Raw genomic sequence first — 113781 nt, 5'->3', positions numbered from 1 at the left:
CACGCTTTGCTCTTCTTTCACTGTTGTGCACCTCCGCATCGCATCCTGATTTGCTATATCCATTTACAAATATTAGATACCATTCATTTGTTCTCTTTATTTTAACCCTTAAACCCAGTTTTATCCACATCTGGGTCTGCATTGTTTTAACTGACCATGGGTGAATCGTTATGGGGTCTTCAGCACTCGGCCTGTGCCCCATCTCTCATCACCCTGTGCCTGTACTCCTCTACACCACATCCTTTTCTCCACTTCTCAAGGCCACTGATACCGTATCAGGCATGTGTTTCTCCATGCCGCATCGTTACGTTACAGCCATAAATATCTCACTCTGCATGGAACGGCAGCTTGTTGCTGCTAGCTATGAAAAGCTATGGTTGTAACATGCAAGGATAAAGAAGTAAAACAAATTAGCAATAGACAGATGGTCATTTAGAGAAACTGCTGTCACAGGTAAACCAAGTAACACAAAGCTGCGGGCAGGTCAGGAAAAGATCAGCTGGAGCAGGTGTGACAAACCTCAGCCCTGCACCCTCAGCACAGAACTTACGGCCTGTTACTGGCAGCGGCACTGCTGTGCTGCAGGATGACAGGTTACATTCCCATCCCAATGCCCTGCATGTGGTCCTTCTGTTCTCCCAGCCACAGACACACGGGCAAACAGAGCAATGAGTTAAGCCCAAGTCCGGGTAGGGCCAGCAGCTTCCCAGAGGCAGCCCGCTCAAGGAGTCAGGGCTCCAGCGCAGCTGGGTCTCAGTCCTGCATCCACGGCCTTCCATGGAAATTTTGAGAAAAGAACTGAGCTGTAGCAGATCAAACAGTCTAGGATGTGTATTGCTTGTTAAGAGAAGATAAAAGACTTGCCACTTGTATTTATGAATATTGGTCTAAGTGTAGTTTTATGGTATTGATTCCAATCTTTGAGCCTAATGGAGTGTCCCAGTGATCTTCACTGTCCTCGCTCAGGTAGTCTGAAATATCTACTAGTTTCACATTACTCTCTTAACAGGATTTCAGTCTGTTCCATCTGTTTCAATTTCATCATTTCAATCTGTTAATCTACAATCACAGATAGTTTGTTAACTGTTTTATTAGCAGTTATTAGCAGTTTATTAAATTAATAATTTATTAAATTATTATTTATCTGTACTGTTCTTGTTTGAAACTTCTTTTTAATAGGAATGAGTAGCGAGTAATGATTTTCCTAGTCCTAAAATTACCAAGATATTTGTATTTTTATAATTTAATTTTCAGTTAAATGCAACAGGAAAGACTATATTTCTCTTTGTTTTATTGAGAGCAGACTTTGTTTTCATTCACAATAGGTTGCTCAGATTTACAGCACTGAGTCTTTCCTCATGGAGAAAGTTTTTTTAAGAAAAGCCAACACTGTAATTAGCCGCTAGCAATGTATAGCAATGTAATGGCATTATAGCATCACAACAGGGTGAAGGGGGCTGGTTGTTGTACAGCTAAACCCTGTGAGTGGCCACGGGGCAGGGCAGAGCAGCCTGCACCAGGAAGGGCTGGCCTCCTGCACCAGCGGGTCTCCTGACTCATCCTTCCAACCCTTTTTATCTCAGCAGATTTTCTTAGGATGCACTGACACGATCACTTTGGACAAAGAAAAGCTAAAAAAAAGTGGTCATGGTGTGAATACTTACTGCTCCTTTCCTGGAGAGGCCCATCTTTCCTGCAGAAGGGCTCCAGCCAGCCCTGCCTAAACAATTTCAGTGCCAGGCTAAACTAGTTCGGTCAGGTCATCCTGAACATCAGGCTGGTCTGACGCCGCACTGAAGAAGATCGTGTTTGTATTGACCGATAAGAGCATGAACCTCAGCTCATGAACAGTAGCACGTGGCTGGAAAAGATAATGTTTTTAACCATGCTAGTTGAAAGGGGTGGTCTACATTAGAATAGCTTAATTCACTACAACTGCACAATTCTCTTGGTGGCATTGTTAGCAGGTGCCGTTTTTAAAACCAGTTTGTCTTGTGGAGCCTCCCTTTGTCAGAAGAGAGTGCAAAACAGTGAACAGACTTCTCAAAAGGAACATGGGAAACTCGATTAAAATTCTTTCTGTCTGTTGGTGTAAGAGATTCTTTAGGAAACTTCAATTTGCTGAAGAAATCAGAGTTCTGTCCCTTGAGAAAGTGGAGATTGCTTGCTTCTGTTTTTTTTTTTTCTGCTAGGAACCAAGGTGAATTCACAGCTCTGAAAGTAACCTCTAGCTATCAAAATCACCTGGAAGCTTGTGCTTTTAACATTTATTTTGCTTTTCTCTTCTAATGCTATGCTTATACTTTTTTTTTTTTTTTTGTCTGCACCTTTTGTCAGTTATTTTAAGAGCTGCTGTGAAAGACTTTTCATGGATTAAAGTGTTCTTAGTCTAGCAGGAGAGATCACAACCAGAGCTGAAGACTACAGCTGGATCTAGACACATTCAGAGCAGTGGAAAGCTGACGTTTTCTTTCAGATGTTTAAGTATTTGAAACAGTCTGGAGTTTCAGCTACCTGAGGTCATAAGGCAAAGTAGGATATCCTTCTAGAATATGCTTTGTGGTTTGTATTCCTTGGCATTGCATTCCTGGAGTTACTGGATAAAATAGGACAGGTTGTTTTACTGCAACATGCAGAAAAGGCAGATCAGGTATCACAGAGTTGTGGTTTTAGGCCTTAAGAACCTATGATTTTTTTTTTCCCTCTTGAGTTTTTTTCCTATCAAGTCAGTAATTTTTGAAATGAATTCACAGTGCTGATTCTATATATTTTACTGGAAATAAAGTAAAGTACATGTGAAAGGTCTCCCCAGAGTCTTCTCTTCAGGCTGAATAACCCCATCTCTCCCAGCCTGCGGCTTGTGAGGCTGAGTATTTCCCAAGCAGGCATTTTGAGTCCTGAGTCTAATGTGAGCTACTCCTCATTCCTCCTGAGTTAGGGATTGCTTGCTGTAGTCACTGAATTACTAGTTGTGTGTGATGGTTTTGTAAACTAGTTTGGGAACCTCAAGTGCAAGAGAAGCATCAGAGGACTAAAAATCAAGTTGTAAACCCATGGTTTTCACATTTATTCTCTTTGACTCACATCATTAAATTAATACCTCCAAAAATTCTTTCTCCAGCAGTCCAGAGGGACAATGCATGTTATAGTAACACCCTGTGTTACTGACATCCACAACATCTGGTGCAGGATGTGGACATTGGACTGAGTAAAAAGAGCAGTGGTCCCATTGCCAGCATAGGGCTTTTCCCTTCCTGGGGCAGTGAGCCTCAGCGAAGGACAGCAGCCAGCAGAGTTCAGGAATTTCAGAAGCACAGTTGCCTCTTGTGCTTTTTAGGGTTTAGGCTAGGGCCAGTGGCAACATATCGTTACAGATGTTGTGCTAGAACTCAAGAGGCAGTTTCATTTCTGCCTCCAGCATTTTCTTCTGTCCTTGCTCCATCCCTGGAAACACCCATAGTCTCTGCACCCTGTTCTATTAGCAATGACCGCCTGTATTCATTGCTAACTCTGAAGTATTTCGGGGTTTTATGGATTGAAGTCCCTGAGGTTTCAAACTTCATTTCATTTACACATTTCCATATTTTCCTCTATGATATTTTCCAGGAAAGTCACACAGGTTATATAGTACCTTTTAAAATTATCTGAGTGTTGATACTCATGAGTTCCTTATTTTACATGCTGTCAAACTTGAGTTTACAGGGCTGAGAAATGGATAGCCTCTTATATGACAGCAGACTTTGGGAAGGGGGGAAATCTGTGTTTAAAAACTTGAAAAATACCCATTTCTACTTTCAGTTTTATTAGAAAACTTTTCTTCAGAAATCCAAGTGTGAGGCAAATCTGCTTGTGTTAATTTGTTCTGCTTTCCTAAAAATTAGCTTTACTTTCCTAGTTTATATGAGCTGGCTTCCCTGTGCTAGGAACGCTTTTTTTTTCCTCTTTTTTTTTCTTCTTTTTTTTCTTTATTCTTTTTTCTTTTTTTTTTTTTTCAGAAGGCAAGTAGCAAAGGTTGCATTTTTGTGGCTGACTCTTTCTGTTGCCAAAACTGTGCCTACCTTATAATAAGCCCTTCTACATTTTTTTTCTTCAAAAAGGCTTTCTTCCATGGATACCTTCTGTGGCAGTTCTTTCCCTAGTACATAGAAAGGGTAGTTAGCTAACGTAAAGTCTCATTTCCTCTGGAATCTGAATTTTGGTATTATCTGTTTAAGTTTGCTTGTTTTTTGAGGAACTCTGATGCCTTCCATACACTGATACGGCTCTTATCAATGTATTGGGGGTTATCTGAACAAAGGCTGTTTTGATATGACATTAAAACTATATTTTCCAGAAGGACCCCGTCATGCTAGAATCACAGAATCATAGAATAATGTGAGTTGGAAGGGACTTTTAAAGGTCATCTAGTCCACCCCACCTGCAGTAAGCAGGGACATCGTCAACTAGATCAGGTTGCTCACAAATAACAGCTTGAATAAACAATTTTTTTTTTTTTATTTGCTTCTTTGTAAAAATGCTGCTGCTTGTTCTTGAAAACATCCCTGTGGGTCCAGCATTTGCCTTAGAGCAATCGAAGGAAGGTGAGTAAAAATCAAAACTGACACAGTTTTTGGAGCTCTGGTTTGCAAACAAGAACATTGGATAGCCTCATGTCTCAGAGGACAACTCTTCAAAGTTAGGACTATAAAGCAGCATGCTACTTGGGCTGAAACAAAGAACTTACAGCCTAGTAAGTGAATTTTACTCAATGAACTCTGCTGTTGTCTTTCCAAATGGGGATTTTTCCTTCCTCAACCCAGGATTTCTTTGCCTATTTTTGCCTTCTAGTAATTGAGCTGCTCACAGAAAAGAAAATGTCACAGAACCTGGGTATTTGCTGTCATCTAGTGGTAACATTTACTTTAGCAACTGTTTGTGCCTGGCTCTGCAACGAGGTTTCATTTTCTCTTACAAATTTCTGTACCTGGTTTTGGTTTTATGCTCTTTTCCAGGTAGTAAAGGAGAGGATTTATGAAGACTAAAAAGCCTGTATCCTTTTACTGATGGTTGAGTCTAAAATCATAGTGATATTTTTTTTTTCCTGCCAAATGCTTCTAAAGCTAAGAGAACTGTGACTTCATTTTTTTCATGAAGGACTTTGCTGGCATCATTGTAAGATTGAATGATGACGTCAAAGGTGCCTGAGAAGATAAGCTTTAGCTTTCCACCTCCACCACCACAAGAAGAGGGATAACTTTAACCACCTTCTTCAAACAGAGTGGAGAAAATGTTACCTTTATAGTTCATTTTCTTTTCCCCACAGGTATTCTTCATGCTACAGGATGGTCAGTGACACATGGAATCTTCAGTTAGCATTCAGATCTTATAACATACATTTTGTACCCTGCATGGTGTGCTGACTTACAGCAGCTATTGCTCTGTTTAGCAATTTTTAATATCAATAAAGTCGCATCAATTTATACACTTTGAAGAACTGTCAAATAAGACACCCCTCCTTTGCATCATTTAAAAGCAGTTACTCAAAAGGCTGTTAGATGGCACATATTCCGGACAGGACTGTCTAATGATGCAACAGAAACCCAGGAGAACCATGAATGTTAAACCTGGGGTGGTGCATTCTGCCCAAAGTTAGGCGTGCAGGAAAGGATACATACAGCACTGCTGGGAAAAGGCAGGACGGATGAGAAAGGAGGCCATGCCGTAGTACACCCTTGATTAAGAGACAGCGCTAAGAAAAAGTGATGTGGGGTTCCACAAAGACCCACGTCCAAGTTTGTGTGAACCTCTTTTTAACTATCTAACAAAGTGCGTTGTAAAGGAAAAAGTTAAAGGGGTGTATGTTTTCAAGTATGCTTCCAGCTCTTTCCGATTGAATGTCATCTTAGGAAGACTGAAAGACAAGCTTGTAAACTTTGGGCAAATATCACCCTAGAAGAATTACTTTGTGTTGAAGCAGGGATAGCTTCAACACTGGAGAAAAGCTAAAAATAAAGGACCAGAAAACCAAGGAAACCACCACTTTGATAGGATGTTCGCTGGTTAATCGTGTGGCCGTGAGAGAGGCTGGAAGGGAAGTGGCGTCGTTGACATAATGTGATTCAAAGTAAAACCTGACAGGCAAAGGACAACAAGAGCAAGTCAAACCAGCACCCTTGGTAAAAGTGGTAGGTAGAAACAGCCCTCCGCTTCTGTGCAAGGGGAGCCTCCTGGGAAAAGGAACTTGCAATTCCAGAGTAAAGAAATAAAGCAGCATGTTACTTTTTTAAAAGAGTTGTTGTCTAAATAAGACAGACCTGTTCAAGCCAGTTCCCTGACAGATTCATTTCTGCAGCAGTAAGCTCCGAAGATCTCAACCCAAAGGTGGACTTCAAGTATAAACAGATACATTAACTCAGTGTCTTTGGCAATCATAAAGAAATACCCTATTTAACACCTGCAATTGATACTTTATTTTCTTTTATCTAACTTTCTGTTGCAACCACTAAGTGCAGCTACATTCATTTTCCAGAGTGCATCAAATTTGTGTTCCACTCACACTTTCACAGAATATAAATACGAAAATCTGAAGTTACCCTGGATTTATCTGAGGCCAGATGAAAGGTGAGGCAAGACCAGGAGTAGAAGACACACCAAAACCGAAAGGCTACTTTGTCTGATCACAAGTGCCCGAACACATATATCCACATGGATATCCCGCATTTGCGAGCACCCTTTGCGAACTTCTCAGAGATGAGCCAGAGGGTATGGTAGGTTACCGAAGGGAAAAACAAATCAGACTTTTCCTGTGAACAGATTTTAAGAGCGACCAGACGTGCCCACAGAAGGGGGCGCTGCTCAACCACTTTCCACATTGCTGGTGGCATCTGCAGTTGGGTGGCGTTTGCCCCACAAGTCAGGACTCGAATGCAGATGTCTTGAGGCATCTTGAAATTATACCTTTGACTGACGTTGTCTGATTGTTTTCTGGATCTTAAAGTCAATAGTTCTTTCTGGATTATTTTAATCAATTTAAAGTACTGCTTTCATGTCTACCTAACCTCATTGGCAGCCAAAGAAACAATCAGAGCCACTTGAATATGGAGAGGTTGTTAAGCAGACACAATATATTTCTGTAAGAAATTTTTCTTCTTTTCATCAGCTGTAGTCAGAAGACAAAATAAGTTTCCTGGCAAAATCAATTTCTCAGCTAGAATTTAAGGAACGTATGCTGAAAAATTACTTGACCCTTGACATGAGAGAGAGAGGAACTCTTAAAAAGAGAAAAATCCCAAGCACTTTGTCCAATAATATTCCCCCAAAGGGCAGGATCAGAAACAGCAGGCAGTGAAGGGTTAAGTTAGCAATGTTGTTTTCAGTGAGTGCAAAAACAAACAAAGGAGACCTTTAATCAACTATGCAAAGTGATCAAAACCATGATATTGACACTTACTAAGGAATCACTGCAATTCTGTCTGAGACCCTTTCTTAAAATGGGCTTTTTAATCCCCACATCTCGAAGTGTTTTCTAGAAGGCCAGTGAACTTGTCTGGTGAACTGAGAGACTTAAATATATTGTGACTTCCCCAAAAACTCAGAAAGAAAACTGGTATTAAAATATTTTTTTTTCTTTTTCCACATTCCAAGGAGCTATTTTTCCATACTGTATTCTTCTTCCATTTCTGTTGTATTTCTGAGCAGTTTTAATCTTGAGTGCTTGTCAGAGACACTGTGACTCAGAGCAGGAGTGATGATGGTTTGCTCTTCCCACCTTGATAGATTGTTGTAGAAGCCAGTATATATAAGACAAGGAATCTCTGTACCAAACAATCATTATATTGAGCATGTATCTTCCTTCAGATGTGTTTATTATCAGAAGGGGTGTTGGGGGAACATTTCCTGCTCTGCTTTTTCAAACTTTGTATATGCTTTTACTTAATGTTCAAAATCCTGGGCTTTTTAAATTAATAGACAGAAGATCTGTACCATAAATTCAGTCTCTGCTTCATGTACCAATCTGTTAGTACAGCAAGAAAAACAGCATTTTCTCTGTTACCTTTACTGCCTAGCATCCCTGGGGCTGGCAGATGGATAGCCAGGATATATTTGAGGATGCATGTTTCATTTCTGTATTGTCACTGCCCAGCTCCCAGAATCAAATTATTATGCCTCAGCTGGGATTTTAATTTTACTCAGTAATTCCATCACTGACAAGGATAAACATACATAGAGAATGTGCTAGCTTGTAAGGAGTGGACTTTAGATCGTGAAGTAATTTGTCTGCCAGGATTCTGCAGTGCCCAAGTGAGAGTTCATGTGGAAGAGGCCATTCAGTTGGCAGTATCTGTATGAAAGTGTATTTTGTCATGGTTATAGAAGACGATGTCACCTGAACATTACATCCCGGAGGGCCTAGTCTTGTGTCAGTCTCACTGGACGCAGTGGTAGTGCCTATTTCTCACACCTCCGGAAACCTGACCTCAAATCTGCGGGTCTGCAGCAGTAGGACCAGTTTGTAGGTTGTGTTTTATTCTTTGCATATCGTATGCCACAATGCCAATCATATGGATAAAGTTTCCACTCTTAACTGGTGACATAATTGATAATAGCCATAAATGGAAATGCAAGGCTTCCACAGGGCATGTGGAGTAAGCGCTTGCTAAATCAGGCCTTGACAACATGGTGCTTACTTGGCAGTACAAACAGCGTCTTAAACAGAACATGGCTATCTCCATCACACAGTCTAGCAAGACCGTGGTGACTGCACACTTAATTTTACATATAGTAAGATTAATTAACTTACTTATTTGCAGCTAGAAAAATAGCGTGAATCTCTTGATATGGGCAAAACTAAGGGTGTGAAGCATCCTTCCACAGTCAGCACTTCCACACAGAGCGTGTGTTGAACTCAGAGAATCTGTCACTTCCTGAGCAGGAATTTAATTAGTTAATGACAAAATGTCAATATTTGGGAACGCTAGTATTTTAGATGTCTTAAATATATTTCCAGATTTTGTGAAGAACTCACATGGGATCCATGTCGGACATCTTTCTGTTTTTCAGACTGCATCTCTGCTACATTGATTCTGGGCATTAACTGCTCTGAAATATACTAATGGGGTAGCAGGAGGGAATAGTACTGCAGAATATCCTCTCTGACTGCCTTCTCCTCTCACAAGACAGGAGACTGTGTAGCTCTTTCCTGTCTCTAGCCTTTCCTTTCCCCAACCCCATCTTAGCTCTTTCCACCCTTGAATCAAGTTACTTCCCAATCTGTACTCGATTAAATGACAGCAAAAAACATTGCATGTGTTGACAGTTCATCATTCTATCCTGAACTTACTGGTATTAATTTATTTTTAATTCCCACACAGAAAAAAAAATAATCTTACACCTCTACATAAATCCCGACATGAACTCAAGTGAAAAATACAGACTTTGTTCCCAGAAGATGCCCTCTCCAGATGTCCTAGCTCCTAATATTGGTGGGGAGTGTTTGCCCAAAGAATTGTGTACATTTTACAGCTTATTTGAGTGATTGAATCTAGCAGCTGTTAAATGAAGCTTACTGAACAATACTGAGAAAAACTTGAATCACGTATTACTTACAGCCTTTTTATCAATGCAGCATTTATTCCACCCCTCGTTCCCCCTGTGCCGACCCAGACGGGCTGCCTAATGAGAAACTATAATTTGCGCAGAAGCATATCCACTATAGCCTAGATTTCAGACATGCAGCAAAAGCTGTTGCACAGCAGTGCCTGTTTAGGTCTACACAGCCACTTAGCAAACCTAGCATGCGCAGTAAGGCTTTAACACGTTTGGTTTTATTTCCCTTAATCTACAAGGAGTGGATAACAGGTGATGGATCTAAGCAAGCTGTGTAAGTAAGTAGGATGGTGCGCTCGCCAGTGGGGTGACATAATTACAGGAGAAGCATCTCACACCCCCTTGCAGGACCAGAGAGAAGGCTTACTTCAGCTCCCAGGAACTACATTTTGTTTCCTCTCCCTCTCGTTTTTGGTGAGTCACATTCCAAGCTGGTGCTAAGGTGACAGGAGAATTCAAGTGTCACCTTCTCCTCCTGCTCATTCCAGCCCTGGCAGCAGAGGCTAGACCAGCAAAGGAGCTGCTGAACTAACTGTGGCAGGACTAGGGTGGGGACAATGACAGTTGCTTGGGTCCATGTTCAGATTCCACTTCTTCCCCACATTGGCAAGAACCATCATGTAATGGATCTGTTGTTCATCCTCTCACTTTACACCTCATGGCCTAGCATTCCATGCACGTGCTTGGGTATTTCTACGGAATTACTTGCTGAAAACAAGAATGATGGGACTGTCAGTAAGACTGGAAAACGAGAAATTGTTAGTGGTTCCAAGGCATCCAAAGCACTAATTTGAGTAGGCATATTGTTAGAGTTTCAAAATGGATATTTTTCTTGATTTTCTCTGCTATGCCCAAAACTTTCTGCAGCTGAGTCTTGGGGCATTTGGGAGGATGCTCTTTTTTAAAAAAGTTGCTTTCTCTGTTAGGTAAATTACTGGTCTTCTTTTTTCATCTCTTCCTCAGTCCTTTCCTTCCTTCCGTGTTTCTCCTAATTTGATGGACAGTAACAGGCAATTTGGTAACAGTAACAGACCTGCTTTATATAACATCACGAGTTGCTGATGTAGCAGTAAATCAGTTTTCGATTATGAGAATTATGTTCTCAGGGAATTTTTCCTGTTTGGGCTCTGTAAATCAATTTGCATCTAAGTTTATGTGAAAGTGTTTCTTAGAGCAATTGCCCTGTTTCACAGTAATTAAAGACTTACAGCTGTAGTGAAATATAGCCTTTTCTGGTAATTAAGTATAATTTCCAGAGTTGTGGCATCCACGAGATCATAAATACTACTTCTCAATAAAGCTCTGCTACAGGGGACCTATTTTCCTACAAAAGTATAAAATACACTTTGTCTGCCTTTTCTAAACAGTTTATAGCAAGGCTTACATAGAAGAACTTTCATCTGTGAACTGAAAGAAAAGACAGATCGAGTCAGTCAAAATACTTAAAAAAATTTCAGTTTATTTTCTCTTTTAATATTTTTAACTACTAAGTAATTTACATTTTGAAAGAAAGTAATTGCAAGTCAAAGAAAACACAGTATTCACAAGTAGGAAATGCCTCAATTGGAAGCACTGGGGTTTAAAACTATTTTTGCTTTCATTAGCAAAACAGTATATTAATTGAAGCTAGCCATTTTCTTTGAGCAGCTTTGATAAACAAATATTTCAATTTTAGGATTTTTTCACAAAATGTGGTTTGTTTTTTTTTTCAGTAGCTCAGGTTAACAATCTTCATCTTACAATAACACTACTTGTGTCATTCTTCAAACGATAACTGCATTATAAGAGTAATTGCAAAATCCAGTTCAGTGGGGGAATGGCTGAATTAATTTTGAGTACCCATATTTTTATCACAAGCACATATTGCTTCTGTATAAAACTCAGGCATCATACTAGCGCTGAATTATGATCTTAGTAGTGCAACTGAAGGAGCAAAAATTCCTTCGTTAGCAGTGCTGGTGCAGTTCTGCTGCAACATTTGCAAGTCGATAGGAAAGATTTTTCCACAACAGAAAGTAAGCTTCAGGTCCACAGTAATTTCTTGTATAGTAGCATCAAATTAGAGCTGGGCTGGGCTTCCGCAATTTACCTTTAAGAAGATTGATTAGCAGTTTCTGCCCTCTTGCAGAGAGGACACCTCTGGTCACTAGGTCAACTGAATTAGAAGTAATTGTGTGGCTACAGAGGGCTTCTGTTGCTGCAGGACACATTTCCACACCCAATTCCCAGCTCGGTGCATGAAAAAATTTGACTTAAAGGGACAAAGAAAGGCTCCAGTACAATTCTGGTAAAAAAAGCTGAGGAAACACAAAAATTACGGCTCTTGAAGTAACTAACATTGCCTCAGTCAATTGCAAGACCAACGAGTTATGGTAAACATCTTAAGGCTCAGTAATTTTTAAATTTAATTTAATTTAAGGATCAAAGTAAGGGTTGAAAATGTTCCTGAACTAGATAGCATATGTCAAACCGAGCTTGCAAAACTGGCAGTCAGAAAGCTAATTGTTTTACATGGAAACTGAACAAATTTAGCATGTACCCTGTCACTCCATTAAGTTGTTTTTTATTTTAAAAACCTTTTAAAAACTAACTCACAACACATTATGGTATTACTAAGACTGTACTTAGCTGTTGTTTTCCAAGAAGGCATTCCAGGCTTTTAATATTATCCCATATTGATAATCATTCCTTTGTCAGAGATACATAGCAGTAATCATAGAATCATACGATGATTTGGGTTGGAAGGGACCCTAAAGATCATCTAGTTACAACCCCTCTGCCATGGGCAGGAACTAATCACTTAATGCACTGGAATATTGACCATTTACAGAGTCCTTCACTTTTCAGTGAAATCTGCTGAGAGCAGACCTGCTTGTGAGACCTGCACTGACATAAAAAAAGAATTTGAAGTGTTTCCCATGTATAAATGAATGCTAATTCAAGTACTGGAAAACTGAAGTATTTATCAAAACAAGTAAAAAAAAAAGTTTCTTTCTTCAGCTTTTGTACTAGAATGTTCAGGCTCTCTACACAAACTTTTTCATGCTTTGCACTGGTGCAGGGAAGGCGAGTAAATTTGTGGTTTTTTGTTTTTTTTTTTTTTTTTTTTTTTTAAACGAAACCTGAGCTTCTCATGAAATAGCATGACTTTGGGAACTCGAGTTTTGTAAAGTATTACAGGAATCACAGTATAAGAGGGGTCACATAAACTTTTGCTTGGATTTATCTCAAGTAGAACCTGAGCTTGAACTAAAAAATTTACAGTGCTCTTTACAGCTCATTACACTTCTGATAGAGCTATCGTCAAGGTGATGCTTGAAAAGACTTTTTCTTTATTCTTCAGGACCGTTTACATAAATGATACAGGTGAAGACAAACACTTCTGGAAAATTGTCACTGACTGCCCCTTTTAAATGTACATTCTGGTAATGTCAATGTTGGTAGAGTTTTTAAAATGGATTCAAACTGATATATTTTCTTCCAAATGCTGAACACATTTCCCTTATCCATATGAAGTTGCAGTCAATTCTCTATTTCGAAGACTACTACTTTGCTTCTTACTTTGGTCATGTGTTTTCCTTTATTTGGCATTTGGAACTTATCATCCAGTGTTTCTAATGCTTCTGACCTTTGTTGCTGTTTCGTTGTTGGATACTTGCTGTGGTAGCTACCAGTTATCTGATTCTATTTCAGCTCTCACTAACGCAGACTGTATGTCCTGGCTTCATTACTGACAGTGCCCAAAATTATTTAAGATGTAAGAACTTCATCTATAGCTGTGCCTTGTTTTCATTAGGGATGTGAGAACCGGTATTTCCATACTGCAGGATTTTTCCTTTTGTTATTTAAAATGCATTTTGAATCAGTACAGAAAACCACAAGTGTGACTACAGACTAGGAGGTCTAACAAAAGGGAAAGAAGACATTACCACTTCCTTGTATCAGTTCTGGCCCTCTGCCAGAGCACATGGCCCAGTATACAGGTGTTCCTTCAACAGAGCTAGGATTCCTATTTCTGTGGATTATTTTATTTAAACTAAACTGTTGGCCCTTGCCTAACATAGAGTGTGTAGCATTCTACTGTGAAGGCGGTGGTCACCGCCAAAGGGATGGATGAGTAGCTGGCAATTGTGTCTTAAACTGTCCTACTCTACCTGCTATGAACCACTAAAGAGCCTGCAGTGCTAGGGCTCAAAACCAAAACGGAGCTCCTCTGGTTACCATTCATCAGGTGACTCTCACTGACTCGTCGTAATGAGCACCTAGTCTCCGTTACAGACAAAACCGTTTTACCCGGTGTTTCCCTGGCCACCTCCTGTCACACAGCCAACACGCCGTCTTGCTGAGCCGTGACACTCCACTGTGCTTCTGAGCAGTTGGTGAGCAGACTTCTTCTTGGAGACCTGAAGAACACCTTACAAAACCATTTCTGTCTGCATAGGTGCAGGTCTACACCAGGGATTTCTTAAGCACAGGAACGACATTTAGGTTACATGACTATTTTTTCCAACCCTCCAGCCAACAGAGTTGTCCTGGCAAATTATTGTTGTGCAGGCTCAGTGTGAAACAAGCATTTGGATGGAAAGTTTCAGTTGATATTTGACAGTCATATGCATCTGTAAACACAGCCTTTATACTGGGAAATGTCAGGCATCTTCGCAATTGCCAGCACCAACACCTCTGCAGAAGGAACTTAAGCAGGATGAACACATACGTCGATGAGCTCATCCTCATCACATCCGTATCAAATACCTTACATTATTTCAAAGGGAAAGACACCTTCAGAGGGTTGTGCGGCTTCACAGGCAGTAAGCCTGGACAGAAACAGCATGATCAGTTATCCTACAGTGAGACCAGACTCGTCCTGCAGTACTCAGGTCCTGCAGTGAAAAACAAAACAAAACAAAACAAAAGCCCTCTCTAAGCTTGCTTACTACACAAAATAGTTGCTTTCGAGCAATACAGTAAAGAAAAAAAGAAGCTAAAAATCGATTCCCCTCGCTTAAGGTTTGCTAGTGAAAGAACCCGTTCATTCTTTTGTGGCACTGCCTGTTCTGCTGTTTCCTCGACTGCAAAACGGGACAGTACCACCTCCCGCCCTTACTCCGGCCTGGGAGCCGACTCTCTGGTACTCGTGGGTGCTCCCCCTCCCTCCGGCTCGGAGGGGAGGTGCTAGGCAAGGGGGGAGACCGCCGGCTGTTTTTCATGCCGCCCGGAGGTACGCGGCTCCCGAGGCACGGCGGCTGCCTTCCCGCTAGCCGGGAGGGAGGCGGGCGGCGGGGGTCGGTGGGGACGGCTCCAGCGCTGACAGAGCGTGATCCCCACGAGCATGTGTGCTGTGCTGGCTCGCCCGCTCCCCCCTGCCTCCGGTTACATCCCTGGCAGGAGACCGCGATTCTCGGCTTCGCTTTCCAGGGTTATTTTTGGCCGGGGCCGCCGCATGCTGAGGGCAGCGGACTGGCGAGCCCCGGGCGTCCTTGCGGGCGGCAGGCGCCGGCGGGGGCCCCCGCCGGGCGGGGGAAGGGGCGGCGCGTACCCCCCGCCCGCCCCGGCTCCCCAGCGGCGCCGGGCTCCCGCCGGCGGGCCGCCGGGGGCCGAGCGAGCCCGCCCCCGGCCCCGCGGGGGCCGGCCGTGAGGGAGCCCAACCCCGCGGCGGCCCGCGGCAGGGACACGCCTCTCTGCTCCCCGCCGCCGGCGAGGCAGCCTGCGTGAGAGGGGCTGCCGCTCCCCAGCGGAGCCACAGCCGGGCGGGCGGCAGCGGGGCACGGCGGGCGGCCGCCATGGAGAGGACCCCCATCCCGGTGCTGACGGTGCAGACGGCGCCCTACGAGGACCAGCGGCCGACGGGCGGCGGGGGGCTGCGGCGGCCCACGGGGCTCTTCGAGAGCCAGCGCAACTACCTGCCCAACTTCGTGCAGAGCCTCCTCTCCTCCGTCGACCTCCGCGACCGCCAGGGATGCACCATGGTGGTGGGCAGCGACGGCAGGTACTTCAGCAAGACGGCCATCGAGATCGTCGTCCAGATGGCCGCGGCCAACGGGGTAAGCCCCCCCTTCCTCTCCTCCTGCTCCCCTCCCGTTGCCGCCGTCCTCCCGGGGCGGCCGTCCCGCTCCCGGCCGCCGCCGCCGTCCCGGCTCAGGCGGCCGCCCCGCCGTCGGCTCCTCGCGGCTGGGTCCGCGCCCTGCCCGCACCGGCTCCTCCCGCGGTGACCAGTCCCGTAGGAACGGGGGGGAACGTTTTAATGTCGTAACCCGGGAAGCGCCGAAGGTACGGATAAAAATCAGACGAACTTGGCGTCTCTGGCTCTGCTTCAGCGATGTGCGCGCCTCACGCCCGAGCCAGCCCGGTGTCGGCCCGTTCGGGCGGTACCGCCAGGCGTTGGCGTGGCTGCCGCTGTCCGTGTATGCCGGTATCCGTGTATGCCGGAGGTGATCGCGATAACCTCAGGAGACTGCCGGCCGTGCCCCCCTGCTTCCCACCTTATTTCAGACTGAGGCAGGAACGGGAGCTGGAAAACACGGTTGATTGTGCAGGAGAAAATATAGCAGAATTAGAAGTAAGTGTGTGGGAAGTGAAGGTATCAGATGTGTATCTACTGCTCAGAATCTTTTAAAAATATTCAAGGGAAATGGTATTCCTGAAGCAAGAGGAATTCAGCAGTTTGACTGCATCTTAGTTGTTCTTTTTTATTGTTCGCTTGGGAAGAAATTATGAAATGCAAGAAGGCAACAGTGGCAAATGCTTCTGTGATCAGACGATTCACAGTTTTTTGTTTTATGCCCCTTTGAAAATGAGAAGAGAACTGGAGAAGAAAACTGATGTCTTCTGATAGATACGTGCACATTCGTGTGTCGCGATGTATATATAGAAAGCTGGAAATACCAGTTAATGTAGGCTTGAAGTTTTTACTTCAGAGTCAAAGCTGCTGTCTCTTGTTATGATGGCTAAATTGATTCGCCAGATCTGGCAAAAGAAGTGGTATAATTTTTTTTTAATTATTTTTTAGTGAATTTACTTTTTCTTAATTTTTTCAAAAGCTCCATTCTTTAAATGCAGTCCTGTTTTATAACCAGGAGATGTTTTGACTTTGAAACATATCTCCATATTTGTCTGAAATTTCCCTGCTGATTTGTTGTCACATACAAGCTATATGAATTACCATGACTGGTATAAATAATGGGTTTTTAAAATTTATTTCTAAAGCATGTTCCCATCACGCTGATACTATCAAGCTGACGCTGTGTGATACCTGGGATTTTAGAGGGACTGGCAGTGTTATGCACGGCGAGCTTTTGCAAACTTGCTGTTCATGCAGGGACTCGGGGGAAGCCAGGGCTTCTGTGGCCCAGGGTGTGAGGAGGGCTGTTGGAGGGGACACTGGCGAGGGCAGGGACATTAGTGGGGGTAGCGCGGTGGTGTTTCATCTGCAGTGGCGGGGAGCGAGCGTGAGGAGAGCGAGTGCAGAGCAGCGGGAGCAGGCTGGTGTGTTGGGGCATTGTGAGGGAGGTAGGATGGGACCCGGAGGAGTGCTGGTCGCTAGCCCATTCCCCCGTGTAGCTCGGTGGAGGAAGCCTCACTACTGGAATTGTACCTGTTGACCAGGCGGGATAAAGCACAATAACAGCTAAAGCAAGAGCTGCCCTGCCGAGGCTGGCATCCTTGCCTGCTCTTGGACACTGGTAGGAGCTGCAGAGTGGGTTACAGCCACAAGGTGACCACAAAGACTGAGGTGCTGAGGAAGACAAGAAGTTTAGGGTTTAGAAGACCGGGGGCTTGTCAGGTTATTCAGGACTCCTTCCTGACTGATTTTTCCTGTCAGCTTGCCTTCTTCATGCTGCCTCTGTCACGTTCTCCATTTTGCTCTGTTTCCCCTGAAGATCAGATCTTTTTGACCTCAGGAACATCCAGTTTGAACTGTTTCTGGTACCTTGCTGTAGTAGTGCTTCCCCTTTCTTAAGTTATTGCAAGTTTGTTGGAAACGCAGTTTCTCCTTAGCGTTTTCTGAAGCCAAACCCCAAACTTTTCTGCTCACAGTTCCCACAAATACCTGAATTCAAGCATGATACTCTTACTCATGACACAATCCTCACAAATTCAGCAGGTCAGCTGGTGGGGTGCTACTGATACTGAAAAGGCTTCCGCTTTCCATGTGCTAATGCTCCATGCCTTCTCTGCCATCCTCACCTTCCTCACCCTCACCCCTGTTTCTCTCAAGCACACTATGAATGCGTAAGCCTCATATTTACTTAGTGAATACTGTTTGTATGTTTTATTCTTTGACTGTTAAAATATATCTGCTGGGAAAATGCCTAAACCTTCCTGAAGGCATCGTTTAGTGCTGCGCTATGTAAGTAGGGGGAGAGGAAGGGAATACTCCTGAGGGCAAAGAGCTTTCCCTTTGGATGAGGTTAATGTCATTAGAAGGCATGTAGCCAGTATCACAAGGAAAGAAGTGAGCTGGTACAGGGAGGATCGGATGAAACGTGTAGAAGCCTTGAAGTTGCATTCAAAACCTTTAGCCGCCCTAGAGTGCCAGGAGGGGGATAGTCACCTGGCGCTGATGCACTGAACTTGAATCTCCTTCTTGGAAGACTCATACCACGTCTTATGGTTAATTGTGCCTGCTGACTACAAAAATAAAAGGGATTTTCTATGATCAACTGTAAATGTATTGCCCTTTAGAGTCGCTAGGTTCCCCTTGTTCTAACTTGGTGACTCACCCTGCATTCCCCCTCCATTAACAGCCTAGCACGGTTGGCATAGGCCCTAGTACAAGGAATGAGATGAGGCCCCCTGTCCGGTCAGGTGCCAGGGCTTGCTCTGCTGCCTTCTCATCTTCAGTCACTCTGGCTCATGCCCTCCAGCTTGAGGTTGCAGGTACACACTCCACAGCTATAGCCTGCGTAGGCTTCCACTGGTGGCCGCAGCTACAGGCTGGTCCACGCTATGCAACTGTAATCAGTACATGCGCCACCAAATCTTTCTGTGCAGAGTGGGAGGTGGCTAACCAGGGGCACCCTTCGATTGGGCACGCAGCTGAGGCTGTAGCAAACACCTTTGGGTAACGGACTGCATGTCATGGGAGGATGGGGGAGTGTGAGGAAAGCCAGACAGAGGTCCTGTACCGTTCCGTGTTGCAACAAGCATTTTTTCAAAGTGGGGTGGGAGAAGAGTATCTGAGGCTCTATTTCTCTTTTCACCTGTCTCCTGTTGGTGGTAGTGTCCTTGCACCTTAATAAACTGAAAGAACAGTGAAAGGCTCCGTTGTTTGTAATACAGTTCCACTACAAATTAAATACAAGCATTCCAGTAGATGCATCAGCTGAATGTGGTGTGTCAATTTGATGCAAAGTTTAGGATAGGTTTAAATGAGAAGCTGCTATGTATGGGTCTCAGAAGCTGATAATCATACTCTGAATATGGGAAGTCATAGCAATGTTCTGGAGAGATTATGGAGTATTGCTAGTAATCCTGCAGAAGTTTGAGATGGCAGAGAATTTTCTGATTACCTTCTTTGTAATACCATGTTGGTTTTATTTTCCACGGTCTTCCACGTAAATCTTGCCCTCCCTCCCTGGACCTGTATTATTGATACATTTGCTTCTATGTTGAGCATGGCGCTTGGTTATCTTTAGGATGCTATAGCAAAAGATAAGGGGGCACAGCCACATGCTGTCCAGGATATAATCTGCTTGCTTCATGTTCTTTCAAGTTTAATTGACTGAGGCATGTGAGAGATTGCTGGGAAAAATAATTAAAAAAAGCATTAAGTGGCTCCGTGATAATCAACTGAATCATCTGAAAATGCACAGCTGCAAGTGGTAATATTGCATAAAAATGTTCTTGTAAAGTACTTGTGGGCTGACTATTCTTTCAGCTGTAACAGTTTGCTGAGGATCACGGTCTTTGTTTTTGCTGTTGCTACTAAAAGCATAGTGGCAAAACGTGGCGTAGGGGCACAGTATTAGAAGAGACATTACATGCCTGTGATCTCAGAGCCATGCAAGTTTTTGAATTCCAAAGATAATCTTCCCATGCTATGAAACTGTCCTAGGTTTTCAGAAGGGTTTTACTGGAACTTTTTGTGAGTCAGTACACAGACATTATTTGGTTACTGTTTTAGCCCAAATTGCAAGAAATCTGTAAATCTGTAAGTTCATTACTTAAAATTAATTAAATATCAGTTTAGTATTTGGTTCAGAGACAAAATGAACAGCTTCTGGGCCTAGAGAAGATGGGGTTATGCGTTCTTGCCACTAAAATGAAGAGAGCAGAGGAAGACAGGTAGCATGTATACACTTCTTAGGTTGGTACTGTCCTCAGGGAGTTTCATAAAAGCACTGAAGACCTTCACATAAGGTGAAGCTCGTTGCACTAGTCACTGCAAATAGGATATGTGTGTGTGTCATTTGTGTGAATTCACTTTCAAAATCCTTAATGTAGAATACTAAATATTGCTGTATTTCTGTAGTATAGAAATTAGTAGAATAAGTAATATTTCTAAGCAGTATAGAAATAATAGCCTTGTGACAAATGCTGAAGGCTAAGCAGGTTGCTCCTGTTCATATTAATATTGGGCATCCAGAAAAATGGGAAAACTGATTTGTGCAACATCTGTTGTACAGGAAAAAAATGAAGATATGGTGAAGAGATAGTGCCAGGTAATTTGTGCATTCTAAAGAATTTGAATATTCTACTAACTTTAAAAAACAGTTTTAATGTGCATAAAGGCAAATATCTAAACCTCAATGGCAGGTAAACAGAACATGTTCTCATGAGAAGCCTGTATGCAAGTATAAATGCATTTATACTTGAGTACATCAAGATATATTCAGTGTCGTTTTCAAGCATTTTGCAAAATGTAATTCCTGTCATCTTGCTTGTGCTTACCCGTACACAATACTGTTTTAAGAGCTGGCACCCATTTCTGACAGCTGTATTTGGAAGATTGAGTCATCGCCCTAGGTTTCTGCATGCTTCATAGTTTAAAAGAGGGAGAGACAATATTAAAAACAAACATTTTCAGTATTTATTTTTGTCATGCTTTTCTTTCCATAATAAAGGTACATGGGTAGAGTCTTGTGCAGACTCTTTAGAGTCTTTTAGACTTCTTTATCAAAAGAAGTTTGATAAAGTCTATTTCCTAATATTCTGTGTTTTTTCTAGTGCTTCTATTGCAATTGGCAATAGTGATTAAGTGACAGCATTAATACAACAGTCTTGCAGGACACGGTATGTTGTCTAAAAGCTGCTTCGTGGACTGAAAAGAAGCCATAAAAGGACACACTCAAATTCAGAACAATTTGAAAAAAAAAATCTCTATTTGTCTTTCAGGTTATTTACATGGCACTGGTTTAAATAAAACAGTAAATTATGTGGCTAATGGAAAGTTTTCTTTCTTGAGCTTGATTCTAAAAGTGTGTCAAGGCATGTGCTAGAGCTTCTAGTGATTTCAGTGACTTTCCTGATGGATGGAGTTTTACCCTACGGGTTTTCTGAGGTAAAGAGGTGTCTTGTCAGTTGTCAGCCCACAACAACTGGAAACACTTCTGCCTTTTTTTAAAAAAAAAAAAAGACTTCCTTGTTCCACAATGTAGGAATTGCATTTCTGTGATAACAAGGAAGGTTGTATACGAAGTATTTTGAAGTAGTTTAGTATTCAAAGCAGTTGAATAAATAAAATGTGAAGGTAGCATTTGGAGATTTAAAAGAGTTTTAAAAGATGGGAGGAACATTACATAAAAGTGAAGAAGTCTGATCAATGAGAGAGACACCAGTTTTGTTCACTGATCTGTGAAATAACGTTCAATCAGCTGCTTCACTAGCTTGGAGCTAGGAATGGAGGAAATACACCTTTATTGTTGCTCCTAAGGTCTGTAAATTATGATAAATTGAGAGATTTACAAATACTCCTGCTGTTTCCCAGGAACTGGAACTCTTTCATATTTCTTCGTAAATACATTTCTGCTTGGCTCCTAGATTATTTATGTTGAGCTGAAACTAGTATCTGTGTAGGGGATGAAGGCAAGGTTTTGAAATTAGAACCTTGCAGTGGAACTGCACATAATACCAAACACATTGAGTCAGTGTTTAATAACACCACCTGAAAGCTTTTTCTACTTTAAGAATGGTGGGAACTTCCCCTGCTCAGCTGCGCCCTGGGAAACACACCCTCTTCATCTGCAATAGCCAAGGGGTCACTGATGGCTGAAGGAGGAGCAGTATTTTCTCTAGAGGGGTACATTCAAGGGTGTCGTGGTAACAGAGGTGTGACTTGCAGAGACGACAGGTCTTAGTATGTAGTGATATTTGTGATGGCACTGAAAAGCCACTCCATGAAAGGCAACTTGCTCGCCGTTTTCTCGAGCCCTGCAAACTGCATCCACACAGTCAGCCCTAAACTGTATTGATATCTGAGGGGATTTGCTGGTTTGTGGGAACACTTGGAAAGCTTTGGTAGCAGGATCATAGCCCAGTGCTATCCTTGGGAGCTTTGCGAATCACTACCATGGCTGTGCTCTTGCTTTACTATTAGTACACGGACCACTGGGGTTAAACGTGCCAGGATACAATATTTTTTTGTCAGCACTCCAGATTAGCGTGCAGCCAACTCATGTACGTGTATTTCTCTGCAAAACAATAGGTTCCATATTAGGAGTTTAAAATTTCTAACCTGTACATGTATGCCTATGTGTGTGTGGGCTTATTTATTAATTTTCCAAAGTTTAGTTCCATTCAGAGTACTTTGACTTCCTTTTCCACTTAGATTGGCAGACTGATTATTGGACAGAATGGTATCTTATCCACACCTGCTGTTTCATGTATCATCCGAAAGATCAAAGCGGCTGGTGGAATTATTCTGACAGCTAGCCACAGTCCTGGGGGACCGACAGGAGAGTTTGGAGTCAAGTTTGAGGTTGCCAATGGAGGTAGGTTTTTTTTTTAAGTAACACATTACAATGTTGCATCTTGATATGGTGAAAATATGTTGACATGGATAACCAGCTCGCTATAACTAGATGTTTTTCATTTATTGTGTTAAAACAATGAAGAACATATGCATATCTCTTTTTTTTTTTCAGTAGTAGGAGTGTATTTGTTTATGTGGGTCTGTACAATAAGCGCTAATTGTTCACTGAGATCCTTACAGTTCCTGTAAGTTTTCTATAAACAAGAGGTTTGCCATCCCATTTTTATAGCATTTTATGTAGTCTGCCAGATCATTGTAACAGTTCTCATCCTTTTATAAAGATGCCTGTGAGGGAGCTCTGTTTTGCTCATATTTCTCTGTTGCTTGTCTTGGTGTTTACTTTAAAGCGTGTAATCTCAGAAGTGCTGTAAGCAGTGTAACTCGTTGTCTTGTATGGAAGAAAGCACTTCTCATGTTTACCCAGGAAATAACTGCTCTTATCCAGGGAGAGAGTTGTACCGTTTTAACTATTGCGACTCCACTTTTTGTAATGGAATTTGCGTTTATAGCCAATGTTTTGTTTTCCAAAATCAGCAAGCTAACACATGTTAAACATTATGTATGTTTTATGTTCTAGATCTGTGTACACCCATAAAATATCACAGAGGCAATTGCTGACACCATGCATACCTCACACGTGTAGAGTGCTTTCCATGTGAAAAATCCGAAAGTGCTTTTGAAGTAATGTTTCCTTCCCCATTTTGAAAGTGGGAAAACTTGAGAAAAGGATGCTTCTCCCTTGTCCTTTATTTAGTTGAAAAATGTGCATGGTTAAACCAGTGTGATTTTATAAACAGAATATGCTTGAATCGCAGAGAGATTAAAGGGACTGTGTGAGGTCAGACGGTGAGAAAGCCAGGGTCACGGTACAAACATACCAGAGCCAAACCATTAGCTGCGTTAGCACTCTATAAACTCTAAAACACCACAAACACCTAAAATCTGTTTGATAAATGGGTAACAGTTGGTGGGGCATTCTGTTTAATGTGCTGTGCCTTTTTAAAGGAAATTCAAACAGGTTATTAAGCTTTTAATATGAAACACTCCTCAAGCACAGGTCACAAGGTTCTATTATTTATGATAATCGAGCAGGGACATGATGAAAAGTAGTTGGTTTAAGTCGCAGCTGAGAAAATGTGGGTTAAGTATGAGGCAATGCTTTTGAACTAAGAGAATGGTTGGGCGCCACAGCAAGCTCCAAGGGAAAGCTGTTGCTGGGCATTCTCGCTCAGTCTGTTTTTCAGATCCAGGTCAGGCAGAAGCAGTTTGTTTCTATAGCTGTAAGAGAGGACACAGAGCGATGCTGTGGGATCTCCTTAGTTAGAAATTTCAGTAGACAGTGCATCCATCTGTCAAGGATGATCTGGAGCTAATGAAACCTGTCCTCGCCCCTTGGATGATTTGGATTAGATGAGTGAGGAGTCATTTTCTAAAATGAAAGAGTTAAGTGACTGTTACTTATTGTGTTGCCTTGGACCATGCGGTACGCTCCATCTGAAATGAAACACACTAATTTACTTGACAGAGTTGCACTGGATATAGCAGCATTGCTAGAGGAGTGGAAAGTTAGTACTAGAAAGACAGAGACTTTGGATTAGAAGAGAGAGCATGTAAAAGAGAATAAAGGAAGTAATTTTTCAGAGTGGAAGTGTGGCTTTAATATAAACAATGAAGAGTCAGACAAGCCAGAAAGGACTTCTGTTGTAACTCAGGCTCAGCTCTTGCACTCCATATGGCATAGCTCACCTAGTAGTTTTTGCATCAAGCCTGCGACTTTTACTTTATTTACAGTAAATCTTTAAAAAGAGAGCCCATCTGCAGGATTTGGTAATAAAAGTAATGCACAAGGAAGATGTGATTTTTGTTTCTGAATGACTTCAGTGTTCCAGGTCATAATTGCTTCTTAAGCAATTAAGGTATTTTGAATTCTAACAAAGGTACATTTCATTAAGCCATTGGAGGAAAACTGCAAGAAAACAACACTGTCAAAGTAGTAAGACTTAAAAAATGATAATTATGTCTAATGAAATAACGTGAAACACAAAACTGCTCAGCTTCACAGGTGTACATTTGCAGAAAGCCCTCTGAAATGACAGAAACTGCTGCTGAAGGACTGGCTTTCCTTTAATGTATACATTGAGATTCCATACAGAGTAAAAAATGGCAGTCTTCGAGCAGCAAAACCAAAGAAGGATGGTTGGGGTTTTTTTGGTTCCCTCATCCCCCCTGCCTTGGATACTGATTGATTTAAATACTCTCTGTGAATCAAAATGTTGCAAGTAATGCACTGTATTTCCGTATTACTTTTTTTTTCCAAAAAGTGTTTTAAGTGTGCGTTACACTGAAAGAAAAGGCCTTATTTACTATTGTTCTTTGTGAGGGTTTATTCCTTAATAACTCTGATATAGTCAGAAAAATGTTCTCTATAGCACTCAAGTGCTATAAGTAAGGAAGGAACCTTTGTTTAAAATAAGACCCACCATATTTGTTTTTCTTACAGGACCTGCTCCAGATATAGTTTCAGATAAAATCTATCAGATCAGCAAAACCTTGGAGGAATATGCCATTTGTCCTGATCTCAGAGTTGATTTATCTCGCCTAGGAAGACAAGAATTTGATCTGGAGAACAAATTCAAACCTTTCCGAGGTATCAATGTGTGTTTTTATGCATGTTACATCCATTGATTCTAAATGTTAGAATTGCTGCAGAATGATAATGCGTAATTATTTAAACACAGCTTTAATTCTTCAAAATGCCTTACTACAACTTCTCAAAATGTTAGGCAGTATAGGTAAGTCTTGCATTTTTGTCCAGAAGGAGTCAAAAGTGAAGGAAAGGGTCCAGATAATATTTAAAATACTGTAAAACTCTATGTGGCCTCAAGAACTCTTCCTCATTCCTGATGTCAGAGAATTAAAGCCAGTTTATTTTCCACCAAAATGTTATTTTTCGAGACAAAGTACATTTCGATAAATAAAGTTTTTGCTAAAAAAAAATTAAATCTTAAATAACGATTTTTTTTTCTAAATTAAAAATAACATGTTTCGCTTTTTAGGCGAACAAAAAGCAAAGAAAATTCAGCTCTAGTAATGCTTTGGAATCATATGATTGCCACAGTTTTAAATTTTCCATTATCAACTTTTTGATCTCTCCAAATTGTATTTGTTAAAATGAAAATGAGACAGTGCCCATTTCAACAGGTAGTATAAAAATAGATTAAATGTAGTCGTAATTTGTCTGAATGATTTTGTAAGGAAAAATAATTTCCCAGTCATCTCTTCCCAGAATACATCATCCTGGGACAGTAGAGCTGCCGGAGATCCCTACTGAAGCAATGTAGTTGGCTTACAAGTGCATTAATAAGTACAGTTTACACAGGTGTGCATGCAGAATGAAAGTGCAGAAAGAATGAAAATAATTTAAAAAGTATTTTGAGATACTATCTGATGTATTTGAAACTTCTTGCTCAGTTGTATGAACTAACTCCTGTGAATCAAGGCTGCAGAGGTCTTGAAGCAACTGAGAGTAAACCTGTTGCATTTGACAGGAGTTAAAATAATTTTAGACTTTAATCCTGCATGCGCTTTGTCTTAACCTGTGTGAGCAGCTCCACTGAAGCTGAGGCATTTGCTCAAATGTATAAAGCTTAGGGCCTACTTAAACATTGCTAGGAGCAGGGCATAGAAGATAAGCAGTAATGTATTTTTAGTGAATTCTTGAGATTTTCAACATATACCATAGAATTAACTAATTTTCAGATAGGTTTTACAGGTTGTTTGTCAGCCTTGAGAACCCTTTTTGTCTCTCCATTCGAGTGTATTTTCCCAATCTATTCTAAACTTCTTTCTCATGCTCAAAAAATGTCTGTGTCATTTTCGTGTTATCCTAAAGAAGAGCATTAGAGTGAGGTCAGTGTTTCTGAGGAAAATTGGCTGGTATTTTAAGTAATAATGTAACTTGTAACTAAAATATTTCAAGATACTCATTTAACCAGATAAAAAGACATTCGTATAACGTATGCTTTTTAATTTAATCAGGAAAAGTAGTGTATTCCAAGATGACGGAGAAGCATGGCTTTTGGCAGTTGTTTGGTAACTGCTTTCATTTTGACAGACTTACTTTCATTAATTCATTTTAGTTTAATGTTTTACAACCAAAAGAACTATAAAAATTGTAGCCCTCTGCCTTTATGAGTTTAGGATTCAAATTAACAAGATCTTAGCAAAAGGCGGATGTTGTATCTGAGTCTAACTTTCTTAAATCAGTGAGATATAAAATGCAAAGGTATAGTGGTACCTTTACGATAAACTGGAGACAGATATTCCACATGCCAAAAATGAGAAGAAAAAGGTGTATGTCTGTCCTGATGGAGTGGTGCTGATACTGTTGTCAGATAGAAGAAGAGAACATGTGGCTGCATCTCGGCATGGACATCTTCCATCCCCTGAGAATAAACCTGTTTAAGCTTGGAAAGTTTTTCAGTGAGGTAGTGAATGATAAATAAAGAGTTTACTTTGATATGATATACTCTTACAAATGTTTTTAGTGTAATAGGAACTGTCAACTTGTATAATCTCTCTGCAGTCCTTTAGGAGGCAAAACTAGCTATCTTCATCTTTGCAAGGCTTAAAGTTTGTTGATAGCCATGCTGAAGTCAGTGGAAGTGTTTTACTTTGCCAGTATGGGCTTCAGAGCAAGTCCGTATTGTATAGAGGTTGCACACTCTGATTTTAGTTCACATGCATGGCTAGTGGAAGTGTGCTGGAAGAGATATTTTACCATGTATGAACTGTAGTGTTCTTTTTCTACCTAATTTTTCTAGTGGAAATTGTGGATTCTGTGGATATCTACCTCAATCTCCTTCGAGGTATCTTTGACTTCAATGCGATCAGAAATTTGCTGACCGGACCTAACCAGATTAAAATAAGGATTGATGCCATGAATGGAGGTATGAACTTAAGCTGCTTTCAGGATGAAATTATAGATACACTGCAATAGTTTCCCAATGAAGGTACAGCATATAAAGGTCAGAGTTTTTCGAAAAGTTAAGGGTAGAAAGAAAGGATTTGAACATTATACTAATAACAAAAGCAATCTTAGTAAGTTGGATCCCTTATTAAGCAAAGAGATTTGTCTTTCTTGATAAAGAAGAAGTGAAGGCATATGTGTCCAATAAATTTTCTCTTTCTGCATTTGGAAGCAAGCAGGATAAGGTAATCTTGCCACAAGAGAGTGATGAATTACGTTGCAGTGTGCAGTAGTGCAGGAAATTTACAAAGCAATCTCTACTAAAAGTAGATTCTAAATGGTATGAAATTAGTTAAGACTGAATAAGTTGCACCCAAAGTCCTAAAAGAATTGGTTGAGACCTCTGTCTCACTGGAGTTAACTGTTAGTAAATTCCAGTGTACTGGGGACACGATGAAAGTGTCACAAAAGAAAGCAAGAAGACTGATTTTGTGCCAGTATTAAAAAATTATAAGCTGTGTCACTTGGAGAAACATAGATCGGTATGAGATCTGTCTTACACCACATAATGAAAAAATAAATAAGAATTTCTATAGATAATGACATGAAGGATAGAAAGGTAAGTAATGCTGTTCATTTTCTTATGGAAAACAAATTCTATCAAATAAACAAGGTTTCATTCTTTAATGGGATTACAAAATTAGACTGATAAAGGGAGCTGGATAGACTTAAAAAGCTTTTGTAAAGCGTTTTATCTAGTGCAATGTGATAGTCACTGTTCACAGGATCATAGTGGGCGTACAGTCAGTGTGAACACCCAGTTTACAGGCTGTGGCAAAAGATTATGGTGGGCATACAGTCAATGTGAACACTCAGTTTTTCCGGGCTGTGGCAAAAGGGCAAATGGTGTCGTTGAACAATGCAGAGGGAGCAATGAGGAAGACACTGCCTCCTGTCATGGACAGTGCTGGAGAGAGTGTTACTCAAGTAGTATGTAGAGCTCTGGTGTCCAGATCTATAACTGAGTGTTGAAAAATTCTACACGTGGTCAAAAAGATGAATAGTCTGTTTCAGGGTTAGAAAAACTGATGCAACACAAAAAATTTGAAGGACCGAGTTTGTTTACTTTGTTTACAAAATCACAGAGAATTGACTTTATGATTTTGTATCTTAATAGAGAAGTAGCCGTACTATAATGCATAGTAAATATACAGTAATTGTATACAAAAATATTTGTTTATGTAACAGATGTATTTTTTTTTCTGCAGAAAAATTATTTCCTGGTTGTCTCTTCCCAAAAATACCAAAAAGAATCAATAATCAGAAGTTGAGACCAGAAAAATTCAAATTGAAAAGTAGCTCACATGTTTATGGGTAACAGTGATTAAGCACGGGAGCAATCTACTAAAGACAGTTGGGGTTTGTCCTTTTCTTGGTGGCAGCAGATCAAAAGCTTTTCTGGGTGAGATGCGTTACCCAAAGCGAGTCACCAGCCACAATGTAATTGTAACTATGTGAACATCAGAAAGTGCCACACGTATACACGGACAAACTGTCTTCCAAAATTTCTTTCAGGTCTACAGCTCTTGGAATGTCCTTTTATGCCTGTAGACATGAATAGTTTAACATTGGCATAGAAAACAGTAATTTGTCAGGATTCTACTGATAAGAACCTGAATTGTTGTTTACTCTAAATTTTACAGAATTAGCATCTAAATTTTCATGAATATAAGTTTCTCACATTGTTTTACCTTGGGTTACAGTTGCTCCACTTAGCAAGATTTGGGAGTAAGGTAGGAGAGAGAGAGAGAATACGAGAGAGTGAGCAGTAATTTGTTAGTTTCTTTACCTCTGAGTGACCTGTTTATAGCTGCTTCAGGGATGCAGAGACCTCAGTCAGTTGTTAGTGTCTGTTCAGCCACCAAATGCACAAGTGTACATTTCATACACAATGAACATCACAGTTTCTCCGTAGGAGCAAATGTTTTCAGTGTGGGATTCAGCGATGCCCTGTACAGTTTGATAATGACTGCATTTCAAGGTGCATGTGTATTCAGGATCCTTTTATTTCTGGGCTGAAATGATACAAATTTGCTATTAATACGTATAAAATATTCCTTATAGATATTTAAAATGAAAAATCGTTGGTTAAAGGATAAAAGATTATATACTTTCATTCGGTGGTTAAAATTAGCATGGAAAATTCCTATCATGTCAGAATAAAAAGGATCAAGATGTTAATCTGGAATATAGGTGAAACAAAAAGCTGGTCCAAAAATGAACTTAGTTGATGTTTTGGGATACCCCACAACATTGCCTATAATAATTATGATATAAAATAGCATGAGCTGGGGTCTTAGTTGGCCATATCTTTAACAAAATAAAGATGTTATTTTGTAGTTAGTTTTGAGAAAGTTTTTTTTTTTTTTTATTACAGTAGTAACTAAAATGTGGTAAAATTATTTGGAGGACAAAGCCGTTGTAATTTTAGTATGAATTAGAAGGTTGAGGAAAGTTTATTTCCCGTTTTTATTCCCCCACTGTTTACTTTTACTGTATTCCCCCCCCACTGTTTACTTAACTTGCTAATATGTGTTAAACTTTTATTTGCATCCAGGACACACAGAATAGCATCTTATTTTTATTCTAGTGAGGAAAACCCCTCAATGTCTATGATTATTTATTTAATTAATAATGGATAAATAAAACTTGCATCTTTCACAACTCAGCAGTTACTTTTTCACTTCCACTGGTGGAGAGCTGTGTTTTTAATGCTGAATTGCCAATTGGTTATTTACTGGGGGGGACGATCATGTACTCCTCTGTGAAATAGTAGTTTGTCTTTTGTTGCTAGGACAGACGTATAGAATTGATGAAAGTATGTTTTGTATCAAGTCTTGACAGTCCTGTGAAAAATTTGCATGTCAAGCATACGCTTTTGTGATTGCATGGCAGATTTCTGTTTTTGCAGTTATGGGACCTTATGTCAGACGAATCCTGTGTGATGAATTGGGAGCTCCTGCAAATTCTGCCATAAACTGTATTCCTCTGGAGGATTTTGGTGGACAGCCTCCTGATCCCAATTTAACGTATGCAACTGCCTTGCTGGAGGCTATGAGAGGTGGAGAGTATGGATTTGGAGCTGCTTTTGATGCTGATGGAGTAAGTGTTTTGATCTGTCTGGAGATTTCGCCGTAGTTACTGTTTTGTCTGGGGTCAGATATGGGACATTAAGCATAATTTATTTGCTTTTCAGTAAGCCCTTGAAGCTGAAAGTGCTGTTACATTCAAGTGCAGATGATAGCATTTGCAACCCATAAATCAGACACATATGTTGTAATTCGTCTCTGCAGATGACTGCAAAATCGAGCAGGATTTGAATCCAGAATGAGAATTCTTTAAATATTAGACTGTTTTTATCTTGCACTGGTGTAACACTTTTCTTCTCTGTGTTGGAAAAAGCAGTATATATAGATCATACAAACTTGTCACAGTAAGTACTAACTAAGCTGTGAGTTTTGGTTAACATCATAATTTGAGGGATTTTTAGTTAATTAAAGCACTGAATCATAATCTCTAACTTGATTTTTTAGTGTCATGTTATCAGACAACTTTCTGTCCTGACAGGGTGGGAGAAAGATGAAAAGGTTCTGAAGAACAGAAGCTGTTTTCTGTTGTCAGTAAACACAAAACACCCTCCTACTCCCTGCATAGTGTGTGATGTTGGCAAAAAGTTTCTCCTACACAAGCATTCCTGGCAGGAACAGACCTACTGAAGTAGCATGTAGGAGGCTGAAGCTACTACAGACTGATGTGGAACTTTGATTTGCGAGGCTGGAGGGAGTGGTGGAGTGGCAGTGAGATTAGAAACCTGCCAGGATGATGCCAATAAATTATTGTGCCCAAAGAGAAATGCGAGTAAACCCAAATCCTGTTCTTTTTCTTTTTTTTTTCCCTATTTACAGTGGATCTAATGAAAGAAATTACCACTCCCCAGAACATAGGATTTAAGATACTTTTTTGAATTTCTTGTCTTCTTCAGGACCGCTACATGATCCTTGGCCAAAATGGTTTCTTTGTTAATGCATCAGATTCATTGGCTATAATTGCTGCCAATCTGTCTTGCATTCCATACTTCTGTCAGATGGGTGTCCGAGGATTTGGTAGGAGCATGCCCACCAGCACAGCCCTGGACAAGTAAGATGAAACATTTATTTGTATCACCTTGGTCATTGCATTAGTTGTTTCCCTATTTTGTACTCCTTAGCATTTGCAAAGTTGGGAAGTATTTTGATAAGAGCTTCTAATTTTCAAAATCTTTATGTGCTTCATTGTTTTAATTCATTTCAATGATATTTTCAACCTATCTAGACTAATTTTACCAGCCTTTACTTGGATGAAAATAATGTAAGTCAGCCTGGAAAATAGAGAAATATGTTAAATCTTTTCAAGAGTACAAACAGTTGACTGGTAATTCCTTTTCAAAATAACTTCACACTCTTTCGTAGTAAATAATGGTTTACAATCTAATCTAGCAGCCCTTCTGATGAAAGTCATGGGATTTTAAAACAGATGAAGTGCTAATTCAGTACTAAACAAGCGTTTAGAAAAGCCCCCCAAAACTGCCCTCTTATTTTAACCAGTTGAAACGTATCACCTATTATGAAACAAAACGTCCCAGAAGGGACTGCAAGAAGTTGCTAAAACCATTCCCAGTTCCAAGGTAGGTTAAAAGTATACCTAAGCTATTTCTAACAAATCCAATCTGCTCTTAAAAGATTTGCTGAATGTGCATCCTGTGTTAGCAACTGAATTTTGAACAAGTCTCAGCCAGGTCTAAATGTTCCATACTCAGCCAGGTCTAAATGTGCCGTAAATATCGGCATAAGAGGCTTAAGCTAAATGTTACTGCCTTATATATTCTGTGTGGAAAGAGCATTCAGTGGGACAACTGTGCCTCAGTGTTGATCTGATTGCATGTCTTTGCTAACACAAAAATGATCTTCTGCCCCTATGGAATGCGTCTAATCAGGAAACAGTGATTTTAAAGTGAAATGTGGCTTATGTGAAAGATTGATGGCTTTTTGAAAAGCAAGGATATTAGGGTGCTTTCCTATTCAGGAAATTTCGAAAAGTAACTAAATTCGGACCTAGCAGCTTCCCCTAATGCTTGACAGAGTCTTCAGGGAAATATTCCTTACTTGTAGGTGAATGGTCTAGTTGAAGGAAATACTGTTAGGTCAGGATTTGCTGTATTTTGTTTGTTCTGTTTAGAGATCCAAAAATCTCATTGTTTAAGTGAAAGCTACTATTATATTGAAATACAATATAAAATAAATAGAGGTTCATTTTGGGTATAAAACCCAGGATATTTGCATTCCTGTAAGACTTGAAGAAACAGCGACATTTAAATATGTTGATCTGTCTTCTTTCGTTGAAGTTGGGTAAATATGTCAGAAAGTATGAATGTATTGAAGTCCCTTTCAATAACACTGTGACTATTTGAATAATGTTTACTTGACCTTCTGGAGCACAGATCGTCATGGTGATTACTGCCTTATTTAGTTCTGTGGAGGTAAGTCTGATTGTTAAATAAAACTGAGCAGTTGATAAAGATGGAAGGATGTAAATATTTTCCCAGCCATTCTTTCAAATACGTATTATTATGAAGTTTGCTGTCTGTATCCAGGGCACTTGATTTTTTTTCCTTTCATTTTGTGGTTATCTTTGTTTCCTGGGAGATTTAAAAGTTACATGTATTCAAAGTTGCTCAGTTTTGTTTTGTGGCTCATTTACACACATGACAATCTTAAATACCTGAATTTTGATTTTCTATAAAAGTGCCATAATGTTGCCCAGAGATTCTCATGCTTTGGTGGCCAAAATTTTATACCTTAAACAGTGCCAGTGCTGAACTCACTCGTTGAAGAGCCCAGCTTAGGCCTGAAATCACATTCAGTAGTTCATCTTAAGCAAGTCACTTTTCCTGCATATTGGCTAGCTATATGGACTGAAACACAGTAAGGAGTACAATGGACAACTTCCTCAGTGGTTCACTGCATGAATTATTGAGCCATCGTGTCTTCCAGGATTCCCACTGAAGCCCAGCTTAAGGAACTGCTGAATAGTGATTTTAATGAAGTGAGTAGAAAGTTTTGAGTGAAATGTTACAGATTGTCATCTGATGTTAGCTGTAATCTATGCTGTTTGCATAACTTTCCAAAGCTGCTTGGCTTTTGCTTTCTTTGCGACTGTTAACTGTTTGTATTTATACGATGCTAAAGATTTTGTTTGAAGCTTCTAAAATGAAGATCAAAATATACATCCAAGTATTTATGGTCTGTTGACCTTGGCTGGCTGGCTACCAGACACCCACCCAGCTGCGCTCTCACTCCCCATCCTCAACAGCTCAGGGGGAGGAAATAGGGTGAAAGAGCTCATAAGTTGAGATAAAGCCAGGGAGATCACTTGCCAACTACAGTCATAGGCAAAAGACTCGACTTGAGAAAAATTAATTTAATTTATTGCCAATTAAAACAAATTTGGATAGTGAGAAACAGAAAACCTAGAAATTAAACCAGCATTTTCCCCTCAGCCCTTTTTTCCCAGGCTCGGCTTCACTCCTTCATTCTTCTTCTACCTCCTCCACCCTGGGCGGTGCAGAAGGGTGGGGAATGGGGTAGGGGACAGTCCATAACAGTTCCTCTCTGCTGCTACTTCTTCCTCACACTGTTCCCCTGCTCCAGCGTGGGCTGTCCTCATGTGCTGCAGTCTTTCAGGAAAACATTTTGTTTCGTATGGGCTCTCTATCAGCTGCTGTTCCTGTCGGGAAATACCTGTCTGCTTCACTGTGGTCCTCTCCATGGGCTGCAGGGTAATATGTGCTCCAGCACCTGGAGCAGCTCTTCCTCCCCCTTCTTCTTTTCTGACCTTGGTGTTCACAGGCTGTTTCCTCCTCAGTCCTCACTGCTGGGCAGCTGTTTGCCCTTTTGAAGTATGTTTTCCCAGAGGGGCCACCAGCGTGGATGCTGGGCTCAGCTGTGCCCTGTGGTGAGTCTGCTAGAGCTGAGTGGAACTGGTTGTGTCCAGTATGGGGCAGCCCTGGCCTCTTCTTGCAGAGGCCACCCTGCAGCCTCTCCGCTCGCAAACCCTGCCGCATACACCCAGTGCAGCATCTAAAACAAATCCCTAAAATAAACATTTCTCTGGTATCTAGGCTGTCTTTTACTCACATTAGCGTTTATTCCATTTGAAATAGTAGATGCATAGCAGACCTTCTTCTGTACAAAGATTAAGTGGTAAGTTTTGTTCTTATTCATACCAGTCTACATCCATGGGTTTCTTAGACATGTCCTACTTACCTTGCTAGATTCAAAGTATGACGGCTTGAGTTAGTCATAATTTGGCCTTTACTGCATGTGCAGTACCATTCAGTTCCATGGGAATGGTTGTTTAAAAAGACTTTGAAAAGTCTTTTTTGTTACTGAGTCAGAAGAAATAAATAAAGGAAAAGGACTTTCAGGCCAACTATTATCTACGTTATGAATAGTATGGACAAGAATAAGAACACCACTTGGTTAACAAGGGAGGGAAAGCACACTTAATAAACAGAGTACTGAAATAAAGATTTCTACTGTGCTGTTGAATGCTGATATTCCTTATTTTCTGTATTTTGTTGTTCTAACATTAGAAATAGAGAAAAGGACATGACATTTGTGATAGTAGGTGCAGTAGGATAGCAAAAGTGGTGCCTAGGAAAAGAAACTTATGTTCTACTTGTTAGTCTTCCTGAAAAAGTTAGGAAATTCTAACTTCAAGCACATCTAACTAGGATTTAATAATACAGTCACTACTCCTTAAAATATTAAAATGCTTGGAAATCTTTTCCCAGTGGATGTTACCAGGGTAGGGAAACAGAGATAATGATGGTCAAAAAGGTCTTGTATGTGAACATCCCTTGTTTTTTTTTCATGAGAGAAAGATGGATTCTGCTAGAAATACTTTGTTGTGTTCAATGGTGTCATTGCAATGTCTCTGGGATAACACTTCTTCAGTTGTCAGAGCCTTGCTATTGTCAGAAAGGTATTATTTGATTTGTGTCTACAAAATGAATCTTGTTATTTTAGGCTACCCAAGTGTCTCTTTTGGTCCACTTCTGGACTTTGTTATTAAGAGTAGCTCTCATGTAAGGGAATTGGATCGATCCTTTTCACTTGGCTGCTGTCTTCTGAGGTCATAGGCCTCTCTCCTGAAGTCTATGCAGAGAGCAAATGAAAACCACCTCTTCTTATGATATGTCCACATTGTGTGTCCACAGTTTAGCCTAAATCATTGTACTAAAGCTTTTCCTTAGCCATAAGAAAAATAATCATACATAGCAGATGAAAGAAAAGATTTAGAAAATATGATGCTTTGTTCACTTGTGTGCATGATGATGTGTTGTTTAATAGTTTTTCACAGTGCGTTAGTAAACTTAAACAGGAAGAAACAATAATCCAGAGGACTCTGAATGTTGCTTGGGAATACAGCATTAACAAATGGAGCAGTGGATAACAAGAGAATTCACTCAAGATATTTAACATTTACATGTGTTTGCTTGAAGTGACTGCTGGAATATACTCCTATGTACTGTAGGGACAACGTAACACTCGACAGGAAACATCTGCTTTAGTATGCTCCAACATCAACAGGATTGTGGCAGTATGTCTCCAAACTTCAGTTCTCTGGCGATATGTACCCTTAGGTTGGTATTCTTTTTCTTGTGAGGAATGCGAAGCTGTGTACCCTGTTCAACAAACTATTCTTTTTTCATATCCTTGTATTCTGATTTATCTGATATCTGCATAACAGGAAAGGAAATGAAAAACTGAGGTGTTAGCTAATGGTCTACAAAATGGGAATCACAAGAGTGAGTAAAAATTGTTTCTGTAGGAATTACAAAGCTGGGTGGGTGTGGAAAATAGCAGTGAAGTTGGTATGGGAAAAGAGGGTGGTTGAGAGAATACTATTGTGGCTGGCGTTGTCTGGTACCTTGTACATTGTTCACAAGCCCTGGTCCTCATGGGGGATTTTAACCACCCTGATATCAGTTGGAATAACAACACGGCGGGGAAAAAGCAATCCAGGGGATTCCTGGCATGCATTAACGATAGCTTCCTTATCCAAGTGATAGAGGAACCAACGAGGAGAGGTGCCATGTTAGACCTCGTTCTCGTCAATAGGGAAGGGCTGGTAGGTAATGTTGAACTCATGGGTAGCCTTGGCTGCAGTGACCATGAGATGGTGGAGTTTGAGATCCTAAGGGCAGCTAAGAGCGGGAAGCTCAGGAAGCTTGAAACCCTCGATTTCAGAAGAGCTGGCTTTCGCTGCTTCAGGAACCTCCTTGGTAGTGTGCCATGGGAGGACTGGAGAGACTGGGAGCCCAAGATTGCTGGTTGACTTTCAAGGATCATCTCCAAGTTCAAAGGCATTGCATCCCTAAAAGGAAAAAATCAGGCAAAACCACCAGGAGACCTATATGGATAAACAAAGAACTCCTGGCTAAAATCAAATACAAAAGGGGATTGCACAAAGCATGGAAGCAGGGACTGGTAACCTGGGATGATTACAAGGAAGTTGCTTGTGTACTCAGAGACCAGGTTAGAAAAGCTAAGGCCCTGACAGAGTCAAATCTGGCCAGCGATATTAGAAATAACAGAAAAGGATTTTATAAGTGTGTGAGAGAAAAAAGAAAAACGAGAGAGAATGTGGGGCCCCTCCGGAAAGATACAGATGACCTGGTTGCTGAGGACATGGAGAAGGCTGAAATTTTCAACAACTTTTTTGCCTCGGTCTTCACTGGCAACCACTCGAACCACACCACCCAAATCGCAGAGGATATTGGCTGTGTCTGGGAGAGTGAAGAACCACCCAGGGTAGGAGTAGATCAGGTCTGGGAACACCTAGAGAACCTGAAGGTGCACAAGTCCATGGGACCTGATGAGATACATCCACGAGTCCTGAAGGAACTGGCGGCTGAAGTTGCTAGGCCACTAGCCATCATATTTGAGAGGTCCTGGCAGTCTGGTGAGGTTCCTACAGACTGGAAAAGGGCAAACATAACCCTCATCTTTAAAAAAGGGACCAAGGACAACCCGGGAAACTACAGACCAGGCAGCCTTACCTCTGTGCCACGTAAAATCATGGAGCAGATTTTCCTGGTAGCTGTACTAAGGCACATAAAAAATAGCCAAGTGGTTAGTGACAGCCAACATGGCTTCACTAGGGGCAAGTCGTGCCTGACTAATTTAGTGGCCTTCTACGACAAAGCTACAGCGCTGGCTGACGTGGATAAAGCAACAGATGTCGTTTTCCTGGACTTGTGCAAGGCGTTTGACACTGTCCCACATGACATCCTTGTCTCTAAAATGGAGAGACATGGATTTGACAGATGGACCACTCGGTGGATAAAGAACTGGCTGGATGGTCGCACTCAAAGAGTTGTGGTCAATGGTGCGATGTCTACATGGAGACCAGTGTCAAGCGGTGTTTCTCAGGTGTCTGTTCTGGGTCCAGTGCTGTTCAACATCTTTGTCAGTGACATGGATGATGGCATTGAGTGCACCCTCAGTAAGTTTGCTGATGACACCAAGTTGTATGGTGCCGTGGACTCACTTGAGGGAAGAAATGCCATCCAGAGGGACCTTGATAGGCTTGAGAATTGGGCCGTGCTAACTGCATGAGCTTCAACAAGTCAAAATGCAAGGTCCTTCACCTGGGTCGGGCCAATTCTAGGCACAAATACAAACTAGGCACAGAGTGGATTGAGAGTAGCCCTGAAGAGAAGGATTTGGGGGTGTTTATAGATGAGAAGCTCAACATGAGCCGGCAGTGCGCTCATGCGGCCCAGAAGGCGAACTGCATCCTGGGATGTATCCAGAGAAGCATGGTCAGCAGGTCAAGAGAGGTAATTCTCCCCCTTTACTCTGCTCTTCTGAGACCCCACCTCGAATAGTGCGTCCAGTTCTGGTGTCCCCACCATAAGAGAGACATAGATTTGTTGGAGCGTGTTCAGAGGAGGGCCACAAAGATAATCCAGGGGCTGGAGCACCTCTGCTATGAGGACAGGTTGTGGGAGCTGGGATTGTATAGCCTTGAAAAGAGAAGACTTCGGGGGGACCTAATAGCTGCCTTCCAATACTTGAAGGGAACCTACAGGAAGGCTGGGGAGGGACTTCAAGAGTGTCCACTGATAGGACAAGGGAAGATGGGTTTAAGTTGAAGGAGAACAGATTTAGATTAGATCTTAGGAAGAAATTCTTCAGTACGAGGGTGGTAAGACTTTGGAATAAATTGCCCAGAGAAGTTGTGGATGCCCCCTCCCTGGAGGTGTTCAAGGCCAGGTTGGACGGAGCCTTGAGTAGCCTGATCTAGATGAGAGGCGTCCCTGCCCATGACAGGGAGGTTGGATTAGATGATCTCTGAGGTCCCTTCCAGCCTATGCCATTCTATGATTCTATGATTCTACAGCCACATCACTTGAACTGCGTTTAGATGCTGGATTATACTTGCCCTGAGCAATGCTAAGCACCTTACCATGCAGCACCCTGCCACTTTGTATCTGGTAGCCCATCTTTTAATGCAACTTTGACACATCAGTGATCTGTCTGCTGATTGTCCATTCACTATCTGGTCAGATAGACACAGGTTTAAAGGGTGCCTGCAGCGATGGCGACCTTACTGACTTGTTTAAAGAAGTGTCTTCATGCCCTTTACGTGAAGGGCAGAGATGCGATAAGCTCTAGCAAGCTGTCTTGGATGCAGGAAGGAGGCAGACCCTGGCAGCAAGAAACTCTTAAATTCATGGTTCTGGTTTAGAGTGGGGTCCGTTTGGTCTGAAGCACATCAAGCAGCTTTGCTTAAATGGCTCTGTATGTATGCTTGTCTCTTTAGGACAGGGGCCCCAAACGTTATAAGCAGCAATGAATGAGACAAAGACAGGATGAAAAATGTTAATTCAGCTGTCTTCTTACAGTTATTTTGCCCACCTACCTGGCAAAGTTTGCCCAGTTATGTCAAGGGCTGGATTTATGCTTCCTCGTTATTATCAGGTGAGTTGCTCTCTCTTACTGCTTAGAGAGGAGCAGCACTGCTCCAGGAGTTTTTACCTCATTGTGAGAATTAGGAAACAAAGAAAGAATTGACTGTTTGGTAGGAATTGCCCAAGAAGAGGTCCTCTCTTCGTTCTCAGCTTGGGTCAGTTTGCTTTTGCCTCTCACTCCTACCTGGAAGCGCTAGAGAAGTAAATTATCTCCACTAAAAAATAATGAACATTTGTCTTTGCCATTTAAAACACGGTTATAATAGAAGGAAACCACAAGGGCATAATGAAGCTTGAATAATGAATGGGCTGGTGCCTACTGTGTTATGTCAAAGTCAAGCTATGCACAAAAATGATACAGGTTGATGGGAAGGTGAAAAAAGAAGGGCTGATCATTCCTGTGCAAGTGGTTCCTAGGGCCTGATGCCAGCAAGGACAGTGCTGTTAGGAGTCAATGGTCTAAACTCAGGTCTCAGTCAGGGAATGCAGACCCAAGGAGACCTTCTTCTCTCTTGAAACGCTGGACTCTTCCTATACGTTTTTGTTGAGGGGTGTGTTGTCCAGCTCAAGTGCTTCTGCTGCTTGTTCCTATAGGAACAAGCTTAGTCTTTCCTCTGTAAACACTGAAAAATGTTTTCAGATGAATTAATGGACAGGATCTTTTATTGCTGTTTAGCAAGCAGTAGCAGTTAAAGAAACATATACTTTGGGCTGTGGAGAAGAGCACACCACATTTCTCTTGTGCCATTGTGATTACTTCCTTGAATTCTTAAATTACAAATGCTGCATGGATTTGCATTTGAAATCTGTCGTTTGTTGTGAATCTGTAGTTTATTGCATCTTTGCAACCATCGGCTTTTTTTCTGTACTATTGGTCATCTGTTTTGATGCAGAAGTTTGTGCCAGAAGCAGGATGGGTGCTGTGCCTTTCTTTCTTGTCATGCATGTCCTTTACTGTGAAGTTGTAAGAGATTCTTCCGGCATAAAGACGTCTCCAAGTTATAAATACATCTTTCCACATGGTTGATACTGCATTCTCTGTGACTGTGATTTGTTCAAGTTATGCCAGTCGTGACCTCGCTCTTTTTATCTTCCTTCAGTAGGATAAGTCAGTCTCACTTTGTCTTATCTGGAATAGGCTTGCTGTGGATTTTTTAAGACACCTCTGTCAAACTGAGTCCATGTCATACACTAACAGTTTTTAAATTAGATGGAGCAGAAGGACAAATTCTGTTCTGGAATGCTGCAGGTCAACTGCATAAAACCTTCATGAATATAATTTAACATGTTTGAAGCATAATGCAAAGTTGTTGAGTGCCGCGGTGGGAAATCTGTTCAGGATTTGTAACTTTTTAAATAGCATTGCAATATTAAAAATAGCCGTATATGTCCTCTGTATACTTGTGTATCTGGTAAAGAGTGGTAGTTTTTCTGTATCAGCTTTCAAATACATTATGCAGCTAAATGGTTTATTTACACAGATATGACATGTTTGAAAAGATTTGTGGAGAAAACAACAACTGTCATTACAAGGTATTAATGTTCTTTCATTAGCTGTGCCTCTTAGTTTTATTTCTACGATATGCTTGTAATCTAGCTGATAGCCTTTCATTTCAGAATGTTTTTTAAGCAGTAGAGATGATTTATCGTTGCAGATATTTTGAAGGATACCTTTAAGGAGCTTTCTTTGTCTTCTTTGTATTTTCTTTGATACTGGATTTGGTATGCTTTAGTATAGTGTGCTGTATTTGACTGTTGCAAGCCCACCATATTCTTGGCTGTACAGTGTTTCATTATCCTAGGCTGGACTGATGAACACATGCTGCCCACTGCAGTGGGGTAAGTGTTTATTCTTAACACTTTTTAGAACAGCAGCAGTCAGACTCTCAAGATACTTTCTCAGCCAAACGTGAGAATGAGCCTCTCTCAATGTATTGCATAATTTTAAACTTTCCAGGAGAGAATGAGTTGATACTGCATCTTACGTTCTTCAGTGGGTGCATTTCATTGCTCGTGAAGAAACGGACAGAAGACATGTCGGTGTCCTATGAAATATCTAAAAGTCTATGTTGTCCTTTATGGATGAATGGCAAGAGGGCCTAGGCAGTCCCGTGACTTACCTCCATTTACAGGGCACACAACTTAGTTTTTGCGTCTGAGAGGGATTCGCTGGCCAGTCCTGAGCCCGAAGGCAACTGACTTGTATTAAGAATGGCAGGCTGCAGAGCAGCCTTACACAAAATACAGCTCTTACTCTTGTTGATAGTTATTTGCATTCTGGTCTGTGCCTGGAGTGGACAGCTAGAGATGCTTCGCCTAAAATGAGCAGGTTCATCGGTTGTACAATGTGCAGCTTTCAGGACTGAGTTCGAAAGGTGTATTAAAGGCAAGCTTCATTTAAAAGGAAAAGAGGAGTTGAAAATTATGTAGTCCTCTGTTTCCAGCTTCAGCTTTGGCTGTAAGAGAGGTCAGTTTGTCCACCGAAGTCAGAGATAGCAAGATTTGGTGCTTGGTAGAACATAAATATATTCTGTAAACTTGATTGACGGTTGTTAAGAAATGTGTTTGTTTGCAGTTCTCATAAAAAGACAGACTTTTGTTTGGGCTTAATATGCCGGGTATGAAAAACTACCTGAGAAAACTTTTTTGCAAAACATTCTGAGCAGGCCCTGCACTGTGCATCAGACAGATGTTGGGTAACAGAAAGTCCAAAGTTTTCTTAGTGCTGTGTCTGTCTTATATCTCAAAAAGTATACAGCTATGAAGAAACAACAGGAATTCCTACAAATGTCCAGATAAAAAAGTCCAAAACCTTTTTAATTAACACAATCTGAGGAAGTTTACAGCAAGTCAGTTACAGAAGACTTTGTGACTACTAAAAGACAGTTTAAAGTAAAGGCCCTTTTTCTTTCAAGGGCTTATGCAGTCTTACTTTGTGCTTCAACCTAGAAAGGCTCGCGCGTGGGTTAGTGTGTCTGAACATGTTTTGCCTGTGCAGGACAGCACAGCTGGTGTCAGCCGAAGAGCAACCTCTGCCATCAAAGGATTTTTCCATAAATGAGTGACCTTTATGGAGAAGGCTTCCTGCTGATTTCAAAGAAAACCTTTCTGGCACAGAGTTTCAAAACAGTGTGTTTAAAATTCTACTTCTTATGTGTATTAAAGTATAATCTTCTGCTAAGTTACTTAGATTGTTTACAAATTAAGAAGATAAGAAATTGTTTACATTCTGGATGTTTTGAAGAAGATGGCTGTAAGATTGTGACAGAGCCAGGGTACTTAACATTATTTGAAGAAGTTTGAGAGTCTCATTAGAGCAGATCTTACTTTAAGTCATAGTCACTTGTGTGGTCAGGTTGATTTTGGAGAAGAAGAAACATTGTCTTCTGTTTCCTTTTGTGGGGAAATGAAAGAGGCCTAAGATCTTTTCAACCTCAACCATTCTGTGATTCTGTAGTAACAGTCTATTTCTATGGTATATTATAGTTTCTTCTTCCTTTTCAATTTTGTCTGTTTCTGTGAACACTATCAAAAAGTTGTAAAACTGCTTGCTTCCTTTCCCTTCCTAGCCAAGTATCACAATCACACAGTGCACTTAATAATTCTAACTCTCTAAAATCCAGAGCAGTGCGCAAGAGAGAAAAAGCAGAACTAGTATAAGGAAGGACATCCAAATCTAAACAGCATCATTAGAGAGCTGCTAGAATAAATCACGTCTCACCAACCTGATTACCCGGCTGATAAAATGGTTGAATCTGTTGATGAGGTTAGGGCAGCAGATGTCATTTACTTCCATTTTAGGAAGGCTTTTGACACTCTGTACCATGCTATTGTATCCAAGTCAGGACTTTATGATTTGGATAGGTGGACAACTAGATAGGTAAAAATATGGTTTGATGGTCAGGCTCAAGGGCCATTGGTGAGTGAGCTGATAAAAAGTGGAGTACTGCAGGGGTCTGTTCTGTATCCTCTCCTGTTTAGCATCTTTAGCAGTGATCAGGAGGAGGGGACGGAGGGCACTAACCAAGTTTGGAGATGACACCAAACTCAAGGGGTACCTGTTGGTATGCTGGAGGGCAGAGCTGCCACTGAGGAGAACCTGGACAGCTGATAGGGGTGAATGGAGAAGAACCTGATGAAATTCAGCAAGGACAAACCGTGAGTCCTGCCCCTAAAAAGGCAAGCCCTACAGTGATGCAGGCTGGGGATAGAGGGGCTGAGGAGCAGCTCTGCAGAGACGGCCTGGGACCCTGAAAGGCAGTGAGCTGGGCAAGGGCCAGTTGTGTGCCCTGGAATCAGAGAAGGCCAGCAGCATCCTGGGCTGTGTGAGTAAGAACATGACCCAGAGAGTGAGGGAAGTGATTATTCTGTGCTCAGCACTTGTGAAACCGCTTCCAGATGCCATCTCTGGTTTGGGGATCATCACTATAGCAAAGACGTCAGTAAACTGGAGTGAGTTAAGTATAGGATCACCAACACAGATGCGGGCTGGAGCACAGGCCGTATCAGGAGAGGCTGGGGAGCCGGGTTTGTGCAGCCTGGAGAGGGATGGCTTTGATGGAACCTAACAGTAGCCACCTGTACCTGCAGAGAAGCTGTTAAGAAGATGGAGCCAAGCACTTCACAGCTATGCACGACTGGAGGAAAAGAGGCAATGATAATAATTTGAAACAAGGAAGTTGTTCAGTGTCAACCTGGATAAAGCCATGAGCAACCTCATCTTATCTCATAGCTGACCCTGCTTTGGTCGGGAGGTTGGACTAGACACCTCCCACAGTCACTTTCAGTCTGAATTATTTTGTAATGCTGTGGCCCTATGAAGACACCTTTGCTGGCAAGTCCTTATGCTACCAAGACTGTTGAGCCTGCTTGCATTCTTGCAGTCTTGTAGTTGCCATGATTAACAGCAAGGTGATATATAGAAAATCTTGATGTTGCCTTAAATTACTTACTTTTTAATTTTTTTCTAAACCAATTACCCAACTGGAGAAACTGCACTGTTTTTTTCCTGATCATTTTCTAAGCTATCCTGCTGACTCTGCATGAGAGAATGGATGTAGTATTACAGTACTTGGGAGGCGAAGAAGAGGCTGTGAATACAAGCAGTAACACTGATATGTACCTAAAGCTGTTGTTTCTCTGTTATTCAGACAATTCAGAGTACTGAACCCTCAATTTGAATCGCTGTCAATACAGAGTTTTGTACCACATGTTGTGGTTATATTCACATCTGTTTTGCATCTTTGTCAATGAGTGTAGGCACAGTGCCTTTCTAACCAGCTGACCTCATTGTAGTGAGCCTAAAAAAGCTAAAGATTATGGGCCACGTGTACTCCTGAGTTAATGGAGGGTTTTTTCCCTGTGCTTCATTCATAGGATTATTGCATTTCCTTCCCAGTCATTAGTGGTGACATTACTGAGGCTCACCCCTGTAAGTATCTGCAGAAGGATGTAAGGAAAATACCTCTCCCTTTTCTACATTTATTACATCTCTTCTCTTTTCTGATACAATAAAATCTCCCTGATAGTTTCTATAGAATAAGAGAACTTAGAAAACATTTCCCCCTTGCCTTCATAGACCATTTTTATTGCCGGAAAACTCACAAGTTTTGTATGCAACAGTGCCTGTGCAGAACTCGAGACTGGAACAGAAAATGCCCCTGTTCAAGGATGGGGAGGTGTGGAAGCTTTGAGTGTTGGTTGTTTGATGTTAAAGCTTGGTTTTTTTTTCCCCATAGTATGCATGTGTTACAGACTCTTCTGACAGTTCATGATTGCACTAAATATGAAGTTTTCGCCGAATCCTTAGTGTGACAAAGTCCACTACTGAAATTAATTTGTGTCATATTGTGCTCAGATGTGCCTTATATTGGTAGGTGAATTTCGTTTTCCAGGGACAGGCTTGTGTTAAACAACCCGAGTCTTTTTGTTTGTTTCTGTTCTTTCCATATATTGAGAAGATTGTCTTCTGACCTGCCTTATTCAGAAGCCATTAACAAGGCAAGCTGTTAATACAGCATACTACAGTGTAGCAATGAAGCTGTTTTTCTGGATGTATATACCAAAAAACCTGCCTTTGCTCGTGGAGCTCGACTAGTCACAGGCCATGCTGTTGGGAATGGGGAAGACACAGACTGTGTAATACCGTCAGCTGCAGTCATGAAAAAAGTGGACAGTGTCTTCCTAGGACAAGGCATAATCTTTCTGCTGCTGAGCCATGGCAGAATTTGGAGGCTAAAATAAGCTTGGAATCTTTAAAGGAACTGCATTTGTTATGTAAGAGCTCACTGAAAATGCTAGAAGTCATCTTATCTGATTGCCATCTATTCCCTTTGCCCTTTAATTTACTGACAAGAAGGAGTTAACTTAATCTATAGGCATAAGAATGCTGAAATAGTAATGGAAAGTGGTTTTTGTGTCTCAACCAGGAAGAGCATGAATAACCTTAGGGAGTACTGCAGTACATCTGGAGAGCATGGCCACATGCTTGCCACATGGCTGGACTTTTCTTCATTAGTATTATGAACTCTGCAATCAAACCTCAGATTCTGTGTGGATCTACAGTACGTATGTGTACGTTTGTCAGTAGAACAGGCTCCCCAGGAAAGTGGTCATGGCACCAGGCGTGTCAGTGTTCGAGGAGTGTCTGGACGTTGCTCTTAGTCATTTGGTTTATTTTTAGGTAGTCCTGTGAGGAGCTGGGAGTTGGACTTGATGATTTGTATGGGTCCCTTCCAACCTAAGATATTCTGTAATTCTAATTTCACCTCACAGGGACTCTGATCACTGTGCCAGCTGTTTTTATTATGCGAAAGATGAAATTCTGCTGGAGTATGTTGCTGCCAAAGCACATCTCTCCCTCATAGTATACTCGTAGAAACACTTGTGTTTGCTACTTGTCTTTAGCAAAGCAGCTTTTGTCTCTTGCTTTTTCCTTACTTTTAGCACAGCCATATCTAGGTACTGTATGTCAACAGCTGTTTCTAGTCATTCTGTTAGAGCTTGTGTGAAGGGGACAATGAAGTTTTCACGGGGGGGGGAGTCACAGGCTCTCTGTCCTGAGGGTTATACTTCCTTTGGGAGTTGACTCTTAAACATTTACAAAAGAGGGTGCGAAGTTATGCATTTTGGATTTGAATCTTGAACTGGTGACTAAAGCAACATGAGAACAGCATTTGGTGTGGAACATTATGATGAGTACACCTGTTAACATCCCACATACTGAAGAAAACAAACCCATAATAAGAAAGAGTTACACAGACTGCATCTTGTGTAAAGCTTTCCACTACATTTGTAACCAAGAGAAACAGTTGAAAACAACATTAGTTACTGTAATACTTTTTGTTAAAGTTTTCAAACTCATGAGTTTGAGTTCCTGGAAATGTACAGTTCAAAGGCAGTGATGGCATTTTCATGAACTTGCATATGATACAGGGGGTTTGTGTGTGTTACTTATATTGAAGAGAAGAAGACTAATTTCCTGTATATAAAGCTTGTGACTGTAATGCATAAACAGTTTTTTTACCCTAGCTGACTTGGCTGGAAGACCAGTCAGAATTTTCATGTTTTCGTCACTCATATCAGTTATCTCACTCCTTTGAGTTTCTGAGAGGAAGTATGGGCTTTGTTGTTGATGAAGCTCATTAGGGTTTTGCTGTCCAAGTAGCATTTATTACTGCTAAAACAGCTCCATGAGGTTGTCAAAATGTTACATTGGGACTAAGCCACAGCCTGTAAATTTCCTTTAAAGATTGTTCTTTTTTGTTTGTTTTGTTGGTAGTATGGATCTCAGGTGAGGTATGTGTAGGACTATAGAACCATAGGAACATGTGCTCTGTCTGTGTGTGCTCTAGGTTTTTATTTCCGTTTCTAACTACCACAGTTCAGCAGTATCTTCCTGGTACTCCAGTATGTCCTTTTATTGAAATGTCATAAACATTACTAATTATGATAGGTAATCTAGGTTAAGAGACATCTGTAATCAGTGTAATTCATATTGTTTATGGGATTTTCAGTGCCCTGGCTGCTGTTTGCTCCTTGATCCCATTTTCTTCCAAGTTTTTCACATTTCCTTTTAACTTTTACTGTGTATGTTCCATCTAGGAAGAGTGAGAGAGCAACTCCATGCTTTCAATATTTTCTACCACTGAACACCACTACAAATACTGTGGCAAATTTTGCTTCCCCCTCTGTCTGAGATTGGCAGAACCCTATCTATGGATAGGCTCCCAAGTGGCAGGCTAAAGATACCACTCCCTATCACTTTTTTCACAGTAACTCCCGTTGTTCCTCTGACCAGGAGACTCACAGCATGCTGTAGATCTCCTGTAAGTATGCTAGAGAGCCTCCTTACTTCATGCCAATGTTCAGGCATTACAGATTGTTTGACTGTCCTGCAGAATCTTTCAGTGATTCCAGAGAGGAACCATAATACTGATACAGCAAGTGTCTCTATACTGCTGGGTTGTGTTAGGAAATTAGCTTAGTCGTAGATCTATTTGTAAATTGGAGAATTAAGTTCTTTAGCAGCTGCTCCTGACTGGCTGATCACTCACTGCTAGGGAGTCTGCTGGATAGTTTTACCTCTGCAGTCATCCAGTGTCGTATTGTTCTCAATATCTTTCTTCTCATGGGAAGATTGCCTTCTCAGGGAAGACTGGGCATGATGCGATCGTAAGGATAGCTCCTTTATGGGCCATACAGCACTGGTTGTCAGCCCTTGTGCGCTGGTCCACACCAGCTCTTGGTTCTTGAGTCTTCCAGAATCAAGAGATAATTCTATGCCCCTCCTGGTTACCTGAATCTTGCTTAGACAGTTCTACAGAAACACAAGAAACTGAGGTCTAAAAATCATATGAGTCCGTATGTTCTTAGAAGGCCTGCTGCGATCTGATAGATCTGTTAAGGTTACTGCCTCTTGTTCAAATGAGTCAGCTCCTCATCAGGTACACCAAAAGCTCTCTTAGCTTCTTTTTGTCAGAAGTCTGTACAAACATGGTTTGTTTTGCTCTTTCTCCCATCATGTAGAAAAGCTTAGGAGGCCTGATTCGTGCTTGGCTTTGCCAATTCTAGGATCTTACTGATGTGGTTACCAGTCTGTGAGCTGCGTGCTCCTCATCCAGTTTAAATCTGACTTTACTCCTTTGCGAAAATTGTCTTTGTGGTGGGTATCACTCAGCCAGCATAGTTAGAGAGTGAATTTAGATTCTCGTAAGTCACTGGAATGAAATATTGATAGGAGGTCATGCTGAGTTTGCTGTAATAATGTTTAACTGCAGCTTAAACTAACCCATCAAACCTTTCCTTTTCTATTGGTACAGCCACCATCAAATGCAGGATGGATTAAGCTTTGCATGTCATATGTTTTCAGAGCACTTTGTTGTTTGTCCCAGATAAGTCAATTCTGTTTCGTAGGAAAGAGTTGTGGAAAGCCTGGCAATATCTTTCTGGAAATTTTTCAAATGGATCATTCAGCACATTAAAAGTTTGCTAATGAATGTGTGAGAGTCTTGGCAACACTTTAGCATGCCTAAGAGTATTCCAATGCCTGAGATAAAACGGGCAAGGAGTCTACCAGACTTCCTCCTGTGCCTGTTGCTCATGCTCCAATTTAAGGATTGCTGTTTTACACACTCCTTATTTAACCATCTATGTTCAGAATCTTTTAAACATCACGCTGTGACTTGGGAGACTGCTGGAAAGCCACCATAAGTGAGCTGAATCCATATGGGCAGAGACTCAGAGAAGAAAATAACTTCTTAATATTCAGTACCTGTTTATTCTAGAAGGTGTTCTTCCCTCATAGGGATCTGAAAGAGTGGCCTTCCTCCTGTGAGCTTTGAAGTTACAGTTCATTTGCTAGTGGTGACTGATACCTGGTCAAGTTAATCTGTTTCATGGGCCTTGAATACAAGGTTAAATAAAGTCATATAATGGACAGAATTTTCCTGTTGGTACTTCTCGTTAAAGACAAAGGAGGGATCTGCAGGGGCTAGCCAGGAGGAACCAGTGCAATTTATAGTCTCAGCACAGACAAACATCTCGGCTAACTTTAGTTACACTAAAGAATCACTTGGCTTCTTTTTAGGGTGTGTTTGCAGCATCCTGTTTTCCTATATAGGTGTACACAATGAGGAGAAATCAGAAGCAAGAGGACGAACACATCAATTTTCGCACATTGAAATTACATCTTCCCTCCCTTTAAAACAATAAACCTTCCAACTTATCTTTATTTACACAGACCCATCCACCTTGGCATTGATTTTTTTTCTCTTCATAAGGAGCAGTATTTTTATCTGCAAGTTACTGGGTTTGTTAGCAAATTTCTTGGAAACAGATCTTACAGTACACATAACTAGTTTTGCTTTATAATGGTGGTTTAATGCTCAGTAAAGCGAAATAGTTGACTTTTGCCTCTTGGCACCATTTCAGCAAAATACTTAAGCACACTTAACTTTTAGACTCATGAAAACCCCCAGAGATTCGAATGGAGATATAAAAGCCTTTTGTACTAGTTTATTTTTTTTGTTAAGAAAAAAGTAGAATATAGAAAAAAAGAAATTTTGGACAAAAGTACCAGTTTTTCCATGACTTCAGTGTTTCATCTTTTCCCCCCTTTTATTATGTACTATCCTCATCGCTTTTTGACAGCAAGCCCTTGTATAAACAACACTTGGTGTCCTGTAAAGGAGAAATTGACGTTGTGCTGTGACTGAGTCAGCATACTCTAGCACAAACCTCCTCGAGTACTTCTCCTCATAAATTTCAGTGTGGGTTGCGTGATGGAGCAGGGCTGAAAAGACATAAGAAGACATGGAAGTGGAAGGGATGGGAGGACCACCGAGTGGTCCATGCATCAGTACTGTAGTTTGAAATTGCATAAAGCTTGTGAACGTTCTGGACACTGCTCCAGCTAAGAAAAATGCAGTGCAATAATTCAGCAAAGCCTGAATCATGCCAGCTTCACACAGTGTGGTGTTTTTCACAGAAGCCTGGATAAGCCCATATGTCTATGTGGGGCAGTACAGAGCAGCACAGAGGTACTATCTGGAGTCCCACTGCCTGTGTGTTTGTGCTAGCAGAGGGCCAAGCCCGGACTGTGAAGGAGACCAACCAACAGGGGCACAGTGCCACACGGATGGGACCAGACTGCTTCCTGTCTAACAGGTAGCTTCTTTGCCATGAAGTTATAGATTCCTGAACCATGCTCAGTTGCACAGTGTGGCCTATGTTTTACTGTCATTTGCACCTTCAGAGTTGCCTAAGGTTGGTGAGTGTCCAGCAGGACTTAAACCACTCTAGTCCTCTCCTCCCAGAAATATTGGGGTTATGAATTCTGTGGAGCTGCACCTGAGAAATGATGCAGACTTGTTGCTGATCTCCTTCCTTGTTTCTTCTCATCCTATCATGTCTGTGTTTTCCCTCACACACAGCAGAAAAGGACATTGGTATAAATACTGTACTTAGAATAAACTCTTGCTCTTAGCAAACTCAGACCAGAGGCAGGCATTCAGGTTGACAGTCTGAGTTAGATATAAACAGAGTGGATTCAAGTTTTAAACAGAGTGGATTCATTCTGACTTGCATCATTCAATGGGAGAGAAAGAGAAGTGTTGGCCATATGAGTTCAAATGGGCAAAATGATTAATTAATTTGGAAACAGAAAATTACACTCAACCAATTCTTACTAAAAAGTAACTGAGAATCATTTCTAACAGCTAAGTGTGAATTCACATAAGACCTGGTTCTACTGCCTGTAATAAGAGCACATATACTTCTTCTGGTAGTAGACATTTCTTATTATGATTAAATTAATTTTTCTTTTAAAAACAGGTAGGAAGAATTTTTTTCCTTTGACATACTAATATATTTATTACAGGAGAATTCCAATGTTAAAAGCAATTTTAAGAATTTAAACTCGTAGCAAACACAACTGAGTCAGTATTTATTCAATTTAATTTTATTATTATTGTGCAAAAATGTAGCGTCTAGCAGTTGTGTCCATTTCTGATTCTTTTCTGAACATCTGTTTCATGCTAAAACATGAAAGGGTGGTGAGACTTTGGAATAGATTGCCCAGAGAGGTTTTGGATGGCCCCTCCCTGGAGGTGTTCAAGGCCAAGTTGGACAGAGCCTTGAGTATCCTGATCTAGTTGAGAGGCATCCCTGCCCATGACAGGGAGGTTGGATTAGATGATCTCTAAGGTCCCTCCCAGCCTATGCCATTCTATGATTCTATGATTCCAAAATCTGTCAAAGTGCTGAGATTTTTTAAAAAGGTGATAGAGGGGATTTAATTTATTTTTCTAGAGACTGCGAAGAATTGTGTGGTTTGTAGTGTGAGCTACAGTGCTTTTATGCTGACAGCACTGTCCATACCATGATACTCTGGCTGAGCAGAAACAGATGTTGTAGACTCATTGGCCAGTTTCCTGACTGAAGGAGAGGTTTGTGATAAAGTCCAATTTTTCATGGTAGGATTTCTTTAATGCCGTATTTACTTGAAAAGAGGGAAAATTCTAAGTTTACATATGCACAAATTTCAATTAAATTGAATTAAGTGCCTAGTTCTTCAGAGACCTTTTTTCTCCAGTAGAATGTCATTGCTAGAACTCTGCGTTACCATCCAGACTTCAGAAAGAAACTTCTAAGTCAGAGCTGTACTCAAGGCCTTAAAACCTAAGCTTGTGTATGAGGTCTCCTCCAGTGCAACTTCTTAAAAATGATTAAACTTCTCAGAAGAAGACTCTTTATTGCCTTATAGTGCCCACAAATTTGGGATGGTACACAGTATCACTGTGACAATACATATGTAACTTGCATGCTGTCTGTAGTTTTAATATTGGCAGTAATTTCATATCTTGACTGCTATGAAAATAATCTACTTGCAGCACCTGCAAACATGGGGTGAAAAATTCCAGCTTTGTATGCCATCTGCTGTGTATTTATTAAAGGTGCATTTAACTATCCTCTTTCACCACTGTATTCTGCGTCAGTGGCAGTTCACTTCAGAGCAAATTAGGGAGACTAGGCTAAAGTACAGTGTCCATAAAAAGTATCCTTACACCTCCTGCCCATAGTGGAAAGGATTATCACATTAGTTTTGAAGGCAAAGGCAGACTCAGCAAGGAGCCGTGCTGGCTATTTTTACTTTGACCACTTACTCTCTGAAGAGCAGGGAAGAGGCAGAGGCGTTCTGCAGCCCTTTCTCAGAGATGTGAGGCAGAGCTGTGCTGCAGCTGTTGGCCTGCTTTACAAATGCATTTCACTTCTGCAGTGCTCCCTGGGCTTTGTAGCTGGCCATGAAGTTAGGCACAGGAGTTTACTTCTTCTCCTTGGGATTGAATAAAAAGTTGCCTGTTGGGATTGGGACACAAATTAGTTTACCATTATTTTATACAGTGTCTCAGGTGCTTTAAAAAGCGCTGTCTTCTTGGCATGCTGCACAAGGCGCTTGTAACATTTGACAGGGGTATTGCAAAGTCTGCGTGCAGGAAGACTTGACAGTAGGAAACATTGAGCTGTGTGTTCACACCATGGTCTGTAGGCGGCAACAAGGCGTGTGAATACCTGCAGGGCCCTGCTGTGTCTGTGTTTGGGAGCCTGAGTTCGCCGATGAGAGTTTTAACTCTCCCCGAGATGGGTGCAAGCCTTTTCAAGGCTGCTGCTACAGGAAGCAGAATAACTCCAATTAACTTGAAGGGCCCAAAGGGAGATACTAAATTTTTCATTTATTTGTGTTAGGAATTTGAAGCCAAAGGGCTGACCTTCCACGCCGTAGTAAAGGTCGTTGAATACACACACATGCTGAACATGAATGTGTTCCATGTAGCTCAAATAAGTTTCTAGTATATATTGTTGCTGTGTGTAACGAAGCATAGGCAAGCTAGGTTGTGTTTATAGGACTTGGCCTTTCTGCTCAGATAATTTTTAGTTTTTGTTGTTGAAAGATTTCAAACATGGGGAAAGGTTAATGCGAGACTGAGAGGCAGGAGAGAATATTGTACCAGTTAGTTGGCAGCGCGGTTATGTTGCATGAGTGCCAGGAGGCTCCGTTGATAGAAAAGGAATTCTAATTGTCCTGAATAGAATTTAACACGGAGATGACTTCTGCAGTTACTAGCAATCCATAACTGTCCTCAGAACTCGTCGGCCAAAAAAATCCATCTGAAGTTACCAGTTTTGATCAAGACAGAAACTACTGCTGAACACCAGACCTTGATTCAGTGTACCTTTTGTGAACCCGCAGAAGCATTTTAGAGTTAGAACTTCGCAGGGGTGGGGAGGAAGCAAAACGAAAAAGCCGCATGTTTTTAGATCCTTTGTAGCTAAGGTGTCTTCAGATGCTTTTGGTTTATTGATTTCTGTTGCTATTATATTTCTCTGTGACATGTAGCATACTAGAAAGCAGAGAGAAAAGGAACTCATTGTCTACTAACTATTTTTTTTTTTATCTTGTGCTCCTGACAGCCTCTCTGACGGCCATGGCAGCTTATGTCTTATCTTAGTGAAACGTCCTGGTTATCTGTGTTGTGTGCGAGGGCTTAGCATTCCACTGCTTTTTACTTAATAAATTAAAGACTGGGAAGGAGTAGCACTGTAATACTTGACCATATAAGGGGGCTGGCTGTTGTTTTAGTTCTGCTCCTTGGCTGTTGTTTTAGTTCTGCTCCTTGCACAATATGCAGTTGAAACCTTTTAAGGGAAGGCAGTACAGACAGAGTGAAAACATCCAGAAGTGGAACATCCATTTCACGTTATAGTTGGTGCCAGTGCTGGTGCTGTCATTGCTGCTGCTGCGAATTTCTCACAGGGTGTTGGAGATGCATAGCTAAAAAGGAGGAGAGACTTGCAGATGAGACTGAAGAAAAAAGTTAAAACCATTTAGTTCATGACTCCTACATCTTGAGAAATGGTAAGAATAAAGAGGAAACTGACCAAAGGTGAGCTGAATTAGGTTTCCAAAGTTGAGAAACGAAATAGCAAAGAGCTCTTCAGCATCGACAAGAAGAGACCACAGAAAGAACAAGTGGAAACATCATGCAGTGAGAACGAGATAGGGACTTGGTGATTAAAAATTTTCAATAAAGTTTAAAGAAAACTTCTTTGCAAAAGAAATTTGAATGTTGGAGAGGGAATGAGATAACTAATACAACTGATCAGATGGAAAAGTAACTGGTAACATGATAGGAGTTCAATCCTGGATGTTGTTTTAGTACTCCATAAGAATGAACCCATGAAATTTTAGGTCTGGTTGCAACTACATGTAAGTAAATCCATCAAGGCAAAGACTGTACTATATGGTTAGAGAACAGCAAAAGCAGGGTCTCTAATAAAGGGATGGAAAAGTTGATGGCAAACATAAGTCAGTTGTTTTGATCTCCGAAGTGTCCACAGTGTTACAAAAATTTTGAAGCATCTCAGGCAGTAAAATATCAAATAAAAACACATTCGTATGCCGATGTTAGACTGTGTGAAGACTGTTATTTTCAAGTAGAGAAATTATTTTCTCAATAAATCGGAGGCATATTCTTACTTGAGGTTTTTTTCATTCTTTGTGTGAAGAAGACCACAGAACTGGGAAGAAAAACTGATTTTCTTCATTTCAGTCAAACTGTAGTCTTGTCTTTACAATAAAATATGCTTCAGGCCTTAAATCAAGTGTGGCTTTTATCAGCTGGAGATCAGATAACACAGTCTACTTCAGTAGCTAAGTAGAGATTTAGAAAACCCAGTGTGAAACCTTTTTCTTCTATAGCCAGTAACTGACAGAAGCTATTAGAGGTTAGATCTCTTGTGAAATGCTGCTTCCAGATACTGTCCTTCAGTGGCCCACATGTCTGTCCTACAAATTCCTTCAGTTCCTGTTTGTTAGGTTCCAAGAGTGCTTACCCTTCTGCAGAATCAGGCTGGCTGCTCTCTAAATTACAGCACCTTGTCTGCCTCAGCGCTGCCTCCACAGAGAGGAGCAGAATTGAAAAAAAAAGTGTCCGTGAAAAACCAGTGCGTGTTTTGAAGCATGCTTACTGTTAAGTAGTCTCTGTTAAGTCAAGTGTCTGTGAGCATCTTTCACACGTGCAGCTGATACCAAGAGGCGATGGAAGACAAGAGAGACAAGGACATAGAATAGATGCTTCTTTAGCCATTCTTTCATTAATATCTCTTTCTTCCTCCAAGTTAAGACTCCAGAATGAATGCAATGCTGCAGTTTGCCCTAGCCAGCATTTCACCTGCAATGCAAAACTCTAGCCAGTCATTTACAACACTTCATGAGACCTGTCAAAGAAAGCCCTTCTCCCAGTGTTGTGACCTTTATCTTTGTGGTGAACAGGTGTCACGACTTTGGCAGGATAATTTTGTTTGATTGACTGATCTATTCTCAGAAGTTATAAAAGTTTCACTGGGCACAAAAAAGTCAGCTTGCTGCAGGCCATTTGTTGTATCTGAATGATGTGTATTCATCAGGAGTTTTTGTGGCGTTGTAGAGAGTAGGTTGGAGCAAACTTCTCTCTGACTTTGTTCAATATAAGTCAGGGTGGTTCGCTGAAGTCAGTGTTGTTTTGCTGGTGCATACCTGAGTGATACCCTCAAAGACCACTTTGATTTATTAGCCCATCTGTGCAAAACAGTCTGTTGTCTCCACTGAAAAGTGAAAGAAAGGTATCACAAGGATATTCCTTTAACCCTTCCAAATAAAATAACATTTTTTTTCCAGTGGAAAGTTATCTTTTTACACAGTTTAAGCAGGATAATGTTTTTACTTTAATTCCAGTAAAAGTAATTTAATTTACGCTATCAAGAGTCTCGTGCCCTCTGTTTTCCTAGTTAGGTGTCGTGCATATGCCTATGAAGTATAAGGAAGAATATTTGGGATATTTAGATGTGCGGCTGTACAAAAAGTAGTCCAGTTGCCTGGTGCAGAACAGATAAGTTTTCCACATTAGTCTGTTAAGGCTTTCAGGAGCAGTTTTAGATTTATCTATTACTTTTTTTTTTCCTGACAGGAAATGTTTAAAAATCCTGATCTTCATTATGAAGATTATTATTATGTTCATTATTACCTGTATTATGAACTAACCAGTTCATGCTTTGGTGAGACTTGTTCTAGAGTTCAAGAATTGGCTTAAGAGTTCTGTGTTGGTACTAAATTCTCCAATAATTCTGTTTTCTAGTGATGAAATAACTCAAACTGCTTCTCATAGTTGCATTGTATGTGTTCTTCTTAGGTTTTAATAAAAAGGGGGCCGTCAGTGTCGGTAGTGTGGACCTAGCTCTACAAAATAAAAATGAGAGAGAAGTTGTACCGTAGGAGAGTAAATTTAACTATATAACCTTACTGTAATTTATATTCTTGTTTTAACTTATTGTCTCCCCATTTAAAAACAGCCGTTCCTGCTTTGTTTTAAATTCACAAAATATAGTTTTAAATCATGTGTGTAATTGCAAAAGGTACAGTCCACTCTGATTTTTTTTTTCTCCTTTCTTAGTATTTCAGCATACTGGAAACATAAATACCCTTAGCTCTGATATGGGCAGAATAACTAAGGTGATTGTCTTTCAGTGTAGGTCCCCAATTGTAAATACCCTGTTTCCCAGTCTAGCAAGAGCTAATTAGTGCTACACACAGATAGAAGAATCTTCATTCTGTACTCTCATTGATGTACTGAGCACTTATGCTGAAAGAAGGCAAGCAAGAACACTGTTTGAAGTCAGTCCCATTAAATGTCTGAGGTGAGAAGAACCAGAATGTCCATGGTGCGTTGTATTCCTTCTGCATAGTTCATGCTCATGGAACATATAAACGCAGGTATATCAACTGTGCGGTTAAACATAAATAGAATACCTTTACTTCAAATAGACTAGGAAAATGAACCTATTCATGTGGCATATTTTTTTCCAGTTTTTACTTTGAATTGCTTTGGAAGTACATTCCATCCAGCAAGTTGGGCCTTTTGACAGCTAGCCCCTTCACCTAGAGAACTGAAGAGACTGAGGTGTTCCCCTCACAGGAGTATTACTGCATTGATATCTTGATGATGATGCATTATGCATATGCATATGTATAAGAACATATAAAATCTACTCTGATGAGTGAGACCTCTGCAAGATATAAACTCTTCGCAGCACCAGTTCTGAAACTCACTTTCTGAGAGAAGTAGTATCCCATCTGACGAAGAGATCTCATATAGACAACAAAATCTTCATGTTAACCATTTGACTTTCCATTTGTAACTCCTACGATTTAGGGACTCAGTGTAAATGTACGGAAGGAAGAGAAACTTAAAAAGATGTATATATATAGTCTTGTTTGAACTGTCCTGTGAAAGCACATTGCTAGAAACATAGATTGTAATGAATGGATCTAAGATTTGTTATAGATAAAAAAAAACCTTTACTGTGACTCTCCAGCAATTGCTCTTGCAGAATTACAAGTTCCAGAAACCCTCATCCTAAGCATTTATCTGCCTAGAATCATAGAATGGTTCGGGTTGGAAGGGACCTCAAAGATCATCATCACAGGACCACCCTGTCCCGTGGGCAGGGACACCCTCCAATACACCAGGTTGCCCAAAGCCTCATCCAACCTGGCCTTGAACATTTCCAGGGATGGGGCATCTACAACTTCTCTGGGCAACCTGTTCCAGTGCCTAACCACCCTCTGAGTGAAAAATTTCTTCCTTATATCTAATCTAAATCTTGCCTCTTTCACTTTAAAGCCATTGGCCCTTGTCCTGTCACTACACGCCCTTGTAAAAAGTTCCTCTCCAGCTTTCCTGTAGTCCCCCTTTAAGTACTGGAAAACTGCAATAAATCACCCCAGAGCCTTCACTTCTCCAGGCTGAACAGCCCTAACTCTCTTAGCCTGTCTTCATAGCAGAGGTGTTACAGCCCTGGGATCATCTTCGAGGCCCTCCTCTGGACCTGCTTCAGCAGCTCCATGTCCTTCTTGTGTTGGGGACTGCAGAGCTGAACGCAGTATTCCAGGTGGGGTCTCACGAGAGCAGAGTAGAGGGGCAGAATCACCTCCCTTGACCTTCTGGCCACGCTTCTTTTGATGCAGCCCAGGATACAGTTGGCTTTCTGGGCTGCCAGTGCACATTGCCGGCTCATGTTGAGGTTCTCATCCACGAGCACTCCCAAGTCCTTTTCCTCAGGGCTGCTCTCAATCCATTCTCCGCCCAGCCTGTACTTGTGCTTGGGATTGCCCCGACCGATGTGCAGGACCTTGCACTTGGCCTTGTTGAACTTCATGAGGTTCTCACAGGCCCACCTCTCCAGCCTGTCGAGGTCTCTCTGGATGGCATCCCTTCCTTCCAGGCTTCTCAGAGTCCGGTTGCTTGGGAATGCAGCCCGAAGTGGGTGGTAGACTCCATCTAAGGCTAAATACCGGCACGGACCGATAGCCAACAAGTACCGTAACGGAAAGTTGAAAAGAACTTTTCCTAACAGAATAAAATATTTCCTTAGCATCTTTCAAGCTTCTCCTCAAGTCATATGCTGCCTTAAGTAGTGCTAGAAATCTTCAGAAACTACATAGAAACTAATTTCCAAATTTTGATCCACAAAGGATGCTACCCTTTTGTCTTAGTTGGCAGTTTTTAAAAAAAAATCTGGCTACTTGGTGTAGCAGTGACTGAAAGCTCTTATTTTGTCTACAAGAAAGCAAATTGATAAATGTAAAGTGAAAATAAAGTTTCAGTAAATTAAGATACTTCCGCCGCTTCCTAGTTTCTCTGCACTGGAGTCATATCAGTCATATTTCTTATTTAGAAAGATGTAGATGTAGGAGCATTAAAAATCCCTCCCCCTTCCCGCATTTAATCTCTGTGTTCCCTGGCTTTGAAGATCTAGTAATTTCACAGTTAACAGAATATTAGTTTCCTTCCTCTGAGAGTATCTTCCTGTAGTTCTTGTTGTTGTTTGACCTGAAACAGCACGTTATTTCTCAGAGTCTGCAGTTTTGAGAGTCTTTTTCATCTTCCTCTGGGAACCCCTCTCATGTTTCCTGGGGTGATCCTTTGCCTTAACTGTCTATAGGTTGCTTAAAGGCATGTTCTCTATTTAGTGAGACTTCCAGTGATGATTCTTTATTTCAGCAAAATGGCAATAAAAAAGGAGTATGCTTAATTTTCAGTGTGCTTCTACTTATTAACTCTGTTAAAATCTTTAAGAGTCAAGGAAAAAAAAGTATTGCAAGGAACAATCTGTATTTCACTATAAAGTTTGTATGTGTATGTTTGTATGTATATTATGTTTGTTTGTTTGAAAGGCTTAGTTTAAAGTGCCAACAGAATCAACATCTGCATTTTCAGTGCTGTCCTGGTGCATAGAAATCTTTGAAAACCGTTACAGCCCCTGGAAGCCTGTGATGCTGGTCAAGATAGGTCCATCCGAGGCTGTTTGTCCCTGGGCTAGAGGAATACAGAAAAGTGAAAGGCAAAGGGTTTCCCTCTTCAAAACCAGTACCAGGATATGGGAACATTTCTGCAAGCAGCGATATTCTTGCTCTGTTGTTAGGCTACCTCAAGAGAATTGGTTTTGCTCTTTCAGTATAATAGCCATTGTTTTCTGGTTATTCGTTTTCTTCTTTTTGGCTGTACAGTCCTGTTGCCAGCCTGCAGTTACTGTCACACAGAGATTAAATCCTTTTATGTTCTTGATTTTTCACAGAGACAGCCAGAAACCTGTTCAGCTCTGCACTATATAACCTCCCTTATGCAGCAGCATTTCTATGGGCCAGTGACATAGCTAGAGCTGTATGAACACGAGGAGGTACACACTTGCCTCTACCTCTAGACTAGAGACATGAAACCCAAGTTTAGGAATAAACATTTTTATAATTTTGTTTTTCTTCTTTAGCTCTTTCAAATATCTCTTTAGCTCTTTTCAAATAAGTATCAGCAATTCTTACTCTGTCTCATTAAAACACACTTTTTACATGTCATGTTTTAAGTACAAAAATTAACACCTAGGCTGAATAGGAAGAAACTTAGAGAACAATGAATATTTATTACATTAAAAAAGAAGTGGATTTGGAGACTTCAAACCAGTGCTTATTAACAATGTAAAGATTTGAGAGAGACTACTTAACAGCTGAACTGTCATTCAGGTACATTTATATACCAGGTTTTAAAAGGGTCAGTAATTGCATATTTGGACAGTTCATCCCATCTACCTTACACGCCTACATTAAGGCAGTGATGGACCATCTGAAAATGGGTGTTTCTCTGTTGATCAGAGAGGTGACTGCTTTCACTGTGACACGTAACTTCTGGGTGGATTGTGTTAAATGCATTGAATCCTGCTTTGATTGATCTGTTTTGCCTGGGTTTGCCTGCAGTTAAAATTGTATCATCTCACATCAAGACTTCTGTGGGTGTGGAATTCAGGAAATGTTTGTTAGGTGTGATTGTTGCAGCAATCCTAGGGAGATCGTAAGGTGCTTTTTAGAGAGATTGCTTGACTATATCTCAAGTCTTGTTTTTCATATTAAAAAACAGTTGGCTCTGAAAATCCTACACATATAATGAAAACAAACAAATATAATTAGACACAAAAGGAATAGTAATATTCATTCTGCATAATTGCCAACTTGGTAGTGAGTTCCTTAGCAAATTTGTTTATTTCTCCTTCTTGTTTTTCAGTCCAAGAAAGGATATTTTCATTATAGTTTGTGGCAGGAATAATTACCAGTTAACAGCTTGGGGAAGGCTTTAGCTTATGTGCTGGTTTTTTATGGTTCTCGAAAATACTGACAGATCAGCCAGCTAGTGGAAGTATTTAATCTAGGTGCATCAGAGGAGACAGGGAAAGTAGGTTCAGACTCAAGCTGAGACTGGGAAAGCTTTTTTAGAGGAGATGCTGCATCATGGAAACATTCCTGTATTGTCTTGCCTTTGAACACATGAACAGAAGTAAAGTGTCTTTCAAGCATATTGTTGTTGGCACCTGTGTTTTGTAAAGGGAGGTACTTCAACATGATGCTTTAGCTTTCATTAAAATATTATTATAACAAAACCGTGTGTCTCCAGATATAACTGTTTCTTGCTCGGTAACAACAGAAAGATACTGGTAAAGCCCATTGAGCTGAGGTCCTGTATTTCCCAAAATACTGCCCTTAGTGTAGGAACATACTGGGTTCTGGTTGAAGTCAGGTTCTGAAACAAGGATCTATTTTGAATGGTGCTGTTGATCTGTTTGTTTTTTTTTTTTCTTTGTTTGTTGGTTTGGTTTTTACTTATAGCCCAGCTGTCAGGACATGTAGCAAGACCTAGAATATTCCTCAACTGATGTCAGGCCAAGTGTGAAAAAAGCACTGTCTTAATTGTGTGATGTTTTATTGTGTATTTTCCAGAGTGGCAAAAGTCATGAAGGTTCCTGTGTATGAGACACCAACAGGATGGAGATATTTTTCCAATCTTATGGACTCTGGACGTTGCTCACTTTGTGGAGAGGAAAGCTTTGGCACTGGTATGTAATACGTAATCAAAAATTTCCACAGACTTTTAATGACAACTTTTAATTTTCCTGGGTGCGTCAAGTCAAAGCTAAAAGAGTCAGCAAATTAACTGTCTTGTACTGGAACGGACAACTGTCAGTTGTTCACATCTTGAGGATCTTCTTGCAACTCTGGTGTCCAGCCCCTTGAGGTACGAAAAATGTAGCAGATGGACATTCAGAAGTCATAGGCAATCTTGTCACTGCCTAGACAGCTTTTGGAGGTGCCTGACACTCTCTTCTGACTTGAACATAATGCAGAAATGTCTCACTGGTTGCACTGTAATAGTCTTTTCACAGACTGGAACAGCATTTGGAGGGATTTTGCCCATATGGAAAAACTACATGGTTTTTCCTAACGTGATTCAGTGTACAATGTATGAGGATTGGTATGTCTAATGGTATGTCTAATCAAACCTGTTGCAGACATCCCTTTTTGGAACATCGCAATTACTCAAAACTGGGATAAAATCGTTAGAAGAAATTCAGTTACATGTCAGCATCTATGTTTTCCCAAAGTATTTCTCCCTTGTCTGTCCCAAGAACCAATCAAACAATAGAATGCAGAATGAAAGACAAATTTGAGCCCTCTTGAATTCAATACAGACAAGAAGCATTAAAGCAAATAACTAATATATGTAGTCTGTAAATCTGCACAAACTTGCTTTTGGTTTGTGAGAAAAACTGAGTAGATTTCACAGTGTTTCTTTTTTTCTTTCCTGGTTTCTGGCACAGAAATTCCTTCTTCTTTTTATCTATTAGTAGGGTTATGTTACAAGTGTTTTTGAATAAGCACATATCAGAATAACTTAACCATTTACCTGGCTAATAATTTATTCTGTATTTTGATTGAGTTCCATGGAGTTCTTTATTTTGGTATGTTATTCATTGGCTACAGCTTTTCATAGAATATAATTTATCATGCAGTGAAACTTGATTACAAGTTTTGGTTTGCTGTAATTGAGTTAAGTCTAGTATTAAGTTTGTTGGTTGAGGTCAATTAGAGCAGAATGCTGCATTTTGCAATATGAGGATATCTTTAAGCCATAGACATGCCACTTTGTGTTAGCCTGTCATTAACTGTCTGTAAGTATTTAAATGCACTATGATGGAAGAACCAAAAACGTGTTAGATTTCTTCAGGTGTCTATGTGTAAAAAGTAAGAGAATTTAAATTAATAATGAATGTTTATTTTCTTTCTGCTGTGAATGGCAACCAATGTCTCATCATTAGCAACCTGGATGCCTTGACTTAATTATTGTGACTTACACAGATTTGTATTGCCTTGGATGTACCTTTCGAACAGATATTTTATCCTATCATTAATTCTTCAGATTCCTGATAAATTCTGTCTCTTGTGAATTTTAAGGGTGCTTGAACAACATACTGCTGATCAGCATGGAGAGCTGCTCTACAGCAATATTTGGTCTGTGCGTCCTGGTACGTTCTGGTCAGATGAGCTATGTTGCACCTGCAGCACTTCAGTGCAGAAAGCCTCCTGACCTCCCATTTAAGCCAATGCTGTCTAAAGGCTAATCTGAACCCTCAAGATTCAATCTCATGAGCATCCAGACAACTTGAGCACTTCGTTTAAATTCCTCAGTGTGTGTGTAGTTGCTATGTAAACGAATTGTGACAGTGCCTACAGGGCAATTACGCAACAGCTATGATGCCTAAAGTTTGTTTTTCTCCCTGCCTCAGTTTCCTTATCATCTTTCAATTCAATGCAACTGTCTGAAAATATCTCATATGCCAGGGCGTTTATTCGTAAAATGCAGTCTGATCTGTAGATGACCAATACTTCAGCGATATGAGCTGTTTTTTAGCAATAAATATTTATCTTATTGCAGATCTTTTGGTTATGTCCTAAGCTACATGACCCTCACAAGTTTCTGCCAGTATTGGGCATTTGAATCAATTTTACAGCTTTCCCCTCAATCATATCTATTTAGGGAGCTGAAACTTGGCACTTCTTTAGCTTTCAGCATGGAATATTTAAAGAAGTGTACCGTATAGCTGATCAGAGTGGGTAACTTGCTGTTCTGCACAAGAGAAAGGGGTTTTACAGATCCACATCCTATCGTCAAGCTAACCAAGCAGCACTGGAGACCAATTGCTTGTGTACCCAGGTAATCCAGCCTAGCTGGAATTTCCAAATAATACAGAGCCCTGGTTTTATAACATAAGGGATTTTGCTCTGGCAAGTAAATAAAAGCAAATTTTCTGCTATAAAAGGACAAAAGATTTTGAAAACATCCCATAGGGCTATGTTTCCCAGACTTGTTTTCTGGCAGCTGATCTTGGAGCTCAACCAATGCTTTAAAAACTTCTTCCATTTTTGTAGCAGTGTGAGGAGCTTGTCAGATGAGGTTAGTAGCTTTCTGGTTCTATGACTAATGCTCAGGACACAGTTCAGAGAAGGCCGTCAGCAGCAGCAATTAGTTTCTAAATTTCCTCAGCAAACTATTAATCAGGATTAGGAGAGCTGTGTAGCTGATTTATCTTTCTGCAGTTTAAGCCACTTCAGTAATTGCTACATCTTTTGTAAATTTGCATGCTCCATCTCTGAATTTCCAGATGCTATTGACATCGTCTGCCTTCTCCTGCAAGATCATGTGGAAGAGGAACTAGTGGAGCATATAAAAATGTGCTGCTGCTGAAATGCAGGAAAGCCTTAGAAGAGCTGTTTGGAGTTATCTGTTACAGTAAAACGAATCTAAAATAATCTCATTAACTTGAATAAAGGAACAGATCAGAATACCCCTAAATCTCCATTTGCCTAAAATATCATCAAGTTTCAGATTGCTGGATGATTTGTGAGACTCAAAGTGTGCAAACAAAATGATTTACTGTGAGTTTGTATACTTGCTTTAGTCAGATTTTTGTTTTAAAATCACATTTACAGAATGCAATACGCTAGACAGGGACCACAAATTTAGGGAAAAGCTATTAGGTTTTCTTCATGCATATGACCCCCAGGGCTAACTGCCTCTATCAGAACTAGAAATCTCAGATACAGAGTAAGATAGACCTGTAAAAGCCTGCAGGCTCAACAGCTTTCCAATATCAGAAAAATCATTATATGAATATTGTTTCATGGTCTTACTTTGTTTCTCAGGCTACTGCCTCTCAAGACTTCTGTTCAAGCCTGTTTAAGCTGAGTACTTCTTTATGAATGGGAACGTGCTTTGAGAGTTTTTTCCAGATTGTTTACTCTGAGTCTGGCCATAGCAATTGACTGTTGCAGTAGTAAAAAATAACTTTTGCTACTGTTATGTGGAGAAATATGTCACAAATTAACTTAAAAATAAGTTGTCGAAGTAGTTGCAGTTGTTGTAATTTCCCTTATCGATGGTAAATGAAATATAATGGGATAATTAGAAAAATATTTGTTGACTGCTCTGTTCTGTTGCCTCTTTCTGCTTCAGCTCCTTAAACAGAGTCCAGCGTTCATTAATGCCGTGGCTGTTTCAATTAAAAGCATCACTGAAAATTATCCTGAGATTGCTGAGAGCCCTCAGCAAGCCAGGAGATGTATCAGTATTACAGTCTTAGGAATACGTAGTTGTAAGGCACCGTTTACTTGATCCCTTTGCACAGGGAAGCTCTGCCTCTGCGGATCCACAGCAGCAGGTATTGGATCTATAAAGCAAAGAGAAATGGTGTTAGCTGAACCGAAGCAGCAGAATGAGCTCTCTCCTGGAGTTTATACTGCATGAGCTGGGCAGTAGTAATAAGTGAGAGAGGGAGAGCAAAGACACCTGCTGACAACAGTACAATAGGTGAAAATTAGAGTTGACTATCAGACTCAGGGTAAAGGATTTTAATTTGCTAAAAGAAGGAAGAGCAATAAATAGAACGTATGTCTCTATAGTAACCCAGTTGATGGATATGCTGGTGAAATAAAAGAAGTGGAATAAACAAGTTCTGAGAAATCCCAGAGAAATCTGAGAAATTCATCCTCCTATTAAGACTAATGAACTGAGACACTTCTTGGGCACCTGGAATTATTGTCCGTATACTCACATCAGGCTGGCATTTTTAATCGGTGACTCTTGGTTCTGGTAAAGTTGGGTTGTTTCCAGCTTTTCCATCCAGACTTTTGCCTCTAGATTACTCTCTTCCAATGCTTTCTCTTTCCAGAGAAGCAACAATCTGTATGTCCTCCTGAAGGGCACACAAGGACACAGCTCATGCCAAAGCTGCTAACGGGATCAGAAGAGTGATATGTGTATACACTCGTCCCTTTTCATAGAGATTTATGAGCGTAAGCCATGCCAGAACAAGACTCAGAGGACAACAGAGAGCTTTCCAAAAATTCTTCTGTTTCACTGGACCATTTTGGTTCAATGAAACATATTCAAAGTGTTGGTTAAATCAAAACGCATCTCTTCTTTGGTGCTCAGTTCAGACCGTCGCACAGATGTCGCGATGTGTAGACCATTGTGCTGAATGAATGCTGTGCCTTTCACTGTGTGATTTGTTGGCCTGCAGTCAGCAGTTACAGAGCAGGAGAGATGATTGTCTACATGAAATTAAAGATGGAACAAATTGCTGGGGTGTTTAGCTCAATACCATGTTCCACTTCTTGCTGGTGCCTGTTGAGACACTTAAGCTGTTTCAGTCGCTGGTAATATCAGCAACAGAGGTGGCTTTTTAGGTGAAACTGAATTTTTCAGTGGTAAGACCACATGGCTGAAGGAGAGGCAGGCAGATGAAGAAGGAAAGGCACAGCCCCCGGGTCTCCCCACCCTGCCCGCAGCCCGGGACCCCTGCCAGCCCTGGGGCCCTGCACCCCTGCCCCGGCAATGCTGCCGCAGGGTGGGTCTCGACTCCCAGTGCCCGGGAGGTGCCTGGTGCCCGGGGCTGGGGCTGCCCTGCCGCCCCCCGGCTGTCCGGCTCCAGGCAGGGCGGTGGGATGAGCCCTGCTGCCGGGCTCTGCCCTGCCGCCCTTGGGTTCCTCAGGGTGCACCCGCCGCTTCCAGTCCCTGGGAAGCCCCCAGCCCCGCTGGTGACCTGACGACTTTTCCTGCTGCTACCAGAGGAACAGTGGGCGCTGGTGGGAAATGGCAACTCTGTTCTGAGTCTCCCTTTTGGTGGCAGTGGCAGAAGCCTACTCCAGTATCTGGGAGCAGACTCTTGGCTGCACTAGCAGTGATCGTGCCCACGCGCCCACGTGTGTGCTTTGCCTACGAGTGAGCTGACTTTATTATCTGTAGGCTGTGTCGCTGGTGTTTCTGTGGAATCCATCCTTCAGCTGATCCAGTGTGCTATCACACTAGCGAGGGAGCAAAAAAGGTGAGATCCTGATTGTCCAAAGGGCTGACTTCCTGTGGAGGGACATTTGTTTTTCTTTCATATCTGAGGCTATTTGCAAAGCTGTAAGAGCTCATAAATAGCCCTGCCCTTTTTATTCTGATTAGATGGCACTCCATGCTTTCACAGCACCTAGGATTCTGGAGCAGGGAACAGAGTGAGCTGTCGTCCTTCCTCCAGCAGCTCCTGAGGGTCAGCCCATAGCTCTGGCCGTTGTAGTAGGAGATTGCCCTTCTTGCAGAGAGCTCACAGTTTGCAGATCAAGGCAGATAAAAAGTGGCAGAAAGGAAGTATCCTTACTATCATGACAGCTACTTTGCAAATGCGAAGGAACATTAATATCTGTCTCAGCTCTTAAATCCATCTACAGAATTCAATGTCTGTTGTCTGCATTATCTAACTCATAGACACAAACATAATCTTCATGTAAGTCTTTTTCTTCTTCACGAGTCTACAGTAATCATTCCTATACAACTCTGGTATTGTGCTGAAATAGTAATTTGCAGTTAGTTAACTGTACTCGGCACTGGTGAGGCCGCACCTGGAATATTGCGTCCAGTTGGGCCCCTCGCTTTAAGAGAGATATTGAGCTCCTGGAGCGAGTCCAAAGAAGGGCGACTAAACTGGTCAAGGGGCTGGAAAATAAAACTTATGAGGAGCGGCTGAGGGAGTTGGGGCTGTTTAGCCTAGAGAAGAGGAGGCTGAGGGGAGACCTGATTACAGCCAACAAATACTTGAGAAAAGATGGTGGGGAGGTGGGGGAAGGGCTCTTTACATTAGTGATGGGTGATAGAACAAGAGGAAATGGGTATAAGCTTAGTCAGGGGAGATTCAGGTTGGATGTTAGGAAGTATTTCTTCTCTGAAAGGGTTGTCAGCCACTGGAATAGGCTGCCCAGGGAGGTGGTTGAGTCCCCATCCCTGGATGTGTTTAAGAAAAGGGTGGATGAACTACTTAGGGATATGGTTTAATGGGAGATTAGGGACAGCTGGACTGGATAATCTCTAAGGTCTTTTCCAACCGAGAAATCTATGAAATCTATGAAATCAGTGGTAGTTAACTTGTTTAACGTTAGATTCTGGGTGTTGGAGATCTACAGCCCCAGGGTTGAACGGGACACAAGAAGGGTAAGTGGCAGGCAGAGCTGTGGCAGGCCCAGGATGGTGGGCTCTTAGCAGATGTGTTTGTTGTGAGTAAGCAGCTGCTGTCCTGATTGCTGCTGTCTCCGAAGAAGAGGGACTGCAAGTCCAAAGCAGCAGCAGGGGCTGGAAGTCAAGACTGAACCCTAGGAATCATGGTTGCTCTCTGTACATCTTACTGTTTTCCTTACATGTCTTTCATTTTCTGTTGACAGTTTTTCACAGGATTAACAGCTTCAGTGCACCGATTTATATTACGGGAATCATGTCCTCTGCCACTGGCAAAACACAGCTGTTTTGACAGATAACTGTGTAGACCTTGCAAGGTTATTATGTAAAACCAAAACACTGCAAAGCACGATTGCTGCCACAGCATTTTTGTGTTTGAGGAAGGAGGATATTTGATAAAATGGGTTTTAACCTAAGACTTTTTAGATTCCTCTCTGGAGGATTTTGCTAAGTATCTTCTAAAGGCACAGAAAGTCCAGCTAGTTACCGCCCTGATCGTTAGGTAATTTGTGGAGGAAACAAAACTTGTGAATTGCTGTACTTGCTCTGTACAATATACAAACCAAATATATTTGGTTTCAATAACGTGTGACTAGACAGAAAATGATAAGGTTGCAGCTAACAAACTTCAACCCAATCTGGTTTTATTATGCCAGAGCAATGTCCACATAGTTGATGTCTCTTCAAGTTTCTTGATTCTATTAGCTTATGTAGTCATCATCAGTATCTATTGAGTGTCAAGCATCTTGAATCTTACTTTGTCTTAATTCTCATACGTGCTTCCTTGTGGTTTTTTGGTAATCTGTGTTAGGTACGTATTGCCACAAAAGCTTGTTCTGAATTATCCAAACGGAGAGGACACTACCGATATGACCAAGAACCTTCCCATGAAAACAGTCTTTTGTTAGAAAGTACTGATTTTACTGAAACTTTTTGCTGATTGATACATTCCAGTTTTAACAAACAGAACTTAGCTTCATAGAAATATTTCTGGTTGAGGTACATTACACGTCTATTGCAAAGCAGCCTGTTACTCCAAGTTGGCATTTTGGCTTTGGACATGGGAAGTGCAAGATCAAGTCTGTGCTCTTTTGAATTCAGATAATAGACTTGAACTTTTGCTTCCCGTTTCTGAAAGTATGTGCTAAATCCTGTGGGGTGTTCCAAAATTGTTCTTAGTCTCCATTGTTGGTTCAATTTCTGTCTTCATAGATATGAACCTAGGAAGGGATTTAGATCTAAGCATCCAAACATCTTTACCACTGAGAGGTATGGAGAAATATTGAAAGGAGTAAAAGTGCTATTCTCTGGTTTGGTTTTGGTTTGTTTTTTTTTTTTCCCAGAAACATTTTTTCAGGCTCTTCTTTTCTGTCCTCATGGGGAGTCATGAACATTCTGGAAATCTTCAGTTTTCATAGAATGGGAAAATTCTTTCTCTACAGCTTGACAGACAGATGAACATCTGCAGAGATAAGGAGATGCTGTTGAACTTGACTCACATAACTCAGGACGTTCTGGTTCATGGCCAGGGTTTTGCATATCTAGCCCAGTTCTGGGAAACAGTACCAGAGGTGTGAAAACACCCTGTATGTCAGTGAGCAGGAATCATGACTAAAAATGCTTTCCTACTACTACTGTTTCTATTCAAGTATTTGTATATCTTTTTATTTATCCTTTATTTATTATGGACTTCGTCATATATAAATATATCACATTCTAAGCATTAGTTCTGCTTGTCCATCTGGAAGATATCAAAGTTGCTGAGGTTACTACTGTTGATTACTATTATGTGACATACAAAGTTAAACAAGACATTTGCCCAGCCTTTTTACCTTGTTTTCTGATTTGCAGTGATACCGAATAATGTGCTTTACATATGTCTCTTTAGGTTCTGATCATCTTCGAGAGAAAGATGGACTATGGGCTGTGCTAGTTTGGCTTTCAATCCTAGCAGCTCGAAAGCAGAGCGTGGAGGAGATCGTCAGGGATCACTGGGCAAAATTTGGCCGACATTACTACTGCAGGTGAGAAAAATGAGGAAAAGGCACAGGAACTTATGCAGTTGATAGGACAATTCGGCTATAGCCATGGCTTGTTTAGCTCAGCTGTGCTCAGCTCCATTTAGGTGTGTGTTTGCAGTGTCCACAGAATGAAAATCTGCCACAGATTGCCACTGCTCTGTAGGCAGTTTTTTTCTGATGAGTAAGCAGCAGTGGAAGTTAACTTACTTACTGAAGGATCAGTGTTTATATGTCACTTCAAGTATACAAGTAATGGAATTTTTTAATATCGAATGGCAGAAAGATTTGAATTGTTTACTTGTGAAATCGGTAGGCATAGAAAAAAAGTCAAAATCTCAGCAGGATTTACTCCTGCATTTGTTTCTGTATGTACTTCCATGTGACAGTGTTTTAGTGAGAACTGGAATTATGCCTTCTTTTAATACAGAGAACTATTCCAAAGATCCAAATATTTACTCATTTTTTTAAGGTCTCAAAAAGATGAATTCTAAGTGTCATTTACATCTTAGCTTCTGCCTCTCTCTTTCTCTCAGAGTAGTGTTAATCCAGAGGAGTTCACATATCCGTAAGATGTTTTGCAGAAAGCTGGTCCTCAAAACTAATAGCAAAGTTTTCTCTACTTCATTTGGCTGCTGAGCACTGCGCTGATTGTATCCTTAATCTTGGAAAGCTAGCTGTGTATCCATGACATTTCCTATTCTTCTTTAGAAGTCGTGCTTTTTCTAAATGAGTTCTGTTGACTCAGAGTCAAGTGGCCAGTGTAGAGCTGTGGTGCACACACGTAATGGTCAGGTTGCACAGGACTTGCATGCGTGTGCTGGTTTAATGGGCAATCAGTACTTCAGTGGTCCACCTCTGATTTTTGAAGGAAACACTAAATTACTAATTGTGAACAAATTGAGTTCTGTGAAAGCAGAACTGTTTTCGCAGCTGTATGGGACTTACTTCTTGGTTCTACTTTTTTATATATGTGCAAGGTTTGATTATGAAGCACTGGAACCCAGAACAGCATATTTCATAATGAGAGACCTGGAAGCTTTGATCACTGACAAATCGTTCAGCCATCAGCAGTTTGCTGTGGGTAACAATATCTACAGTGTGGAACGAACAGACAGCTTTGAGTACATAGATCCTGTGGATGGCACTGTGACCAAAAGACAGGTATGGCTGTGGTGATGGAGTAGCAATGTTTTGCAACTGTCATATTGACTCTAACAGTGTTGTTTCCAATGTTCAGCTGGCAAGCCTTTTCGTTTATTTATAGGATGATGTTTTCTTTGCTCTGATAAATACCACATTTCCTACTTAAGATTAGCTCAGTCTGGATAAGATAATCCACCCCTTGCTTAGCTTGTGCTTGTGCAGTACTGTCACAGAGAATGTAGGAGCATTGTTGACAGCAATGCATGTAAAGGGAGAGTTCTCTTTCCTGAACAATGCAGTCTCATGTAGAAAGTCAATCTTTCCTTTTTCTGTTTTCTATCTCGAAATCTCCACTTCCTATAAATTACAAAAAAAAAAAAAAGTTAAAACTTTTTTGCTTTTGATGATCCACAGGATTTGCATAAATAAGGCACATTATCTGTTGTAGCCAACAGCATAGAATCATAGAATCATAGAATGGTTAGAGTTGGAAGGGACCTCAAAGATTATCTAGTTCCAACCCCCCTGCCATAGGCAGACAAATCCTCCGCTACACCAGGTTGCCCAAAGCCTCATCCAATCTGGCCTTGAACACTGCCAGGGATGGGGCATCTACAACTTCTCTGGGCAACGCGTTCCAGTACCTCACCACCCTCTGAGTGAAAAATTTCTTCCTTATATCTAATGTAAATCTACCTTCTTTCACTTTCACTTGTCCTGTCACTACATGCCCTTGTAAAAAGTCCCTCTCCAGCTTTCCTGTAGGCCCCCTTTAGGTACTGGAAGGCTGCAATAAGATCACCCTGGAGCCTTCTCTTCTCCAGGCTGAACAGCCCTAACTCTCTCAGCCTGTCTTCATAGCAGAGGTGTTCCAGCCCTCGCATCATCTTCGTGGCCCTCCTCCGGACCTGCTCCAGCAGCTCCATGTCCTTCTTGTTTTGGGGACTCCAGAGCTGAATGCGGTATTCCAGATGAGGTCTCACAAGAGCAGAGTAGAGGGGCGGAATCACCTCCCTTGACTTTCTGGCCATGCTCCTTTTGATGCAGCCCAGGATACGGTTGGCTTTCTGGGCTGCCAGCGCACATTGCCGGCTCATGTTGAGCTTCTCATCCACGAGCACTCCCAAGTCCTTTTCCTCAGGGCTGCTCTCAATCCATTCTCCGCCCAGCCTGTACTTGTGCTTGGGATTGCCCTGACCCACGTGCAGGACCTTGCACTTGGCCTTGTTGAACTTCATGAGGTTCTCACAGGCCCACTTCTCAAGCCTGTCAAGGTCCCTCTGGATGGCATCCCTTCCTTCCAGCGTGGCCACAACACCACACAACTTGGAGTCATCTGCAAACTTGCTGAGGGTGCACTCGATCCCACTGTCCATGTCACCAACAAAGATGTTAAATAGCACTGGCCCCAGTACTGACCCCTGAGGAGCACCACTCGTCACAGGCCTCCACTTGGACATTGAACCATTGACCACAACTCTTTGAGTGCGACCATCCAGCCAATTCCTTATCCACCGCGTGGTCCATCCATCAAAACCATGTCTTTCCAGTTTAGAGACAAGGATGTCGTGTGGGACAGTATCAAATGCTTTGGATAAGTCCAGGTAGATGATGTCAGTTGCTCTTCCCCTATCCATCAATGCTGTAACCTCATCATAGAAGGCCACCAAATTAGTCAGGCAGGATTTGCCCTTAGTGAAACCATGTTGGCTGTCCCCAATCACCTCCTTATTTTCTATGTGCCTTAGCATAGTCGCCAGGACGATCTGCTCCATGATCTTGCCGGGCAGAGGTGAGACTGACTGGCCTGTAGTTCCCTGGGTCTTCTTTTTTTCCTTTTTAAAGATGGGGGTATGTTTCCCCTTTTCCAGTTGGTGTGAACTTCACCCGACTGCCATGACTTCTGAAATATGATGGATAGTGGCTTAGCAACTTCATCCGCCAGTTCCCTGAGGACCTGTGGATGCACCTCATCAGGGCCCATGGACTTCAGGTTCGTTAGATGGTCTCAAACCTGATCTTCTCCTACAGTGGGCGATTCTACATTCTCACAGTCCCTGCTTTTGCCTTCTATGGCTTGGGCTGTGCAGCTGGAGCTCTTGCCAGTGAAGACTGAGGCAAAGAAGTCATTGAGTACCTCAGCCTTCTCCATATGCTGGGTAGCCAGGTCCCCCGTTTCCTTCCGGAGAGGGCCTACATTTTCCCTAGATCTCTTTTTATCACTGACATATCTATAGACGTTTTTCTTGTTGCTCTTGATGTCCCTGGCTAGATTTAACTCTATCAGGGCTTTAGCTTTCCTAACCTGATCTCTGGTTGCTCGGACAATCACTCTGCATTCTTCCCAGGCTACCTGTCCTTGTTTCCACCCTCTATAGGCCTTCTTTTTGTGTCCGAGTTGGTCCAGGAGCTCCTTGTTCATCCATGCAGGCCTCCTGGTGTTCCTACCTGACTTTCTCTTTGTTGGGATGCACTGCTCCTGAGCTTGGCAGAGGTGATCCTTGAATATTAACCAGCTTTCTTGTGCCCTTCTTCCCTTCAGTGCTTCATCCCATTGTACTCTAGCGAGGAGATCCCTGAAGAGGCCGAAGTCTGCTCTCCTGCAGAACACTTTAGTGGATTGTACCATAAGTGGGCACGTTTGACTTCTCTAGCCCATATGACTGGTTCCGTGTTTCTTCTGAGCTGTGTCCATAATGAGATACCTTAGCTATCCAGAACTGCTGTTCAAACTGAGCCTTCAGTGTTTTGAAATTCATGATATGCTCAAAACTAACTGTGTACTTTTGCCAGGTGTAAATGTATATTCAAACATCTTCAATATGAGCGATGACTCATATTATAATATGTTCTGATTTTATACTGTTTATTTTTATTGTCCTAGTTTCTCTAGTTTGTAAAGTACTTGACCTTACTGGACCCTAGCAAATGATATTACAAGCCATTAAAACTATTGTCATGCTGTTCTGCTCAGAATCTTTATAGTTTCCATTCATCATTGCATCCAGATAATATAAGCAGCCCACCTGCCACCAAGCTACTCTCTGTGCGTCTTACTGCTGAAACAGGATACGAGGATATTGTCATTGCCAAGTCCACTGGAAAATTACAGGCATGACAGACTTGCGGCCCTTGTACTTTTAAAAAACAGCTTGTGAATTTTCAGTGCACTTCTCTTTCTTTTCATTTTCATCCAAAGCCCTTGTCCTAAATTGGTATATAATTGCTAATCATATCACCATGTAACACAAACAGAGAAACATGATTTGGCCTATTTTCAGATGGATTCTGAAAGCAAGCCCATAAAACCAGAAAGTGTGTCTTTTCACAGGGAGAAGCACTTATTTATTGAGAGTACAGTTTAAACGGTTTGTCTTTTGGCAAGGACACGTTCCTAGCTCCATGAGTCTGCAGCCTCGGTGGGATTCTCCAAGCATAATAAATTAAGAGAGGACATTGATCCACGCAAATGAAACAACAGTTCGCTGCTGCCATTTTCCTCAGATAGCTTGCTCTTCCTGTAAATGCAGATGCCTTTTTCTGACTGTTGTCAGCTTCGTGCAGATTTTCCAGTGTTGTGGTTTAGCCCAGCCGGCAGCTAAGGCACCACGTGGCCGCTCCCTCACCCCTCCCCTCTTCGTTTTTGAAGTCCTGTTGTGCTAGCCTTTGCATTCGTGAGCACATTACAGTGCTGCTCCTGAGGATCCTGCGTACCAGAAATGGAACCAGTTGCATTTTTGTGTGAAATTTGAATTAGAATGATGAGAAGTAGAAGTTGCCCGTTATGATGATTAACTTTAGACTCTTTTAATGCAGGACTCTTGCATTCTGAGATACACAGAATAAAACTCCAGAGCTTTGCTATTAAAAGTTTGTTAATGTTTTCTCGCTCCTTTGTTAGATTTGGGAGGTAAAGGGCTCTACATGTAGTCTTGATTTTTTTGCATTTCAATTTGAACAAGAGCCAGGAAGCAGGCATTGGAAAAGCTGGGAAAAAGTTATTTCATGTAACTTTCCAGGGATAAGGCAAAAATCCTCCTGTGTTCAGAATGATATTTCAGTGGTGTATCAGCAATAAGGTATTTCCTGTCAGAGTAGTAAGTGTGGCCTGCTATGCCTAGGGTACTCTCAAGGGTCTGTAGAGGAGCAAATAAAAATTGTGATAATTGAAGTATTTTGAAGTAAAAGTATAGCCGTTTTACATGCTCTTAATTTACGTGTATGTCTCTGTGTCTAGTATATTGCTGCTAGGCTATATTTTCTACTGGTGTTACTCCCTACTATGATACTTTAATAATATTTTTCAAAATCTTAAGATATTTTGCTTTAAGTTTGCCTGTTAGTCCTGTTCATGCTAACTTGTTATGCTGATTTATTATTAGTTAGTTAGTTATTAAATTGGTAGCTGGAAAAATCCTTGAACCACTGGAAACCAAACTATGTAGTACAATATGTAGTAGGTTTAGTTTCTGAGCACTTTGTAGATACTAATACATATGTAGGCTGTTTAACTGTATTGTAGTGTAAAAGAGAGAAATTCCTGTGAAGTTCCATTTACATCACATCAGCTTCAAGGCCAGTGGGTTAACCATAGAACATAAGTTTATTTCAGAGTTTCCATGCAGATCGTTAATATCTATTAGAAAGCCCGATTTGCCTAAAATAAATATCTGCAGATGTTCAGTGTGGGAGCTGTACTGAAACTTTTCATCTGCTTTACTAGTGCTTAAATCAAAGATTCCAAGGGAGAGTTAAAAGTCGCATTTTTTGCTGCTAGGCTCTCTGAAAAATGAGTTAAACTAAATCTCTAGGTGCAAATATCGTGACTTTAAAAGCTGACTTTGACAGTCCAGCTGTAAAGACCATTGTTTCCCTAGCATATGATTTCTCCCTGGCACTTAGGATTACTGTTATTAAGGAGTATAGCCACTATGTCTCTGTAATTCCCTTTGACAGAGTATTTTCAGCTGGACGGCAGGAATCCTAGCCTTACAGATAGCTGTCATCATGCCTGAGTAGAAATCAGTAGTGTCAGTTATGTGTCCCTGAGAAATGCAAAATGAAGAAAATAATCAGCTTAGAATCAGTACAGTGATCTGTCTGAATGCTGGTTGTGCATCTATATACTATGCATAAATATCCCAAGTGCCATTAACTGTAGCATCAAACTGGCTACTGGTGGAGCATTTTTGTGCCGTAAAGTTATGGGAAGAGTTATGGGAAGGGTCCATATATCCTTTTTATTCCAAAGACCATAATTTAATGAGTGGCGAGACTTTACATGTGCCAAACCAAGTGGCAATGTGTTATTGTTATTATTGCCAGATAAATATGTGGAAGAGTATTCAAGTAGTCTAGCTGGTCATGTCATTGTGGGAGTTGCGAGGCCTGGCAGGAGCATGCAAAACGACCATTTAGTCTTTGGAGAGGAAGACACTCACCTGCTCTGATGTTCATTTTGTGCAAATATGTTTGACTTCCTTCCTTCTCTCGTAGAGCTGATTGACCGTAATATTCTGTACTTTGAGCTGCTGGTCCTGGGTTTGACAACCATTCGAAACAAACTATACCCCCAAGTGCAAAACTCTTCAATTTATATTCTTTCTTTTCACTGTCATAAAGTTAAGTGTAATGAGCAATCAGCAAGAGACAACTCCTTGCTCACAGGGTCAGATAGTAACAAACTGACTGTATAGCTCTAGGCATTCAAGATGAAACCTGGATTCCATTGAAATCAGTGGCAAAACTCCCATCAGCATCAATTGAGCCATGTCATTACAAAATTGACTTAATAGCAAATATTAAAAAACAGGCTCTAAAGCTCAGTATTCCAAATGCAAACTATTTCTGTTTGTCTCTTATGCTGTATATATTGAGACTACTAGATAAAGTTAGGTTGCTGATGCATGTTAAAATTGATACCATACTAGCAGCTAAAAAAATTTCATGGTATCACGAAAGTTAGAGATTGATAATATCTCTTAGGCCATCTAATCCAACCGTTTATCCAAGTGGGATATTTTCCTGTTGTATATTTTCTAGTGTTAATGGGCATTACATAGGAAAGACATGGCTCAGGTCTGGAGGAGGGCCACAAAAATGATCAGAGGGCTGGAACACTTCTCCTGTGAAAAAAGGCTGAGAGAGTTGGGATTGTTCAGCCTGGAGAGGAGAAGGCTCCGGGGACAGCTTATTGTGGTCTTTCAGTACTTAAAGGGAGCATGTAAGATAAATGGGACAGACTTTTTAGTAAGGCCTGTGGTGATAGTACAAGTGGTAATGGTTTTAAAGTAAGGGAGGGTAGATTCAAACTAGATATAAGGAAGACATTTTTTACATTGAAGCAGGTGAAACACTGGAACAAGTTGCCCAGAGAGGTGGCGATTGCCCCGTCCCTGGAAACATTCAAGGTCAGGTTGGACGGAGCTCTGAGCGACCTGATCTAGTTGAAGATGTCCCTGCTTATTGCAGCAGGGGTGGACTAGATGACCTTTAAAGGTCCCTTCCAACGCAAACCATTCTATGATTCTGTGATTATCGATCAAGCAATGCTTTACATCGTGCTGAAGATGTTTTGGCTTATACCTGAGGAAAGAAAATTTTCTACTTATACTTTAGAATATTGGAGCACTGCGTTGCTAACATCATTGTCTTTTCAAGCTGCTGAGAAAACTGAAAGAATAAAATGCTTCTCTCTTAATTCTCTCATTTTTTAATGGTTTACTTCCCCTTAAACAAAAGTAACAAGGATCTCAGCTTATGCACGAGGCATTTGCCAACAACAGGACTAAACAGGGAAATAAAAATTCAGTGGTGTATCAGAGGTGACACTTAGCCTAAGGGTACCATTTACAGAAAGGGTACTAGACTGCCTGTTAGTGCAGAATTGATAGAGTACTGAAACACTGTAACTATGTAACTATGCAATTTAGTCCTTTGGCCTTAATGACTTTCCTGTACAGCAAATCTATTGGCTGTGGATCCAAGTATATGGACTGTGGTCTGCAAAAGAATGTGTTCACATATACAGTATGAAAAGGATGAGGAGGAAAGAAACAAAGCAGTGAAGATGGGAGCAAAGACCAGATTCGCAGTTAATCAATAATAAATCCTTTTTATTCTACACACAGTTAATGTGCATTAATTAGTGTACTTGAAGTTAATTAACACCTTAAGTTTTCCAAGTTGTACTGCAGACTCTTGTTGAAATCCTTGAAATCAGATGTTGATGCATGGTCTATGAGGGGTAGCAACTGGATCCTGTCTTTTGTGTTCACTACTGACGATTGTTTTTTGATCCTGGAATCCTGTAGCTGTTTCTTAGGCCACTGATGCTTACTGATCTTACAACTATTTCTCAGGCCATTGATTTTGTGCTGTGCCACACAGAACAGGAACAAATCAGCTAAGTAAATAAAAGCAGTAAGAGAGTCCTTGTTATGAGTGGAAGGGAATACACAAGATCATTTCTAGTATTTAGAGGGGGGAAAAAGAGTAAAAAATGGCGGTTTAAAGTTACAGGGAAAGAGGAATTGCACCCAAATGACTCTTACTTTCACTGTCTTAAGGTGCTGCCACCTTACGTATATGCTGCTCTGTCTTCTCTCATAGGGACTGCGGATTATTTTTTCAGATGCTTCCAGGCTCATCTTCAGGATGAGTGCTTCTAGCCATGTGAGAGCTACTCTCCGGATCTATGCAGAGAGTTATGAAAAGGATCCTAGCCAACACAACAAGGAACCACAGGTGAGGCAATAACATTGTAATATGTCAGGAAGTAGTGCTCTTCCTCTGCAATAGTAATGGCTACAGGTTTTCATCTTTAATCAGAAGCAACATTCATGACTTTGACCCGTTTACTGTGTTTGTGGGTGATTTTCCTAATCATTTGACTGCACACATTTTAAGGCAGGATCAGCAGTTTTAATATATGTTTATATAATATCTAGCACAACAGGAATGTCAAGGGCTGACATGCCTGGCAATAAATACTGGGCAACAACTTTTAGTCTATTAAGAAGACGCCGTGCTAAGTTTTAATTTGTCACTCATTTTTTTCCAGTACTGTAATATGAGTTATAGAACAATGTTTTAAAAAAAGATAATTGTTTTTCAAGCAGGTTATCTGGGAATCACTTAGTTAAGGTATCCCAGGGGTTCCTCATGATGAGAGTACAGTTAGTAAGTACAGATGCCAAATTTTAAACAATGTAGGGATTCCTTGTAAGGGAAAGACTTGCAGCTGTCAGAATTACCTCATCATAACCAGACTCTTTCCTAAGAAGAGTGAAGGTTGAGAGCAAGTTGCAGTATAGTCCAGCAGATGCCTAAAACAATTCGTAATATAAATCACATTCTGAACTCTCAAGTTTTTCCTACTAAAACACCTTCATGCTGTGATATACAACAAGAGAGGATGAAGGATGTTTCCATGGAAGAGCAGGTAAGTATTCAGCTTGTAGTAAATCAAAACTCTGTAGTTCGAAGTCCAATGTAGTTGTGTGTTCATGACTGGAATGCAAAAGCAAATTTCCCAAAACATAAATGCTGTCAAATGCATTGAACCCTAGGTAACTGTTTGACATTGCTTTTTCACCAGATTCCCACCATAAACTTAGCAGATTTCTTCTTATGCTATTAAAGAATTGTCTATCAGTCACAAAAAGTGCTTCAGTTTTTCCAGAAATGTTGCAGACTCCATTCCCTGCCGATACAATATATTCATTTTATTTGTGTTTTCTTGAAGCAACTATTTACATCCTCAGTAACTCCTTGGATAGAATACTTAAAATTTTAAGTCTCCAACAGAGTAAAGGACGTTTTTTAGCAATCGTATTATGTTTCCGTGCATCCAGGTTTAGCCAGCTGGCAGGGTCATAAATACATTTTGACCAAGAAAGAGCATTGTTACAACCCATTCACCCTTGCTACTGTATTGGCTTTACGTCGCAAGGTTTTGGTAGTAGGGGGACTGTAGGGGTGGCACCGGAAGCTGCCCCTGTGTCTACCAGAGCCAGTTCCAGGCTCCAAAATACCCACCACTGATCAAAGCTGAGCCAATCAGTGATGTTGATAGCTGCTCTGTGATAATGTATTTAAGAAGGGTAAAAAACGCTGTGCAACAGCAGCAGGGAGGGAGGAGTGGGAATATGTGGGAGAAACAACTATGCAGGCAGCAAGGTCAGTGAAGAATGGAAGCGGAGTGATGGAGTGACTTGGTGGCCAGCCAAGGTCAATGCACCACAGCTATGTCGATTTTGTTACAGCACAAATTGTTTATCAGTTGCAATTAAGCTGACCATTTTAAGTATGATTCGTTGTGCTATGTAGACAAGGCATAGATGAAATTAAAATAAGCCGTGGTAAGAGATATACTTTAAGAGTTCATTTTGGAGGTTTGCGGTGGACTTACAGTGATCTTGTGATATATGACACCAAAAGTATGATTTGAACATGTTTCCTGTCATAACGAATCCCAGCAAAAAATACTAGAAATCAATAGAGCATATACTTGCAGCATTCATCTAGCTAAACTTTTGACTACTTAATTACAAATGAGAATGTGCCTTTTAAAATGGAATCCTTTTTGCATCAACAGATTGTTCTACTTTACTTGTTACAAGGTATGCAATATGAGAGAAGTGACATACTGGCAGAGTTTAGGCTTGTGTGTCTCATAAAGTAACCTACAATCGATGCCCAGTATTTAATACTTGTTTTTTTGAATGAGTGGAAAATAGCAAAAGTTCTCAGTGAATTTTCTGTTTGTGGAGAGAGTAGATTGAGAGAGCAGAGGTTATCTTCAGAAAATGAGGAACATGCTGCCCTACTGTTACATTTCATCTTTGTTCTGCGTGGATTTGCTTGAGAGAGGTGCATAAAGTCCACTGCAAGGTCCGGTGACCTCACGAGCAACACAGGCTGTGTCCAGGGGAGGAGCAAGCGTGGGGCTGCTGCACAAGGTGATAGGAGCCAGGCACCCAAAGTAGCTACAGCACAATCAGCATTCTCATTGTCCAGGAGACAGTCCTGGCAGCCAAGTGGAGTGGACAGAGCAAGGCTCTGGTAACAAGCTCTATCAGCCATCCCAGACAACACAAGTGGTGGGTCAGGTTCAGGGTCCATCTGGAGCAGTAGGAGATGGGACCAGAGACAGGGCTGGAGGCAAAGCAACAGTGTGCATCCATCCAGGAGACAGGATCAAAGTCAATGCTGGATACTTCATCCAAGGGGTCCTTCAGGGAGAGAAGCTGCCTATAGCATAGGTCTGAGGTCCACCCAGGCAGCAGAGCCAGACATGAGCTCTGGCAGGGACTAACACCCCTGGGGCAGATGGAAGCGGATCCCATGGGTAGGGCGCAAGAGGAGTCCTCAGGGGAAATCGGGCAGGGCCAGTAGGGCTTATCGCTGCTCTGAGGGCTTTCAGAGTCTGTCCTTTTATTCTAGACGCCAAAAAGGTCTGTTATTCCTAGGGACAGCAAAAAGGCCGGAAGGTTTTTTCCTATGCATGTACCAGAGCCTGTCTGATTGTTACAATTTTGGCTGTTTATCCAGGATAGTGAACAAATAATCCTAGAGATAGAAACGTCATTGCCTTGAAACTTGCTGCAGTGACTTTCCTGCATTCATGCAGTGCAGGCAGACTTTTTAACATCCAAGCTGCCTCAGGAAATAGATAGTACTGTAAACACCCTCCTCATCTCTTGCCATTTGCACAAAATCTGGGACAAATAGCAGTTTAATTAATGCAATAAATTCTTTCTCTGGTTTCTCATTGCTGAGTATTGCAAAGTTCCCACTGCTTCTCTTTCCTTGCCCTGGCTAGATACATTGCCAACAACATAAGAAACTGCAAGTCATAGATTGTATCCCGCAGGCAGATGGTGGATTTCAAGGGAGTACATAAATTTGATTTCGAGAGATCCTCATGTTAGTATAAAAATAACTAAAAATTTCTCAGGAGAGCATTTGTTAATTTCAGTGGATTATGTAGAAGGGAATGAATAGCAAATACTTTTTTTCAGAAAGCAGCACATTACTGGGGAGGGGCAGCATAGTTTCTCTGATATTGTAATTCCTTTATTGTTTAGTTTCTTTTTAGATTCATACTGACATGTATACGTCTAGAAGAGCTGTGACAGATCTGAAGTTTTAAATACTTTGTTTCCTATTAACTTTCAGTAATAGGGGCATAGTCAACATATTCATAAGTGACCAGTTATTCAAAGAACACTGATGTAGAGAACTATGTAAAGTATACATCTTATATATAGTATTTAAGGAACTGTAACATTTGGGATAAATGCTTTTTTTTCTTGAAGTGTGGCTGATCTTTGTAATTGGGCAGATGACTAGATGTAGCTTCTGTATCATTGTGCTCTGCCTGGAAGAGTTTATCAGGAAAACCTCTCTTCCTACTTTTTGTATCAGAAACGAAGACATAAAATTATTTGATGATTGGCTGCTTAAGTTAATACTTGGTTGCTTCTGCTTATTGGACTGCCTCCTTCCAGTACCTTTTCATTGTTTACATAGACAAGTAGAAGATGATCGCTTTGCATTGCTCCATGTTTTTGCCTGTTGACAATTCCAGTCAATCCCTGAAATGAATCATAGAATCATAGAATGGTTAGGGCTGGAAGGGACCTTCAAAGGTCATCTAGTCCAACCCCCCTGCAAGGAACAGGGATATCTCCAACTAGATCAGGTTGCTCAGGGCCTCATCCAACCGGGCCTTGAACGTCTCCAGGGATGGAGCATCCACCACCTCTCTGGGCAACCTGTTCCAGTGTTCTACAACTCTCATGGTAAAAAATTTTTTCCTAATATCCAACCTGAATCTACCTCCCTCTATTTTAAAACCATTACCCCTTGTCCTATCACAACAGGCCCTCCTGAACAGCCTCTCCCCATCTTTCCTGTAGGCCCCCTTGAGGTACTGGAAGACCGCTATAAGGTCACCCGGGAGCCTCCTCTTCTCCAGGCTGCACAGCCCCAACTCTTTCAGCCTGTTCTCATAGGAAAGGTGCTCCAGCCCTCTTATCATCTTCGTGGCCCTCCTCTGGACCCTCTCCAACTGGTCCATGTCCTTCTTATGTTGGGGGCTCCAGAACTGGACACAGTACTCCAGGTGAGGTCTCACAAGGGCAGAGTAGAGGGCAAAAGTACCTTCAGACATCTTTCTGTCTCTTTTTCACAATAAATAAACTATGGTAACCAGCTTCTGTTTGCCTCATTATCAGTATCCTTTTTTTTCTCCTTTCCTTTCAGACAAATCGTTTTTCAAAATTAATCAGCCAACTTTTCAGCAGTTTTCAAGTTTTTCTGTTTTGCTTCTGTTCTCTTTGACAGTGTAACTGCTGATGGTGAGTCTTCCACAGATAGGCAGAAATCTAAACCACGCCTTCCAATATGCACACTGAGACATGTGTATTGTCCTGAAACACCAGTGTAACGCTATGGCACTTTCTGAGTTAAGTGTTAACTGAGACATACTGTAAAGATGATGTATGCAAGTACATTTCTTTTAAAACAACTGTTCAGTTGAGGTGGACGGAGTTAGTCATTCACGTTAGAGGTGCTGTGCTTCTGTGGATGACCATAACTCCTTTCCCACAAAATGCTGGACAAAATGGTCTTTTGAGGTCCCTTCTAACTTAGGCTGTTCTATGATGAGCCCTTGTCTAGAATAAAATTTGGGCAAAAATCTGTAACAATGATCAGTATCATCCAGGTTCAATTACCATCAGAGTGCTAGCTGTAGGACCTACTTTGGTTCAATATCCAGCAGAAAGATTGATATACTTCGAAGCACTATTGGGGCTTCTCAAAGTTGTGCCTTTTAATTTTGGCCCCAGGGAGCCATTCAAGTGAGTGGTGCTCAAGTGAAGCTCTCCTCCTACTTTGTTGTGCTTCAGGACTGTGTAACTCTGTATGAGCCTTATGGGAAGAGCTGATTTTCAGGCCTTATTGCCTTTATGTGGATTTTCCTTCAGAAACATTAGAGCTTGCCTGAGAGCGTTCTTGAGACGGAAGCAAGGCTTGTAAGGACCTTTTGTTACAGTTTGTATGTAAGACAAACAGTAGCTATTAACGAATGTAAGAGTCACCCAAATCTTATTTTAGTAGTGTCTTTCATACAATTAGTTGGTAATACTTTCCACCTAGAATAAATTAAGCACAGACAACTGTCTGATCAACAACGTAAGAGTCCAAGGGAAAGCAGTAAAATATGCCAATAATTAGAAGTCCAAGGTCATAGATAAATGTGAATAGCAGTGGCTTCTGGCTGCTGAACGATCCATTGAAGGAAATTAGCAGAAGCAGCTTCATGGTCACCTGGGAGATTACTTTTTTGGCTACTTTTTTTTCAGTGAGTAGTTCAGTTCTTCCTACAAGCCAGTATCAACAGGATTGAAAATCAGGAGCAATAAAGAGTAATGGCCATCATGCTTTGTGTAAAGTGAATTCAAAACAATTCAATGTAAGCGTTTTAAAATTACATAGTTTATAGTGGTGGTGCAATCTAGTTCTAAAACAAAATCTTGAAAACAATGCTCAATGCTTTTCTAAAACTGGAATGTTCCCCTTAAAATGAAAGACTACTCTGTTGATGCTCCGTGTTACTGGTGATGCCCCTGATTTCTGAGAAAGTTGCTTTCCAGCTAACTTGGAATATTTCCTTAAAAAGACGGTTTATTTGGATTTTACCAGTCAAATAGGCATCCAACTTGCAATTTCGGGAAGTTCAGTTCATTATAACGAATGGCAGACTTCTATCTGAAGTCTTAGACCTTTGTGCATTGGCATACATCTTTTTCTAAAGTTAACAGAGTTATTAGCTGTGCTAAATTTAACACAGGTGGAATATCTAGAGATATGTTCAACGCGTATGAAGTACTAAAATAAGAGTTTATTGACCTATAGCCTCATTTTACAGATAACTCATTATTCATTATTTGCAGATCTTGACACATGGTTAATATCTTCTTGTTCTTTGTCTAGCCACCTGGCTATATTATTGAACTTGAATAAGATTCAAGCAGGAAGTTTCATGTGCGAAGACCAAGAAAGAAATGACGCATTATGGAGAGCTGTTTTGAATAGTTTTACTTGTAAATCCAATGTGTCCTTCAACAGCATGATTGTGCTGCTGTTGCAGGATAAGTGCCCTGGGAATGGTGTAGTGAATAATCTGGGTTGTTCTGAATATGAACTAACTAGCTCTGTGTACAGTATGTCATTATTCATTATGTGAATTGCAACAGCAATAAATAGGTGTTGTCATAAACCTATGCAATATATATCATGTACTCTTTAAATGGGATGCAGTGAATCACAAATGCTGCAGTTACTTCTGCCAAAGACTAGGGAACTACGTGCTAGTTAGCTGCAGAATCATTAGATTATCAGCAGCCAAGGAAATAATTTTGGCAGGAGTTGTTTCTTTGTGTTTTTATCCAAAAAAGGTATGCCAATTAAAAGAAAAATAATAATTGGGATAAAAAATGTCTTGGTCATCAAAGACCAAATTTCTGAAACAATTTTTGAATGACAAGTAGCAGGGAAAAAAATAAACTGATTTTCAGGTGGATCTTGGTTGGTATATGAAAGGATTATGATTATATATGGTTGTATGCTTATAGTGATTACATAAAGCAGTTGTTTATGGTGCGAATTTGTCCAAGAGCAGGAAACTGAAATCAATAACTGAGAAGTCCTTGTGTCTAGTATCATTTAATAGAGATAAAATTAAAGGTTTCTCTATGGTTCTGTCAAAAGACTCTTACAACCCTAAGCACAAGTGCAGTTTGCCAGAGAATTATTGCCTCTGTATTTATTTTTGAAGCATCGTGTCTTTTAGCATGGCTTTGGTTGGCTGTTAAAACACACAGTATGGTCTGGAGAAAGCATGTAAAATTTTGCCTTTACTATTCAAATTCATAAGATTTTCTTTGAGGGGATGTGGGATATGTTCGATCACAGGTAACAGAGCATGTTTGTGCTAGTCAGGTAATTTAGCTTCTGATTCTTCCCAAAGCCATATAGTGAACAAATTTTAAATCAGCTGGAACTGTATTACATAGGAAAAATACTTCATGTGACAGTAATTATAAACTATTTCATGAATCAAGGAAATTAGTTCATTAAATCTAATCTTCATTGAAAGCTCTTTGGATGTACTAGGAAAGAACTAATCTGTTCCAAACATAGATGTTTCCACATACCACTCAGTTTATGTTTTCCTCCTGTCTTTTTCACCCCTCGTGCCTGCCCTCCTCTATTGCTATGGGGGAGAACAGCTGGCCTCCTGACCTTTATTGTAATGTTATTTGAGTTAGCAGGCAGACCATGCACAAGAGTAGAGAGCTCTGTTTCCTTTTTCCCATCGCAAGTGTGCTGCTTGATGGTAATAAAAGTGAACACCACCAGCGCTGTGCATGTTACAGAGCCCGACCAGTTTGTTCGACCATGAACCAGATTATCCACATTGCTTAGATCTTCTAGAATGGGTGGCTGTAGCATAAAGCCCTGAAGGACATGACAGAAGCCCTGAAGGAGATACAGCTGTGGTGCCAGACTGTGGGATCTTAGTGCTGAGCTCACTTTGTAGTTGTTTTGGTCTGTTCTTTGTGTCTCTTCCATCACTTTAGCATTGCTTTGTAAGTGTATTGGTTTGACTTTTAAAGTACATTACAGCCAAAGGAAAAGTTCCTTCTAGTAGGTAAGACCATCAAAACATGTTTTAGAGGATTTGCCTCTTTCTTCTAACTTTCTCTTTCGTTCCCTTGGTTCATGTAATAGTGATTCTGTTGCCCAAGTTACAAAGGGCTAACAGCAGCTTTAAGCAGTTACATGAAGCAAGGGAAGATGACATGGGAGCAAGGAGAGGTAAGAAAGGAAGGAGTTATTTCTCAATTCATACGTGTTCTTGTTCCAGAACTTACAGCTATCTCAGTTACCCTGATCTCTCTGAGCAGCCTTCTGTGTAATGTTTAAATGATAAAAAGAGAAGGACTGCGAATGAATGTAAGTGCTGGGCAGGAAAAGGATTTCTAACCCATGCCTGAAACTTCAAGGCTTATCTTAATTTATACAATAATAATACCACCACCTAGCATAGCTTTTGGTGACTTCAAAGCATTCTGCAGACATATTTTTCTCAAGGCTGCCTTTATGAACTGGAAAACTACTTTAATTGATACTAAATCTGATGGACAAGCAGCTGAAGAGGTAGAATTTGGGGTTTGACAGTAGTTTTTAGAGAGGGAAGATGCGAGATGGAAAACACTTGCCATATCTTCTATCTTTACAGAGCTCCGAAAGTTAAACTGTAGCCCTTCTTTGACAACTTCATGCTGTGCTAACGCACTTGTTTATCTCTCTCTTTAATTTTGAGGCAATAACTATTGTTCCAGGGAAGTGAATTCTTCTGCAACATGTGGTACAATACCAGCTATGCTTAGAAATCTGTAGCGAGGTCTGACTGTTTGCTCCGAAATCATTACTGTGTGCAGTGTCATTTTGATTATTAGTAATTCAGGTGCCTAAATGCCTATGTAACAAGGTTTAGCCAATTGATGATGGATCTTTGTCTCCAGTAGGGCATTCTTTTAAGACTGGCTAATTCGGATGGCTTTCCATTACCACTTCCTGTGATCCCAGAATACAGGGAGCAAATGGTTTAGCGATTAATGTTTTACAAATACTGACATATATACAAATAATTGACCCCGTGTTCCTGGTATTCCACCCTGTACATTGACTTGGATATACGTAAAACTGAGAGAGCCCAAAATAACACTGGTGGACATGATACTGAATGGAAAATGCAGATCAGTACATTAAGAAAAGACAGAGCAAAAGTTGGAGAACTATAAAAGAGAGTTATATTTAACCTGGTGTTCACTAAAACGTTTGGATCCTACTTGAGAGTATTACCATTCTCTGAGCTTTGTTTTGCTTTATTTTTCCCAAATAAATTCTGCAGAATTCTTTTCACTGAGGAGACTTATGGAGCAACTTGTTTTTGAGACTTACATTGGATTGGGAAAAGTGAATTTGAAACCTGTGGAAAATACCTAGACTGCGTAAAACTCACATTTGATTTTCGTAACAAGATTGAAATTCAGTGCAGGCTGGGGGAAAGACTAAAGAGAAAAGATGAATGAGCTTTCCAGGCAAAGTCTGGACAGATGATTTTGCATCAGAACTGCATGAATTATTGATTAAATTGGCAAGTTTTAGCATAAATGCTACACATAGTAGGTTTTCACAAGGTGTTTGTTAACATATAGGTGGCATTTGTCCACCTGTTCTGAGAAAAATATTTTCTAAAGCCAGACTCCAGGCACATACTGAACTTTTAACCTGCAAGCAGGTACATTTCAGCTCTTCCTGAGCCTTTGATAAACCAGATGCATCATGGGGCAAATCTGATCTGAGAACTTGACTAGAAGAAAGGGACTTGTATGGAATTTTCTTGCAAAGTCACAGAGAGAAAAAATGCTACATGAGCCAAGCAGGAATGATACGCCTCTGACAGCTTTGGTACAGATTATTCCCAAGCAAAGGGCTTTTGATCTTTGTTTGCCTTACGTTAGATATCTGCCTGTTTGATGTATTTCCTGGTGTAAATAATCATTCCTACCAGTTTTTTTTTTAGAGGTATAACTTCTATCTGTTATTACTAAAGCAAAATTCTGATTCAAGTCAGTTCTGTTAATTTTCAGTTCTTAAATTTTATCTAAATGATAATGTGCCATATGTCCCCAGCAGTTTCCAAGAGATAAATATGTTGTTAACATACCAACTGACTGTAATTGCCATTTTGAGTTGATGTGTCTATAGTAAAGTTTTACAATTTCTTAAGTAGAAAGAACCATTTGAAATATATTTTTAAATCAAGATCTCTTTGAGATATAGAAGTCTTTCTAGAGTCATATTAACTGTAAATGATTGCTGGCTGGGATTTATCTTTTGCAACTGAAATGCAAGCCATTTCATTGAAGAGATAAAGACATTTTTAAAAAGCATATACAGCTCTGGTCTCTTGTTATTTGGCTCTGCTCTTGCTATTCTGAAGAGAATGCGCTTTTGGGGTTTTTTTACATCTGCGGGATGAAGAAAGCATAGCTGTATTGAAGTGTGACAGAACAGAACTGAAATAAGTCTTACTCTGTTGAGAAGTGTGATTGTGACAGGCATAATATTTAGTAGTAATTATAGTGACTTGGCAAAAGAGTAGCAACTAAATTGTTTATGTAAATGAGTGTCACAAACTCATTTGATTTTGTGTTTTGTTCAAAGAATTGCGTAGAGGGTTTTTTGTTTTGTTTTGTTTTGTTTTCTGCAGAGTGCATTTGTTGCTTAAGAAAGCAGGGTCAAGTAAAGCTGATCAGTAGGGTTGCTTTTTAAATTTTCCTGTGATTTTTAGATCAAATAGGGAAGAGGTTTCTTAGGGGAACTTCAGATGCTTTGGTCTTCTTTCCATTCTCCTTAATCCATGTTGCTGGAGGGAAGGAATGATATGGTCCAGACCTTATAAATTGGCACATTTTGATATTTACTTTTGTAGCATTTGCCCATAGATGTGAATTTGTGCTTTCCATATTAATCTCCTCTAAGCACGTTTGACTTTAACGGGCTTGTATTCTGTTTCGATGATTATTCAGTACATAGATATCTACAAATATGGAGCTTTTAGAACAACAACATGTCAGACTGCTCACACTTGTGCGTAAGTAAGTTTGATCATAAACTCACTTGACACCGATGGCATTCATGGTGTTATTCCATGACTCTGCCTGCACAGTTAGTCTGTCTCCTGACTCTTTTTATTTAACTGTCTGACCATTTGTATAAATAAAGCAAACACCACATACTGTCAGAAACAGTTAGGTGGCTGAAACTGATTCAAAGTGTAATATTAAGTTTATTAAAAGGATATCTGTAAATTTAAACTCTCCAGAACAACTGTTTTGTTTTTATTTGATTTTTAAACCTGACAGATTTAAAGCTAGAATGTAGTTTATTTGGAAGAGGCAGCAGGGGGAAATCTTTGGGGGTCAGAAGATTACCTCACTAGTTTGGTAATCAAATAGATGATTCTCTGAAAAGAAAGTTTTCATACAAAACTCAGTTCTGCCAGTTTATCTCTGCATATCATTTAATTAACTGAGAAACTATTCCATTGCCATTTCAGAAACTCTGTTTTACTTGGTTTTCATATGGTGCTATGACAGTTGTTATCTGCACTCACTCACAGGGACAGTTTCATTTATATGGCCGTTTAATAAGGTCTGTAGCCTGAAACTCGAGAGTTCATGCTGCTTCTCTTGAAATTTATCCTGTTTAATATAATTACAGGTGGTAGTACTCAAAACACACTTTTTTCTGTTAAGGTAATTGTTATAGTACCTTCTGACCCCAGGCTTCACAGATTAAGTGTGCATAGGAGGAAAATCTCATCTACATGGCGTCCACTCATCAGAAAAGAAATAATTCTACTTTTGTGATTTCTGTGTTGTTTTGTACAGCAGATTTCACAAGAGCTCCGCAATTCCTGTTATTTAGAGACATTATCAGTATAGTGTATTTACTGATTTCTCTTTTCTGCATAGCTTAGGTATACTTTTTGTAACTTCACAAAACACATGCTCAGCATGATAATTCGTAGTATCAAGTATGATGATATAAACACTGTAACTGTTTATTGTTATTAAATGATTTACCGTTATTATTTAACACTGTGGTGTTTATATGTGAGGGGTTTATATTTCTGTTGATATGTCTGCTTTATGTAATTCAATGTATTTCTTCCTCTTTAGGCTGTGCTGAGTCCTCTTATAGCAATCGCACTGAAAATATCTCAGATTCATGAGAGGACGGGGCGAAAGGGACCCACTGTCATCACCTGAAGCCACGGAAGATTTTTAAACCAGGGCCAAAAGAGGAACAGCAAGCAAGAGACAGGACCTTGCTGAAACGTGTTAGCCATTTGTGCCTTGTATGATTTTAAAAGTTTTCTTGGGGATAGAGGTAGGGTGGGAAGAAAAATTCAATATAATACTGAGCATATTCATTTGCATTGATCTCCAAATACAGTAGCGTATTGACTTCTTGTTTTACCTGCAATATCTTAATTTCAGATAACAATATAACCAAAGAAAGAGGCCTTAACCTTCGAATGTTGTCAGCAATGTGACAGGAAAGGAAAACTGCTTGTTTTTGAATGCTGTGATAACAGTTAGGGAAATTTCAGTTAGGGAGAAAGGGAGAGGAGATGCAAAGCAAAGACATGCTTGGTGAGTATTTCTTGGGATCATTGTCACCTTCTTGTTGGTTTATGAAAACATACATAGAGCATGCCTGAGGCATAAGGGCTGTATACTAAGTTTTGCAAAGGGTGTATTTCCTTACCTGACACCATTCCTCCTCTCCTGTTTCTCCCATCGCTCACAGATGCACACTGGCAGCAGTGTTGTATACACACTTGCACATGCTCCCGAAGAAGGGGTTATACCATATTTTTTTACCCCTGCTTGTAAGGCATATCAATGTGACTTGTGCCTTTAGATTTTCCTAATTTTTTGACTCTCAGTCGTTATTTCCTCCAAAGGGAGGCATTTGTGCTATAGAAGCTGATTGCGTCCTTCCAGCAATATGTCGGATGTGGAATCTGGCTGTCTCTTGCAGTATTCCTCATGTCAGCAGATGATATTGGTGCTTGCTGTGTTTGAAAGGTAATCACTGCAAGTTCAACAATTTTTCATGAAAGAGTTATTATGGAAGTTTTTTAAGTCTTTGGAATACTCATGCTCCACTTAGCACAAAGTGATAAGTGAAGTGTGTGGTGAAGAGGAAATGAAAACAAACGCTAATGAATTAAATAGTAATACTTGTTTGATTCACCAGCTGGATGCAATTTCTGTTAGATTCTTTGTAACAGTGGGTCATGGAATAAAAATCTGGAAAGTGCAAAGGGAGAAGAGGCATCCTGGCATAGATCTGAGAAGTATATTGGGGATATGGACATCAGCATTTTTCTGCTTGTGAAACAATACTGCAGTTCTAGCTACAATACTGTGCTCTGAAGAAGAACACAAACACTTTATGCATGGGACTTGTTTGAAAGCTTTGCTTCCTTGGGAACAGTGTGGTCACTTGTATCATTTGTCAAGATGGCTTTGTGCAACTTGCCTCTTTGCAGTGTGTTTCAATTCATTGTGGTTGTCAAATTTTAGTGCAATTTATATAATATTGCAGCAAAGAAATTGTTTTGATTTCTTTCAACACTTCTGTCAAAAAAATGCTATGGCACTTAGTACACAATAAAGAGTAATGCTGTATTTCTGTCTTAATACGTAATTGTTGACAAGACACTGCACTTTCAAGCATCCTAATAAAACTGCCTTTAATACAATTACATTATCTATTTAATTGACTCTAAACAAGTGAGGTACTAAAGCTTTTACGTAGTATTCTACCTTGCCATTAAATGTTCCCATAAACCAAAAGAGATTTTAAGGCTTTAGTTCTTTTTATAAAGATTTTTTTGGAGACGACAATGACATTCTTACACAGTTTGCACATCTACTTTTGAATATAAAAATATTTGTCTTCACAGAAACCTTGTTTATCTCATCTTTCTTTTTTCTTATAGATCAAACTCCTCTAGGTGCAGGATAGTAAACTCCTAACTAGTGGATCACACATGGTCAAGCGTAGACATACTCTGAATTATGACACTTAGTTCAGATTACTGCGCTGCATGAAAGAACATTTTCTGAAAGGAAGTCCAAGAACTTCTAAAATTTCTTACACGTTCTCTGACAAGAAATAATTTTTGATCACCTGGTGAACTAGCAAGTTGTGGTACCAAATATCCCAATTGCCAAGCTTCTGGGGCTGGGACTTGCACTTCAAAAAGTAGAATGGACTGAAGCCAGGTGTCTTTCAAGATGTGGTGGGAAGGCTTGTGAGGAACAAGTCAGGACTGTGAAGAAGCATACTTGCACTTTTATCAGAAAGTCAACTACAGCACTAGTTGCAGTAGATGACAGTCTGCGTCCATGAAAGCAGTCTTCGTGAACAAAAAATATTTTTTAAAATCTCAGTACTGACTTTGACCTGGGATGCAGAAACAGTAGTTGTGCCTCTGTACTGAATCAGAGAAAAGGGCTGTTTGTGTGTGATTTTGAATAGCTGTCAAACAGCAGACTTCCAGCCTAACCCCAAATCCACTCATTATTCCTTTTTTATGATGACTGGTGATACTGATAAAGTGTAACGACTGGTGATACTGATAAAGTGTAACAGCTGGTGTTTTCCACCAGTTTCTCTGCAAGAAGATGAATAAAACTTTGTAAGGCTGAAGTACAGTGCATATCTTTATTTCTGATGTGTTTGGGAAAGGACTGTAGCCATAATCTCATACTAAGTGTGCTGCATTTCCCGAGGTCTTCTACTTACTAATATGAGAGATGAATACTTGGAAAAGTGCAACATGCGTGAATTTACACAAAGATGCTCCTAAAAATAGACCATACATCTAGCAGAATTAAAACTATTATTAATACTGTTTGTTTTATCACAGCGTCTAGGTGCTATGACAGAGACCCAGACCTTTCTGTGGCTATTGTTGGATTAGCAGTTTCATCAAGTCTGGAAATTGCAAGATTGCTATGTTGTTTAACTGTGCTTGCACTAACATTTATTTGGACAGTAATTCTGTTTCCCCAAACCTCAGATTTTTCTGTACCCAGCAATACAAAGATACTCCCAGCACGCTGGAGGAAAAGGAGAAAGAGGAATTCAGAAAGACCAGTGAGAAAACAATTACAAGGTACAGTGGCAGAGGGCTTACCAAGACAGGGCTTGGGTGGGTCCCAGGAACAGAGGAAGAGGCAGGACGTGGTGGAGAAGATTGGAGAAGATTAGGAGAGGACAAATTGCTGGATTCAGCTGGAAAGAGTGAGCTGTGATAAAAGAATACTGATAGCACAGCAATGAGTTTGAGAGGGAAAGAGAAAAAGCAGTAAAGGTGGGAAGGGAACATAGTCTAAGCATTATTTAATAATGTCAATATTAAAGAAAGCTGTCTATAATCTCATCTGTTTAATGACAGTGTATTGTAGTAACTGCTTTCATGATCTAAGATAAATTAAAGTCTACACTAGGGGGAAATAAGGGCAAATTTGGAGCAGTATGAATTGGTGACTCTGACACAAGTTTAACAGTTTACAAAAACACAGAAGTTGAGACAGAATTACTGAAAATGGTAGAAGAGTGTAGTGCAAATGTGACTAGAAGCAACAAATTGTTCGATGTGGTCTCATTGGGGAGCATGGTTGTGGCTTTTTACCACATATGCTTCTAATATCTGCTCTTCAGCATCGTGTGGTTTGAGCTAAGTCAAAAAATACCAGCAAATTCACCTGTCAGGACAGCTAAATGGTTATTACATTTTACCTTGGGTGAAGTGCCCTTCTATAATAGAGTTAGTGGCAGGATGGAGAAGCACATTGTGTTCAGAGACAATTTGAAAGGCAGCAGTGCTCACCTAAACCACAGGATCACAGAATCCTTGAAGTTGGAAGGGACTATCTAGTCCATCAGGACAAGAATCACCTAGTCCATCCCCCAGCTCAGAGCAGTGTCAGGTAGAGGATGTTGCCCAGGACCATGTCCAGTCAGGTTTTGATTTATCTCCAAGAGTGGATACTCCACAGCCTCTCTGGGCAAACTGCTCAAGTGTTTGACCACTCCCATAATAAAAAAAAACACCCCAACTTTCTTGAGTGTTCAGATGGAATTTCTTGTGTTTCAGTTTGCGCCCATTGCCTGTTGTCCTGTCACTGGACACCACTGAGAAGAGCCCGGCTCTATTACATATTTATACAAATCAGTAAGATCCTTGCCGAGACTTTTCTTCTCCAGGCTAAACACTCCCAGCTCTCTCAGCCTCTCGTCATATGACAAATGCTCCAGTCCCATGATCTTTGTTTTCCTTTACTGGAGATGCTCCAGTATGTCCATGTCAGTTTTTTACTGGGGAGCCCAGACCTGGACCCGGCATTCCAGATGCATCTTAGCAGAGGTCAGGAGAGGGGAAGGATCACCTTTCACCTGCTGGTGATGCCTTTCCTAATGCAGCCCAGAATGTTTTTGGCCATCTTTGCTGTGTTTCTGGCAAGTGGTTGACTTGTTGTTCACATGTGACCCCTAGGTCCTTCTCTGTGGAGCTGCTTTCCAGCCCACTGGTCCTCCCATGTATCGGTGCATGAGTTTATTCCTCCCCAAGTGCATGACTTTGCATTTCCCTTTGCTGAACTTCATGAGGTTCCTGTTGGCCCATTTCTCCAGCCTGTTCCTCTGAATGGCAGCAAAACACTCTGGTGTTTCAGTCTGCTCCTTCTAGTGTTGTATCATCAGCAAAACTGCTGAGGGTGGACTTTTCCCCATCATCCAGATTGTTAAAGAAGATGTTAAATAGTATTGGCTCCAGTATTGACCCCTGGGGCAGGCTGCTGGTGACTGGCCTCCAGCTGGACTTGTGGTAGTGATCACAACCCTCTGGGCCCAGCTGTTCAGCCACTTTTCAATCCACCACACTGTCCGCTTATCTAAACCATATTTTGTCAGCTTGTCTATGAAGATGTTATGGAAGATGGTGTCAAAAGCCTTACGGAAGTTGAGGCAAACAACATCCACTGCTTTACCCTCATCCACTGAGCCAGTCGTCTTATTGTAGAAGGTCATGAAGTTGGTTAATCATTTGCTCTTCATAAATCCAGGCTGACTGCTCCCAGTCAGCTTCTTGTCCTTCATGGGTTTGTAAAGAGTTTCTAGGATTAGTCCCTCCTTCACCTCCCCAGGGACTGAGGTGAGGCTGATGAGCCTGTAACTCCCCAGATCCTCCTTCTTCTCTTGAAGACAGGAATGATATTTGCTCTCTTGCAGTCCTCAGGAACCTCTTCCAGTCACCACAATCTTTCAAAGATAATAGAGAGTGGCCTTGCAATGGCATCACCCAGCTTCTTCAGCACCGTGCATGCATCCCAAGTCATCCCATGGACTTGTCCATGTCCAGTTTGTGTAAGTGCTCCCTAACCTGATCCTGCTCCATCCAGGGTAAGTCTTCCCTGTTCCAGACTTCTTCTCTGGTCTCAAGGGCCTGGGATTCCTGAAGGCTGGTTTTACCAGTAAAGATGGAGGCAAAGCGTCGAGCACCTCAGCCTTCTCTGAGTCCTCTTTCACTTAATGTAACTGTAGAAACTTTTTGTGTTAACCTTCACATTCCTCACCAGATTCAACTCCAGGTGGGCTTTGACTTCCCTAATCTCATCCCTGCATGACTGGACAATGTCTTTATATTCCTCCTGGGTCACTTATCCCTGCTTCCATTTATCATACAGTTCCTGTTCATATCGAGTTTAGTCAGGAGCTCCCTGGTCATCCATGCAGGCCTCCTGCTGCCTTTGTTTGATTTCTGCATGTCAGGATGAACCATTCCCAAGCTTGAAGGAGGTGATCCTTGAAAATCAAACAACTGTCCTGAACTCATCTTTTCTCAAGGGCCATAAGCCATGGGGTTCTTCCAAGCAGATCCCTGAATAGGTTTAAGTCTGCTCTGCTAACTTTGGTCCCACTTTTTGCCCTTCTCCCTCCTCTCAGGATCCTGAACTCCACCACCTCATGATCACTGCAGCGAATGCTTTCACATGCCCACCCTTTTCTTCTGGTATTGTAAGTATCAGGACAGCCACACACCTTCTTGTTGGCTCCTCAGTCACCTGTGTCAGGAAGTTGTTGTCAAGGCACTGGAAGAATCTGTTCTGTTCTGAAGCCTTAGTTTGTCCGGTTCATATCCTTCAGTCCAAAGTAAAGTCCTTTTAATCTAAAACTTCCAGCTGCTATTCTTGGCAAAGATGACTTCATGCTAGTAAGTTTGATGAAAAACAAACTGTTTAAAAGCTTTTATTGCTTTAAGATTGTTGACGTTTTTGAGCTAATTGCCACACAATTTTCCATTAAGTTTATAGCCAAATAGTTCATCAGCTAAAAAGACAAACTGAAAAAAAACAGATTGTATCAAATAAAATATTAGGTATTAATCTTAATTTTCTCTTTATCTCAAGAACCTTCATGTCTCAAATATTTTCTTCCATATTGCAGGTTGAAGGTGCAGTTGTCTTCAATTTCACATTTCCTGATCCATCGAGACCTCAAAACATATGCAGAAGGCTGGAGCTAGAAAGAGACGCTGCAGGATTGCCCTGGGATTAGGGGAAAGGAAAAGAGGTTTAGGCCTACCTCATTGTCCATAAACTATGTGGAAAGAATCTGAGTCCCATTTCCTATAGGTCCAAGAGCAACTTTCTGTTTGCCTTAAGTAAATGAGAAAAAGCACATAAAGCTAGTTGCTGTACCCTCCCTGTACTAAAGGGACTAGAGAAGGCGGTCTTATTGATGCAAAGAGTTTATATGACTTATACATATGCTTTTACATGAAAGAAATCATCCTATACCTTGCTTCGTATACTTCTGAATGTAGACGTATGCAGTGGGTTACCTTAGAGCAGAAAGTGTCTCCCAGCTTCCTAATCAGACATATGATCCGTCAGGAAAAAAACTATTTCCATGTATGCAAAATGCTTCCTCCGTACTGAAAGTCAGTAAGTCATTAGACAAGAGCATGGGATCACTGAAAAGCTCTTGTAGTGCTTGCACTCAGAGCTACCTGTAGTATCAATTATGTCACGCTCATGTGGGCTTTCTTAAAATTAGGTGGTGGAAAAGTTAGATTCCCACAGCAGGAAAAAAAAGGTTGAACTTGCACAGGACAAGCATTTTGCCATGGGAGATTGGTCTCATCTGCGGTGACTGATCCCTGCACCAAGACTTGTGCAGCGCCCGCAGCCTTCAGGATCTGGAGGCCCTGGAATAAAGAAGCAAGGGATTTCAGGATGCAGATATGGTAGTGTTAAGTGATAAGACTGTAAGAAGGATGCTTGGCATAGGAGATCATAACTTCAGCTGTTTTGGAAATAATGTGCAGTGTTCCTCTGGCTTTTACTATTCTCCTCTGTGCTATGCCACTTCTCAGTCACTTCGAAAAATCTTTATATGCTGATGGCATCTTCTATCAGATTCTGTCTTTTTCAGGGACTCTTTTTAGCCTGTGATTCTTTTAATACATTTCTCGTCCTCAACTTGTCGTGAATTGATTTTCTGTTCTCTGTAGTTCATCACCCCATTTTATCCTGCTTTTCTTTCTCCTTACATCAACTGAAGGTTTATAGGTCCTTCCAATAAAGCATGAAATTCTTTGGAAGAAAAAACTGATGGTATTGTCACTTCTCTGACCTTAGGCATTGTTACAAGCACCACCATGGCTTGCATTTACAGTGTGTATGCAGCCATAATGCTAAAGTTTTCGTCTTGGAGTATGTGGGCATCTGGAAAGCGTGAGAACTTTTATGCCTCACTGATTCTGCAACAAAAAGCAAAACTCCACCAACAGTCAAGAGTTGCAGGTCTAAATCTGAGTGAACCTCCATGAAATGTTTCTTGTTATCTGGAATTACAGATGACAGTGGCCTGGATGCAAATTTGCCTCAGTGATTTTGTGGAAAGAAGGAAACATGTAACAGAGGAAGGATGGGTCCAAGCCTGTCCTCTTTCTGGTACTTGTTCTGTAACCACGAGGCCACTTGTGTCAGAAACAGGATACAAGTTTTTAGATACAAACCCTTTTTTAGTTCCCATAGTCTGGAATAAGCTGCCGTGGAACCAGCTTTTAGAGACAGCTCAGAGGAGTAACTCAGAGAAAGTTTTTCCTTCTGCAATTGCCAGTTCTCTTTGAGAAGTTGTGGGCATAACCAGGCTTGTCTGTTTAGCAGGTAGGGAGTGTATTGTGTGTGTTGTATTGTGTCCTTATCCTGAATCATGGACACCTTGTATCACATAAGCAAATACATGGCATTTGTTTTAAATACAAAATTTATTCATTAATTCAGTAGTAAAATACCACCTATTAGTACCCCAAAATAAAACAAGTCACTTGAAAGGCATGTGATACAAATATTGTCAGTTGCAACAAATAATTTACAAATTCCAAACAAAAGCTGAGTTAATAGTTTTCCCAAGTCACCTAAAGTTACAAAACCACAAATGAGGACTTTCAGCCGAAACTCATCCCCACCGTAAGAGAGACACAGATTTGTTGGAGCGTGTTCAGAGGAAGGCCACAAAGATGAACCAGGGGCTGGAGCACCTCTGCTACGAGGACAGGTTGTGGGAGCTGGGATTGTTCAGCCTTGAAAAGAGAAGGCTTTTGGGGGGACCTAATAGCTGCCTTCCAATACCTGAAGGGAACTTAGAGGAAGGCTGGGGAGGGACCTTCTACAAGAGTGTCCACTGATAGGACAAGGGGAAATGGGTTAAAGTTGAAGGAGAACAGATTTAGATTAGATCTTAGGAAGAAATTCTTCAGTATGAGGGTGGTAAGACTTTGGAATAAATTGCCCAGAGAAGTTGTGGATGCCCCCTCCTTGGAGGTGTTCAAGGCCAGGTTGGCTGGAGCCTTGAGTAGCCTGGTCTAGTTGAGAGGCGTCCCTAGCCATGACAGGGAGGTTGGATTAGATGATCTCTGAGGTCCCTTCCAGCCTATGCCATTCTATGATTCTATGATTCTATGAAACTCTTTATGAGGCACGAGACGTTTAAGATTGATAACAGCATGATGCTTCATCTATCTTGAAGCATAAGAAACTCCTATTGCCAGTGATGTTGACTTTTATAAGACACAGCATGAGTGTATCTGTCTCTGTGGAGACTCATTCTGCTTCTAAATACTGAGCGCCTTTATATATATCCCCTCTCACTCCACTCGAACATACAAATGGTCAACGCTTTTCCCTGGCAGTTTCACCCCAAGTGATGTACTATTAGGGATTGCTGACACACGTCTTCTTCCAATTTTCCCCGTTTCACAGATGCCAGATTTCCCCCACTGCCTGTCTCAGATGTTCTGATAGGCATTGCTCTTCCTGAGGTCCCATGGCAGTCCGTGTCCTGTTGGTAACTGTTTTCTTGTGTGGATGGATGAGAATTTGACTCCCGTCCAGAGTCTGAGTCGTGGTCAGCTGTTTGCTGCTGCTGTAGGTGCCGCACAGATAATTCGTACGGTGGTGGCTGTTCCTGCTCACTAGTTTCACTGACAAACTCTGTGCTGCTTTCGCTATATGGTGGTGGAGGGATATTGATGACTTCTTGTTGTTTTAGTGTGGAGGCAACTGGCAGTGGGGAGGTCTGTTTTTCAGGATCTGTGCTGTCTTCATAAGAGGGAGGATAGAAGTCAGGCCTGAAAAAAAATCAAGCCAAAAAGCAACACATCGTGGTGAAATGTGATTAATCTCAGAGAGCTTGGTTAGATTCTTTGTCAGTTATGTTTCCAAAGTTTAGATGAGGCTTAAATTGTAAATGGAAACTCAAGTAGGTTTAGATCAACAGAATATATTAATATAAAAGAGCTGGCATAGCTGGGATCATTACCTGTGTCTTTCTGCAAAGTGTTTTATTAAAACACAGCATTCTAAACAGATGAGTCTTCTCTAGGAGAGTTCCCACTCATGCCATACAAACATTCATGCTTGTGAGTATTTCAACAAGTGCCCAAGAAAAGTTTGATTTGGAAGAAGAAAGAGATCACGGTCCGCAGTACGTTAAATTAGTGAGTTATTATTACAATAATCGTTGCTTTCCACAGTTTTAAAATACATTTTGCATATTTCTGCTTATCTAACCAAAATTTTCTTAATGTTGTTTTTATAGTGCTTTTAGAGCACCCATTGTTGGTGTTTCTGGTGCAGTTTCCACAACAGTCCGGGAAAAGTAATTTGTATCCAGTGACCCTGTTAAAGACGTTTGCCAGGCCTAGCGCCAATCAGTTTAAGAAACTCTCTCTCTCAAAGCATCCGAATTTGCTCAGAAATAGCAGGGACACTTACACAAGAAAATTTTGACAGGGACCATACAGGGAGCTGAAGCTCCCTGCATGTTTCATTGATAATAAGTAATACAAGCACATATCCCACAGCAGCCCATCTGGAATTGCCTGTTGAGATGGGACTAATGATGTTCCTGCAGGAGTTCCATGAAGTTGGCGTACTTGCACCTGCTCCCTCCATGTATGGCTTTGGACCGCTCTGTGCAACCTGCGGTGTTTCCTGTGGTATACCTGACCTTATACGTTATTCTCCCAAATTGCTGTTGGCACATTTCTGCTTGCTCTTGCAAATCAGATTTCAGACTACAGTTATCTCCATAGAAATATAATAAAATGGCTACCTATTTTTGATTTTGTAAAAACCTTGTCTTGCTACTTTTTTCTCACTGTGTGTTTACAAAACAGCATCACTCCCTCCCAACACACCACCAGCAGTACTGCAACACATACCTGTCTATGGTGCTGATACGTAGCTCTCTACTGCTGGCATTTCGAATGAAGATGCTGCTGAGGCCCCTGTATTTCAAGACTTCATGGAAAGTGCTCCAGAAAATGCCAGTCACAAGGAGAAAGAACCCCAAAGGTAACAGGCAATAAAACACCAGTTCGTTATTTCCACATCTGCATGTGGAGGAACTTGTGTAAACACAAAGAACTCCCAGGCAAATAAAGGAGAAACCGAGTAAGAGCACAAGAAGACGAAGGAAGGTAAAAACACCTTTTGACATCTTTCTAAGCTGACACAGCACTTGGTTCCTGTCTGCTGTTTGTTTGTTGGCTGTCTCAGCTGTGCTTCTCATTTTCAGGCATTGACACTTTATACGCTTCAGGATCAACTGGCCTTTGGACAATTAAGAGAAACAGGCAGTTTTAAGACACTCATTAACTCTTTGAGGTACTCATAATCTCTTTTGAGATTAATTTGTAATCTTAAATCACTTTTAAGGAAGGAAACAAAAACTTCATGCACCATTCCTTTGGCACTGTAATCTCCAGAGTGCATACTGAACTGCTGCATTCTTTGCATGTTGCAGTTTCCAATGGTGTACACACTTTGTTAGTTAATGGATGAGACCTGTATTTGTTTTTCTTAGAACAAACAACAAAAACACTGTTCATAACTCCCTGTTAAAAGTCTGAAGGGAAAGTATACTTCTTTCTTAATTACACATTTTTGTCTTTCATTGGATTTTGATCTTCTTTTGTCGTTAACACTTTATTCAACCACCTTGAGGTTTTTAATAGTCCTTTGAAAAAGGTAAATTTCTAGCTTGCAATGTGATATAATCAATGAATTTAGTATATAAAACGAAAGAAATCAAAATTACATACTGTCATAAAAGGATAGAAGGCATAGAAGAAATCTCCATTGTCTGCAGATTCAGTTGTACTCTGATTCCTTTACTGTTATTTTCTATCTTTCAGCAATTTTTATTGACTGATTTTCAAAAGCATCAGTGCTCAAAGCTATACAGGACACCTATGATATCCAAATATACTTAGACATCTGATTCAGTCATTCAGAGATGCTTGCTACCAACAGATTTTAGGCCTGAGTATTGCTACCTCCAGTGCAGAAAATAATCTTTAGAATTAGTCTGTGAATTTTCTCTTGGAGAGTGTACCCACTAGTTTTTGACAGGATGTAGCAAACTTCATAATCAGAACTTGACTCATCTATTAATGCTACCTTATTTGGAACATTAGTAATTTTATTTCTGAATATTTTCTACAATGACGTAATTAACCAGACTTTGCCAAGGTTTGTTGTAGAATCTCCATTGAACACAGCAAGGAAATCAGAACTGAGGACCATTAAAAAATTAAGCTCAGGCTCAAATCTTCATTGCAATAATGAGTTTTTTGCAGATATTGTTGAGTGACAACAACATGGGTTACCTATATGGGTGTGTTAGGTATGGGTAACAACAAATGATTATGGAATTTTCTGCCATGGACTGTAAGAGGGTTTCTTGCTACCTACTGTGGATTCTTTATTTCACTACCATAGTCTAGAGGAGCTCTAAGACTTTTGTAGTCAATTGTCATCGTTTAGCCCAGCTGGCAACTAAGCACCATGTGGCCACTTGCTCACTTCTCCCCTCCGGTGGGGTGAGGAGGAGAAAATGTAACAAAAGGCTCAGGAGTCAAGACAAGGACAGGGAGAGATCATTCACCAGTTATGGTCATGGGTAAAACAGACTTGACTTTGGGAAAAAATAATTTAACTCATTATCACTCACATCAGAAAGGATAATGAGAAACAAAGTCAGATCTTAAAAACACCTTCCCCCCACCCCTCCCTTCTTCTCCCTCTGAGAGGTGCAGGGGGATGCAGAATGGGGGTTGTTGTCAGTTGGTCACATGTTGTTTTACTGCTCCTTCCTCCTCAGGGGGAGGACTCCTCACTCTTCTCCCCTGCCCCAGCATGGGATCCCTTCCCATGGGAGACAGTTCTCCATGATATTCTCTGATGTGACTCCTTCCCACAGGCTACAGTTCTTCACAAACTGCTCCAGTGTTGGTCTCTCCTGCGGGATGCAGTCCTTCAGGAACAGACTGCTCCAGCACAGGCTTCCCACGGACTCACGGCCTTCTTCAGGCACAGCCACCTGCTGTGATGTGGGGTTCTCCATGGACTGTGGGTGGATCTTTTCTCCATCATTTCTTTCAGGAGCTGCAGAGGGGCCACCTCCCGTCTCACCATTGGCTGCAGGGGAATCTCACCTCCGGCACACCTCCTCCCTCTCCGTCTTCATTGACCTTGGTGTCTGCAGAGTCATTTCTCTTAGACCTCATTCCTCTCTCTGCTGCAGCCTCGCCAGGCCTGACCGGCCTGATGAACTCTGGTGATCCTGGCTGGACAAGCTTCATCCAGTAGGTGGCCCGGGAGTGGGGACTTTCGGGAAACTCCAAGCCGTGCCACCAGGTGAGGTGAGGAGTGGGGTGGCCCAGCACAGACAGCCACCAGTGCTTCCCGCCTCTCTCCACTGGAGGTCCCGGATGGCACAGGTTTCTTTGTCCCTTCTTAAATATGTTACTGAGGCGCTGATGGGCTTGGCCCTGGCCAGAGGTGGGTCCCAATTGGAGCAACTTCTCGCAGCTTCTCACAAGAGCCACCCCTGTAGCCCCTCTCTCACTACCAAAACCCCACCACACAAACCCAACACATCAATGCAATGAAACTTTTTCATACACTGCTAGTATCTAGATGCTGTAGGTCAATTATGCAAATCCTGAAAGAGAGAGTCACATTTGATGGGACAAGGAAGGGTCCAGCTCTTCCTACTGTGGACCCTCCCTGCAGCTCAGGAGGGGGAAGCTCTTCACAGGTATTTTCAATAGGGCACTTGAGCCTCATATCTTCCACTTAGGGGAGAGAGTTTTGATTTCTGACTGGCCAGGAGTCCTGAAAGTACTGGATCTTCTGTCTCACCCTGTCCTGAGCTGCATACATGTGAGCTGCACCCATGTGAGCTGCACCACCACGCACGGTCTCACGTTATATCTCAGAGAAGCTTTTCGGTATCTCATGTGACGTTTCATGTCTGTTCAACCAGCACTGTATTTTTCTGCCCCATGTTTATCCAAATGTGACAGATGTTAATTTACAACAAATCAGAGTATTTAAAGGGAAAAAGAAGCTGTACAGTGCTGTACAAAGTACAAAGCTGACACACATTCTATTAAAGTACAATTATTCCAAGCTCCCATCATCATTACTGCTTCTTTAGTTCTCAAAGCATATGTGAAGCCATTCTCACTTTTGTTTTCAGGATCTATCAGGATGTCAACATCAAGAACAAATCTCACAAAACAATATATTGATTAGACAGAAATTTTCTAAAGTGAGTCACTCTTAAGTCATAGCAAAAGTGAAAACACAGCCAAGACCAGATGCTGCCCTTCCTAAGGAAGGAATTCAGGTAAGGAGTGTTTCGGAGTAGTCTTCGTTTCAGAGAAAAACCCTACCCAAATTGAAACAGCCCTGTTCTCTCAGCCCTCGGCTATAGACACCTACACAGCACCAAGGAAGCGTGGCACCACTTCATGTGCAGGTAAGAGCAGGAGGGAGTGCCAGCTAGTCTGTGGCTGATATGTAAACCGGTTGATATAAACGAAGTGCTTCCCACTCTCCAATGCCTTCTAGCAGTTCCTTCAGGTCATATTCCCCGTAAGCCACTTTTTCCTTTACCTGAAGTCGTCTATTTATTTATTGTGATCTGGGCATTTGAAACCCACATTCACACGTAGTTTCCTGTGCTGTATTTACCCTGTTCAATCATAACAAGAAGGAAATAATCTTGCCAGTAACTTAATAGGCTGTCAATGTTCTTGTGACTCTCTGGCATGAGAGCATGACAGACTGATATCTCAGGATCATTATACACAATAGCAATTCACGGACACATTTAAAAATCCCAAATCCCCAGATACCTTGGATGCACAACACTGTCATACACGTTCCTCTTAGAGGTCTTTAACCCTTGATAGCAGCCTGTACAATGGCAAATCTCTCCTCCTTTATTTTCATATGATGTAGCTGAGGAAGCAGGTAATAATTATGTGCTTATCTCTATGGTTTGGGCTACCTCCTCAGAGATAACCTGCTAAAAGTTTTGGGACATACATTGTCTTTCCTGCTCATGTATGAATAGAAATGAAAATTGCTCAGCAAAGCTTCTTTTTGGGAGCTCGTGGCTTGTTCATTACCACTGCTACAGGTTTCCAGTCGTGCAGTTCAGCTGGGGAGGTGGCTAGCAAATTTTGGATAGTGGTTGCAACCTGATTCTTAGTGCTGCATGCTCCTCACCTGCATGTCCCTGAAAGGCCAAACCAAACTCACATCATCTCTAGGAATGTGCTTTTTCTCATCCACCTGTTACAGATCCAGGACTGTGAAGCAGTGCTAGTCAGAACCTCTGCTCCTGCTTCAAAACTGCTGACCTGCTCGACAGCGGTTTCATCTGCCCTCAAAAATCTGCATCAACCGTGCAAAGCATGGTGCTGACTTCCCATCATGCAGAGCTACAGCTAAAAAACCTGATGCTGAGTCCTGAGCCCTGCATCTTCTCATGTTGCCGAAATAATAGTTTGGTTGATGCCTACACTGGATATGCACTTCCAGGCTGAATCTGGCCCCTGTCACCATGTAGAAGAAAGGCTACAGCATTCACCCCAGGCTAGAGTCAGGTCAGTTTAACATGTTCCTGGGCTATCCTTATTTTTGCCTGGGAAAAAGGCAAACTGGTTATCCTCCACCTCACTGTGAAGCAGTTCGCAGAGAGGCTCAGACCACTGCAGCACTGACAGCAAAGGGTGCTGCCCCTGCAACTGAATCGCTGCACCCGCGTCTGGCATGGGCACAGGCAGTGGGGTGTTATTTCTCAGTGGGGTGTTGTTTCTCAGTGGGGTGTTATTTCTCAGTGTGACTGCTTTCACTGCACCCTTCACAGAGGAGGTTGAGGGGGAACAATCCAGTGAAACATCATGTTCAGTTAATGCTGCAGGTAGGACTGCTGCATTGTTCAGCATTTTAGTAGGGTGTAGATCCACAGAGGAGGTGAACCTATTTGGCTAAGGAGTTTGGCACTGTGTGCCGATGTGCTCTATGCTATTTCTTATAGAATAATAACAAAAAAGATTACCTTGAAATTTGAACTAAGAATGCACCTTAACTGAATACCAAGTTAATTTTCTGTTCCTTATGATAAGAAAAATCTTCTCTCTATGTATGTTCCTCTGAATCTTGCATATGCATATTTTGTAATGAGCTATGAAATCTTCATCTTTGTGCCACTGAAGTTTACTGTCAATCTTTTTCACAATTAGCTTTTCTATATTGTGTTTCCTTCTTAGACAAACAGGAGTGAACATTATACATTACTACTTTTAATGAGATTCAGTTCTTCTGTAATGAAGACTCCCTACGGAGAAGATGAATTCTGCTCTTGTCATCCTGCAGTAAAGGCATTACTTCATGCGGTACCTGTACTGCTCTGAGACTGCTGTGAGTTTGTGACAAGTTCATTTTCCACGTGCCCTCGGTTCGTGTGCCTGCACCGCAGGCAGGCTGCGGGCTGCTTCTGTGGGGATGCCTACGAGTCAGTAGCCCTCCATTGTCTGAGCTTGCACATTTTCTGGAAGATGCGTTCCAACAGCTCTTGAGGATGAGCCAGGATGGACATACAGAGGTATGTATGATAGATCCATATCTATATGTATGTATACATACAGACATTGACACAAGAGAGAAATGAGTATACGTAGATAATAACTGCTGCTCTCTGAGAGGGGATATCATCTCACTTTTTCCCTCTGCCTTGTCAAGATAAGGCAGCACTGAAGAATATCAGAGTCTGACAACGATCAGGGTAGATTCAACAAAGGATTTACACTTCTAAGCGCAATGTGTTTCCATCCATAACTCTGAGATAGTGAGCTTAGGAAGCTGATGTTAAGCAACTGGGTGCCTTGCGCAGCCCATAAAGCAGTCGAGCATCTCAGACGGGGACCCAGGACGGCACCAAGGCTTGTCTCGGAGCTCCCAGAAAAGGCAGCAAGAGGTCATACATCTCTTAGCAAGCAGATTTCCTGGACACAAAGCTACACGAATACCACTCATAGATTCCTTCCCAGCTGATTAACCTGGGACTGATGAGTATTTCAGCATGCAGCTCACACCTCCCTATACTGCTTAGTAAGGTTCAAGCTGCAAAATACAGCAAAAATTCAGCTGCAAAAGCAGCTGATGAGCACAACAAACAGATCCCTTTGCTTAAAAGAACAATGGAGAAAGCATAAAGTGGAGCAAATTCCCACTGCCACAGGCTGCCACTTAGCACGTGAGGAGGTGCAGTTATGTCAGGGACTGGGAGATCATAGAACACTGTTAGTTTAGCCACTGGTTTCACAAAATTCAGGTCTTTAAAGCAGGTGGCCCAGTTATGACTGAGGAATGAAGTGACCAGGAGAGGTAAAGCTGTGTGTTGGGACTGGGAGTTTGTGCAGAGAAGATGGGAGTGGAGGCTGGAGGCATGAAAAGCAGGTGAGGTATAGCGAGACTCACACTCAGAGCCATGGTGGAGTCGGTGTCGCTGCGTGTCTGCACACCAGCAACAGCTGTTCTTCCAGAAAAGTAGCTACAAAAGCGTCGGTGTGTGACAAAAACACATTAAAATAAACCATTTAAGCAGGCATGCAATTTACATCTCTCTTGCCTAACATGAAGTCCCTCAGTTCATCTTCCTGCTAGTGTAGGACTGTCTCCCAGAGCACCTTTGCTTCATGCTTCATTGTTTCAAATATTCATGAATGCTCTTCCTGCAATTTGTTTTCTCACAGGCTAACAGATCCAGCTCAATTTACGGTAACATTTTTCCTGTATAATTTGTGCTTTCTTCCTATCTGTAAAACATACTTTACAGAACATTTTTTCTTCTTAACAAAATAATTTTTCTTCTGTTTTTCTGGTGTTTCAGATCTTACAGACTACCCACACACATAAATAGAAATACTGAGTTATGCATGACTGCGATCCAAAGTTCAGGTAATTACTGTAATTCACATCTTCTGTAGTACTTGTCCTTCTGCTACCACACAGTATTTACTGAAACAATTATGTTGATGAAAACACCTTTTGCTTCCTGTTTTGTGTTTATTGAACTGTATTAATTGATCCACTTGTTTTAATTTTATAGCTGGAAAATGACAGCACTATATCTGTGGTGACGTAGGTTAAGATAGTTGCTACAGGAAAAGCTGGACAGGAAATTATATTCTGGCTATGTGAAAAAATTTAAGAGTTCAGATACCTTCCCTTTCTATACTAGGAAAAGAGATAAAAAGAGATATTCTGAAAAGTCTTTAATGAAGAAGTTACAAAGATTGAATAATTTTTGTAGCTGTCAGAAGAATCAAAAGCCAGTGACTAGGCTACACTCCACATGGAGGGAAGAACTGGTTTGTGTGATAAACTTCAGCCTCAGAAAAATAAATTAATTTTCTGTCCCAACCTTTTCCTCAGCAACTCTGAAAAAGAGAATCAAGTAAGGCCTATCAGTGGCAGCTGCTGGCTCCACAGCATGGCCAGGGTGGAACCTGCACCGCTCGGGAGGCAGCAGGCTCAACACTGCACAAAAGATGTGGATGGAGGGATAACTGGGGAAAGAAGGGTTAATCCTGTGTGGTGCTGTGGGAAAAGAAGAAATAAAGGAGTTCTTTTTGTGAGGAAGCTATGTATGTGCCTGTTGTTTCATGTTTGCAGATCTTCCTATTTTTGCAAGCTGCAGAAGTTTGGTGCTTCTGCAAGAGGTCAGTTAAGTCCATGACAACAGGCTACGGGCGTCTCATCCTTGCAGATAGCACTTGATTTCAAATTACTGCATTTCATCTAGTAGGTATATAAAGAAAAAGGAAGAGAAGATGAGAAGCTGAAATAGCCCCATAACACAGTTTAATTTTCAGACTTCCATTATTTTTCTTATTTTCTCTCACTTAAGATTTTCTGTGATGTTGTCCTCGACCTTTTTCAACTCCCCTAGCATTTTGCAGCCAGACTGTTTTATTGGCAGCGAGTGTCTTGGACCGCATCAGACTGGATGAGCAGATTTCCTATTTCTCTTACAAAACAGGAAGAAAGTTGCTTCTAATGGGGGTCAGATGGGAAAAGGGAATAGCTAACATGGTGTAAAGGTTGCCTGAGTAGAACTGGCTGCAGATCAAGGTCAAAAGGTAGCAGTCCAGATGCACAAAAAGCACTTCTTAGGAAGTCTGACTGAAGACGGACCTAATGGATGTTCCACTGGACGATTTGATGACTGTGATTGTTTTGCAATTTACATTTCACTTGGAAAGGTCACTGCTTATCCTGTATCCTGTTGAAACCTGTAAGGCAGTTTTCTCACAGATCAGTTGCTAGAATGGTGCTACTCAAAAATAAATTTGTGATATCATACACATTTTTATGAAAGTTGTGAAACAAAAACATATTTTAAAAAATGCTAATGAAATGTGAAGCTTGCAAATCAGAAAATAAAAAAAAATAGATATTTTAATGGGAATATATGTGGGATGTAGCAGTACCAGCTGCATATCACATGGTAATACATAATACAAGATCATATCGTATTACAGGTCACATGTGCAGCTGCTACTAAAAAAGAAATTTCAAGATTATCTGTTTTGCTCTAGTTTAAAGTGTATTATTTTGAATGAAAGGGAAACTCAGAATTTAAATCAGTTTTGCTTTTCTCTTCTCTCACCTTCTAGCACCCTTAGCTGACATGATTTATTGGTAATAAATGACTGAAAGGGCGCTGGACATTGTCGCCAATAATTCCATGCGGTTTTACTAACAGACCTCTCTAGCAACTCTAGTATTCATTAAAAATTTGCACTTGAGGCTATGGGAAACTATTTTAAGCTCTGCACATGTAGTCTCTTCTCTGTATTATACCTGAATTAATTACAATGGTTTTGAGAGGATAGGAGAGCTTAAGAGTGAATAAGAGCAGAAGCAACAACATGAACATAAAAAACATATCTCACTGATCAGCTCTCAGCCTGTGAATTTGATGACACGTGCAAACCTAAGTGTGTGAACGCAGCCAGGGCTACTCTTTGTCTTTGAACACATTGTGGTGTTATAAGGTCTAGCTTCTATTTGTGAATAAATGATTGAATTGCATAAAGGAAACATGAGTTCGATTTACTACAAATACTTGAAAGGAGCAGGGATAAAATACTTTGGTTCAAAATAGTAAGCTACAGGATTTTTGTTGAGAAATTTCCCTGAATGGTTGAGAATCACCTACCCCAGAAGTGGACAGAACAAACAAGCTCTAAATACTAATACTTGAAATAAGGAGAAGATACTAAGTTTTAAAATCACTGGGAAAAGCTTGAGTTTTAACAATTAGAATTTTAACAAATATTTAAATTTTCTTTTTGGTAACTCACACATTTGTATTTTCCAGGTATTCTTTTCAAATTTTATTGTTTTATTTGTTTACTGGAAGAGTGAAATACAGTAATTGTTATAACATTTTAATAGTTTAGAGTGATGTTTTGTTTGGCCTGTCAGGCTGGTAATAAATCTATCAGAATTTATATATTTTAAAAAAAAATTAAATGAACATGAGAGATTCTCAGTAGATGCAATGTCTTCCCTTTTAATTTCTTTCTGTCAAAAACTGGATGCTAGCTCCTTGTGTCAAAAAAGATATGACTAGATGTTGCTCTCATTCTTCTGTCTGCAAGAAGTTATAAAGGAAGGTTCTACCAGTGAAAATACAGGCATGCTGTATTTGTCTCATACTCAGATCTTTAAAAATACCACATTTTACATGATATCCAAGAGCCTGGGAAAGCTCTAAACAGCATACGCATTCCTATCGAACCAGACATTATAGTTCTTTCTGTAGAATTAAGGGTTAAAAATTGTCATGTATACAATGAAACAGAAAGTTTTTAAAATGAAAAAGAAAATCACCTAACCAAAGGTTTTGCTCTCTGTTTGCCTAGGCATAAGAATTAAAGCCATAGGTAAAACAGGATGTAGATTACAGGGTATAGGACAGTCATTCCCATTTTGCTCTTTACCGACATTTTGCTACACAGCGATGCCTCAAGGATAGTTTTATTTGCGCATCTTCTGAGTAGGAAACAATTCTGTAGCTATTTCCAAATAGGCCTTGGATAAGCATGCAAACATATGACATTGCCCATATGAACGGTGCTACTCTCCTCCAGGAAAAGTGAGGACTACTCGGCGCTTGCTTAGTCTATCTTTAGTTTTATGATGAGGAAGTCACTGAAGTACAGTCCTGTTGGCACTGATGCCTGTTGGATTGGCAGCAGGAGCAAAGTCAGGTCTTCAGGCTTGGCCATAAGACTTCCTCAGTTTTGTCAAAAGCGGATTAAAAGTGAACTTTGAAGGAACTGCTGATAGCTCTTGTTCTAACAAAGCACAAAAAGCTTACAGCTTGCTCTTTGGCTGTGCTGGAAGGTTTAATATTAAAACAGGAGTTCCTATTTGCTTTCAAAAATGGTTAAATATTATAGCATAATTAGATTGAACCTCCTGAAACTCTTCTTATTTGACGTCATTCCAATAGGCTGGCTAAGGTCTGCAGTCGAATATCAGATCCTAACAGGCAGTTAGAGTTTAATTGTTATAGGTGTAACTTTTCAGAATTTTAAATGGGAAAGATGCAAAAGCCCTGGTATAGTTTAGAGGAAATATCCTGAGAGTTTTACCACAAAACCAAAAAAATGGTCTCAAGTGGCAAAGCCTTCAAATAATCTTTAGAAATTATGTTCAAGAATGAATTTGGTGTCAAAAATGACAAATATCTGTGTTTGTTTCTGTAACTGCAGTGCGTGCTTTGGTATGGGCTTTTGTTTGCAATGGTTTACCCATCTCTGATTTGAACCAAATGGGTAAACTTGAGGAAGCCTCAACAGTCCATCATTCACGCAGTCAGGTTTATAAATGTTTATAAAGTCAGGTTTTCAGCATTTACAACATATCTGATTTGCCAAAGCAAATGAGGGAAGTGGAAATCACAAGAAAATAAAATATCAAAAGAAAATATAAAAAAAAAAAAACACAAAACAACCCAGATAAGTGCAGTGGCCTATGCAGCAGTTAGCACAACTATGCAGTGGCTGGTGAAATGTGGAAAAAAGCTATAGGGTGTAGCATGTATAAAGCTTGCACTGTGTGAAATTTTCACACTTCTGTGCAAATGAACAAGCATGCCTGAAGGAGAATTTGTCAGCCATATTCAGCAAAGGAGAAAAGGGAGGCCAGAGTAATATGGAAAGTCCTAGCAGATGGAGGTTAGAGATGAAGGTCTGCATTTTGGTAAGTGGACCTAGAAACATCAGCAAAGCATCAACAGAGTCCTAGTGCTCTTCAGTTTTCAGTTCAGAAACCAGAACTGCTGATACTGGCAGGCAGTACCTACGCAACACTGCTTATTAATGCATGAAGCAAGGAGGTCTACATCTAGATGGGAAAATGAAGTGCTGGAGA

The 113781-nt window shown here is 41.0% G+C and overlaps 2 protein-coding genes across 2 annotated transcripts; one reads left to right on the top strand and one right to left on the bottom strand.

Annotated features, from left to right (window-relative positions):
- Positions 1-15365: 15365 nt before the first annotated feature.
- PGM5 (phosphoglucomutase 5) lies at positions 15366-91647 on the top strand. Its single transcript, XM_086629422.1, has 11 exons — positions 15366-15626; positions 22352-22514; positions 25056-25202; positions 27379-27504; positions 30496-30686; positions 31567-31721; positions 61958-62073; positions 70453-70588; positions 71563-71746; positions 79340-79474; positions 91558-91647. Exons 1-11 carry the CDS (start codon positions 15366-15368, stop codon positions 91645-91647), a joined length of 1704 nt encoding a protein of 567 aa, XP_086485548.1.
- A 9013-nt stretch (positions 91648-100660) lies between these two features.
- On the bottom strand, positions 100661-102541 carry TMEM252 (transmembrane protein 252). The gene is made up of 2 exons (XM_009981462.2): positions 102192-102541; positions 100661-101096 (listed from the first exon to the last, which is right to left on the bottom strand). Exons 1-2 carry the CDS (start codon positions 102539-102541, stop codon positions 100661-100663), a joined length of 786 nt encoding a protein of 261 aa, XP_009979764.2.
- Between the last annotated feature and the right edge of the window lie 11240 nt (positions 102542-113781).

This window comes from Tauraco erythrolophus, chromosome Z (genome assembly GCF_009769465.1).
Source record: "Tauraco erythrolophus isolate bTauEry1 chromosome Z, bTauEry1.pri, whole genome shotgun sequence".
NCBI lineage: Eukaryota > Metazoa > Chordata > Aves > Musophagiformes > Musophagidae > Tauraco > Tauraco erythrolophus.
This window is presented reverse-complemented; position numbering and strand designations above follow the sequence as displayed.

Bases quoted from the DNA above. Each gene is read 5' to 3' on its own strand.
- PGM5 (XM_086629422.1), top strand. From the start codon at position 15,366: ATGGAGAGGACCCCCATCCCGGTGCTGACGGTGCAGACGGCGCCCTAC. The intron at 22,515-25,055 runs GTAGGTTTTTTT...TTTTTCTTACAG, and splicing joins GTTTGAGGTTGCCAATGGAG to GACCTGCTCCAGATATAGTT. The intron at 79,475-91,557 runs GTGAGGCAATAA...CTTCCTCTTTAG, and splicing joins AACACAACAAGGAACCACAG to GCTGTGCTGAGTCCTCTTAT.
- TMEM252 (XM_009981462.2), bottom strand. From the start codon at position 102,541: ATGAGAAGCACAGCTGAGACAGCCAACAAACAAACAGCAGACAGGAAC. The intron at 101,097-102,191 runs GTATGTGTTGCA...ATTTTTTTTCAG, and splicing joins CGTATCAGCACCATAGACAG to GCCTGACTTCTATCCTCCCT.